The following is a 144179-nucleotide window of genomic DNA, read 5'->3' as shown; positions in this document are numbered from 1 at the left end:
CAGAGAACGGAGAAATTCTATATTGTTCAGATATTAAGAAAACTCCTGATCAGAAGGTATTATTTGAAATAGAAAGACAGGAAAAAATACATATGGAGGGAAGACATTTCAGTAAAAACAAAATGCCTGAAGAAAACCCAGGGGAAAGAAGGCATGCTGTGGATGTGAGACATTATGACTTGTCCGTCTGATAGAGAGCAGAACCCATACAGGATGGTAGCGAATTCCAGTACTGGAGAGGAGGCTAGACCACTCAAGCTAAGATAGTTAGGCTTAACTCGAGGGCAGCAGAGAGTCATTAAATGTGTCCCTGGGAGTGATATAATTGGAATTTTCTTTATTAAAGGTACCTAATGATCAGAAGGATGAATTGCAAGAAAAGAACCTGAGCTAGGGAGTTTCAACTTCACCAAAAAAGTCATGTTTTCTCAATATTCAAGTGGATTCCTTTCATAAAGTTGAAATTTGCAAATAGTTAAAGGCACTTGTTCCCAAACTTCAGCATAATCAAAACCATCTGGAAGTCTTGTTCGAACACATATTGCCACAATTACAGTTAGAGACTTCATCACCCCCTCAGTGACTGATAGAATCACTAGACAGAAAATCAGCGAAGATATAGGAGAACAGAAGAACATTATGAACCAAAAGGATCTAAATGATATTTCTATCAACAGCAGCAGGAACACATTCTTTTCAGAAGGCTGTGGAACATAGGCCAAGGTGGACCATATGCTGGGTCATAACACAAACCTCAACAAATTCGTAAAAATTGAAATGATATATGTTCTATGACAATCATGAAATCAAATTGGAAACTAACAATAGAAAGACAATAGCTAAATCTCCAAACACTTGAGAATAAGACAACACAGTCCAAATAATCTATAGTGTAAGAGAAAAATCTCAAAAGAATTTTTAAAAATTCATAGAACTAAATTGAAAGTGAAAATATGACATAATAAATTTGTGGAATGCAAATAAAGCAGTGCTGAGAAGGAAACATGTTTATATTAGAAAATAGAAAAGTCTCGAATCAACAATCTAAGTTCCTACCTTAAAAAAACAGAAAAAGTTCTCCACTCCCACTGCTCCACTTGACTAGCCTAAAACAAAACAAAACACAGAAAAGGGTCAAAATAAACCCAAACCATGCAGAAGGAAGGAAACAATAAAGAAAAGACAAGAAACCAATGAAATTGAAAACAGGAAAACAATAGAGCAAATCAATAAACAAACAGCTGTTTCTTTTTTTTTTAAAAAAAAAGCAATAAAGTTGATTAACTTCTAGCAAGACTAACAAGGACAAAGAGAAGACACAAATCACCTATCTCGGGAATAAAATAAGAGATTTCAGTACAGTTCCTGCAGAGGGTTTCAATACAGATAAAAAGGGGATACTACAAACAACTTTACATTCATAATTTGACAACTTGGAAGAAATAGACCAAATCCTGGAAAATAACAAACTACCAAATCTCAACCAAGATGAAATAAAAATCTGAATTGTCCTATAACCATTAAAGAAATTGCACATGTAATTTAAGAGTTTCCAGAAAAGAAATTCCTGGGCCTGGATAGTTTCATTGGAGAATTCTACCTTACATTTTAAAAATTAGCATTAATTTTATATCATCTTTTTCAGAGAATAGAACACCTCATTTTATGAGACAAACATTACCTTAATACCAAAAGCAGACAAATAGCACAAAAAAAAGCAACCTATGGATAAAAATCTCTCATGAACTTAGACATAAAATCAACAAAATTTTAGCAAATTGAATCCAGCAATATATTTTTTAAATTATGTATCACAACGAGGTGAGATTTAGTCCAAGTATATAAGGCTAGTTCATTATTCAAAAATCAAAGAATGCAATCCAACAAATTGACCAGCTGAAGAAGAAAAACCACATGATCTTATCAATTTATGTTAAAAAAAAAAAGCATTCGACAAAATTCAATACCCATTTGTGACAAAAATTTAGCAAACTAAAAATAGAGAAGTTTGTCTATATCCTTTTTGATATAGACAAATATCAGTTCAGATAAAATGTCTTTCAACTCCAGCACAAGCCTACTCAACCTGGTCCTAGAAAAAGAAAGAACAAAATAAAATAAAATTCTCTTGTAAAGGGAGATATCTCCATCTTGTCTGTATCTTACAATGAATCAACCCTTCTGAAACAGCAGGCAAAAAGCAGCCATTGTGAAAATCTCCTGCTTGACCAGTGCTTGGTGATGCAGAGCTTCATATTTTTCTATCTACCACCCAAAAGAAGGGCCCCCATACAATCTCATGGAGATAGAGGCTGTCTGTAGTGCAATGAATAAAATGTTACTTTCTTTTTCAGTTCCTTGCTCAGTCACATTTCATGCCCTCTTCTCTGAATGTTTATCACCACCAAGAGTCATATTTCTGTTTGAGTATCTGGCAAGTGACCCCCTGCTGAACAGGGAGAAGAGAAGCCCCATAAATCAGAGAGTCCTGCAGTCCACATGCAGCCTTCCTGGCCAGTAGTGGGACCCTTGAATATTCTTCAAAGCTAAGTACTTCAGAGCAGCACTCTTAAAAATAAAGATCCAATTACTCAGAGGTGGATGGCATTAGAAATACCCCAAATCCCCAAATGAGCAGGATCTGAAGGGGCTGAGAATCACTCCCTTGGCTTCCTGAGAGCCCTGATCAGCTGCTGACCCAGTGAGTTCAAAGAAAACTTGCCTGTCTGCAATGCTAGCCTTCTCCAATATGAGAAAAGGCACCCTCCAGACCACTAGAAGTTGGAAATAAAGGGCAAAATCATGGGCCTATAATTACCAGTAAGAGATCGAGACAATTCAGGCCAGTGCAGTGGCTCACGTCTGTAATCCCAGCACTTTGAGAGGCTGGGGGGGTGGGGGTGGATCACTTGAGGTCAGGAGTTCGAGATCAGCCTGGCTAACATGGTGAAACCCCGTCTCTACTAAAAATACAAAAAAATTAGCCAGGCGTGATGGTGGGCACCTGTAATCCCAGCTACTCAGGAGGCAGGAAAATTGCTTGAACCCAGGAGGCAGAGATTGCAGTGAGCCAATATCATGCCACTGCCCTCCAGCCTAGGCGACAGAGCCAGGCTCTGTCTCAAAAAAAAAAAAAAAAAAAAAAAAAATACAACTCAACATACAGAAACTTGGCAACCTGCCTCACTTTATTCTTAAAAAGAATACTTTGAAACATGAATACATTTTTCTGAATATTCCAAAGTCCTTACTATTCCCAGTGTGTTCCTTAGATAAGCAGCATTGGCCTCATGTGGGAGCTTTTGCAAAATGCAACTTTCTAGACCCACCCAGAACCAGAACCACCCTTCCAGATCCACCCAGAACCACCCAATCAGAATCTGCATGTTTACAAAATCCCAGTGATTCCTAAGCACATAAAATTGGAGCAGCCTTGCTATAAGGACAAAAGTAGCATATACCTGTTAATTATAGTCAGGAAGCTGCTGAGAAAAGAGTGAATGTAGAGATGGTATCTCATGACGACTGGGTAACCACCACAAACACTGCAAGACCAGGATGGATAATTAAATAGTGTGGAGTCCAGGCCTGAACAATTAGGAAAACAGCCATAATCTGTTGACTCTTCCCCATCAGGAAAATCTGTTTCCTGATTCCCCACTAGGAAAATCTGTTTCCCCATTAGGAAAATCTGTTGACTCTTCCACATTAGGAAAACAGCCATCATCTGTTGACTCTTCCCCATCAAATGTCCACGAAGGCCAGAAAGCTCTGAGACTCTGCTCTAAATTCAGATATCATATATTCCCAGAGAAGTGCTAATTCAACCCCATTTGCCATTTCCTAATTGAATTTCTCATTTCCCAAATAACTGGTAGTTTGATAGTTTGCAGAGGTTTATTGTTGTTGGAATAACTGAACAAATTACTTGTTCAGGAATTCTGGAAAGACTGAAAATGTATTAGCAAATTATGATTGTTGCTTGTTCTTCCTTGGTTTTTAAACTTCTTGTTTTTAGTGATGAAACCGTAGGCATTCACAAAGGAAAAAGGGAAGGAGGAGGGAAAGAAGATGGGAAGTAGTAACGGGATATCGAGACTTTATTGGGGTCAGTACATTCTATAACGTTGAGCTTGGCAATGTTTAGAAAGTTTCTTGGTGTCTTACATTATATAAGCCTTTATGGAAAACACAGCCTTTTAAAAATCATAGTAACCAGAGACATATTTTGAATAACTAAAGTTTAAGTGTTACAGACAGTTTTGGCACTCAGTTTTAAACATTTTATCTAATTGTACAAATATTTTAAAAATACATGCTGAATGATAATTCCCACATGGGACTGGGGTAACCCTGCAACATCCTCTTCTTTGGAAATGACATATTTTGATAAGAAGATAAATCAGTTCTTCTTTCTCATGGATAACTATCATGTAAAATATCGGAGGAGGTTTTCTTACTTGTTAAGGAGAATTTGGAAACCTGCTATTTGCTTAAAACTCTGCAAGAAGCCATATTCACATGTGCATCCTGCCTTTCAGGTGCTTACTCTCTAGGGGAGGAGGCAGACATACAAACATGAGACATATTTTACAGGAAAAATTGATCGAACTTTAAATCAGAGTATCAGGGGGCAGGTAAAGGAGATCCATGAATCTGGCTTAGAGATTAGAAGTGTCCCTGACAGAAACTAGAATGATAGGTGAGAAAAGGAGAAGTGAGTTGTGAGTGGGAAGATGATTGACTTGGCTCTGGCCCAGTGAGTGGAAGATGGCAGTGAGGCATGGAATAGCACAAGTCAGCGTAAAATTAAGTGTGAAATGAACAATTAGTACCAGAGGAACTGAAAGGAGGAAAGTAAACAGACTAGTCAGTGAAGGAATGAATAGTGACTGAAAGCTTCACGAAGGAGTTATGACTTGTATTGAACCTTAAAGAAAGATGAATTTGTTCAAGGTGAAGTAGAGTCGGGTAATAGAGGGCTTTGAAAGTCTAGTAGGCATGGTAGATTTGAATGGGGAGGAAGTAGACACTGAGGTTTCTAGGAGGGGGGTGATGAAAACAGTGTGTAGGAAATTTTGAAGCAGAGATAGTTTCTGTTCAAGGCTTCCAGAGTTAAAATCTCTGTTGGAAGTAATTAGAAAAAAACATGAAAAGGATAGAACAAATAAAAGACACATTTTTTTTTTCTTTGAGACAGGGTCTCACTCTGTTGCCCAGGCTAGATTGCAGTGGCACGACCTCAGCTTGCTGCAACCTCGGCCTCCTGGGTTCCAGCGATTCTCCCACCTCAGCCTCCTGAGTAGCTGGGACTACAGGCATGCGCTATCACATGTGGCTAATTTTTGTGGTTTTCGTAGAGACGGGATTTCACCATTTTGGCTAGGCTGCTCTCAAACTCCTGACATTGAGTGATCTGCCCACCTCAGCCTCCCAAAGTGCTGGGATTACAGGCATGTGCCACCGCGCCCAACCAAGACATACTTTAAAGGGAAAATATGTAAAAGTTAGAATTGGAATATCAGGACACTGGAAAAGGAGATAAATGAATCTGACAGGGAGAATGGTAGTGCTATTGAAAACAACCAGAAATAGAGGTAGGGAAAAAAGGAAGAACTGTGAATAGAAAAATGGTGAAGTTGGTTTTAGACATTGACACGGTTTGGATCTGTATCCCCGCCAAATCTCATGTCGAACTGTAATCCCCAGTGTTGGAGGTGGGGTCTGGTGGGAGGTGATTGGATCATGGGAGTGGATCCTACATGAGTGGTTTAGCACCATCCTCTTGGTGCTGTTCTCATAATAGTCAGTGAATTCTCACGAGATCTTGTTGTTTAAAAGTCTGTGGCACCTCCTCACTCTCACCTGCTCCTGCTCCTGCCATGTCAAATGACCACTCCCCTTTCACCTTCTGCCATTATTGTAAGTTTTCTGAGGCTTCTCCAGAAGTCAAGCAGATGCCGCTATGCTTCTTATATAGCCCACAGAACCATGAAACAATTTAGCCTCTTTTCTTCAAATTACCCAGTCTTAGGTATTTCTTCATAGCAATGCAAGAATGGACTGATACAGACATAATGAGTGGGAGGTGACACTGTGATAGCCAAAATGTGGCTATGTAGGAGGCAGCAGGACTGGGATTAGGGTGGGGAGGGTAAGAAGCCCAGGATGCCAAACTCAAGAAGGTGGTGACTCTCAAGGTCTCAGGGAGCACAGCCCTGAGAGTGAGGGCCTCCTTAAACTTTGCACCTGGGACCACAATTCTTTCCGCCTAGTCCCTGCACTACGGGGCAGATGGAAATACGGAACTTGAGGTTAGATGATAAATAAGATTGAGGATACAGTCTTTAAAGAAGCAGCATAAGAAAGATTATTGTATTTATGAGGTCTTCAAAGTAGACACCAAAGAGAAGGAAGTACAAAGGGCTGAGCTTTAAGGAAGTCTCCTTTGAAAACCTGAAAAGAAACAAGAATGAGCAAGCCTAACGTAAAAAGGACAACCGAAGAGTTAGGAAAAAGGACGTTTCTATTTAAACATGGTAGATGTAACAGATGCTGTCACTGATGCATTTATTCTCTCCAAATCACCCCTTCAGTGGTAATTAAATAATTTTTTTAAAAGTATTCACTAACACCTGGGCAACAGAGTGAGACTCCATCTCAAAAAAAAAAAAAAGTATTCACTCACAAGGATTAAGAGAATAAGTGAGGAGATAACAGTAATATCTTGGAATTCTGTACTTGGAAGCAAGTAGAGAAGTTATAACTCTCTAGGCAGAGTCAGAAAACAGAAACTGAAGCCAGCAGTGGGGGAAAGTCTGGGAACAAATATAGTTGCAGTACAGAACCCTAAAAGGCTTAGGAAATGGAGCAGTTGATACCTCTGGAGGTGGGGTTGTGGGGGAACTGAAAACAAATGGATTGGTTAAAATTTTATACACAGTGTATTCTATGGCAGTTATATACAACAGATCTCCTCCAGCCACCATGGTTAGGCAATATACTATCACCAACTAAGCTGGTAGAATTCTAGAGATTTATTCTCTGGAAAGTTGAATTCGAGTGACTTTGGTCACAAGAACACAAGTCACAGCTGAGCATAGGATTTCCTTACGGGAAACAGAAGGACTAAGTGAAAGTCTACGCACAGAACAGTACCTTCCCCAATTGAATGCAAGAATGCTGGGGGCCTGGCTAATGGCTCCCAGGCAGTATTTCTCTCTGAGAACAACTGACCAAGCTAAAGAAAAGACCAATACATACAAATAGCTTGGACATTCCCCTAATAGAAGAATACTGTCGGGTCACCTAAGAGTGAAGCCTAGTGGGAATTTGGGCACACACGTGCACCTGCACACAGCTTCCAGATCACATAACAGAGGCTCATTCCCACAAACGGACAGACAGCCAAGGATCATTAGACATGTGAGAAATGCTTCTAACATATAAAAATGGAAGAAAGGAAGGAAGGAAGAAGGAAGGAGGGAAGGGGAAGGAGGGAGGGAGGGAAAGAAGGAAGGAAGGAAGGAAAGGGAAGGAGGGAGGGAGGGAAAGAAAAAAGGAAGGAAGGAAGAAAGGGAGGGAGGGAGGAAGGCAGAACGGGAAGGGAGGGAGGGAGGGGGAAGGAAGAAAGGGAAGGGAGGGAGGGAGGGGGAAGGAAGAAAGGGAAGGGAGGGAGGGAGGGGGAAGGAAGAAACGGAAGGGAGGGAAGGGAAGGCAGGAAGGAAGAAGGAGGAAGGAGGGGAGGGAGGGAGGGAAGATCAGACTTGGAGAGAACAGAAACAATGTATGATCAGAAAAGAAAATTAAAAATAAGATTTTCAAAATTATGTTATTTTAAAATATTCAAAGAAGAGTAAAGAGTTCTTGGAAATTATGATCACAGAAAAAAATTCACTGTTTGGAATATAAAGTTGAGAAAAAAATCCCAGAAACCAAATAAAAATGATAAATATATGAACATGAGAGAAATAAGATGAAGAATTTAAGTAATCTGTTTAGGAAGTCCAGCTTCTGAATGATAGTACCTTTACAAAGGAAGACTAGGGCAGGAGGTGGAGAGGAAATCATCAAAGAAATAACACCAGAAAAGAACACTCAGAAGAAAACGACATGCGTTCATGTATTAAGAGGGCTCAAGTACCCAGCACAGCAAATGAAAAAAGTCTAATATCAAAGCTCATGATCATGAAATTTCAAAACTCTGGAAACAAAGAGGAAATCCAGGAAGCTTTGTAACAGGCACATACAAAGGAAGGCATAGGAAATCTTAACGACAAAATCAGAAACTGGAAGAAGACAATGGAGCAATGCTTTCAAAATATTGAGGGAAAATTACTTACATAGTAGAATTATATTCTCAGCCAAACTATTGATCAAATATTAGAATAGCATAACATCATTTTTGTAAATGCAAAGACAAAAAAAGGTATCTTCTCTGCATTTTGTTTATTTAGAAAGCTAATAGAATAGAGGCTTACTATCCAAAAGGATGGAAAAACAAGAACCTGAACTGTATGGGATCCAGGAAACAAAGATTCCAATGCAGAGAAAGGCAAATGGAATCTACAAGATGATAGTAAAAGAAGCTTCTAGGACAATAAACAGCACACAGCTTAGTCGAGACTAGAGCAAAGCGAAAAGAGATTCTGGAGGGATGTACCTAAGAAAAAAGTTACCTGGTTTGTTTAACTGAAATCAGAGAAAAATGTACCACTCTGTCCAAGACTTGGGGATAAGCTACAACAAAAACAGAAAACTAAGCAAATGAAAAAGAGAAGGAGAGTTACCAATTCTAGAGAGAACAATATAGTATGCAATAAAGGAAATAGTATCATATTATATGGCTCAGCTGTGAAAAATATTTACATAGTCATAAACTTTGAATATTGGTCTAAGCAAAATGAAGATGGAGGAAGGAAGGATGTGGAAGAAAACTGACCCTCATCATCACAAGTAGGAAACTAATAGATAATACCTAAAGCTGAAAAGAAGGATTTTTAATAGTGGTGTAAGGATGTTTCTCAAAATAATGATCACAAATACTAGAAGAACAAGCTGGAAGAGCTAAAAGTGGTTTCCATTGAAAAGGAATCAGAGGAGGGGAAGTCTGAGTCAGAGGCTATTGTTATTAATTTTAACCCTTTAAAATGATTTGCCTTGTAAATTGTACAAGGCAATTTATAAAAATTTTTTAGATAAAGAGACAAAAAATTAATAGAATCAATATATCAAAATAAATCCATATTTTAGAATCAGCTACAGTTATGATAGCTAATGCATATTCCAAATTTAATGATAAAACTTATTAAACATTCAAGTTCTTTTGCTCTGACAAATTTATTAAACAATATTTCAGGTTTTACAATTTCAAACTAATATACTTTTTTGAAGAAAATATCAAATTATTATGATGTGCCTACAATCTGAAGTATTTTCTATTCTTCTTTATAACATGTATCATTCTTTACCAAGTTCATTCTTGCATCTGAAAACAACACTGGGCAGATGACATATAAGTACAAGACCCCCAATGCTCAGAGGTTAAAAAAATTCATTTCTCATGTTTTCCAGATGTCTGTCTGGTAGAATCCTTCACTGATTTTTTTTCACTTCACTATTTGAATAGTTTTTCCCACGTGTAGATGCATCTCCAAACAGTGGCTCACAGCACATTTTGACTTAAACACATAAACATTTCAGTGGGACAGAAAACTGCACTTTATTCAGACAACAGATTAGGGATGAAACAGTGGTTTTCACGTTGTTTTTGACATTTTAAAAGGGCTGAAGTATTTTTATCCCTTTGCTGCCTGTTGTTCCGCTAGATACCTAATAACTTTGAAGAGAAGATCCCAACATATTATATATACTGAAATGCTGTCCGATGCAAAGTGATATTTTCCTTTCTATTTTTCATTTCTGGATGCTGGCTGTAGTAACCAATACAATCATTTTCTTTTATTGGTTTTCTTATAAAATGTATCCTTGTTAGATTCATTGATGACTATATATTACTGAGGCATTTGATAAAATTTCATTGTGATATTACCACTGCATAGGAAATGCTTTTTGCTGGATGAAAATAACTAGTTTTCAAGGTGAAGATGAAACCAGGCATGATTCAGAATTGCAGAGAATGGCATCCTTATTTGAAAACCAATCATCAAGAACTCCCAACCCCCAAATCAACGTTACTCTCTGCTGAGAAGACATGCTCTAGATTGACTTCAGTTTTCCAATAAAAAAAAAAAATGAGTTTTCCCACTTTCAACACTTCACAATTTAAAACTTTAGCTCTTTAAAAGAATTCTGATTCTCTCATGACTGGCCTGAGCAGTACATCTCCTAAATCCTTCTAGACAGTCTTTGGTGGCCTAGATCTGATTAACATGAATTAATTTGGACCAGAAGATTTGTTAAAACAATTCAAGTCAATTAGTGACTCTGCATTTGCAGGATTGTATGGGTATATAGTCCCTAGTTATTTTTCCATTTTTATTTGAGGGTATTATGATAAAGTATAATATCACTGGATGCTCCTTTTTACTGAGAAATATTGAGGTGGTCTCTGTCATTTTACCTGAAACTCCTAAAGCATCACACTGATTTAAAAAGCAACAAAGGACATATTTTTAAAGTTTTTTTCAAGGGTTTTGGATTATTCCTGGAATATCTAACTAAAAAGGATGTAAGATGTTAAAACTGTCCCTTAAAGATTTGATACAACCCATTCCTAGAAGAAAATTTACTTTTCAGTTAAATTTTATCTTTGCCTGGGCTGCTCCTAACGACGTGGCTCATGGAGATACAGTTTAAAAAATAAAGTTAAATCTTCCTCTTGGTGGAAAATTGTTTTTTAAAAAGCAGTTTCCTACTTAAAGTCAGAATGATTGTTAATTTTAAATAATAAAAGTATTCCAAACCCCACAAATATTAAATGACAGCAAATTTATGAATAAAGCTAATTTTTAAAATTAGGACAAGAAGCAAAGAGTTCTTGCTACATGAACTTCCTTCAGTCTAATCTGAATTAGAGAGTGTTTTAAATCAATGTAGTTTCATTTCTGTAAACCATACATAACTCATACAGCTAGCAAGGCACTGCTTGTAACAGATAATGTAGGGATCTGGTTAACAAATAGAGAAATGATTCATAATTAGCATGCCAATTATACATGACTGGTTGCTTTCCTGGACTTAAAATGGCATATACACTAAACTTTCTTTCTTTGTGGATTATTAATTTGCTTGGCAAATCCTTCCCAGTCTAGAAGTAAGAGCCCACTTCTTCTCTTGCTGACCAGAGCTCTTCTAAGAAGATTTCACTATAGTTTATAGGCAACACAGTGGCTAGCTTTTCAAGTGACCTGTGTTCCTCATTGCCCCACTGCCTTTGGCTTACACTGGAGCAAGTCATTTGCACATATGCAAACCTTAATTTTCCTATTTGAAAAGTGGGGCTGAAGGTCTGTGCAAGTTCAAGTGAATCAATTGCTAAAATCCAATTTGATCCTAAAAAAGATGACTAGGCAGATAGCACTGTCCTTCATGAATCACTGTGAGGGAGTCTGACCACAATCGCATCTCTCTTGGCCACTGCAGTAAATGTGTGCAAACAGATGACATGATAGTATATCTAGAAAACCCCATTGTCTCAGCCCAAAATCTCCTTAAGCTGATAAGCAACTTCAGCAAAGTCTCAGGATACAAAATCAACGTGCAAAAATCACAAGCATTCTTATACATCAATAACAGACAAACAGAGAGCCAAATCATGAGTGAACTCCCATTCACAATTGCTTCAAAGAGAATAAAATACCTAGGAATCCAACTTACAAGGGATGTGAAAGACCTCTTCAAGGAGAACTACAAACCACTGCTCAAGGAAATAAAAGAGGATACAAACAAATGGAAGAACATTCCATGCTCATGGGTAGGAAGAATCAATATCATGAAAATGGCCATCCTTCCCAAGGTAATTTACAGATTCAATGCCATCCCCATCAAGCTACCAATGACTTTCTTCTCAGAATTGGAAAAAACTACTTTAAAGTTCATATGGAACCAAAAAAGAGCCCGCATCGCCAAGTCAATCCTAAGCCAAAAGAACAAAGCTGGAGGCATCACACTACCTGACTTCAAACTATACTACAAGGCTACAGTAACCAAAACAGCATGGTACTGGTACCAAAACAGAGATATAGATCAATGGAACAGAACAGAGCCGTCAGAAATAATGCCACATATCTACAAGTATCTGATCTTTGACAAACCTGACAAAAACAAGAAATGGGGAAAGGATTCCCTATTTAATAAATGGTGCTGGGAAAACTGGCTAGCCATATGTAGAAAGCTGAAACTGGATCCCTTCCTTACACCTTATACAAAAATCAATTCAAGATGGATTAAAGACTTAAATGTTAGACCTAAAACCATAAAAACCCTAGAAGAAAACCTAGGCATTACCATTCAGGACATAGGCATGGGCAAGGACTTCATGTCTAAAACACCAAAAGCAATGGCAACAAAAGCCAAAATTGACAAATGGGATCTAATTAAACTCAAGAGCTTCTGCACAGCAAAAGAAACCACCATCAGAGTGAACAGGCAACCTACAAAATGGGAGAAAATTTTCGCAACCTACTCATCTGACAAAGGGCTAATATCCAGAATCTACAATGAACTCCAACAAATTTACAAGAAAAAAACAAACAACCCCATCAAAAAGTGGGCGAAGGACATGAACAGACACTTCTCAAAAGAAGACATTTATGCAGCCAAAAAACACATGAAAAAATGCTCACCATCACTGGCCATCAGAGAAATGCAAATCAAAACCACAATGAGATACCATCTCACACCAGTTAGAATGGCAATCATTAAAAAGTCAGGAAACAACAGGTGCTGGAGAGGATGTGGAGAAATAGGAACACTTTTACACTGTTGGTGGGACTGTAAACTAGTTCAACCCTTGTGGAAGTCAGTGTGGCGATTCCTCAGGGATCTAGAACTAGAAATTCCATTCGACCCAGCCATCCCATTACTGGGTATATACCCAAAGGACTATAAATCATGCTGCTATAAAGACACATGCACACGTATGTTTATTGCGGCATTATTCACAATAGCAAAGACTTGGAACCAACCCAAATGTCCAACAATGATAGACTGGATTAAGAAAATGTGGCACATATACACCATGGAATACTATGCAGCCATAAAAAATGATGAGTTCACGTCCTTTGTAGGGACATGGATGAAATTGGAGATCATCATTCTCAGTAAACTATCGCAAGAACAAAAAACCAAACACCGCATATTCTCACTCATAGGTGGGAATTGAACAATGAGAACACATGGACACAGGAAGGGGAACATCACACTCTGGGGACTGTTGTGGGGTGGGGGGAGGGGGGAGGGATAGCATTGGGAGATATACCTAATGCTAGATGACGAGTTGGTGGGTGCAGCGCACCAGCATGGCACATGTATACATATGTAACTTACCTGCACATTGCGCACATGTACCATAAAACCTAAAGTATAATAATAATAATAATAATAATAATAATAAAAGAAAAAAAAAAAAAAAAAAACACCAAAAAAAAAAAAAAAAAAAAAAAAAATGTGTGCAAACAAAACTACTGTTTTAGCCATTCTAAAAAAATATGCACATAGGGACTTATAAATAGCATATTTTTACTCATTAAGTCATTTTTAAAATAGGCTGTGAATGACAACTTAAAAGTGCTTAAGAAAATATTATTCACCCTGCAAAAGAGTTACTACGGCCTAGAATGCAAACTGGTCATTTGGGACTATTTTAAAAATACAAGCCAGAGGAGGCCCTCCTCCCTCTAAGATAAGCCCAATCTCCTCAGACTTGGCCCATCCACTCCAAAGCTGGGCTGGGCCATCATTCTTTGGGGCTTTTGCAGCATGGACATCAGCAAGATTTTTTATTTGAACGAGGCAGAAAATCAAACTTAAAACAAATTTAAAGCGTGTGCTTTTTGTTCCAGATTTTATTTTAAAACATTTATTCAGGCATCTCTATGATTTCAAGCCTCTAAGCCCAAAGGCATTAAACTGTATTGAAGCTTAATGGCCTGAAAAGTTTCCTTTTGAATTAAAGCACATCCAGTTACAAAAGTGGGATGGGGAGAAGGAAGGGAGAACCTGCAACTAATCTGAAAATTCCTTCTTTGATCCTGAACTTTGAGAACATAAAAATAGCCAGCATAATACTTTCAAATCACATCGGGGAGAAACACATTTCTGGAAGCTGTGTTTCTATCCCAGTGTCTAGTTAAAGGAATTTTCCATCAGTGAAGGATGACCTATAATACAGACGGGTCTCGATGGGTGTTGAGAAGGAAAGAAGATAATTTACATAAGCTTCTCCAGACTCATTATTCTCACCAAGTGCTTCACTTGCTGTAAAGGCAAATTCTAGGACCTTCCATTTCATGGATGAAAATGGTACCTTCTTTCCAGACCAGTGGACTCCAAAATAGGAATGATATACTTGGGTACAGATAGAAAATTTAAATTTTTTATTTATGGGTACTATTTAGATCATTGTTAATTTTCTGTTTGGTTTATGTAATGTACATGTAACATAAAGTAATAGTGTATATACATCCCCTAAATAAATGAATGTACTTATGTTGGGGTATTTAATCATGGAAATCCAGAGACAACTTCTCTGGGCACTATACCTGCGTCACAGCCTAGACTGCCTGGCGAGATGAGAGGGCACTGAAACTGGAAGTTGTTCTAACTCTTAGTCCATAAAGGAATCCCTTGGTTGCTGCAGGCACAGACACCCCTCCCCCAGCCTAGAGAATCTGATCAACAGTAGTTCTACCCAGCTGGACTTTCTGTGATTGTGTCCTGCTCTTTTTTCTTTTGTTTTTCATTTTTTAAGTGCAACTATGCATTAGTAACGATGGGACTATAACAAAAGTACAGATAGCTTGGTCCTGTTTGAATCTTTATTGTCATCTCTCACTATAAAATATGCATATTTGTGTTACGGCAAATCACAGCAACTTGAACCTAATCATGTCCCATTCGACGCTCTATTTACTATAATAGCATAGGTAATCCCATGCATAGAGATACAGAAGTGCTCACTGTCAAGGTGTATATTTTTAACATCAACTTCAATCTGCTATTTTTTAAGACTGATTTTTGTCTCTGTGCAAACAGGATATCAAGTCAACTTTCACTTGTTAATTAAGTATCAGTGTTTCCTCTTTTGAGTGTATGTTACCTGAATGGTTGTTCAGTGAAAGGAGGCTGTAGTGGTCTTTGAGAAATATAGATTCTGTGTCTAAGCTTCAGGATGTTTAAAGGAAGAAAAAGTAACACAAACTGCCATTTAAGAATTTGAGTGGCTCATGCCTGTCATCCCAGCACTTTGAGAGACTAGGGCACGAGGATCACTTGAGCCCGGGAAGTTAAGGCTGCAGTGAGACAAGATAGTGTCACTGCACTCCAGCCTGGGTGACACAGCAAGACTCTATTTCAAAACATAAAACTAAAAAATAAAAAAGATATAGTATATGTATTGAAATGGAAAGATATTAATGGCCTAGCAATAGTGGAAAAGGGCAGTTTTCAAACACTGTATGTTGTAATTCTATATATGTAAATGTATGTTTACATATGCATTAAAATGTGACAGATTTTCTTTAATAGTGGTTTTCTGTAGGAGGTAGAATTCTGAGGAAACTTTGATTCCTCCATTTTGTTAAATATTTTATCAAACATATCAGAAAACCAAAGATAATTTCTGCTTAAAAAATAAAATGTTACAGATATTACAAATAATGTGACCTTTTTCTTAATTATAATCTTATAGCACAGAAGTACCAGACATCTGAGGAACTTCTGTAATATAAAGGACAGAAATCTAAACCAAGAAACTTGGTGGAGGGAGGAAAGGATCTTAGAGGGAAGAGAAACAATGCAAAAGGCAGAAGAAAACATCCCTCAAACAACAATTACTATTCTCAGCAGGATAAAAGAAGATATTGCATAAAATAAGAAGAAGCTCTAAAAAGGGAACAAGCAAATTTATCTGATCTTCATTGATCAAAATTTATTTGATCTTCATTGCTGGCACTTGTAAAGAGCAGATTTAATAAGGAACATGAAGAGTTCCAAGAAGAAAAATTTGATAGCCAAAAAAAAAAAAAAAGAATTGCAATAAAAGGATCTAAGAAAATCTCTTAAGGAAATAGACAATGAAAGAAAAATAAAGAGTCAAAAGAAACCCCCCAAAAATGAAAATTAGAGTATCAATCCAGGGTATGGAATAGCTGATAAATAGAACTGACAAAAAAAAAAAAAGGAAAGGAGAAAATGGTTGGGAGAAAATTATCAAATAAATAATATAAGAAAGATTCCCAGAACAGAAATATGTATTTCTGCAGAATGAAAGTCCCTGTGAGAGGCTAGCATAATTAATGAAAAATGTCCACATCGGGAAATTTTAGAACGCTGCGGAGAAAGAGAAATTGTAATAACTTTTAAATGGGAGAGTGGAAGACATGGTACATATGAAGGATCAGGAATAAGAATGGCATTAGACTTCTCAGAAGCTACATTGGGACCTAGAAGACAATTAAGATCATTTTCAATTTTGAATCCTGTAACCAAACTATCCTTTCAATGTGAGGGAAGAATAAAGATATTTTAAGAGACGCAGAATACTAAAATAATTACCTCCCCTGCCCTTTTTTCTCAGGAGTGCTTTTTTTTTTTTCTCACAAAATAAGATAGTGAAACAAGAAAGGAAGATAGATGCTTCAAGAAAATAAGAGGTAAATATAGGAAAGGGGCAAGGAAAGAAACTAGGACTGTGAGCCTCCAGGGCAGCTGGGTCTGAGTGGAGCAGGAAGACCCAGGATCCAGAGAGGCTTCCAGGGAGAAAAAAGCCAGGGGGACAGGCAGAGAGGGAGACTGATAGAACATCAGATGGGTTGCCATGAGGGAAATGGTACTGGGAGACAATTAGGAATTATGCAAAGACATATTAATGGGCACAAAGCAAACAAATCCAATGAAACTCAAGGGAATGAGTCATTCCAAGGAAAGTGAAAGTGCCATGGGTAGAGGAAAGGTAATCGTGGGATACTGCCTGGCTCAGACAACCATATCGATAGTCACAATTTTATTAACTCTGAAATGCTGATTTAACCAAAAATAATGGGGGAAAGTCTGGAGAGTGGCATAGGAGAGCTACGTCCTCTTAGCCACAGTGGCTATGCAATAGGTTGTCAGTAAAACTGATGGCTCAAGAGTCGCATACGTTTAATTGGGAATATGGAAGTCATACCAGAAGAAACAACTGGAAGAGTTCGGAGTAGTTGAAGGATAAGGTGCAAAGCTTCCTTACATAGTGAATGAGAGAATCTCTCTTCACAGATGATTTTTCTATTAATAGCTTTTGCTTACAGATGAATATCAGTTCTGATAATCTAGTACAAAATGCTTGAATTCTATACTTTAAAAAGTCGATTCGTATGTCCTTGTTAAACATTTAATATCAAAAGGCAAAGAAATTCCTCCCACCCTACCTCTTTCAACACAGGCCTGCAAAGTCCTCTATGCAAAGATGAATGAGATCAGACTAGATACTCCATTGGCCTGAACAACTCAGACTGTCTGTAGAGACGGTCTCCAATTTGCACAGGATTTGTTTCAGAAATTCCTGGGCCAGTTTTTTGGAACATGGGAATGTTTTTTCTTCTCGTCTCCCATCCCAGGAAAAAGATTTTAGGGTTCTAGATGATTACCTCTTCAGGGGGTGGAGCCAGGGTGAAAGAATGAGAGGAACTGTAAGTTAGATGTAGGTTATTTTTTAAATCTGAGCTTTTCTGCTGAATGGTGGGTTCATCATTATATATTACTTCATAAAATTATATTAATAAACAAGTAAACAAAAAAACAAAACTATGAGAGTGTGTCATAAACCAAAAATTATCAATCCATTTCTATGTACCTGAAGCCCAATGGAGAAAAAAACAGCTCCATTTGTATCAACATCTGTTGATACAACAGATGTTACATGTGCCATATATTCAGTAATTGCATGCAATAAATATTTCTTAAGCCTCTCCTAAGAGTAAGGCACTGAGCAAGTTCTATAGTTATAGTTATTAAGAGAAACAGGGTCCAAGACCTGTGGCTATTGAAGAATCATCTTGGTCTTTCAGAATTCAGGAATTATATTTAAGTATATGGACCATTTCAAAATGTTTTAAAAACATATACACAGTAGTTTCCTCATGCATCCCATAACTAGTCACCAAACAAAAGTGACAGACGACAATAAGATGGATTAGGAAAAGCACATTTATTTGTTCTTCATTGTTGGCACTTGCAAAGAGCAGATTTAATTAGGAACATGAAGAGTTCCAAGAAGGTCTGAGCAGGCTCTGGAGGGGATGCTGGGACACTGCAGAGCCCAGCAGGAGCTGGTGGTGCTGGCCCTTCTCTCTCCCTGACACACACGTCTTTAAAGACTGCTTTAAGCTTATTAGTCAAGAGAGGGAAATGTTTGGGTCACAAATATAGTGAGTACCTGTTGCTAATACTGAGAAGCTTCACTAAGGTTTCTAAATTACCTTCAAAACCAATTTTCTCTTTATTTATTGAGTCTTCCTGTCTTTCACACATTGTTTTCCAGTTTCTCTCTAGTTCCCTTGAGTTGCTTTCTCTCATTCTAAAAACATCTCTGTCTTGAATACAAAATATGTTTTATCCCAGAGAGATTCCAGTTTAACACCATACCCCATACCTCACAGACCATGCACAGGCACTCAGCCCCCACACACCTCACAGCTCCCATAGCTAGCAGGGCCCTATGCTGGGTAGACCTAGACCCAAAGTTCACAGTGAGACTTCAGGGCCAAGGCTTTACAAGGGCTCATGGAGGGAAAATGTACTAACCCTGCAGTTACACCTTTGCCAGGAGCTGGGAACTGCAGGCAGCTGATGCTTAGTTCCTGGCAAGGCAGTTGAAGGGGAGTGATTTCTCATTATTTGAGTAACACTTACAAGGCACTTACTCTATCTGGCCTGTTCTAAGTGCTTTACAAATATTAATATTTGTAATTATTAATTTTTGTATAATTATTATTAATTTTTGTAAATATTATTAATATTTGTATTATTATTACAAATAATAATTAATTTACAAACCCTCACTGCAAACCTGTGAGGTAGATACCATATTCCCATTGAAAGATGAAAAAGTGGAGGCCATAGAGGTCAAGTAACTTATCTAACATCACACAGCTAAAAGCAACAGAGCAACAGAGTTGGGATTTGACCTAAGCAGTCTTGTCCCAGGGTCTGTGGCCTTAATTATGACTCAGACAACCTCCTTAAAGTCTGAGATAAGAAGCCTCCTCTCCAGCCTTCTAACCCCCAAAATAATTAGTAAGCTGTCGTTCCTATCAGAAGATATGGAGAGTGTGGGTGGGAAAAGTGCTGGGGATAAACCCAGATGTTACCTTTCCAGTGAAGCAGAGGGGCTGAAGCTGGAACAGAGGAGTCAGCGAAGGCAGGTCCCCAGGAAGAGTGACTTCAGACAGTCAAAATCAGGTACTTCCTGACCAGGACACAGATGGGAACAGATAATGCTGGTGTCCACAGAAGTAACGCCAGGTCCAGAGGCCACTCAAAAATAGGAAATAAGCCAGAAATGTAGGTTGCAGGCTGCCTGTACTGGTAAGAGCACACTCTGGTTATCTGTGGATATAGCACTTTGGAAAATGAAGCCAAATCGCTCTTGTCAGGGAAGCATATAAATAGCATTTACAGACCTTGGCTGCCTTTCCTTTCTCCTCAGTTACTTTTCACCAAAGACACGCTATGAGAAAAGAGTAGCATGCCACTGAGTGAAGTCAGGAAACGAGATGGACTTTTCTCATCCCTACAAAACCATTCCATTTAACTTGGTTGTGGGTTGGTAGACTTGAGACGTTTGGTGGCAACCTCAGCACCAAGGGCCCCTTGAGGGCGTCTGATGGCACAGTCTGCAAGACTGAAAGCAGCAGGGCCTCTCAGAGGCACCACCAGTGGGAGCATAAATAAATAAATGAGGAGAAAACAGAGGAGTTTAGCCAAGATAAAAGAAGTCCACAGGAGGAAGGTCAGCCACTCTAAGAATAACAGTCCTGCAAAACAAAACCAGGCCAAATATAACATCTCCTACCTCAACCAAAATCATCCTCCTTTTGAAGTCAGTGTTATGTTCCAGTCTTTTTTTTTCTTCTTTATTCCCTATAGGCTCCTCTAAGGTAGGCCATACTCTGTGAGAGGATATATGTGAGCAAGGTTTCATTTGACATCTGTTTTGGAACTATTAAATTTGAGATGGTTATTTTTACAACACATGATAGTTTAAGAAATAATTAGGTGTCCGTTCTAATGATTATGTCTAAAAAATTCAAACTGACCAAAAAGTAGGAAAAATCACATAGATTTAAAGTTCATTAAAAGGATCTTTAAAACAAAAATCCAGCAATATAATGTACCCATACCTCAGTTTCCTCATTTGCATACCATGCTGTTGTTTGCATAATATTACTCCCTGGACCCCTCCCAGCCCTCAGTCTGTGAGGCTGGCATAATCAGTTGGGTTTCCAGTAGTCGTGATGGATTTGCTCTAATCCACCCTCACCCTTTCACCCGTTTCCGCTTGTGATGAATGGACACCATTACAAAATGGTGACAGGGTGAGGAGTGCAGTCTGGGGGAGCTCACCTCCACAAGGGGATCCAACGCTGGACTATGGCCTCTTCTGTGTGATGCTTTAACCTACTGAACTAATAAGCCACAGTAAAATAAGGATGCTTGTCACCGATTTGCCAAATAGAAGTGCTGTGGGAATATTTTTTTTAGAAAAAAGAAGAAGAGAAAGATTTTAGAAGCTTTGCTTCCACAGTAAGACAGCTATTTAAATACCTACTAGTATTATTATAAGTCAGGAACAGAAGCAGTAGCAATAAAACTGTTTCTCTAAGTCAACAACTGGCTAGAGACTACGTGTGTCTACAAAATGGGTTTCATAAGACTATGCTTATTTTAGAAACATCAATACTAAAACAGCAGTAACAGAAAGTGTTTTTCTCCTTAGTTTAAGCACTGCTTGGATATGCATTATATTCAGCCAAGCAATAACTGAACAAATTCCTCTCTTAAATTTCCCCAAGTTCAAGTATATGGCTTTGAGCATGCCACAGCTTTATAAAACAGCCTAGCCGTAAGTATGCAATAATCGCTCATTTCCTGGCCATTAATTCAGACATCATGCAATCACCCAAAGGCATCCATTTTCCTTTGCTGCTATTTTTGGGACTGCTGTCCTATTGTCATCCCTGCCTCAGACCTCTGACTTAGGAGTCTTTTAATTAGAGCCAGTGAGAACGACAGACAGAGTGAGCCCGCTGAGGGTGATCCATCACACAGCTCTCTTTGCTCCCTGGCCTCTTAGATGACTGTTTATAAGCAGGACATCTTGGATATCAAGATAGCTGCTTAAGGAAACAGAAGAATAAATGGTGACCATCTTGTAAGCTACTTTCCTGAGATTATAAACTCTAGGGCTGTATTTACTAACACGGTATGTAGGTTAAATACCCAAATAAACTTTTCCAGTGATAATTCTTTGGAAGAAGTTTTATATCTGAGCTTGCCCTCAAATGAACTGATGCCATAATCTAAGAGTTGCCCAAGGTATTAACTGATATACTTACAATTTAACAGTTGGGACTATTTTTAATAGACCAGCATTTTAGCTAAATTGTTTCCACATTAGTCAACAGCAGTCCCAGTTCTGGAAAAGAAAAAAAATCAACTCAACCTTGGTAGGCTTCTTTCATTGTCATTACTGAAAGCACTGCAGAGTATTTACTATTTGCTATTATTTTTCTGGTCAAACTAAAGGACTGATTTACGCCTGCTGAGATCTAAACCTATTATCTCAGGGAGAAGATGTATAAGACCCAAAGTTCTATTAAACTGTAACTCAAATCTAAAACTGCATGGTGAGCTGGCACATGTGCAGGTGCAAGGGTTATAGACACCAGCCCCTGCCCTGAGATGCACAGGAGATGGACGAAGTGGTGCTGGTGAGACTGATGGGCACAGCACTGTGCAGGCAGAGGCAGTAGGCACAGTGTGGACAATGCTAAGGCAGAGCAGTTGGTTGAGATTTGACCCTCAGCTCCTTCACCACCAACAGTGTGGTCTTGGGCAGTTCACTGAAACCATCTGTCTGCTCTCTGTTTCATTATTATTTCAACTTGTTTATTTCCAATCCTCCACAACAAACTTGAAATCTTTTTTTGCATATTTATATCTTATTTATACACTTAGTACCTCAGAAGCATTTTCTTATAGTAAGATTATTTTTCATGACTGTATAAGGCTACAATTTATGGATATATATTAGCTTATTAAGCAAATCTTAATTGTTGGACACCTGTATTGCTTCCACTTTTCACCATAATAAATTGTGATGAATATTTTCCTTATCTTATAAAAGATCTTAATAGCACTGAAATAGTCCATGAAAAACTTTAAAATCTCAATAGCAAAATTGTCTAGAACTCAATAGTTTAGGAGGTAATTATTCTGTAACTTTTTACTTTTCCTTAAGTACAATTTCATTTTTTGTAATAATACAGATTTTACAAATACTATATGATAGAAATTAAATTCCATATTGAATGACAAATATTCATTGATCTCATAGTCTGTTGCCAGATACTGGACTAAGTCCTGAAGATACAGCAGTGAACAAGACAGACAAGCCTCAGCCTTTCTGGAGTTTACCTTCAAGCAGGGGAGACAGACAAAACAATCACAAATACATGGAATATACCTCAGAAGGTGATGACTGCTTTAGAGCAAAATAAAGCCTGAGAGGGAGCTAAATACTGCCAGACAGGATGGGGGAGGTGGATTTTTATATAGCGTATCCAAAGGAAAACTCACTGAGAAGGTGATATTTCAGCAGAGATTGAAGGAAAACAGGTGGGAAAGTTATTCAGGCTGAGTGAACAGGAAAGCACAGAGGCTCATTTGGCTAGAGCCAAGTGGACGAGAGGAATTTGGTGGGAGGTGTGTTCAGAGAAGTAGCAAGGGTCAGACCACATAGGACCTAATAGGACTTTAGAAGGACTTTGAGTTGAGTTGGCTGACATGTACTCTTAGTAGATATTTTCATGCACATTGTGAAAGTATCCATTTCTTTTAAAAATATGGTTCTCGGCTGGGTGCAGTGACTCACGCCTGTAATCCCAGCACTTTGGCAGACTGAGGCGGGTGGATCACTTGAGGCCAGGAGTTAGAAACCAACCTGGCCAACATGGTGAAACCCTGTCTCTACTAAAAAATACAAAAATTAGCCGGGCATGGTGGTACACACCTGTAATCCCAGCTACTCAGGAGGCTGAGGCATGAGAATCGCTTGAACCTGGGAGGCAGAGGTTGCAGTGAGCTGAAATCATGCCACTGCACTCCAGCCTGGGCGACAGAGCAAGACTCTGTTTCAATAAATAAATTTAATTGATTAATTTAATTAAAATAAAATAAAATATGGTTCCCAAAATAATGTTATTTGGTATGAGTCCCAGTCCATATGTTTTTATAGACTCTTCTCCCATTCCAGTCCAACAAAATATGTCCTATTTGTAACCATTCATATCCAAATGGCTTTTAATGAGCTTAAGAGCTCTATTCTTAAAAGCCTGTTGTTTTATCAAAGAAAGAGAAGTATAAGAGCTAAAAAGAAAAAGAAAATAGAAATAAACATCTTTCTGGGTAAAAAAAAAAAAAAAAAAAAAAAAATGGGTTTCCATAGAGATCAGAATTGGGGCCATCTGATGTTTTATAAGTATTCTACAAGAGAACAGAGAGAGAGCTCCCAGAAAACAGATGATGCCAAGACACTCACTATGTGAAACGCTCAAAGGGACAGAACAGGGCAAAGGTCTCTCACAACTGTGATTTGATAGAAGTTGGAAGATGAGTGTCAACATTTAGGAGATGCCATACAAAATGTTCCTGTGAAACTGCAGCATCTGGGCTTTCAGTTGTGCTAGACTTCAAGGGCTTTTTCTGCAGACACTACCCCTGCCATGTTCCTGCAGACAAAGAAGCACATGAATGTTGGATGACATCAGAAAATGTAACAAATAAACATTCATTCTTTCAACAAATGTGTACTGAGCACAGACTATGTGCCATGCACTGTGCTTGCTGTTGGAAATACAAAGCTTATAGTTTAACAGGGTGACAAATAAACTGATGGAATGTGGCAAATGCTCTTCTAGACATAACCACATGATGCTACATGGAAAAAGAACACATACCCAGATGACTGGGCTCAAGTAAGCTAAAAGAAGTGCTGGGAGGGCCAAGTGCAATGGCTCACACCTATAGTCCCAGCACTTTTGGAGGCCGAGGTGAGCAGATCACTTGAGGTCAGGAGTTCAAGACCAGCCTGGCCAACATGATGAAACCCCATCTCTACTAAAAATACAAAAATTAGCTGGATGTGGTGATGCGTGCCTGTAATTGCAGCTAGTCAGGAGGCTGAAGTAGGAGAGTTGCTTGAACCCAGGAGGCCAAGGTTGCAGTGAGCCAAGATCGCACCACCGTACCCCAGCCTAGAAGACAGAGCAAGACTCCGTCTCAAAAACAAAAACAAACAAACAAAAGTGGTGGGAGTTTGGTAGATGTAGATAGGTTGAAAGGATTTGGTGTTCCACAAAGGAAGAAAAAAGACCGATGGGCAGGCCATGGAGTGCTAAAGAGGCTGTTCTATGTGGTTGGAATGCAGAGATGAAGAGATGCAGTCTGGAAATGGTGAAGGGATAAAGGTGAAGACTTGTTCTTACCCTCCTGAACACAATGGTAATTAATACATCAACATCTGAAAAACTGCATGCAATTCTGGTCCTCGCACTCAATATCCAGATATGGCTGGAAACATGTGGGTGCAGCAGTTTTCACGGAAGAAAGACTTAAAAGATTTGAACTCCCACCTCATAAGGGCTAAAAGGGAAATGTACCAAAATCTATGAAATTAAGAAAAGTAATAAATAAGGTAACATGATGTACTTATTCATTAAATCCCAGACATCAAATTCTGGGCAAAATCCAGCCAACCAGGTCATTTTATACATTAATCCCATCTAAAGTAAACATCTCCTAAATTTGATGATCATAAAGATCCCCTGAGGTGCTTGTTAAAAATACAGATTCTCAGACCTCATCCCACCACTCGCCACCCTGCTTCACTCTCCTACCAACCTCCTGAATCAGAATCTCCAAGAGACAGGCCTGGGAATTTGTATGTTAACAAATGACTCAGAAGGTTCTTATGCTTTGGAAAAAATTTGGGAAACACTGTTCTAAAAGGATAGGCTGAAACTCTTATAGTCAATAGTATTCTTACAAAAAGGTGCACCTGGCCAGCAGTGTGTCTTGCACATACCTATTATCAGTTCCCCAGATAGCTTGGATACCTTTGAAGGGTGATATGGATGAAAAGTACAGAAGACGTTCAATAAATTGGGATGTCTCATGATGTCCAGGGCTATTTGCAAGTTACATTACTCATCTCAGACCACTGGCCTCACCAGCCTATGGAGACCAAAAGGGTTTAAGTAACATTTTATATAGGTAGATAGACAGATAGATAGATAGATAGATAGATAGATAGATAGATAGATAGATAGACAGACAGATAGATGAGATATATATATATATACAGAGAGAGAGAGAGAGTCTTGCTCCGTCGCCCAGGCTGGAGTGCAGTGGTGCAATCATGGCTCCCTGTAACCTCCACCTCCCAGGCTCAAGCGATTTCCCCACCTCAGCCTCCCGAGTAGCCGGGACCACAGGCAGGCACCACCACGCCTGGCTAATGTTTGTATTTTTTGTAGAGATGGGGCTTTGCCATGCTGCCCAGGCTGGTCTCAAACTCCTGGGCTCAAGTGATCCTCCCACCTTGCCCTCCCAAAGTGCTGGGATTACAGGTGTGAGCCACCATATCCGGCCAACATTACTATTTGATTGTGGCCAGCTTAGTATTCCAAGGGCCTATGCCCACCTGCAGCCTCCTTCAAATTGTCGCCTGCTGTCTCCTCAACTTCTGCCACTAGAAACAAGTTTGTTCAAGGTCTTTCACTCAAGAATCATGCCAGAAGCTGGCAACTAGCAGCCATTCAAGAGAGTCACCACATGGTGGCTGCAGCTCCTGCTGTCCCCCTGTGTCCTCTTCCTCTCTCCCTCCAAATTCCCTTCTCTGAACCCTCTTCCTTCCTTCAGCCCTTATGACCATAAATAGCTGGAGGAAGGGATGGAAACTTGCACTACGTTCCCATTTCTGTCTTTAACTTACCCAGGACTTTGCTGATACAAGACAACCCCCTAAAAAGGCATGGTCTTCGCCTGCTTGTCACAGAAATGGATTCTCACATTCCTGACTCATTTTAGATAGCATCCCAAGCACATCAAACAGAGAGTTTTTAAAAATATATCTAGAATATAAATTGTTTTGCCAAATTTTAACTTGATGGCATTTGAAATACTTAATGTCAGAATCAATAAAATTATGGGACTTCAGCATCCTAGGAACCACTACAAGTTCTGGGAAGGAGAATGCCTTTCCTGGATTTGCAAAAGTCACTGGCATGTGGAAGACACATGCAGCTTAATGAATATAGTACACAGATGCTTCTAAAATGCACTTGCATTTCAATAGTTTGTAATAAGTGAAAGCATTCTAAGTAAGAGCTCAATTAACTAGATTCATAAACACAACTGTTTCACAACCTCAATCAAAACTCCAGAGGCTTAGGACAAGGGTCAGATTTTTATTAGTCTGAGTCAAATTTGATCCCTTGCTTTTTGGTCATTTTGCTGCTTGCTAAAACCTTCAACAAAAGGCAGAGGAAAGATCACAAATCAATCAATAACAGATGTTGATTTCCTATGTAGTCCCCTGTCTGAAACATCTGGATGTGGAAGGACCTCTTTCTGGATGATATAGAAGACTAAAAGAAGTTTCTTCTGGACAAAAATTTTTCATGTGCTAAACAAGGGCAACAATTGTAGAAATCATGTTCGCAATTTGGTAAAGGTGACCAGCAGTTTGGTCAAGACCAAAATCAGCCTATTATAGCCAAGTGACCTCTTAGAACAATTATATGAATTTCACAGACCAGTAAGAAGCCACCACTAAGCAGAGGCACTCCTGTGCACAACCTGCCACTTTAAAAACACATATTGCCTTCATGTGATAAATGTGTAGGCCTTTGATAGTGGTAATTCTCTTACTCAGATGCTGGCCCAAGAATGGGATATGTTCACTCTATCACTTCTGTTTCCCCGTGTAATTAAGGACTGATCACTTGCAGATGTGGACCCTTATTTGGAAAAGGGCTCATGCTCTAGAGGACATGTCAGACTTCTTTACAGATATCAACCTCTTTGCATTATTTAACATTTTGTATTTCAAGCCTCTTTTCAAAATAAATTATAAGCTAACATACTTGTTCATCGGGCATGTTTGTGGACCCTAGACACACATCAGTATTAGTTTCTTACTTCCTCTTCAATTCACTGGATAATAGATCTTAGTGCTGAAATGCTTCTTTCAATTAAACTTGCAGTAGATCTAAAGATTCGGATTGTAAGCTCATTACAATGGGAGCAACATAGGAGAACAATACCGTTGTTGGTGGCCCTGGATACCCAGACTTAAGGGGGAGAATTCCTCACAACAAGTTTCAGATTGAACCTTTGTGTGAGTGTATTTAATTCTTATGGAAGAGACAGAATCAGACATCAAAATTCAATAAAAGGAAACTCTGGGCATGAAAAATCAGTAGTTGTAAAATATTTAACAGAAGCCAAATATTGAACTTGGACTTGCAACTTTGTTCCTATTGTGACCTGTTGGAGGTGAAATGGAAACACCCAGTCTCATGCTGAGCCAGACAACAGAAAGTGGCCCTGTAATCCAGCTCAGAGTGACTGACTCCCTATGGACTGGGGGTGACAGAAAGGAAAGCAGCCTGGGGGTGTTTTCATTCCCAGAGTAGTTTCTCCTATTTCATTATTCCAAAGGTTCTAATGCTGAACACATAGGATGTACGAAGGCCTCCAGTCAGAGTTTACGCACTGATGTCCTAAAACACTTGTCCTAAAGCAAACACACAGGTTGGTACAGATTAGACATACTTCTGTACTAAACATCATAGGTATGTACAAATATTGTGAGAATGTTCTCTTTCCAAGAAGTCTAACAACTAGGGTTGCTAGATTTAGGAAATAAAAATATAGAACATCTTCAGTTAGACAGGAGAAATAAGGGTTTTTTTTTTTTTTAGGTCTATTTCACAGCATGATGACTACAGTTATTAATTGTTTGTTGTATATCTCAAAATTAATAAGAGAGTAAATGTCAAATGTTCTCACCACAAAAAATGATAAGTAAGGTGATGGGTATGTTAATTAGCTTGATTTAATTATTCTACCTTTTATGCATATATCATAATATCACTTTTACCCCATAAATATATATGGTTATAACTTGTCAATTTACAATACAATTTTTAATTTATAATTTACAATTTAATTACAAAATTTTAACTTATAATTTACAATATAATTTTTTTAGTTACAATTAAAAAATACAGAACATCAGTTAAATTTGAATTTCAGATAAAGACTGAATTTTTTTAGTATAAGTATGCCTCATGCAATACTTGGGATATACTTATACTAAAAATATATTCATCTTCTATCTAAAATTCAAATTTAACTGGGCATCTTATATTTTATCTGGTAACTCTACCAGCTCAAATCATAAAAGGAGACCACAATTGAATCTACAGATAAGAAACTAAATTTGAAATAATTCATCTGTTCAATGTCACTGAGACCATTAGTGCTTAGGCAGAGAGCAGTAGATCTGATACAGTGGGAAAAGCGCAATGATAATCTTGCTCTTGCCTAAAGTAGAAAGACATTGCATGTGAGTTGATGCTTTTATTTTTGTTAAATTCCCTTGAGTCAATATAATGCAAAACCATGATACTTCACATTTTATAGTCACTTGTGTGAAACAGGAAGAAAGTCACCTCTATGGGAGTCTAGATGCATTTCTAACAAGACTACAATGACAAGGGGCTAAGTACACACCTCACTTATATTTAACATAGGGAAAGAAGAGATTGTCAATAAGGCGCTTATACTTAGAGATGGAAAATTTTGAATGGGTTTATTTGCTGTGTGGTGTTTGGTGTTAAGCGTTTCTGTTTACATGTACGTTTGAGGGTTTTACTCCTTACAATAGAGTAAATCTCAGAAAGGTGCAGAATATTGCACTGATCTGAACAAATTATTTTTTAAAGCCATCAATTAAAACAATAAAATTATAAATAATTGGGGGAATGCAGAATATGTATATATCTTTTTATATATCAGTACCTGAGAAGAGCACAGAACACCTCTGATTAAGCATTTGTTTAAATTAAGAAATTAATTTATAGTAAAAATGCCAAGAGGAATTAATCAAAAATTATCATGTATAATTCATTTCCAAATCATGGAATATCTTTGCAGCTAAGGAAATTATTTGGCTACCTACTGTATTTCTTGGACATTCTGAGGGGTTTTAGTGTACCTTGAATCCTATTATTTCTCATCAGGAAATCAGAAACTGATTTCAAAATAAAATTGAGATTTAACTTCTAGTCTCCCACTAATTATCTAGAAATCACACAACCACAAGAACTTCACTGGAATTGGTTTTTATGTCCCTACAGCCTGGCAGTGCCTGACTCACACAATAGGTACTCAGAAAGCTGTGTTAAATTAGCCGGGCATGGTGGCAGGTGCCTGTAGTTCCAGCTACTTGGGAGGCTGAGGCAGGAGAATCACTTGAACCTGGGAGGTGGAGGTTGCAGTGAGCCGAGATTGTGCCACTGCACTCAGCCTGGGCAACACAACGAGACCCATCTCAAAAAAAAAAAAAAAAAAAAAAAAAAAAGCCAAGATCATTTCTGTGATTCCTGGATGTGTCAATTGGCATTAAAGACCAAAGAAAAATAGACAATAATGAGAGAAGAGACTACTACTGTTTTTGTTACACTTAACCAGCTTAGCATCTCTGAGATAAACATTAGTATGTTCTTTTTACAAATGAGGAAACTGACTTCCCCAAGTCATATGACTAGGAAGTAGTGGTGCTGAGATTTGAGCCCAGATCTGATTAATTTCAAAGGCTGAGCTTTTGCTAAGGTATTGTGATCCACCTCCATCCCCTGCCCCACCCACTACACCAAAGGCAGATGGCTTACAGCAGGCCATCACTGCTAGGGGCTACTCAGTCCAGTGCACATATCTGACTAAGACTGGATCAGGTGGGTCTTTTCCTATATGAAAGGGCATCAGACAATCCTATCCTTTTGTGTGATGAGAAATGCCAAAGTTAGGAAAAATCAACTCTAAAAATTGCAATGGGGCACATAAAATCAGGTTAACACAAAAATAATAAGATATATTATTATTTCTTTCATTGTTATTTTGGATTTCTGTTCTCCGTGTTTTTTCTAAGTAGTTTCCTAAAACATCAATGTCTCTGTCTGGTTCCAACTTCCCAAATGGCTTTATCCCAATTACTCCTCCCTGCCACACCTGCTTCAGAAAACTTAATCTTCAAAATGCTCCTGAAATGGAACTTTCTCTATAGACTTTTATCCTCTGAATAATAAGTACCTCCCACTCATCTTCCACTCCTTTCTGGAGTTAAGCAAGTTGATTATAAAGTTCATTTTGAGAGAACAAATAAACCAAAATACCCAGGAAATCAAAGAGCAACAGTGAAGAGTCTAGTCCTGCCAGGTATAACACATACCACAGTGCCTCAACTACCACAAAGTGCTTAATACACAGAACAATCAAACAAAATGTAAGACCCTGAAGCAGACCCAATTGCATATGGAAATCTAGTATATGATAAAGGCAGCATGTCAAGTCAGTGAAGAAAAAGATGGACTTTTTAGCAAGTAGCATTGGAATAACTAGAGAGTTCTATGTAAAAAAATAAATGTGGATGAAGTGGATGTATTCCTCATGCTACACATCAGAACAATTTCCAGGTAAATAGATTTTACATGTAAAAATCGAAGCTACCCAAGTACTAGAGGAAAACATGGATGAATTCCTCCATAATGTGGATGGGTTTGATGGTAAAATTTTATTTTATATAAATGTATATATATTTGAACAAACATTTTCATGTTTGTTCACATGGCAAGCAATACCATCCAAAAATAAAGATACAAATGACAAAGTGGAAAAAAGTAGAGAGAGAGAGAGAAATGTTCAAATATATAATTTTTAAATGAGCTAGTTAAAAAAACACCCAAAAGCAAATTACCCTTAACCACATGAAAAAGTATCAAATCTCACTCATAATAAGAGAAATAAAAATTAAAAGTACAATAAGGGAAGGACTTCTTGCTCCTGACCATAAGAGACGAACTGGTACCAGATGTATCTTCCCACTGTAAACAACTAGAAAACTGAATAAAATATATGAAACCACTGTTTTCAGACATTGGCCAACAAGCAGCACATGAATGTGATCATAGATAGAAGGGAGATAATAAGATAAGCCCTGCAATCACACAGTGTTTTGCCTGAGGGCACCTAGTGGACCATATTATAGGAAGGGGGAAACCAAGCAAAGCAGAGTGGTCTCACCAGGTTAAGACAAAAACTGAAGGTCAGAAAGGATAAGGTGGCAAAAATTTGTGGCGTATAGTGCTATGAAGGAGAGAACTCTGCAGAGAAAGTTTCAAAATTTGCACATGGGTTTCCTTGAGTCTTTGGCTATATGCTAAGTACACATGAGGAGGGTAAAATATCCAAGCAAAAAACTAATAGAAAACTGTAAGCTAGATACATGCTAGAATTTCAAAAGGGCTAAGAGATTCAAAATCTGACCAACAGAATTTAAAACCTTGTTGAAATTTCAGGTTGTTCAGTAAAAACCCCAAAGGATCACGCTTTAAGAGTAAGTCTAAACTAGCCATAGAGTAAAGACTATCTCTAGAACTACCCTAAGAAAGCTTAAAAACAAGCCTCAAAAGGATCAAGCTGATCTTGAAGTAACTTAGTTCACTGCAAAATCAAATTTTAATACTCCTTAAAGGTAGACAACAAAATCCAGACACTTAGCAATGTAATATTCAAAACATTCAACATTTTATCAAAATTTAAAGGAGGTAGAAAGAATCAGGAAAATCTGGCCCGTAACTAAAAGAAAAATCAACCACTAGAAACAGATCATTAAATAACAGAAATGGTGGAATTAGCAAAAAGACTTTAAAGCACCTCTTATAAATATCACAAAAATTTAAAGGAAACCATTAAAATAATGAGGAAGAAAATAAAAAATATTTTTTTAAAAAAAGAGCCAGGTAAATATCTAAAGCTTAAAAATACAATACCTGAAGTGAAAAATTAATTCATAAGATGGGATAAGTAGGAAATTAAACACTAAAAACATCAATGAACTTAAAGACGTGGCAATAGAAGATATCCAAATGGAAGTATGGAAAGAAAAAAAATGATTAAATAAAAGTTTAACACAGGGTCTTGTTGACATCTGGGACGACAACAAGCAGTCCGACATACACGTATTTGTATTTCCAGGAATAAAAAGAGAGGAAAAACAGAAAATAGTATTTGAAGAAAAACAATGGCTACACATTTTCCAAACTTGAAAAAAACAACTCCAGAGATTCCAGTTTAACAAACCCAGCAAGAATAAGAACACATACACATGTGCACACATGCACACACACACACACACACAACACAATCCACAAGGCACATTATGATCAAATTGCTGAAAGCTAGGCAAAACAGCCAGAGGAAAAAAAGACATTACAAAAATAGAAACAACAACAACAACAAAAGAATGAGCACAGATTTAACATCCAAAACCATTTAACACGATGGTAAAACAGTATCCTTAAAATGTTTAAGGAAAGAATTGCCAAGTTAAAATTCTACACCTAAGAAAACAGTATTTAAAATGGAAGCATGTTGATACTTTTAGAGACAAATAAAATCTAATATAATTTGTCATCAACACACCTGCCCTGCAAGAAGGGTTTAAAGGAAGTTCCTCAAAGAATGAAAAGCTTGAAATAATAAATATGTGGATATATATGAAAGATTTTTTGCTCATTTATTAATTTCATTAAAAGATAACTGACTCTTCAAAGCAAAAATAATAACAGTGTATTGTGAGGTTTATAATATATGTATCAATAAAATTAATGACAATAAGAGCCAAAAGATTGGAGGGGGAAAAGGAAAATATACCATTGTAAGGTCCTTAGATTATTCAGGAAGTGGTATATTATTATTTAAAGTTAGATTGTGACAAGATAAAGATGCTTATTGCAAAGCCTATATCAACCACTAAAAATATAACAATAATAAAAGACACATAACTAAAAAACCAATAGTAATATTCAATTGAAATACAAAAAAAATTCACTTAATCCCAAATGAGGCAGGGATAAAGAAAAAAGGAGCAAAGAACAGATATGATTAATAGAAAACAAAAAGGAATATGGTAGACTTAAACCCAAACACATCAATGATCACATTAAATGTAAATGGAATAAAGACTCCAATTAAAAGTCAGAGATTTTCACATTGAATTATTTAAAAAGTAATATCCAACTATATGCTATTTTTAAAAATATGCATTAAGTTAAAAAGTAAAAGGATGGGGAACAATATACCATGCAAACAGTAATTATAAGAAAACTGTAGTGGCTACATTAATATCAGACATCAGAACAAGGAGTATAACCAAGAGTAAAGAGAAACTTTTTTTGTTTCTTTTTTTTTGAGACAGAGTCTTACTCTGTCGCCCAGGCTGGAGTGCAGTGGCGTGACTTCGGCTCACTGCAACCTCTGCCCCCCGGGTTCAAGCAATTCTCCTGCCTCAGCCTCCCGAGTAGCTGGGATTACAGGTGCCTGTCACTGCGCCTGGCTAGTTTTTTGTATTTTTAGTAGAGATAGCATTTCACCATCTTGGTCAGGCTGGTCTTGAACTCCTGACCTCATGATCCATCCACCTCAGCCTCCCAAAGTGCTGGGATTACAGGTGTGAGCCACCGTGCCTGGCCTAAGAGAAACATTTTATAATGACAAAATGAAAAAGGTGAATGTATCAAGAAAATTTAACAATTTTAAATGTGCATTCACTTACTAATAAAGCTTCAAAATACAGAAAGCAAGAATTAGCAGATGTGAAAGGTGAATACACAATCTATAATTATGGTTGGAGATTTTAACACCCATCTCCTAGTAATCGATAGAATGATTAGATAGAAAATCATTAAGAATATTAAAGACTTGAACAACACTGTAACCAACTTGACCTGACACTTATAGAACACTAAAGACAGGAACAGTAGAATGCACATTTTTTTCAAGGGCACACACAACATTCACCAAGATAGACCTTATGCTAGACCATGAAACAAGTCCTGATAAATGTAAAAGTAATAAAATTATACAGAGCATGTTCTCTGACCATAATGGACTTAAATTAGAACCAGTAACAAAAACATATCTAGAAAACCCTCAAATATTTTAAAATAATACACTTCTAAATAACACATTGATATAAGAAATTACAAAGGAAATTACAAGATATTTTGAACTGAAGGCTACAGAAAAGATGACATAAAGATAAAGCAGTGTCACAAAAGAAATTCATAGCTTAGTATTTTTATATTAGCAAAAAGATGCCTAAAACTATCTGTGCTTGCACCTTAAGAACGTAAAAAAATAAGAATAAATTAAACCTGAAGTGAGTAAAGGGAAGGAAATAATAAAGATGACTATGGAGACTATCTTGGAATAATCTACAAAAAGGCTACTAGTACTTATAAATGAACTTAGCAAAGTTGTAGTACACAAACACAACATATAAAACTTAATTAAATGTCTGTATACTAATAATGAATAATTGGAAAATAAAATTTTAAAACAATACCAATTACAATAGTATCAAAAACATGGACTACTTAGGGATTAAATTTAACAAATTATGTGAAAGAACTATATACTGAAAACTACAGAACATTGCTAAGAAAAATTAAAGAAGACCTAAAGAAATATATGATAATCAAATAGAGGAAACAATACTGTTGAGGTACTGATTCTCCCTAAATTTTCCCTATTGATTCTTTCTAAGTTGTACTAAAAAAAAAAAAAAAAAAAAATTCCCAGCAAGCTTTTTGGTAAAAATTGGCAAGTAAAATTTATATAGAAATATAAAGAACCTACAATAGCCAAAAATACTTTGTTAAAGAAGGATAATACAGGAGGAATTTGCCTGATTTCAAGACTAACTATAAAACTACTGCAATCCACATAGATTATTCTTCCTGGCATAAGAAGAAATATATAGATTAATGGAACAGAACAAAGTATCTAGAAACAAACTGATTAATATGTGATCAATTAGTTTTCCACAAAGGTGCCAAAGTAATTCAATGTGGGAAAAAATGTCTTTTCAACAAATGGCACTTCAATAACTGAAAATAAATATTTTAAAAATATATATGACCACACTGTACACAAAAATAAATGTAAAAGTTAAGACTCTAAAACTTAAAAATAGTAGAATATCTTTGTGACCCTGGGGTAGGGGAAGATTTTTTTAAATGGAACACAGCACAAACCTAGAAATAAAAAAATAATAAATTGAATTTCTTCAAAATGTACAGAGTTTTCTATTTCAGAGACATTCTTCATAAAATGAACAGGCAAGCCACAATCTGGGAGAATACATTCATAATATGGACAAAAAACTTTTGTCCAAAATATTAAAAAATAAACTCTTGGAATCAAATTAAAACTGGGCAAAAGATTTAAGTAGATACTTCACAAAAGAAGACATGATTAGTCAATAAGCCTATAATAGATGCCCAATATCACTGTCAACAAGAAAATGCAAAATAAAATCACAATGAGATATATCACTACTCATGTGCGCAAATGGCTAAATTTTAATGACTGCCAATACTAAATAATAGCAAGGTTGTGCAGCAACTGAAAAGCTCAAATATTTTTGTAGGAATGCCATATAGTGCAACCATTTTAAACATAGACTTAGAATATGACTGAGCAATTCTTCTCCTCGGTTTTTACGCAAATGAAAACCTATGTCCACACAAAAACTTATACATGAATGTTCATAACAGCTTTGCTCAAAATAGCCAAAAACTTGAAAGAACACAAATGTCTATCAACAGGCAAATGGATAAACAAACTGTAGTATATCCATACAATTTATAAAATGGATGACATTAATAAAAGAAATGAACTGATACATGTGACAACATGGATAATTCCCTAAAACAACATTGACTGAAGGAAGTCAGACACAAAAGAGTGCATCCAATATGATTCCATTTCTATGTAATTCTATAATAGGGAAATTAATCTATAGTAATAGAAAGCAAATTAGTGGCTATTTCAAGCTGGGAATGGGGTAGGCATTGAGGATTGATGGCAAAGGGTCATAAAGAACTTTGGGGGATGGCAGAAATTCTCTGCATGTTGATTTTGATGATAGTTACATAGTTGTATACATTCCTTTAAAACCTAAATACTATATACTTAAAATGTATACTTCCTGTATGTAAATAATATCTCAATAAAGTTGATTTTCAAAACTAGACTGAGATGCTATTTCTTACCTATCATATTAGTAAAAACCAAAGACTTAGAAAACATTGTTGAGGCTGTGAGGGGAAGGGACTCTCATGTTACTAGTAACAATGCAAAATTGAGTTACCTATAGGGAATTTGACAATAGCTAGCAACATGACATATACATTTACCCTTTAATTTGAATACCTCACTTCTAAGGATCTATTCCAAAGGTATATTAACAAAAATATGGGAAAAAATATACATGCAACTTTTCATTGGTGCATTGTTCTGCAATAGAAGGAAGAATGGGAAAATAAACCCATAAGGAATATGGTATATTCTGGACAGGGATACAAGCTAGACTTCTCTGAATATGCTTTGTTTCGTTTATATACATGAATATATTTATATGCTTAGAAACAATGATCAACTGCAGTAGCAATGAGCATCTCTATTATGGCCTCTAAGTACCACTTCCCACTAAAAAGATCCAGAGCTCTTAAGAGATATAGCTGGTTCCAAGTCTGAAGAAGGAAATGTGTGAGACGGGTCATAATAAAAGCTACCAAATATTATCCCAGTCAAAAGGACTCAGAAGCCAAACTGAAGAAACTCCCACTGGCTGAAGATAGGACAAATGGGCATATTTATAAAGATAAATACATGGATTACATTGACAATTTTTTGGTCATCATAACATTTTTAACATAAACATGTAGTATATGTACATATATATGTAAAACATGTCACGTATATATTATATATACAACTCTATTTTATACAATGTAAGTAAAATAAAGGGAAAATGAAGATGCTAGATTTGGATGTGATTAATTCACTTACATGTTAAAATTTTCAATGCTTTTCTATTAATGCTCTTCAAACCAACATCTGAATGTCAGATTTAATCTTTATTACATAACTGAAAAATTTTGAGAGGTATCCATCACCTCAAGCATTTATCACTTCTTTGCGTTACAAACATTTCCAGTATATTAATACCATTTTAGTTATTTTAAAATGTACAATAAATTATCATTGACTGTAATCACCCTCTTGTGCCATCAAATACTATAACTACATTTTCATGCCCATTAACCATCCTCACTCTCCCCCGGGCATCCCCCATCCCCTGCCACTACCCTTCCCAGCCTCTGGTAACCATCCCTCTACTCTCTATCTCTATGAGTTCAATTATTTTAATTTTTAGCTCCCACAAATGTGTGAGAACATGTGAAGTTTGCCTTTCTGTACCTAGCTTATTTCACTTAATGTCCTCCAGTTCCATCCATGTTGTTGCAAATGACAGAATGACAGAATCTCATTCTTTTTATGGCTGAATAGTACTCCATTGTATATATGTGCCACATTGTCTTCATCCATTCATCTGTTCATGGACAATTAGGTTGCTTCCAAATCTTGGCTACTGTGAATAGTGCTGCAATAAACATGAGAGATATCGCTTCAATATACTGATTTCTTTTCTCAATTTTTAAAAAATTCATGCATTCATAATGATACTAAGAAAAAAGACACTCATTAGTCATCTTTGAAGATGTTAGGTAACCATTAATTTGAAAGCTGGTGAATAAAGGGAAAGAAGACATGATCAGCAAATCCAGACTACAGAAAAGGAAATAGGAAACACAGCTATCTTTTTCAACAACTAAATTCCAAGAGGGGGCAGAAAAAGAAAAAGAAAAAGGAAAAGAAAAGAGAAAGAAAGAAAGAGAGAGAGAGAGAAAGAAAGAGAAAGAAAGAGAGAGAGAGAGAAAGAAAGAAAGAAAGGAAAGAAAGAAAGAAAGAAAGAAAGAAAGAAAGAAAGAAAGAAAGAAAGAAAGAAAGAAAGAAAGAAAGAAAAAGAAAGAAAGAAAGAAAGAAAAAAAGAAAGAAGAAAGAAAAAGAAAGAAAGAAAGCTGTAGTGGCTCATGCCTGTAATCCCAGCACTTTAGGAGACTGTGGTGGAAGGATCACTTTGAGCCCAGGAATTCGAGACTAGCCTGGGCAACAAAGTGAGACCCTGTCTCTACTAAAAATCAAAAAATTAGCCAGGCATGGTGGTGTGTGCCCATAGTCCCAGCTACTCAGAAGGCTGAGCAAGAGGATCCCTTGAGTCCAGGAGTTCAAGGTTGCAGTGAAATATGATCATGCCACTGCCCTGTAGCCTGGGTGACAGAGTGAGATTCCGTCTAAAAAAAAAAAAAGATTGTCTGTGAGGTCATTATTGTTGAAGCTGGGCAATGGATACAGGGGAGTTCATTATACTATTCTTTCTAGATTTTTGTATATTTAAAAATTTTCATAATAAAAAGGTTTTTAAAGTGCTGTATGTAAATAGTTGAAAGAAAACTAAAGAAGTCTAGATGTAGACATGTGAGCTAAAAGTAGATGCATGTATAAGAGAGATCAGAGTTGGTGAAAGCCACAACTCAATGAAAATAACTACATTCAAAAACTCCATCTATGCAAAAAACAAAAGCCCTACTGAGGTTAGCAATAAGATAATATTTGATAAGTCCTCTTTGGTAAGAAATAAATGAATAAATAAATAATAGGAATATAAGAAGACCAGGAGGTCCCTGGAGCAGGAAGAAGAAAGCAGCTCATGGGCCATGAGGAAACATGCACCCAGCTAGAGCAGAGGGCAGAAACAGGAGACCTCAGTTTGGAGGGAACATTAAGTAAAATATGAGAAGAATGTTGATGGTCTGAAACTAGGGAAACAGCAACAGAATGAAGATGAGGAGATGAATTCTAGAGATGACTCATGAGAACAATTGACAGTATATGATGAGATGCGGATGAAGAGGAAAAGAGAGCCAAAGATGATTCAATTTAATTCACCAGAAATTTACTGAGCATCTGTGTGCCTACAGAGTCTCAAAGACTCAACAGTTTCATTGCAGAGATAATTAAAACAATTAACTATAATATATGCAAGTTTTTTATAACAGAAATTAGCATGAAAGTTGTAGGGGAATATAGACAAAGGAGCAACTGATTAGATGGTGGTTTTAACAGAGTTGGGGAAAGTACTTGAAGAGCAGTAGTTTAGAAAAGACTGGTAGAATTTGAGGTACCTCTGAGACATCCAGTTAAATAGATTCCATAGGAGGTTAGACATAGAGGTATGAGCTCATATCGGCATGTAGGCAACAACTCCCAAAATAAAATGACTAGTTAAGTTTGTTGGAAGACAGTAAAAAAATTATTGCCATCTTTACATTTTAGTCCTATAAATACAATATTTGATTTTATCAGCATCTTCATCAAATTTAACTTTTTATTTATTTAACTTTTTCTTCGGTGCTAAGTAAAGAATATATGTATTTAATGCTACTATAAGGATTTTCTGAAATCATCTGCACCTAATGTCAAATCTCTGATGTACCATTTAAGTGCATAATTTAAGAGAGATGAAAACAATCTATTTGTAAATGCTTGCCTCACTGCACTTATCATTATAGATATAAAATTGCATTGTGATAATGGCCACCTTCAGTGAGAAAAGATGTTATTTCAAAGATGGAAATGTAATAAATCTTTGTTTTAAGGACTACATAATGACAGAAGGCAGATGCAGCTCTGTTGATAGAACTGAATGGAAGTAACTTTTCCAAATGAAAACAGATCATATTTCTCTTTTGAAATTTTTGTACTCAATTTCTAAATGCCCTGTTTTAGAATTTATAGTTTTCTTAGAAACTCTGGGAAATAGAGAAACTGTCTCTAAAGTCCATTTATCAATTCGTCCAAATATATGCGATACAGCAATGACTCAGAAGCATTTACAGCATTTGCTATGTATGGTTAAACTGTAAAACACAGCTTTCAACATCAATTGGCATCAAGAGCTCGATAAGTAAAATATACCATATGGCATTAAGTTCATACACTAGAAACAGGGACAACACCGTCTGCTATTTAATCGCCATTTACAGTCATTATCTGGGGGAATTGAGAAAGAAATCCAATAATACCATATATAAATTTTTAAAGTGTCTATATCATTGAACATTGCACATTAACTTCTTAAATTTATTAGAAAATATACTTAAGAAAAATCCTTATCATAGATCATTTTCATCTTATACACATTCTATATGGCTTTATAATGAGAAAGCAAATTAAGATTCTCAGAAATGACCTCACTAACTCGAAAAGTGAACTAAAGTTGAGTGATGGTATAGATGGGGAGTTTGGTTTAACTACTATCTCAGAAAGATATGAAATGGAAGACTGCCTCAAGATCTTCCACCCCATGGAATGTACTTTTTTATTTTTATCTAAGCAATGTGCATGATAGAGTATATGACTAAACACAATCCAATTTGATTTGTGTTGCAGCAGTTCTCCAGTGAACAAATCTGTAAAATTACAACATGTGAAAGCTTAACACAGTGATATAAAATGGCGGTGGCACGGTTCATATCTTAAACTGACAGACAGATGGTGATTATTGCAAGGACAATGCCCTGCATATGTCAAACGATTTGCAAATAATTTATGTCACCTTCTCCTCCATTATTGTTTTTGCAGAGGACATAAACTGTGTCACCAATATTAAACTGTCTGCAAAAAGAGCCAAGCTCAGCTTTCTCCTCTCTGAGAACGCAGAGCCATCTGCACCCAGACAGACATGCATATGGCCATCATTTGTCCAACATCTTACACGGTGTGAAGGTTTTTTACTTGAAATGCCAACCTGTGTGGCAGATGATGTATGTGTTTCCTCAGTCCCGTGATTACCAGGCCCGCGCCACTGTGCTGCGCTCTCACCTCATCAGTTCCACAAGCCGCACTCTAAGGTGTGTGAAGCATTTGCAGCAATATGGCTTCTGACACGCAGGGAGGTTGAGGCGTTCCGGTGTGAATATCTGACTCCAGATTTTGTTCCAATCAGGGTCAAAGTCTGACCCACAGAAATTAGTGTGGGTAGAGATTTAGGACTCAAAAACAGCAATTTGAAAACTGGAATGAATATATTTTGATAAAGGGTAAAGCAAAGGGCACCCTTGCTGTCCCTGGTTGACTGCTGTGCCAAATGCCTTAGAAATGACCGGCGTTTTGTTCCTTTGGAAGAGAACGTAGTGTAAGGCATATTTGTCGTCACCAGTTGTAAACAGAAAAGGTTACACCTGCAACTAGGTGTAATTAGTTTTAGGGATTTGCCATTAATACAGACCAGGGAACTGTCATCCCTGCAAAATGACATTACAAGGCAGTTCTTCTCTAGATCTGAAGTTTTAGGAACACTTAAATTGGATTTTTCTTTTATATATATATGTATGCACACATGCGTGCACACACATGCATACACACTCGTAGGAGAGAAGAGGGAGATCCTAAAACATCATTTCTAAACTACTGAGATAGCATTTGTTTGTTTGTTTGTTTTTAAGAGCTCTCCAAAATCTAGACATTTGGTTCAAGCAGAGTACATTATAATGCACTCTTATTATTAAAGGAGAGGGAGCAATAGAGGAGGATAACTACGTTTAAAGATTGTCCCAAAGGGATCTTTTTAGACATCAAATAGCTTTTATAAAGCCCCACATTTTGATGAGTTAAGTGTAAATTCATCAGAAACATACGGGTTTGTTTTCCTATAAAATTCACATGGACATAAAAATATCTCCCCAACCTCCCTTTTTAAACTATGAGTGGGTTGGAGGCCTCAAAGAAGACATGTGATGTTGAGTTCTTGTCCTCTACCATTTGCCATCTTCAGACAGAAACAAAACCTCCTCCAAACATGGACTATGAAAATCTGACAAAAGTTACCTATTTTGAATAAAAAGCAATGTGTGAATTTTGAATAATTCCTCAAAATTACTTTATAAAACAAAAGTGTATGAACTTACCAAAATGAAAATATGTTCCATTTAGGCCCAGTTAATGCTTATGGGAATAAGCAAAACTGAACCTATCAAGCCCATCTTGGTAGTGACTCAGCATGATTTCCAGAAATTGAATACCCTCAATTGAAAATAACAGGCAGTTAACAGAATTTCCGTAAATATTCGCCACTTCTGATTACCTGTAATTCTATTAATGAAAAGAGGAAATAAAATGGAAATATACATATGTTAATAATAAAATTACAGAAAAACAAACATGATGGATTTTGTGAATTTATAGTTGGAGAGTTTCTAAGATGTGGCCAGCAGCCCCATAGGAGCTTATCCTGACAAGTTTAATTTACATGTTTTTAAATGAGCATTGTCAAGGTTGGCAGAGCTAAATTACACTCAGTTTATCCCTCCCCAATTTCCAGGCTTTTTGTTCTCTTATACCCTAAAAATACAAAAACATGGTTATTAAAGATCTCTCTTATATCACAGAAGATTTATTTGGGAGATTTGTTAAATTAGATTGTGAAAATTCATGCCTTTTAAAACTGTCTATGGCACAGGTCCCCAACCTTTTTGGCATGAGGGACTGGTTTCATGGAAGACAATTTTTCCATAGGAGGGATGCAGGGGTGGTTAGAGAGGGATGGTTTGGGATGATTCAAGTGCATTACATTTATTGTGCACTTTATTTCTATTATTATTACATTAAAGATATTATGAAATAATTATACAACTTACCATAATGTAGAATCAGTGGGAGCCCTGATTTGTTTTCCTACAACTAGATGGTCCCTTCTGGGAGTGATGGGAGACAGTGACAGATCATCAGGCATTAGATTTTCATAAGAAGCACACAACCTAGATTCCTCACATGTGCAGTTCACAATAGAGTTCATGCTCCTATGACAATCTAATGCCACTGCTGATCTGACAGGAGATGGAGATCAGATGGTAATACGAGCAATGGGGAGTGGCTGTAAATACAAATGAAGCTTCAATCACTTGTCTTCTGCTAACCTCCTGCTGTGTGGCCTGGTTCCTAATAGGCCACGGACCAGTACTGGGTCTGTTGGGGACCCCTGGTCTAATGGACACTTCCATTTGGATGTCCAACTCAATATGTCCAAAACCGGCCTCCACATTGTCAACCCCTCATCAATTTCCTTTTCCTTCCAACTATACCTTTCAGCTGTTGAGGCTCAAGATCTTGGACCCTACCTTTTCATTCACCACACCCCATCTGCTCTCACTCGTTAGCTTTTCCTTGCAAATTTTTCTCAGATCTGCCCCTCTATTTCCTCTTTGTGACCTTCCTAATCCAGATACTCATTACATAAACTTAAATTAATGAAATGACCTTCCATTTTTTACTCCTAGCTACAGGAGGCATACTACACATCACTTCCTGATCAATTGCTCAACAGCCAATTTAATCGTATCATATTCTTCTCTCCAGTGAAAATAACACATCGGGTTTGTGGAATGCTTCATAATCTGCAAAGCACTTTCACATTAATTAACTTGTTTGCTCTTCACAGCAAGCCTGTGAGGTGAGCAGAACAGGTAATAACATTTCCATTTTGTAAATGAGGAAGCTCAGATTTGGAGAGGAGCTGACTTGCCTGAGACCATGTACACAGCCACAAACTGCAGTCAGGAGTCCAAGCCCAGAGCAGTTTTTGTTGCAACATTCCATCTATGATAACTGCATGTTGCCTAAATGTCCAAATTACTGATGAGCCCTCAAAACCCTTTGTAATATAGTTCAAATTTGTATTTAAAACTTTATCTTTCATGGCCATTCTACAGAAACCTTCTGATCCAATCACATTGATTTACCTGCTGTCCATTAACTTGCTAGGCAATTTTAACTCATAGAGTGACCTCTAAAAGCCTTTCCCTGTTCAGTCTACCTATCTACCTTTTAAATGCAATTGTTTACCTTCTCCATGAAGATTTCTACAACCATTTCATTAAATGTCAGTAATTTTTCACATGTTTAAACTCAGCATCATTTTTTATATGGCCTATGTTCCTTCTTAAATTGTTTTATTGCACTCTCATTGAAATATTTACACATTTTTGGCTATCTACCCATTATATATTGTGACTTCTTGAGAGTAGCGGCTTTATCTATCTTTGCATGCCTTTCAGAATCTAACAAATGCAGTATAAAAGATATTCAGTAAATATTTGTTTGCAATGAATTCATTTTGATTGAGTTTTGTTAGTGGATGGCTTTTATATTTGAAATTTTCATTCTGGCCTTATAATAGAAGACCATATACAAATATCCTGACTACCCTCAATTGGGTGATCTTAATATAATTTGATATGTATTATTTAACAAATTTTTAACTCACTTTAAATGCTATATATTATTTGTCAAAGGACGAGTTTAAAGTAACTTTTTCTCTTGGACTATTTTAGAACTCAGGTTTTCATTTGGCACATTATTTTCTGATTAGGTGTATACAGAGATGATGCTCACTAACTCCTATAAGAAAACCACTTGAAACAGAAATGTCTTATTAATCAATAGTAATTATTAAAGATATTATGAAGCTTTGACAGCATACTAAATGAAAAGAATATAGACCTATGCTTTGTTTTTTCCTTTATACATATACATACATAAATATAAATCACCTTAAGATAATTTCTAGCACAGCATAAATATATTTAGCATTTTTAATTCAGGATAATTCCCTTTTCCTATTTTTTGAAAATACAATGACAAATTTTTTCCCAAGCCTTTGTATACTTATTGAAATGCATGTTCTGAAAAGTTAATCACACTAATCCTGGCTTGTTTGCATTTATTCAGTCCTTAGCACATTTTCAAATTTCTAGTAATATCAATATACCTAGAATAACTCTTTAGATAGCATTCCCTTGTCTACCTTCTTGAACATATAAAGTATATTATATAATAGCTGTTTTAACATCCTTGTCTACTAATCTGTGTCATCTGTGTCATTTCTGGGTCTATTTCTACTGATTGATTTTTCTCTTCCTGCTTTTTGCACACCTGGTAATGTTATCATGGGTCCCAGACATTGTGAATTTTACATTAATGGGTGCTGGAGATTTTTGTGTTCCTTAACTGTTTTAAGGCCTTGTTCTGGAATGCAGTCTTGGAATTAATTCTATTGATTGATTGATTGAGACAGAGTCTCACTCTGTTGCCCAGGCTGGAGTGCAGTGGTGCCAGCCATCTTAGCTCACTGCAACTTCTCCCTCCTGGGTTCAAGCAATTCTCCCGTCTCATCCTCCAGAGTAGGTGGGACTACATGCATGCACCACCATGCCTGGCTAATTTTTGTATTTTTAGTAGAGACAAGGTTTCACCATGTTGATTTTGATGCTTGCTTTTAAGCTTTGTTAGGTAGGTCTAGACAACCATTAGTCTAGGTCTAATTGGGCCCCAGTACTGAGGGAATACCCTTCTGAGAACTTCAATGCCACATGTATTAGATGGTCTTCTCACTCTAGGGAGAATACAAACTATTTTCAGCCCTCTCTGAACTCTAAGGCTTGCTCGGCTTGCTCTTTTCCAATAGTTCTTTCCCAGCCTTAGTAAAGTTTCTTCATAAGCATGTGATGATCAATACTCAGTTGAAGACTAGAACCTTATACAGATTTCCAGAGTTCTCTCTATATATGCAGTTTTCTTCTCTTCAGTAGTCTACTTTGTGAATTCTAGCTACTGTGGCGTTCTTGCCCTGGAACTCTTGTATTCTCAACTCAGGGAGACTGCTGGGTTCTGCTTGGGTTCTCCTCTTTCCTGTGAGGCAGCCTAGAAATGCCTTCTAAGCAGAAGCTGGGTAATTGAAGGGCTTATTTTGTTTCTTTTCATGCAGGCATCACTGTCCTAAACTGACTATTGTTTCATGTCTTAAACCATTGTTTTATATATTTGGTCTGATTTCTACAATTGTTTAAGGCAAGAGGATACATCCAGTCCTTGTTCCTCTCCATCATGACTATAAGTAGAAGTTCTTGGATAGCATTGTGAAAGGCAAAAATTGCTCTAAGGGTCAGAGTGAAAATGAGCTTTTCTTATTCAGAGTTGCCAAAGAACAACAAAAAAAAAAGAAATGAAAATTTACCCTCTCTAAAACAAGCCCTTTGGCAATAGTATCCAATTCAAAGTAGAAAAAGAAAAATACATTGACTTTTTAGAGTAAAAATTTTAATTTATATACATATGAGAAGGTAATTCAACAAATTAAAGGTAACCTACCTGTCCTATTTCAAAATTACTTTAAATTCTTAGAAGTCACTAAAAACATTGTTTCAATAATCAGAAATATTTTCTGATGTAAAACATAAGTTATTTCTTCATTTCTATTTGGTAACAAAACAAAAAATCATATGACTGCAACACAAATCTGTGCACAGTCAAAAAGAGAAAGAAAGAAAGAAAGGAATGAAATAAACAGAAAAATTGGCCTGAGCAAGCTGGGACTTTTCTTCCTACATGCCCCACTTTGTATTGGTAAGACCAGATAATGAATAGCACTTTTTCTTTGTAACAATTCATTAATCAGAGAAATGATCCTTGCTAGTGTTTAGATGTTTTACTTAATTTGGTACCTCTGGCCTGCTGCCCCACTCGTGCAAAAATTATTATTTCTCACCCAGCAGGTGATAAATAACAACTTCAGTTGTGATTAATACCATGAATCCTTCAACCTGACGAATGCAAAAAATCTTGAGACCTACAGGACAAGTGGGTGATAATTGTTGTGAGAACTGTTGAAGCTCTGCTCAGCTTGTGAGGGAAGAAATCCACAGGAAATGAAGCATTTGCTAGAATTCCAACGGATCCTAAGAGGCTTCATTAAGCCCATCTCAGCAACATTCGCCATCTGAACACCAGTGCTAGCTTTTCTCCCTCCCAATACTAAGTTTTAAGTATCTTCAGAGAAAAGAAATCATGAACTCATTTTTGCATGCATTTAAATATTTATTGAATGGACGAATAAATGAATAATAAATGAGAAAACAGAATTTTCGCCCATGTACTAGACATTATAATGTGGGTCATTTGAGAGCTACATGTGGTTATCTCTTGTCATTTCTCTAATAAAGCAATTGTGCACAAGTGTAGTTTTGCTAAAATCCATAGCAAAATTAACATTCTCTGTTGGCAAAAAGAAAACTGTTAGCAATGGCCAGTAACTAAAGCCACATGGTGCCATCAACATGATCATTATTATTTAGCTCTAGATACCAACATAGTATACCAGTGGTCCTCAATTAGGCAGATGGTAAAGGGACTGCGTATTATTTGAAAAAGCTTCCCAAGATATTCCTTGCCTCCTCATTGAGAAACTGCTTTAAATGGTGGTATATATTTTAAGTCAAAAGACAATGGATGCATAATGATGGTCAACCAGTTGAATATTGCCTACAGACATTTTGGTTTGACAGGCAAGTTGTTTTAATTCTTTTACTTTAATGCCTTAAGGTACAGGGATGCAGTATTCACTTTGGCACAGCCCCTGCTATGCCTTTTGTCTAATACCTAGTTGGTCTCATTCTATTCATTACATATCTGGCTTCTGAACTGAGTTTGTGATCCCTGGCTGAATGGAGAGGTACTAAACAATAACAACCAAAAAAACCAAAAAAGTAAAAAAATAACTTGGCTTGCAATGTTTATCTTATATAAATTTCAGGGAACAGAAGAAAGTGTCACCCAATTCATTTCTTTAAATCAACTTTATTATGGTATAATTACATAAAATAAAATGCAGTTTGGTGAGTTTTGACAAATGTGTACATCTTATAAACATCAAAACCAATATATAGAATTCCTCCATTACCCCCCCAAGTGCCTTATACATTCAATACAAAAAGAAAACCAACAATAACAAAAATCTGACCTCAGATAACCCTTGATCTGCTGTCATTATAGATTAACTTTGTGTATTGTAAAATTTATATATGCATAGAGAATGTACTTTCATGTCTGCCCTCTTACCTGCAGCATATGTAATGGTTTAGGGATTCACCCAGATTGTTGCAAGTAACAGTTGTTCGTTACTTTTTTTATTGAGTAGTGTCCTATTGTTTAAAGCTACCATAATTTATCTATTCACCTGTAAATGGACTTTTGGACTATTTTCTAATTGTGGGATACTATGAATTAAGCTACTGTGAAAACCCAGGCATTAATCTTTGCATGGACATGGCTTCATTCCTCTGGGGTACTTAGCTGTAGGATTACTGAATCATATAGTAAATATATTTTTAAGAAACAGCCAGTTTCCTAAAGTGCTTGCACCAATTTACACTCCCACTAGCAGTGAATGAGAATTTCAATTGTTTCATGTCCTTCTCAACACATATTATCAAACTTTTCGATTTTAGTCATTTCAATAGGTGTGTGATGACATTTCATTGTGATTTAATTTACATTTCCCTGATGACTAATATCATTAAGCTTTTTTTCATGCATTTATTGGTCATTCATGCATTTTTTTTGTAAAATGCCTAAGTCTTTTGATCATCTTTTAACCTTATATTTTTAGTTGGCTTTTTATTAATTTCTGAGTTCTTTGTTGTTCTGGATACAAGACCTTTATCAGCTTTATTACTGCAAAACTTTTCCCCTATGGTAAGCCTTTTTTAATTTATTGTCTTTGGAAGAGCAAAAGTTTTAAATTTTGATTAAGTCCAATTTTCAAAGTTTTTCGTAAATATTTTTGTATCCTACACAGAAAACCTTTTCCTACTCCAAGGTCATAAAAAGTTTCTTCCCAATATTTTCTTTTTTTTTTTTTTTTTTTTTTTTTTTTTTGAGATGGAGTTTTGCTCTTGTTGCCCAGGCTGGAGGGCAATGGCACAATCTCGACTCACCACAACCTCCACCTCCCAGGTTCAAACAATTCTCCTGCCTCAGCCTCCCGAGTAGCTGGGATTACAGGCATGCACCACCGCGCCCGACTAATTTTGTATTTTTAGTAGAGATGGGGTTTCTCCATGTTGGTCAGGCTGGTCTCAAACTCCCGACCTCAGGTGATCTGCCCACCTCAGCCTCCCAAAGTACTGGGATTACAGGCATGAGCCAGTGTGCCTGGCCCCAATGTTTTCTTTTAGAAGCTTTAGAGTTTTAACTTTTGCATTTAGGTCTATAATACATTTTAATTTTTGTGTATAGCTAAGAGTTAAAGTTGATTTTTTCCACAATGATGTTGTTCCATAACCATCTGCCTAAAAGCCTGTTTATCTCCCACCATCCTCTACCTTGGAATTATCTAGAATTTTATTAATTTTCTCTATTGTGTCCCTCTTTTCTATGCCATTTGGGGTTTTACTTATTTTCTCTCTTGCTTATCAATTTCCCATTTTATTGATTTCCACTTTTTTATTATTTCCTTCACAGTACTTAAAGTTTAATTGCTCTTTTTCCAGATTATAAAAGTAGAAGCTGAGATCATTGACTATAGACTGTTCTTTTCTAATATAAGCATTTAACACTGTAATTTTCTCTGTAGGTTTTGCTTTAGTTGAATCCCACAAATTTGGATATACAGTTGACCCTTGAACAACATGGGTTTGAACATCACAGGCCCAGTTACGTATGGATTTTCTTCTGCCTCTGCCACCCCTGAGACACCAAAACCAAACCCTCATTTCCTTCCTCCTCAGCCTACTCAACATGAAGACAAGGATGAAGATCATTATGATGATCCACTTCCTCATAATGAATAGTAAATATATTTTTTCTTCCTTACGACTTTCTTAATACCATTTTCTTTTCCCTAACTTACTTTACTGTAAGAATACAGTATGTAATACACATAACATGCAGGATACATGTTAATCTACTGTTTACATTATTGGTAAGGCTTCTAGTCAACAGCAGTCTATTAGTAGTTAAGTTTTAGGGGAGTACAAAGTTATATGTAGATTTTTGACTATACACTGAACAATCCCATGCTGTTCAAGGGTCAACTGTATTGTATTTTCATTACTTCTAAATTCAAAATATTTTCTAATTTATTTTGTGATTTTTGTCTTTGACCCTGGACTATTTTGAAGTGTGTTGTTTAACTTCACAATATTTGGGGATTTTTCCATGACCTAAGTTCACTCAATAACTATTGGTCAAGCATTTACCATATGCTCAACAAGTAGGCTCCTGCAGATACCGGGCAGTGAACTAGTCAGCAGCTCTTTATCCAGAGTACTTACCTGGCACAGTCCCTGGAAAATAAATGGTGTTTACTGAATGAATGAAAATAAGCACTTTGGAGAATGTAAACATGAAACCTGATTAGAACTTAACTGTCAAGAGTATTATTCTAGCAATGAAATAAGACTATGATACTGAGAAATAAAGACTACCATGAGTATTGAAGAACTTGCTAAAATAATGCTTCCTATGCTGTCCAGTGAAAATTCAGCACTTCTAAATTCTCCAAGGGAACAAATAATGGAAACCTACTCAGTTAGAAAAAACTATTAACATCATGTCAAATGACTGCCAATGAATGATTCAGTAGACTTACATTATATGAATATGCGTTAGTGTTTACACAATGATGGCCTTTTATTCTGGAATATATCATAGGTTGTTAACTAATTTTCCAGTCTACTGAAAACATCAAGTATTTATCATGATAAACATCTAGACGGAGTAATTTTTTCCATTTAAAAGCCTATACATTAAAAAAAAATGCATTAATTGCCTAAATTGCATTAACTTTCACTTTGAGATTACATGTGTGGTCAATAAAGAGATTCTCTCACATGTTTTTTCTAGATGACATTTCCATCTTGTCTTTCAGATTCTCTGTTTGTTGTACAAGATCCCAATAGCATCCTTGAGTACATTACTTACTTGTTCAACAGAAACAAGTAATTAGGACAAGGAATTCAAACTAAATGTGTATAACAAAAAGTTAAAAAAAAAAACCTCAACGTCTTATTTTTAATTATCTCTAATTTTATAGGAGTGAAACATTGCACTGATGAAAGTATATTACATTAAACTTGGTAAGTCAACATTTTTGAATTAAAGAAAAAAATCACTATAAAATTAGTTTTCTGGTTTAACTTATATTGAGGGTTTTTTTTTTTACACATTATTTTTAAAACTACTTTTGTTAAGTTTAGTTTTAAACTTTAGGTAATGAGAAAACAACAAGGAGCTAATCCTCCAGAAACAACTGTGAATGGTATTTTCTTTGAATGTATGATTAAACCAAAATAAAATAATGTGTTCAACATTAACAAACTACACATGTTATTTGGGAGCAGAGAGATATAAGTATGCTCTCCCCTCTGGAACCCACACATTTCTACTCTATAATCATTGAAATTTCACATATTAAATATTTGGGCATGAAAACCAGAAAAGTACTGAATAATGTACTCAGGATATTACACCAAACTTAGGACATTGCTCTAAATATTCAGTATAAATTAATCCATCGCCTAAGTTAATATCTTAGTAATTTGACATATTTGATAAAGTTTTCAAATTACTTAGTACATTCGAAGGTTTTGTTGGTTTCTTTGTTTTTTTGTTGTTGTTGTTTTTTTAAGGTATTGTCTTTGACTATTCTTCACTAACGGGGAGTGAAGGTAGGAGTCAGGGGGAAAAAACACTATTTTTCAAAATGAAATCAATAATACTTTTTCCTCCAATACACCCTCATCAGTATGTATGTGAGAATAAAGTGAAAATTATATGTCTTTAGTGTTTAAATGGAATGTAAACAAATCAAATAAACTATGTTTTAGAGCATTACACATTAACATTTACATAATTATTTAAAAATATATGTTCAAGAATGTTCATCATTCCTTATACACACTGTACACCACCTAAATATTTTATTAATAATGGCTGGTTAATGAGTTAGAGTGTATCATCATATAATGAAACACTATATAATTGAACATGTGTCTACATCTCCTTATACCCATGTCAGAAAAGACAAACATTTTTGAAAGAATATGTCCATAGTAACAATGGAAAACAAACAAATAAAAGTGCTAACAGAGGGGCAGAAATTGTGACAAACTCTCGATTTTAAAAAAGCACACAGATCTACATACAAATAAGCTTAGAGGAAACCAAGTAGCAGCAGAAACTTATCATAAAAATGGCAATAGAGGCCGGGCGTGGTGGCTTATGCCCGTAATCCCAGCCCAGCACTTTGGGAGGCCGAGGCGGGTGGATTACGAGGTCAGGAGATCGAGATCATCCTGGCTAACATGGTGAAACCCTGTCTCCACTAAAAATACGAAAAATTAGCCGGGCGTGGTGGCGGGTGCCTGTAGCCCCAGCTACTCGAGAGGCTGAGGCAGGAGAATGGCGTGAACCTGGGAGGCGGAGTTTGCAGTGAGCCGAGATCATGCCACTGCACTCCAGCCTGGGCAACAGAGCAAGACTCCGTCTCAAAAAAAAAAAAAATGGCAATAGAGTCCAACTCCAGAAGTCAGTGGCATCTTATACAAAGTACATGAGGGGATCCCAGGCATTCAGGTGAAAATTAATTCAGAGCAACCAGGCTGATGGGACACTTCCTCAATCCCCAGCTTTTGCTTAGGAGCAAGGGGCCAATGGCAGTATTTGCTGTCAGGATGCTGTCGGGAGTGCCCAAGTAACAACTAACCTCTAGAAGGACAAGGAACATCACACCCAGAAGACAGACTGCCACCAAACTCTATTTAGATGCTCATCATAGACAATGAGAAGAAGCAGAGTAAGTAATGTAACTAGTATCCCCAGAGAAATGTACACTAATTCTCAAATGCAAAGAAACATAAGCAGACAACTAAGAACTGTCCAACATGTAAAGAAAATCAAGCCCATGAGAGAAAGACCCCAAACTCAACAAATTATCATCAAAAATAGAGTCAATTATACAACCAAAAATAAATTTAAATAATATCTTCAGAGATTCCTGGGTGTCCTGTACACATGAAACAGAAAATAAATAGAAATCTTGGAAACTTAAAATGTTATTGGAATTTCAGTTTCAGCTAAGACGGAGTCGTAGGGACTGGGTATTTTTAGGTATTTCAGGTGACTAGATATTAGTATTCTATTAGTATTTGATTCTAGCCCACCTGAAATACTTAAAAATCCAGACAAAATACATGGAACAATGGTTTCAAGAAATGGAGGCTGGAAAGTCCCATGATATGCTACCTGCAAACTAGATAACCAGGAAAGTCAGTATTGCAACTCAGCCTGAGTCTGAAGGCCTAGAGGGTTGAGATTGTCTCACAGTTCGTCGACACTGAAGATTTATTGTTGGTAGTGGTGTTCTCCTCCCTTTCTTCTAGTCTTTCTTTCCTTTTTGTGTATTAGTTTGGGTAGTTTTGGATAGGGACTAGTTAAGTGACCCAGTCCAAAGGCCTGAGAACCTGGAACTCTGATGTCTAAGGGCAGGAGAAAACGGATGCATCAGCTCCAGAAGGGAGACTTAATTTACTTTGTCCCTACTTTTTGTTCTATCCAGGCCCTAGGTAGGTTGGATGATGCCCACCTACATGGGTGAGGGTGGATCTTCTTTGTTACTGAATCCAATACAAATATCTTCTGGTCATGCTGTCACAGACACACCCAGAAATAATGTCTTATCGGCTATGTAGTATCCCTTAACCCACTCAAATTGACACAAAAAGTTAACTAACATCACACCAGGACAGGGCATAGGGGAAGGGAACCCAAGTAGGGCCTGGTAGACTCCCTCTAAGTTGAAGAAGTAGAGGGGAAAGTCCAACAAGACAAAGTCAGCTAGAGTTTGCAGGGCAGAGTAGTGAGGATGAACTCCATAGATCGTCAGTTGGTGCCCCCTGGGAATCAGGACTATCACTGCATGAATATGAGAAAACTATCTGAGGCCAGGAAAAGGACACCTAAAAGGATTAAAGGGAGCAATACTGAGAGATCACACAAGGCCAAGAATGGTACTTGTTTGCACTAGTGAGATTGAGAAATTTCTTAATTCACAAGGTGTTAAATAGAATACAGAAGGTCCCCATTTTAGTATGGTTCAATTTAAGATTTTTCAACTTTAGGATGGTATAAAAGTGATACTCATTCGCTATATTCCTCAATTTAGGACAGGGTTACATGCCAATAACTACATCAAGGAGCATCTGTGTTTAAAAGGGTCTTGTCTCAAAAGAGAAAATAATTAGCTCTAGACTAAATATTGTTCGGCTCCTAACATATTTTAAAAGACCCAAAAGGATTAAAGTGTTTTCTAGAAACTTAACTGCATTTCAACACAAAGTTAAACAATATTTGTAGGAATAGAAAAATATACAGCCCCCACAAGAAGAAAAAAAAATCACAATATCTGGCATAAAATAAAAAATTATCAGGCATGCAAATAAGCAGGGAAAACTTGTAATAAGGAGAAAAATCAATCAATAGAAACCAATCCAGAACCAACACAAATGTTAGAATAAGCACACAAGGACAATAAAACTGTTGTTACAACTATATCCAAATGTTTAAAACGTGAGAGGAAAGAACATTTTAGAGACACAAAAGTTCTCGAAAAATTTCTAGATACAAAACTATAATGTCTGAGATGAAGAATATACAAAATGAGGTTAATAACAGATGAGACACTGCAGAAGAAAAGAAAGGTGAACTTAGTGACATAGCAATAGAAATTATCCAAACTAAAACACAAAACGGAAAAAGGACTAGAAGGAGGAGGAGGAAAACAGTAACAACAAAAATACATTATCAATGAACTGTGAGGCAATTCCAAATGGTTTAATACATGTCTAATGTGAGTCTCTGAAGGAGGGGAGAGGAGATCAGAAAAAAATATTTAAAGAAATACTGGCTGAAATTTTTCCAAAATTAGTGAACAGTGTAAATCCAGAAGTCCAAGATCAACAAACCCTAATCACATGAGAAAAAATTCACTAAACTACATCACAATCATATTGCTCAAATCCAGGGATACAGAAAAAATTGTAAAAGCATCTAGAGAGGAAAAAATGTTACATACAGAGAAACCAAGATAAGGATGATGTTTTCTCATCAGAAGTAATGGAAGAGAAAAGGCAGTAGAGCAGATGGCTTAAACTGCTGAAAGGGGGAAAAAAAAAACTGTCAACCTAGAATTTGATACTTAAATATCTTTCAAAAGTGAAAGTGAAATACTTTTTCAAATATACAAAAGTATTCATCACCGGTAAACCCATACTACAAAAAAAATGATTAAGAAAGTCCTTCCGACCGAAGAAAAATTTTACCAGATGTAAATATGTATCTATACAAAGAAATAAAGGATATCTTTACAAAATAATTGACCATTTAAACAAAAATAGCAATGTATTGTAGAGGATATAACATAAGTAGGAGTAAAATAATAGCACAAAAACTGAAAGGAGAGAAATAAAAATATACTTCTGTAAACTTCTTATTATGTGAAATGGTATAGTATCACTTGACGGTAGGCCATTATAAGTTATAGATATATACTAGAAACCCTAAAACAGGGGTGTGCAATCTTTTGGCTTTCCTGTGCCACATTGGAAGAAGAAATGTTGTGGGCCACACATAAAATACACTAACTATAGCTAATGAGCTAAACAACAAAAAAAAAATCATAATGTTTTAAGAAAGTTTACAAATTTATGTTGGGCCACATTCAAAGCCATCCTGGGCCATATGCGGCCCACAGACAATGGGTTAGACAAGCTTGTCCTAAAACAATCACTAAATAACAAAATGAAGAGTTATAGGTAGTGAACCAACAGAAATGTTAAGATAAAAAATAAACATTTAAAACAAAAGCAGGCAGAAAAACAGAAAAGGAAACAGAAACAGATGGGGCAAACAGAAAACAGAGCAAGAAAGTATATTCAAATTTCATTATATCAATAATCACATTAGGTGTAAATGGTCTAAACACTCCAATTAAAAGGCAGACATTGTCAGATTGTATATAAAGACTCAACTACTTGCTGCTTCTAAGAAACTCACTGTGAAATATAAAGATGCAAATAGGTTACATGTAAAAGAATGGACAAAGATATATCATACTACTACTAATTCAAAGAAAGCTAGAGGATTTATGCTATTAAAGTACATTTCAGAACAAAGACTTTTATGGAAAAAAATGTCTTTTCATAATGATAAAGAGGTCAGCTAATCAAGAGGAAAGAACAATCCTAAATATCTATGCTCCTAATATGAGAGCTTCAAAATACATGAAGCAAAAACTGATAGAACAGCAAGGAGAAACAGACAAACCCACCAGTATAGTCAGACATTTTAATATCCCTGTGTCAATACTTGACAGAACATGTAGGCAGAAAAATCAGCTACATTATCAACCAACTTGATATCATCCAACACTTTCACTAATTGATATTGATAGAATATTCCATGCAACAACAGCAAAATAAACTTTCTTTTCTATTGCACATGGAACATTTAATAAGATTGACCATATTCTGGGCCACAAAAAAAGTCTCAAGTGTAAAACTATTCATGTTATACTAAGACTATTCTTTGACAATGAAATTAAATTACAAATCAGTAACAATCAGTTTACTTTCCCTTCAGCAAAAGAAACAATCAAGAGAATGAAGAGACAACCTGTAGATTGGAAAAAAAATATTTGCAAACTGTTCATCCACCAAGAGACTAATATCCAGAATATACGAGGAAATCAAAGCAACTCAACAGCAAAAAAAAAAAAAGACAGAAAAATCTCCAAATATTTGGAAACTAAATAATACACTCCTGAATAACATGGGGTTCAAAGAAGAAATCAAAAGTGAAATTAGAAAGTATTTTGAACTTAATGAAATATACCTGAAACACAATATACCAAACTGAAACACAATATACGAAAATTTGTGGGATATTTGCTAAAGCTGTACTTACAGAAAATTACTTACAGCATTAAATGTCTATATTACAAAAGTAGAAAGGGTGAATGTTTCCCCCATAAGATTAGTAACAAGGCAAGGATGTACCCTCTCACCAGTTCTGTTGATGTTGTACTAGAGGTTCTAGGGGAAAAACAAATAAATAAAATCAGTCAAATTGAAAAGAAACAAGTAAAATTTTTTGTTTGCAGACATTATCATGTAGGTAGAAAATTTGATTGAATCTACAAAAAAGCTATAGTTATACTATAACTGGTCTAGTAATACTAGAATAAGTAAGTTTACCAAGAGGGCAGGATACGAGAGCAACATATAAGTTATATTTCTATATACTAGAAACAAACAAATGGAAATTGAAATTTGTAACACCACCTATCTATAATAGCATCAAAAATGTAAAATATTTAGGGATAACTCATCACTATATAGCCTATATATGAGTTCTCACCCAGGTTTGTGCATTCTGGAGAAGATGCAGAAAAGGTGGTATGACGTTCAATACTTAATTTTTTAAATTTATCTATCTTATTGTGTTGTCTATGTCTTGAAAAGTTGTTGCAGTTATTTTTGATTGGTTCATTTTTTAAATTTTTTTATTTCAATAGATTTTTGGGGAACAGGTGGTGTTTGGTTACATGAGTAAGTTCCTTAGTGGTCATTCTGAGATTTTGGTGCACCCATCACCTGAGCAATGTACACTGTACCCAATGTGCAGTCTTTTATCCCTCTCCACCCCCCACCCTTTCCCCCAAGTCCCCAAAGTCAAGAACCCAAAAGTAAATACAACAAAAACAAAGATAAATAGATGGGACTTAATTAAACCAAAAAGCTTCTGCACAGATGTTGCAGGAAGTCAAGGACCCCAAATGGAGGGACCGGCTGAAGCCATGGCAGAAGAACATAGATTGTGAAGCTTTCATGGATATTTATTAGTTCCTGAAATTAATACTTTTATAATTTCTTACGTCTGTCTTTACTACAATCTCTGAACATAAATTGTGAAGATTTCATGGACACTTATCACTTCCTAATCAATACCTTTGTGATTTCCTATGCCTGTCTTTACTTTAATCTCTTAATCCCATCATCTTCGTAAATTGAGGAGGATGTACGTCGCCTCAGGACCCTGTGATGATTGTGTTAACTGCACAAACAGTTTGTAGAGCATGTGTGTTTGAACAATATGAAATCTGGGCACCTTGAAAAAAGAACAGGATAACAGCAATGTTCAGGGAACAAGAGAGAACCTTAAACCCTGACTGCCGGTGAGCCGGGAGGGACAGAGCCATATTTCTCTTCTTTCAAAAGCAAATGGGAGAAATATCGCTGAATTCTTTTTCTCAGCAAGGAACATCCCTGAGAAAGAGAACGCATCCCTGAGGGTAGGCCTCTGAAATGGCCACTTCAGGGGTGGCTGTCTTTTACGGTCGCAGCTGTAGGGATGAAATAAGCCCCAGTCTCCCGTAGCGCTCCCAGGCTTATTAGGATGAGGAAATTCCAGCCTAATAAATTTTGGTCAGACCAGTTGTCTGCTCTCAAACCCTGTCTCCTGATAAGATGTTATCAATGACAATGCGTACCTGAAACTTCATTAGCAATTTTAATTTTGCCCCAGTCCTGTGGTCCTGTGATCTCGCCCTGCCTCCATTTGCCTTGTGATATGCTATTACCTTGTGAAGCACGTGATCTCTGTGACCCACACTCTATTCATACACTCCCTCCCCTTTTGAAAATCACTAATAAAAACTTGCTGGTTTTATGGCTTGGGGGGCATCATGGAACCTGCCGACATGTGATGTGTCCCCCGGACACCCAGCTTTAAAATTTCTCTCTTTTGTACTCTTTCCCTTTATTTCTCAGACCAGCCGACACTTAGGGAAAATAAAAAAGAACCCACTATCGGGGTCAGGTTCCCCCGATAACAGCAAAATAAATAATCAGCAGAGTTAACAGACAACTTACAGAGTGGAAGAAAATCTTCACAATCTGTACATCCAACAAAGGTCTAATATCCAGAATCTACAAAGAACAAAGAACTCAAATCTGCAAGAAAAAAGTATCCCATCAAAAAGTGGGCTAAGAACATGAATACACAATTCTCAAAAGAAGATACACAAATGGCCAACAAGCACATGTAAAAATCACTAATTATCAGGGAAATGCAAATCAAAACCACAATGCAATACCACTTCACTCCTGCAAGAATGGCCATAATCAAAAAATAATAGATGTTGGGGGGATGCAGTGAAAAGGGAACACTTTTACACTGTGGGCAGGAATATAAACTAGTACAACCGCTATGGAAAACAGTGTGGAGATTCCTTAAAGAACTAAAAGCAGATCTATTGCTTGATCCAGCAATCCCACTACTAGGTATCTAACGAAAGGAAAAGAAATCATTATATGAGAAAGATACTTGCACACACAGGTTTATAGCAGCACAATTTGCAATTGCAAAAAGATGGAACCAGCCAAATTTCCATCAATCAATGAGTAGATAAATAAAATATGATATACATAAATACATATATACACACACACATGCACACACACACATAACCACACACATACACACATGGAATACTACTCAGCCATAAAAAGGAAAAAAATAATAGCATTTGCAGTGACCTGGATGGAATTGGAGACTATCATTCTAAGTGAAGTAACTCAGGAATGGAAAACCAAACATCACATATTCTCACTCATATGTGGGAGCTAAGCTATGAGGATGCAAAGGCAGTGCTTAATTTTTTATTGCTAGTGTGACAGGTTAGGTATTTGAGATAACTGGGGAAGACACTTTTTAAACATGGCTTACACTCAGTTGGCTGAAGATCACATTGTCTTATTAGTGCCTTTACACTCCTAATAAACAAGTTCCATCTATTGCTTACGAGTTATGTTTTACATAAGCATAATTAAAATTTTAGAGGTTTACATCTTAAGTACATAGCAAATGCTTATCTTTTACAAATGAAGTATTCTTATCTTTAGATAGCCTATACTCGTAAACATATTTATCAATTTTAATTAATAGCAACATGTTTATACAAAATATGGTTTAGGAAGCACACACACACACAGAACGTAAACTGGTAGCATGACGAGTCTTCTACAAAGTTTTTCAAATAACACAATTATCTTCTAGGAAATTGTGGATTATTCAAATAGATTCAAGAAGTAGAAAGCTTGGACAGACAATACCCAAAGGATGAAAAAACCAACTAATTGCACCTAGAAAATAGCAAATCAGGCTTTCTAAAATACTCTAAGAGTGGAAAAATAAGTTGGTTTTTTTTTTTTTTTTTTTTTTTTTGAGAAGGAGTCTTGCTCTTTTACCCAGTCCAGAGTGCAATGGCGCTATCTCAGCTCACTGCAAGCTCCGCCTCCTGGGTTCACGCCATTCTCCTGCCTCAGCCTCTCGAGTAGCTGGGACTACAGGCGCCTGCCACCACGCCCGGCTAATTTTTTGTATTTTCAGTAGAGACGGCGTTTCACCGTGTTAGCCAGGATTCTCTCAATCTCCTGACCTCATGATCCACCCGCCTCGGCCTCCCAAAGTGCTGGGATTACAGGCATGAGCCACCGCACCCAGCCGAAAAATAAGTTTTATGGACAAGTTCTATTGAACTTCAAAGAACAGGACTCTATATTCTGTAAGAACTGTTCCAGAGCATAGAAAAAGATGGACAGTTTCCTAACATTGTAAAAGGCTCACAAAACTTGAGAGACAAAACTAGAGCAGACACACACACAAACTCTAAACTAAGCAGTTCATGAACAATATGCAAAAATCCAAAAATAACCAATTAAGAAGCTTCAGCAAAGGAAACAATCAACAGAGTAGAAGAGACAACCTACAGAATGGAAGAAAATATTTGCAAACTATTCATCCAACAAGAGACTAACATTCAGAATATACAAGGAACTCAAAGCACCCAACAGCACAAAGCAAAAAAACAAATAATCCAATTAAAGAACAGGTAAAGAACCTGAACAGATATTTCTCAAAAGACATGCAAATGGCCAAGTATATGAAAAAATGCTCAACGTCACTAATCACCAGGGAAATGTCCATCAAAACTACAATGTGGTACCATCTCACCCCAGTTAGAATGGCTGTTACCAAAAAAAAAATAATAATAACAAACACTGGTGAAGACACTGAGAAAAGGGAACTCTTATACATTGTTAGTGGAAATGTAAATTAGTACAGCCATTAGGAAACACAGTATGGAGGTTTCTCAAGAAACTAAAAACAGAACTACCATATGATCCAGCAATCCGACTATGAGTATTTATCCAAAGGAAAGGAAATCAGTATATCTATGAAATATCTACACCCCCATCTTTAATGCAACACTATTCACAATAGCCAAGATTCAGAATTGACCTAAATGTTCATCAACAGATAAATGGATAAAGAAAATGTGGTATATATACGTAGTGAAATACTATTCAGCCACAAAAAGAATGAAACTCACAGCAACATGGATACAACTGGAGAACATTATGTTAAGTGAAATAAGTCAACCATTTCTATGTAGATAAATACTGCATGTTCTCACTCACACGTAGGAGCTAAAAAAAAAAAAAAAACAAAACCTGAGCTCACAGAAGTGAGGAGTAGAATTATGGTTATTAGAGGCTGGGAAGGATGGGGGAAAGGAAAATCAGGAGAGGTTGGTTAATGGATACAAAATTACAGCTAGATAGGAGAAATAAGTTCTATTGTTCTAAAGCACTGCTGGGTGATTATAGATAACAATATTATATGCTTTTAAATAGCTAGAAGAGAGGACTTTGAATGTTTCCAGCAGAAATAAATGTAAAATGTTTGAGGTGATAGATATGCTAATTACTCTGATTTGATCATTACACATTGCATACATGAAGTATCACTCTGTACCCCATAAATATGTAAAATTATGTGTCAACTAAAAATAAAAACTCCCAATATTAAATTAAATAACTGATATAATTAAAATAGTAAATAAAATAGGAGAAATCTTTTAATCATCCATAAATACTCTAAAAGTATTTTTAAGTGTTTGATAGAATTTCATTTCCATTCTTGACTTAAGCACACCGACACATAATATTCCAAAACAAAAACTTTACAATTAGAAGGAAATTTCCTTAATCTGATGAAAGGACATTTACTCAAAACCTACTTATACACCGTACTGAATGCTGAAATACCAGCAGCATTTCCATTATTACTGGGAACAGGATGTCTGCTATCACTGTCTTTCAATAGTGCACCAAGATCTTGCCCCTGCAGTAAAAGAAAAAAAAGAAGGAAAGAAAAAGGAAGAGAAGGAGAAGGGGAAGGAAGAGACATTACATTGAAAGGAAAAAGACTTATTCCTCATTAGAAAACCCAAAAATAACAAAAGCAAAATAATGAAAGAGATCAGTTAGGTGGCTTGATTAAAGATCAGCATGTAAAAACCAAAGCTTTCTGATTCACCACCAATGATTAACTTAAAAATGAAATGAAAAAAAAAAAAAGATTTAACTGCTAATAGTCCCTCAAAACCGTAAAACAAGTAGGCAAAAATTTAAAAAAATGTTTAAGATCTATATGCAGTAAAATATCTAAAGCTTCAGTGAAGTACACAAAAAACTTAAAGAAATTTACCATGTTTTAAGAGAAAACTTTTTTTTAAATGTTGATTCCTATCTAATCATAAGAAAAGGATCTTTCTTGAGAGGCCAAGGCAGGCAGATCACAAGGTTAGGAGTTCGAGACCAGCCTGGCCAATATCGTGAAACCCCATCTCTACTAAAAATACAAAAATTAGCTGGGTGTGGTGGTGCATGCCTGTAGTCCCAGCTACTCAGGAGGCTGAGGCAGGAGAATCGCTTGAACCCGGGAAGTGGAGGTTGCAGTGAGCCAAGATCATGCCAATACTCTCCAGCCTGGGCAATGGAGTGAGATGCAGTCTCAAAAAAAAAAAAAAAAAGAAAAGAAAAGAAAAAAGAAAGAAAGAAAAGGATCTTTCACTTTTATTTAGCATTAACTTAGAAGTCCTACTAACCACAAAAAGACAAGAAAAGAAAACAAAATTTTAAAGATTAAAAAGAAACCTGCCATTATCTAGGGTTTATAGCTTTCATCCATGGAAAACTACAAAGGACCCTTAGAAAGATCATTAGAATAAGAGAGCTCAAAAGGATTTTACTAGATGGATTCCATACATGAGAACATTTTTTACAGCAAAAATCTTAAATTTCAATTAAATATCATTTATAATAAATAGAAATGGAGAGAACAGACACACAGGAACATAATCAACAAAAGATGGTCAAGAGCTCCATGGAGATAATCATGAAACTTTAATGAAGGACATTAGAAAAAACCTAAACATGGTAGCATGACACATTTATGGATATAAAGACTTAATTTTGTAAAAATAATGATTCTCTCTAAAACAACCCTGAAATTCAATGTAAATCCAATCAAAATCCTAGTTTTTGTTTTTGGTAGATTCTATTATTTGTCATCATAAATTATCATCAAAAATCCCTGTACAGAACAGGATCTGGGCAAATGGAAGCTGGTGTTTGGTAGGACAATTCTTCATACTAACCAAAACCTGAAGGACTTTTTTTCTCCTAACTTTTATATACGGGGGGGTATCATGCAGTTGAAAATTATACCTTTCTCAATACGTCTGATATCAGTTTCCCATTGACTTCCTCTACAAATCTCAACAAAAAGTAAACTGAATATGCTAAGCAATCTCATAAAGTGTTCTTTGCTGATATTACTTCTGATGTATGGTTTTATTTTATTTTTTGAGACAGAGTCTCACTCTGTCACCCAGGCTGGAGTGCAATGGCGCAATCTCGGCTCACTGCAACCTCCACCCTCAGAGTTCAAGCAATTCTCCTGCCTCAGCTTCCTGAGTAGCTGGGATTACAGGTGCCTGCCACCAGGCCCGGCTAATTTTTTAGTATTTTTAGTAGAGACGGGGTTTCACCATCTTGGCCAGGCTGGTCTTGAACTCCTGACTTCATGATTCACCCACTTCTCCCAAAGTGCTGGGATTACAGGCGTGAGCCACCACGCCTGGCCCTGATGTATGATTTTTAAGGTCTCGTTTGATAAAGTAGGCAAAACTTAAAATGAGAACACTAAAACACACAGAAATATTTTGCTCAACAGTACACAATGGGTTATGTTTCCAGTCACCTGCTCTATGGTACTAAGGTCCACCACAACCATGTTAGATCCCAAGACCAAGAGGTCTAAAACTGAACTCTGACTCATACATAAGAATTGGGAAGGATGTCCTGAACAAGACACAAAAAGTTCAAATCATAAAAAAAAAGATTGATCCTCACATTGACTATATTAAAGTTAAGAATTTGTGTACATCCAAAGACACCATAAAAGGATTGAAAAGACAAACCACAAACTAAGAACAGATATTTATAACACTTATAACCAACTAGGTGTTAATATCTATAATACCAATAGGATTCCCATAAATCACTAACAATAGAAAAACAACCCAACAGAAAAATAGACAAAGCAATTATGAATAGCTTTTTCACACACACACGCACACACAAAGAAAATAGCCAATTAACATTCAAATATACTTAGCTCAATGATAATCTGGAAAATACTAATTAAAACCACATTTGAAAAAATTTAAGTCTAATAATCCCAAATGTTGGCAAAGATATAGACAAGTGTAAGTGTGTAAATTGGCACAAGCATTTAGAAAAACAGTTTGGAATTATCTAATAAAGTTAAATACACACATGCCTGACAACCCAGCAATTACATTCTTAAGTAAACACTCCTGTATATCTGTACCAGAAGATATGTACAGGATTGTTCATAAACAGCTATTTTTATATTGTAATGGAAAACTGGACACAATCCAAAAGTGTACCAATGAGAAAACAGAGAAATAAAGTGTTATATTTGCCTATGAAAAAATACTATACAACAGTGAAAGTTAACCAGTGCTAGGCTCAAAGTAGGCGAAATGAAAAAATATAATGTTGTGTGAAAAAAGCAAAACAAAATAGAGTACACACAGCATGATTCCATTTAAATGAAGATCAAAAACAGAAAAAAGTTAAATCATGAGAATGATTAACACAAAATCAGGATAATGGCAACCTCTAGAGGTGGGGTAAAGAGCTGGGATTAGATGAAATTGCTGTCACATAGAGATCTTCTAAGATACTAGTAATGTTCTATTTTTTCACCTAGGTGTGAATATGATCTATGTAATAACGAAATATTAAGAAAAAGAAACATGTTTGTGTAACACATTTTTAAAAACAGACTTACATGAACATATATGCAACACATATTCTTAAGTAAATAAAGCTTATTCTAACAATGGGGGTATAGACGGCCCTAATTTGGTAACTGTTTAAGTGAGGTAGTGTTTGATAGGTATATGAGACTCCTTTTTATGACTTACTCTACTTTTATATATGTTTGAAATTTGTCATAATAAAACCTGTTTTGAAAATTCAATACTTTTAATTCTAAATGAGTATTTTTTATCAAGAATAAAAAGGAACCTAGATTTCTAGCTTCTGCTTACAATGTAGAAAGATTTAAAAAGCACTGCTCCCACCCTAACAACAAACACCAGACAATATGCAAATTCACCACGGTTCTTGAACTTATCATACAGCTGAGGCTGCAGGACCAACGAATCCAAAATCTAACTAAGGACAGAAAAGTCACAAGCACTTGCTTACCTGAAACAGATACTACTGGACAACGGTAAGAAAAAGTAAGCCAAATTTTTTAACTAATTGCTAAAGGTTTATTATAAGCGAACAAGAGTCTCTAAAACCCCTGGGGGGTCACAGACACAAGGGGAATTCATATTCATTCATAGGTTCTTCTCCAAGAACCTCACAGAAAGTTAAAAAAAAAAAATTGCAGACACAGTAGGAATCCTAAGAAAGTGACCCTTGTTCTTTGGAGAGAACAGCTGCAGCTGTAGGAAAGGCTTAAAACCCCCAGTTGGATCCTTCTCCCCTATCTCTATCCCTATTTTGTCACATGTTGATGGAACAAAAGGTGCCAAGGAAAATAAATTGCAAAGCCATATGAAAAAAATAAAAGAGGAGACTCCTACCTCACACCATACATTAAAATTAACTCAAAATGAATCACAGACTTAAATGTAAGAGCTAAAACAATAAAACTTCTAAAAGAAAAAATAGAAGAAAAACTTCGCAACTTTGGATTAGGCAAAGATTTCTTACATATGACAACAAACACTCCATAAAAGAAAAAGTTAATAAATTGGACTTTATTAAAATTTAAAACTTCCGCTCTTCCAAAGACCACAGTGAAAAATGAAAAGACAAGCCACAGACTGGAGTACAGTGTGTATTATTTGAACATAAGCTGTGATTAAAGATGTACATTGTAAGCCTTGGCTATTATTTAAAAATTGAGTTATAAATAATAAACCAATAGTGGAGACAAAATGGCCTCATTAAAAGTCAATCAAAAGAATAAACGGTTACAAGAAACAAAGAACAAACAGAACAAATAGGAAACACTTGGCAAGATGATGTTTTAATCCACCTATGTCAATAATTACATTAAATGAAAATGTCCTAAATGCAGCAATTAATACAGCAGTTCCCAACCTTTTTGGCACCAGGGACCAGTTTTGTGGAAGACAATTTTTCCACTGAACAAGGTGGGGTAGGGGTATGGTTTCAGGATGAAACTGTTCCACCCCAGGTCATCATCAGGCATTAGTTAGATTCTTATAAGGATTGGGCAACCTAGGCCAGAGTTCATAGGTGTGGCCAGCGTTCCCGCTCCTATGAGAATCTAATGCCCGCTGCTGATCTGAAAGGAGGTGGGTCTTAGGCGGGAATGCTCACTTGCTGGGTGCTCACCTGCTGTGCAGTCTGGTTCCTAACAGGCCACGGACTGGGACTGGGACTGGTACCGGTCCATCGTCCGGGAGTTGGGAACCCCTGAATTAAAAGAGAGATTGTCAGATAATCCAAGACTCAATTCTGAACTGTTTATACAAACACAGTGTAGGCTGCCACCATGGCTAATGTCTGTGATCCCAACACTTTGGGAAGCCAAGGCAGGAGGATTGCTTGAGGCCAGGAGTTCAAGACCAGCTGGGCAACATAGCGAGACTCCTGACTCCATCCAAATAAAAAAACAAAGAAAGAAATATATTTTAAATAAAAGGTTACAAGTAGGCTAAAAGTAAAATGATAAAATATATAAACCTTGTGGCTGGGAGCGGTGGCTCATGCCTGTAATCCCAGCTCTTTGGGAGACTGAGGCAGGAGGATCACTTGAGGTCAGGAGTTCGAGACCAGCCTGGCCAACATGGTGAAACACCATCTCTACTAAAAATAGAAAATTAGCCAGGCACGGTGGTGCGTCCCTGTTGTCCCAGCTACTTGGGAGGCTGAGGGATGAGAAGGGCTTGAACCCAGGAGGTGGAGGTTGCAGTGAGCCGAGACTGCACCATTGCATGCCAGACTGAGTGACAGAGCAAGGCTCTGTCTCAAAAACAAAAAAACAAATAAAAAACATATAAACTTTGCAAACATTAATCTAAAGAAACCCTGAGTAGTAACTGAAATAATTAAATTAATATCAGACAAATAACTGTAGAACAAGAAATATCAGGGATAAAGACAGCACATGTTGCTAAGGGGATCAATTCTTCAAGAAAAGATAATAATCCTAAATGTACGCACATCTAAAAAGAGATCTTCAAAATGCATGAAACAAGTTGATAGAAATGGTAGGAGAAAAAGAAGCCACAATTCAACATCCTTCTCTCAGCAACGTAGACTACTCCTCTCTCAGCAATGAAGAACAAGGAAGCAGAAAATCAGTAAGATATAGAACAATTAAACCAGCCAACCAAGAAGAAAATCAACCAACCTGATCAACTTAATATTTATAGAATATTCCTCCCAACAACAGCAGAATAAAACATTCTTCTTTTTGTTTGTTTGTTTGAGACGAGGTCTCACTCCCTCACCCAGGCTGGAGTACAGTGGCATGATCTCAGCTCACAGCAACCTCCACTTCCTGGGTTCAAGTGATTCTCCTCCCTCAGCCTCCCAAGTAGCTGGGATAATAGGCGTGCGCCACCACGCCGGGCTAATTTTTGTATTTTTAGTAGAGACATGGTTTCACCATGTTGGCCAGGCTGGTCTCTAACTCCTGACCTCAAGTGATCCGCCAACCTCGGTCTCCCAAAATGCTGGGATTACAGGCGTGAGCCACAGTGCCCAGCCCCTAAAACATTCTTTACAATTGCACGTGGAACATTCACCAAGATAACCACATTCTGAACCGCAATGCAAACTTGAACATATTTAAAAGACTTCAAATTATATAAAGTCTGTTCTAGAAACATAACAGTTAAACTAGAAACCAATAACAGAACAAAATCTGGGAAATCTTCAAATATTTTCAAATTAAAGAATACAGTTATAAATAACCCATCGATCAAAGAGGAAATTGGAAAATATTTTGTATTGAATGAAAATAAAAGCACAACATATCAAAATTCCTCCCAAGCAGTGTTTAGAAGGAAAGTTTATAGTATTAAATGCCCATATTGGAAAAGAGTCTCAAGTCAGTCTAAGCTTCCACATTAAGAAACTATTAAACCCAAAGCAAGTATAAGGAAGGAAATGACAACGATAGAACAGAGAAGAAACTGAGAACAAAACTACAGAGAGAAAAAAGAAAGTCAATGAAACTGGAAACTAGGAGGAAAGTTTTAATTGATAAGCCTCTAACCAGACTGACACAATTTACAAATATGAAAAGGGAAAGATGGGATATTACTATAGATGCCACAGATATTAAAAGGATAATAAAAGAATACAAACAACTCTATGCCCATAAATCCAATAACTTAGAGAAAATGGACAAATTCTTTGAAAGGCACAAGCCAAAGCTCACCCAACAAGAAACAGATGACCTGAATAGTCCTAAGTATATTAAAGAAATCAAAATTTTCATTTAAAATCTTCCACAAAAAAACCTCCAAGCCCAGGTGGTAAAATAGGTAAATTCTACAGAACATTTACAGAGAAAATAATAATACAAATCTAAACTCTTCCCAAATGTAGAATAGGAAAGAACCCTTTCCAACTCTTTTAATGAGGACAATATTAACCTGATACTAAAACCAGGCAAAGGCATTACAGGAAAACTAGAGACCAACATTTCTCATTACTATGGACATAAAGATCCTAAACAAAACACCCAGAAATAAAATCCAACAATATAAAAAGAGATAATATATCACAATAAAATGTGATTTATCCCAGGATACTAGAGCTGATCTAATATTTGAAAATCAATTAATATAATTAGCCACTTCAACAGAATAAAATTTTTAAAAACCTGTGATCAACTCGATGGATGCAGAAAAAGCCTTTGATAAAATATACCATCTATTCATGACCTTAAAAAAAAAAAAAAAAAACACTTGACAAACCAGTATTAGAAGGCAACTGCCTCAACTCAGTAAAGGGCATCAATAAAAACCTACTCTGACACTTAATGGTGAAAGACTGAATACTTGCCCCTTAAGATACCACAAACAAGGTAAGAATATCCATTTTTTCATTCCCATTCAACAATGCACTGTGCTAGTTAGTGCAGTAAGGCAAAACAAAAGCAAAACAATAAAAGGCATACAGATTGAAAAAGCTGAAATAAAACTATATTCACAGAAAACAGGATTGTCCAAGTAGAAAATCTCAGAGAAACTATTACAGTCTTACCACAAATTCAATCGCCATAATTCAGCAAAAATGAAAAAAATAAAGATAGAAATCTTATTTCAATTCTTAGAAATTTAAAAACAAATTAGGAAAACATTTATATCAGTCTAGATATAATCAAACCTTTAAATATTTCCTTTTAAGGCTCAATAAAATTTATAAATGATTTAATATATGTAAACATAAATAGATTAGACATACTAAAAAATAGTTGACCAAGAAGACACTGGTTTTAATAAACAAAAATGTCAGTATGTTAAAAAAAATTATAGTATCTTAAATTTTACTGTGGAATGTAACATCTTAAAATACCTCAATATAACACCTATATGATTAAATGACAACCATATACAACAGTAAAATACCATTCACTATTTGTTCATCAAAAAAGCATCAAGACCTATTATACTAATCTTTCATATTGACATATTTTATAATTTCTAATTTTTCTGGATTTAGGGGAGGGGTCCCCAACCCCTGGGCCATGGACCCATACTGTTAGGAACCAGGCTGCTCAGCAAGAGGTGAGCAGCTGGCAAGCAAGCATATAGCCTGAGCCTTGGCTCCTGTCAGATCAGCAGTGGCATTAGATTCTCGTAGGAGCACAAACCCTGTTGTGAACTGTGCATGTGAGGGATCTAGGTTGTGTGCTTTTTATGAGAATCTAATGCCTGATGATCTGAAGTAGAATAGTTTCATCCTGAAACCATTCCCCATTCCCCACGATCCCATGGAAAAGTTGTCTTCTACAAAACCAGTCCCTGGTGCCAAAAAGGTTGGGGACCACTGATTTTGAGTACCTAATGAACTAATACTACAGCTACTCATCCAATATTCAAATCAATTAAAAAGTAGTACGTTGGATTTCTAAAAAGTGTCATAGAAGATAAAATTATTTTAAACACAATAATGTAGATCATTCCAGTCATCAAATATGATACTGTAGACATTGTTGATTTAAAGTTTCTCATATGTAAAACCATCATTCTGAAAAACTACTTACAATTTAAATTTTTATTTAAATAAGGATGCATGTGCTTATTTTAAAATCACAATATATGTAAGTATTTTGGCAGCAAAACATTTGTCAACAAACTGGTTTTACAGTGATAATTTTTAACTACTATGACTTGGCTTTCCAAACTCAAATTTAAAAGATAAAGGAAAAAAAAAAAACACTGAATCATGAAATGAGATGTCAGTTTCCATTTTCTATTGTATTGTTCTGAGGGTGATTCACCTCAACACTAGAAAGAAACAAGCCCTCTCAGAGTGAGCCATGTAAGTCTTAAAAAAGAGTAAGCATCTCAACTTGGAATAAAACAACCAGTTTCCCAGTGTTCCTCATATTAAGAATACAGTCAGTTATAATCATTAAGATTAGAATATCACAACCAGGCCAGGTGTGGTGGCTCATGCTTCTAGTCCCAGCACTTTGAGAGGCGGAGGTGGGCAGATCGCTTGAGCTCAGGAGTTTGAGACCACCCTGAGCAACATGGTGAGACCTCATCTCTACAAAAAATACCCAAATTAGTCAGGCATGGTGGCATGCACCTGTAGTCCCAGCTACCTGGGATGCTGAGATGAGAGGATCCATTCAGCCCAAAAGGTTAAGGCTGCAGTGAGCTGAGATTGCACCACTGCACTTCAGCCTGGGCAACAGGGTGAGATCCTGCCTCAAAAATAAAATATCACAACCCATGTTGACACTGCAACTTTATATCTTAATATAGAAAAATCTCAAAGAAAAAATCAGAATTGTGTACACTGAGGTACAAATGGTACTTGTACAATTAAATAAATGTGATGGTAGCACTAAAAGAAAAAATGCATCATTATATACCAGTACACAAAAATGTATAGAAAACCTGTCATAAAAATTGTACAAAAACACAGGTAGCTGGGGATTTTAATAATACACATTACAATATTAGCTCAGGAAAGCTACTAAGAGCACTATAGCCCAAAGACAGTACTCAAAGTTTATATGGGATTTAGACGAAGGCAAACCTAATATATCCTTTACATGATATAAATTTCTATCTTTAAAAAAAAAAAAAAAAAGCATGATGATGATAAGCCAAACTCGGCCAGGCACCATGGTTCATGCCTGTAATCCCAACACAGGCAGGAGCCTTGGGAGGCCAAGGTGGGTGGAACATTTGAGCCCAGGAGTTCCACAACAGCCTGGGCAACATGGTGCAATCCCGTTTCTACAAAAACATACACAAATTAGGCATGGTGGCACACCTGGACTCTCAGCTACATGGAAGCTGAGGCATGAGGATCAACTGAGCCCAGAGGAAGGTCAAGGCTGCAATTAGTCATGAGCATGCCACTGCACACCAGCTTGGATGACCGTGAGACCTTGTCCCCAAAAAAAAAAAAAAAAAAAAACTTAAAAAAAAAAGCCAAACTGATGTCATGACTCATGGGTGTGAATTCCAACTCTACCATTTACCAACTTTATGACCTTGGACAAGGTATTTTTTGTGTCTCCATTTCCTCATCTGTAAACTGGGAATAATAACCTTCATGGTGTTTTGTCTTTGTTGTCAAGTTTTTATTTTATAATCATAAACTTAACCATTCAATCTAGCTAGATGTAGAAGGGAATAAGGAAAATATGGAACCCAAAGTACTACAGTGAGAGCACAAAGATAATGGGATATTGCAAACAAGCAGAGTGGAAGATTGCTCTCCTGAGCTACAGAAGGAATAGTCTGGTAGTTAACACAAAATTCAAATTTATTAGAGTTGTCCACAGTTGGCAATGGTGATCTTCTTGCTGATCTTGCCATTCTTGGACCCAAAGTATTCCATGGCTTCCATGACAGTCATACCCTCTCTCTCACCTTTTCCCAAGACCACATGCCTACTATCTAAGCCTTCAGTCTTGGCACTACAGATAAAAAATTGGAAACCATTTGTGTTGGGTCCAGCATTTGCCATGGGCAAGATGCTAGGACCTGTATGCTTCAGGATGAAGTTCTCATCATCGGGTTTTTCCCCATAGATGGTCATGCCACCAGTGCCATTATGGCATGAAGTCACCACCCTGGCATATAAACTCTGGAATAATTCCGTGAAAGCAAGAACTCTTAAACCAAACCCTTTCTCTCCAGTGCTCAGGACACAAAAGTTTTCTGCTGTCTTTGGAACTTTGCCCGCAAACAGCCCAAAGGAGACGCGAAACTCCTACTTGGCAGCTATGTGGGAGAACATGGAGCTGACAATGGCTGATGGCAGGCGCCTCCAGATGGTAGCAGTGTCTGCAAAGCCATACTATTTTTATAAGGATTAAATGAGTTAAAATTCCCTGGTACATAAAAAGAAAATATAAAAGTACTATTATTCTAGACATTTTTGAGAAATCCTTTTTTACATTTGTCTCTTTAGAGCATCCCTGGTTTTATACGATATAAACTATGAGAAAATTTGAAAAGGACATAACATATAATCCTTAGTGTTTACATAAAAATTCCTGTTAATACCTTTGTGAAAACTATCTTCCCTTCCCCACAAAGGAATAAAAGAGCATTATTAAAACGTTCTTGTCTCAAAAAAATAAGGTTCCTCAACCTTTTCCTTTATCAAATGTAAATCACAGCTGCTCTGATGAAATGTTTTTTAATTAAGTTCTTAAATGTCAAATCTGCACCAAAATTTAATTACCTTAAAACCATCCATATTTTCTAAGTGCACACTTGTTAAGAGTGTTTATTCCCATTATCTGCTTCACCATGTATCTAGCAAGGGAATCTTGGGAGTATGTAACACAAATTACTTGCCTTAGAAAAGACACTGTTTATTCCACGTGTAAAATTCAGTGAATGACTTTCAGAAAAATCAAAAGAAAGTAAATGTAACATCCATACAGTTGTTTAAGCTTTATTTTTAAATGCATGCATGTTTCAAGGAAACAAAAATTTCAAGATACAGAATACAACATATCAGATGAAATAATTCAAAATTATTTTAATGTATACACAAATAACAATATAAAGCACATATATAAGATACATTATATAATTTGTTTTGAGGTTTCAAAAAGCAGTAATTTGGTTTTAAAATTCTGACATCAATATCTAATACAACATTCAAGTAAAACATATTTCGAAAGTTAAGACTTCTGAGACTAACACATAAACTCTATGACAGCCTGCCTTTACCACGATCTTCAAAATAGTGCTGTTCAATTCTCCTACAGAAAGCAAGGAGGTTGCTATAGTTTTTCACTTTCTCAGAAAGTTCATCATTTGTCAATTGTGTGGTAAGAATGGTGTACAGATGGCCAAATACCAGTGCATCAAGTTCAGTAGGCCTAAAAGTAGAAATGAGAGTAATGTGAGTAAGTAGCATTTAACTTTTACAATAAAAAACACAGTTGGCCCTCTTCACCCACAGGTCCCATACTCACAGGTTCAACCAACCTCAGATCCAAAATATTTTAAAAGATTAGAAATAACAATATAGGCCAAGCATGGTGGCTCATGCCTGTAATCCCAGCACTTTGGGAGGCTGAGGTGGGCGGACTGTTTGAACTCAGGAACTCACAACCAGCCTGAACAATGTGGCAAAACCTCATCTCTACAAAAAATACAAAAATTAGCCAGGCATGGTGGTGCTTGGCTATAGTCCTAGCTACTCGGGAGGCTGAGGTGGTAGGATGGCTTAAGCCCGGGAGGCGGAGGTTGCAGTGAGCTGAGATCACACTACTGCTATCATTTAGATTGTGTGTATTGGGTACTATAAGTAATCTAGAGATGATTTAAAATATATGGATGTACATAGATTACATGCAAACACTGCACCATTTTTTCTTTCTTTCTCAATACATTAAATTTACATAAGCAATTATGCGATTTTATATAAGAGACTTGAACTCTGCGGCTTTTAGTATCTGTGGGGGTCCCGGAACAAATGTCCTGTGGATACTTGAAAGACCCCCGTGGATATGTTTTTTAAAATCATTTTATTCATCAACTTAAAAGAAAAAAGCCACATAAGAAACAAATCCTACCACAACTTGATATAACTTTACTTGGAGTTTCTGCTATATGAAAAAAAAATATGATTTGCTAGTTGTGTGACTTGCTTTCTTTAGTAACAACATTTAAGTGTGTTAAAATAATATAGATGTAATGATCATATTCATTTAATTCATTACTTTTGTCACTAAATATAGCAGATCTCCAATGTGCCAGAAACCATACCAAATGCTAGGCATAAAAACAAGAAAAATACTCTAAGACATGTACATGAAACATAAATTATAAAGTTGTTTTAATAAATACAATTTATTAAGTATTTTAATAGATGCATAAACAAAATGCTGTCAAAGCACAAAGATTTTGCTGTGGTGATAGGACCAGAAAAATGATACCCAATCACAAATCAACAACAAGACACAACTTTAATTTTGCCACATTTAAAGTAACTTAGATTTCTGAAGGAGACAAAATCATAAGGATGGCTTCAACATAAAAATTTCTAGGGTTTTTTTTTCTCTTTAATTATATATTGCTAACAACAAAATGAAATCTACCCCACTACTAATGATCTATAAATGGGGCATCACCAATTTACATTACATTAAAATAATTACTAATGCAATATTACTAAAACAAGAAAATGCCATCATAATTACGAGCTAATTATTACTCTGAGTCCCATAGTGATAAAGTTTTTGAGAAAATATGTGCTAGCCTACATAAACGTGAAAATATGTTGCAGTAATCTGGTTTGGCAGAATAAATTTGGGGGTTGGTAAAAATCCAAATTTGAATTCCAATACTATCACTTACTAGCTATGTAGCCTTGAACCCTATTGATAAGTAGTCTCCTAGAGATGCACGGCTTTAAATACCATCTTGATGCCACTGACTCCTAAATGTTTATCTCTGGTCCTAATGTCTCCCCTGAGCTCTGGATTCATACATTCGAATGCCTACATAACGTCTCCACTTCAATGTGGAGTATCTGTGGAGCAGGATGTGGAGCATCTTGACTAAGATGTGTGGGATACTTTATTTTCTTGATAGCAGTAATTTACAGTATCCCAAACCTGCTTGTCCCCCAAACTTCCCAAAATAAAAGGCACCACTATCCAACCAGCTGTTCAGGCCAAAAATCTAGGGGCTACTCTTGAGTCCTTTCTTTCACCCTTCTATATCCATTAGCAAGTCTGGTGAGACACTACCTCCAAAATATGCCCTGAATGCCACCACTTACTTATTCTTCATTATGATCTCATAGTGTAACCTACCATCATCTGTCACCTAGACCACTGAGATAGCCTCCTAAAGTGTCTTACTGCTTCTACTCATTCTCCATACCATAGTCAGAATGACTAATGTCAGCAGATCATACCAACTCCAAGCACAAAATATTCGAATGGATTTCTGTTCTACTTATACTAAAATGCCAAACTCCTTACACTAAGCACACAGAGCCTTGATAATCTGGCCTCTGCCTGCCTCTTTAGCCTCATATCCTACCATTCACAGCATACAACCCAAACTGGCTTTGTTTCTTGCATTTGAACGTAACAAACTCAAGCCAATTAGGGAGCCCTGACTACAACTATTCCTGCTGCCTAAAATACTCTTCCTCTGACTTCACACTGGCTCCTTATTTTTTAGAATAAGGTTTAAATGGCACATCTTAAAGTCTCCTCAGACCACCCAAAGTAAAGTGGACATGTAGTCACTCCTTATCATGTGGTCCTTTTTTAATTCTACATTTGATAATTAATACCATATAATTTTTTTTTTTTTTTTGCTTATTGTGCATCTCCTCTACCAGAAAGTCCTGTAGAGAAAGGACCTCACCTACTTGGTTCCTGCTGTATCCCCAATACCTAGAACAATTCCTTGCACAAAGCAGGAATTGTGCAATAAATTTGTGTTGAATGAACCAATAAAAAGGTGACACACTTCTCATATCATATTATAACTGTGTTCACTTAACTGTTTCCCTCACTACACTCCAAGCTCTTTAAAGGCAATGCTGCATATATCTTTATATTCCCAGTTCTTAGCACAGTATCTAAGGAACGGAAATAGCACTTGCTGAATAAATACATGAATTAAAAAAGAAAGCATCCTAAGATGTGTGGAATATTTAATTTTCTCAATAGCAGTAACTTACATTCTTTGAAAGCCTTCCACTCTTTTGACATTCATGAAGTGTTAATCAGTCAAATGTGCCATCTATGGCCATGTTTAAATGGGTAGCCAACAGTATGGTTTTTAAAAAAAAAAAATCTCAGGGGTCCTTAGACTCAACAGCACCATAATCTTATCATCACAGGAATGAATTAATAATGAATAGATCCCTGCAAAAAACCAAGGACGTAGAGTGGATAAATGTGGAGCTGAGCTGAGGCACTTGGTGAGAATAATACAAACACCAACTCTTCCACATCCCTAAACATATTTCTTAAGAGGTACATCTTATCTTACCAATTTAGAACTTATTTTCCTAATCTTGTTTAGTGCCAGCTACCCTATACTTCTTGTACTAGAGCCTAAAAAAGGTGCATATATTCTCTGATGCAACTTCAAGTAGTATAGATGGGCACCCTTTATTAATAAATGAAGGCTCTGAAAGAGTTCAACTATCAATGTATGCTCAAATGAGAGTGCTCCAGAAGTACCCCTGAAGTGGTTTGCTGCAAATATATATCCACATAACTCCAGAGGTATTGAATTATATATGGGCATGAGCATATAAAAACTGATCTGATTTTACATAAAGACAGCAACTTTGTGGCAAGTTACTTTAGAACATCAACAGAAGTAGAACTCAACAGATTAAACCAAAGCACATACAGTTGTGTGTTGCTTAACAGGAATACATTCTGAGAAATGCACTGTTTGGCAATTTTCTCGCTGTGTGAACCTCATAGAGTCTACTTACACAAACCTAGATGGTGCTATACACCTAGAGTATATGGTACACCCTATTGCTCCTAGACTACAAACCTATACAGCACACTGCCATACTGAATACTGTAGGCAACTGTAACACAATGATAATGTGTATTTATGGTACACAAATACTTGTGTATTTAAACATATCTAAACATAGAAAAGGTATAGTAAAAACATATTACAATCTCAAGGGACCATGATCATATATTTGGTCCATTACAGACTGAAAGGTTGCCATACAGGGTATGACTGTATATATCCACACACACTTAACCTTTAAAGCATATTTTTTGTAATTTTTCCAAATTTGAGCAACTCCTTATACTGACTCTGACATATATAAATTACTGATTCCAACAAGTCTTTCTTTTTAAAAAGTACAAATAATATTTTAGTTGATAGGTGACAGTTATACAACCATATGCCTTTGTTAAAATTCATAGAACTACACACATAAAAGTGCCAATTTTACCAGATGTAAATTACACATCAATAAACCTGACTTAACAAAAAGACAAGCAACAAATATATTTTATCCAGTATTTCTACTGAACTGTTTAATCAAGTCAAGATCTTCATATACCTCCAATTTTAATTATCTTGCTATATCATGTGAAGAGAAAACATAACTTTCTACCCTTCTGCTTACCAAATAGTTTGTGATTATAATTCAAATATAGACAGCAATTCCCCTCCTATGAGCTCTAAGATGTTTCATATATTATTGCATTTATCTTTATAGACTTTATTAGAAAAATATTTCAGGGTGACAAATATATTTTTAAAGTCCTAAGAAATTTGATGCCTTCTTACATTATTATTCTTTCCACATTCCTGTTGGTTATCTACTATTTTTTCATTTGAATATCAAAATAAAAACAGTAAAATTCAACGTTTTCCTAACATTTTCCATTTAAGATTTTTCTGGCACTCAGTAAAATTCAACATTTTCCTAACATTTTCCATTTAAGATTTTTCTGGCACTCATCTTTTTTGCTTTGCTTATTCATTATTTCACATTTATTTCTCTCTGATACCTTCATAGTATCATCTAGTTTCAAAAGCATTTTGTCTGAGTGTTTCCTAATTGTTCTTTCCCATTATTAACTTTTCATCTCTTTATAGTACTACAAATAATCTACGTATCTTTTCTTTACATCCCAATCACTTATCTTTAGGGCTGTCACTCAAGTTTTGTAAATCAAGCCCCTTGCTTTTTGGCCTCTTTTCCCAATTATTATTCTTTCTGTGAGATCTCCCTTAACTACCCTTTTCCTTTTCTCTCATCAAGTAAAGGTATTTGGTTTCTTTCATGAGTCCTCCCAACATCCCCAGTAGTTGAGCTAGAAGGAAAGTTAATTCTAATTTTAGGGGATTAATTCTAATTGTAGGGGGTTAATTCTAATTTTAGGACTGGCGTATACATAGAGAAATTAGAGTAACTTAGAGCTATGTCAGAGCCAAGAATAGAATTCAGACCCTCTGACCTGCAGTATAATACTATGTATCCTGACTTAGGCCACAGCTCTATTCAACATAGTATCTCACAAAGTAATGACTCCTGCTACAGATAAAGGAATGAGAAAAAATGTTGGCACAAGAAAGTGAAATACCAGTTACTTTTTTCTAAATGTACTTTATTTGCATTTTAATATTAATTAAATGATCAAATAAAATTAAAAATTAAATCTCTTCTATCTTTAATCTTATTTTTAGGGAAAATGTTTATCTAAGTATCATGTAAAGGAAAATTATGTCAAAACTCTACATCATAATATCAATTAAATAGTTCTTCAAAAGCAAGGCTTTGGTGTTTGAACTGTTCTAAGTTAGAAGTTTTCATCACAAGTTTAAATGTAATTGTGCCCTTATGAAGAAAAATGATATCTTGATATTTCCACTGAGTCACATGCCAAACTCTGGTTACTAACACAATGACAATGAGTTTAATTGAGAAGAAAAGTAAGTTAGATCTATTCTCCTGGCCTCCTCTAAAGACAGTGTGCGTAACAAAACTAAAATAGAATAACGCATTTCAATAAAACACACCCCTTCTGAGCTTTTCAATTCCTAAGAATTCCTCTGTTAGAAAGAAAAGAAATCACGTAATACTGACATTTGGATACATTTCTCTTGTGTTAGGGACTGAAAAATAGAATCTGCATAGCAAACATCACTAGAAATAGGAACAGAGTTGCAGAAGCTTTACCCACCAGAATTTCACGGTTTGAATTCTGAAGATTTTTCTGCACAGACCCCAGATTTTATTTTAGTATCAATTATATATAGTATATATTACTTGGTTATAGATTAATATAACTTAAATATTTCCAAACTATCATCATAGTCATTTTTACTACAAATATTATCTTTACCCAAATATGTTTTGATATGGTTATAGAAGAGGAATGCTTATGATGCTATAACACATAATAGCAAATAAAGCCTTTTAGAAATTATTAATCTAAAAATCAAATAATTTTTATTAAAATGCCAAGAAAAGGTTAGACTTTCTAGGGAAAGTTTTGAGATTAAAATGCTTTAAGCCCATCTTACACTGGGTCACAGGACAGCCGATTCTGATATATTAAAATTATAATTTTTTAACAAAGGATAATTCATTCTGTGCCTTCATTAGATTCTTTTCAAAACTGCAAAAGTAAATCTGTCAATGAAACATTATTCAACTTACATATATACACATATATTTAACCTATATCCTTCATATTAATTTCTGTGTTTTATAAATATTTTCATTAACATTTAAAAGATAAGTTCATAATAGTGCTTGTCCATCAAACAATATTTTTTAATATTTAGTTTTATTGACTCTTCTAGTCCTCCAGGTATCATTCTATATAGAAAACCATAGTTACATTAATAGTAACTTACTTTCCTTCATGTCTGATAGTCCTTTACAAGTTTAGAATTTCGTTAAGATTTTGTAGTTCCATATATAGCACCTTGAACTACCTCATTAAAACCTTATCATACAATGATTGATTTACATGACTGCCTTTAAGAGAAATTCTTAATGATAAGGACCATATTTTAGAAATCTTAGTCTCCTAGAGCCTAGCATTGTGCCTGAGAGTAAAGAAGTGCCACAAAAATATTTGAGTACAAAAATTATAAAAATAGCTAAATCTTTTCTTGAAAAAGAATTCTTTTATGAAAAAAAGAAATTTGCAACCTAACAGTACAGAAAATTAACTTTAAAAAAGTAAAATTTCTTACTGCTTATTGAAGAAATACGGTTGTGTTCCCAGTCTTTGAGAGAGAGCTTGACAGCACTGGTCTACATCCTCTAAGACCTAACACAGGCAATGAACCCCAAGGAAAAGTATTTCAATTAGCAAAACAATAAAAAGTATCTAAAACGTAACTTGTATCACAGTTTATAACAAAAATATAAATTTAGGTTAACCTTTTATATTTTAATAAGACTATAGACCACATATATATGTAATACTTTCTATATAAGAAATAGGAAGAAATTCTCAGTGAATGTCCTTCAAAACACAAGTACATTTAAGTTACTTATAAGGATTTTGTCAAGAACAAAAGTGTCTTCCTGAATCCATATATTCAAATGGCTTCGCATATACCAAAAAATCGACTTAATAAAGGTAACACCATTGACCCACCATGAGTAAAAAGCATTTGAGTTGTTTTCTCACTAGTGGAGATAGATTTTTATTTATTCTATCCCTATTCGTTTACTGAAACCCCCTTGTGGCCAATGGCACACATCAGTGAGATGGCTGGCTAGTATTAAGGGTAGCCTTGGAAAACATGGGCATTAATTAACTTAATGATGCTTGTGGACAAGATAAGTATTTTTAAGTTTTGCTACTTTAGTAGCAAAAATATAGACAGATAGATAGATAGATAGATAGATAGATAGATAGATAGATAGAGATAGAGATATGTTAAGTACTGTATTTAACAGGGCTTTTTTTTTAAGCCCTGATGCTGCAGATCTGTATTTAGTTACATAAAAGGTGCCCACAATGTACTGTTCAATTTAAAAAAAAGAAAAGAAAAACTCTCAGGTTATACAGTAGCAGGCATAATGATCCCATTTGAGAAAAGGTTACTAAGAAACATCTAGAAGAAGGCTCTCCAAATAGTTAAGGGTGGTAATTTCTAGGTGATGAGATTTCAGGCAAGTTTTATTGCTTTTTTACACATATCTGAATTGTATTGTTTGCTTTACATCAAGCATGTATGATTTTTTAGAAATAAAATTACTTCATGTTAGTGAAAATAACAGCAAATGGTTTTCTTGCAAATCTTATATATTTTTTTAAAGGAGTATCAATATAAAGAATGATTCTTTCAATGCATAAAAGTTGAGGGTTTTGTCAACTTCAACCTGAACTGACCTGGTCCAGAGTCTTCTTTCCCCATCCAATAGCTTTCATCTTACGTTTGACTTCCCACTGTTTCTGATAGGCCAAAATATGATTCAGAGGCCAAGGGTAAGGAGATCCATACCTAGCATGAGTGATCTAAAACAAAAAGATTTTGTAAAAAAGGTGATCCTTCCTAAAAGCAACGCCCGTTTTTACAAATAGAATTCTAAAAGAAATATATTTTCCGAGAACATAAATAGAGCAATCTGAAAAAAATACACAGCTTGCAATCTAAAAAATTAAAATTTTAAGACATTCCCTTTAAAAATATATAAACTTTTATGTACTTTGCAACCCGTTATATCAAACAATGACACATAGCTTCCCTAAAACGTATGTGCAAGCAAAATTAAAGTAAGTGAAAAACTATATCACTAATGGTATAAACCACAATGTTTCATTTATGAGCAGGGACTTGCGATTCTGAGCAAAAGTGTTTTCTCATTAAATTTTAATTAAGATAAATGTTACAGAACCACTCACCTCCCCTACTGTAGCTTCATCACACCACTGAAGATACAGCTAGGAACAAAAGAACAGTCACTAAACTTTAGAATACCAAAGAGGAAAAGGATAAAGAAAGTTATTTTTTGCCAAGGCAATTTTTTATAAGCTAATTTCATAAGTCACACATGTAGCGGTTTGTTTTCCTTAGCTGCTATCCACAATTATTAAATGTAATGATGGTATGTTATAAAAATATTTTTATTCACACAATACATGTCTAAATACCATTAAAGTGTTTTACAGATATTATTTAAGTAAATTTCAAAAGGCCAAAGTAAAATAATGAGTAGGCAAGAATCACTCCTTTTTATAAACAGAAAAACTAGAACTGAAAATGTCAGATAACTTGTTCAAAGGTAATAATCAAATAATTTAGGTAGCCATCTCAACTCTAGAATTACTTGACTATTTTCCCATTTCTCAATAACTTTAACCCATAAGAAAGATTATATTTTATGAGAATGAGAGAAAAAGCTTATTTTCAAGCCATATCATCTAGTATTTTACCTCTGCAGTCAACAGCATATTGTTGACTAATTCCATGTAAGCTTTCATTTCTGCTTTTTGGACTTCATCCAGCCCATCACTAAGAGAATGGCCCTAAAGGGAATTTAAAAAAATTTAAAAGAGCATCATATTAAATATACAAAAACTTTCAGTTATCTTACTAACAAATAATATAACATGCAACTATACAATGAATTAAACTTCCAAAATGCCCCCTAAAAATTACTTTATATAAAAGCATAAATAATACTCTGCTATCACTACAAAATATTAGTATGTACTTATTTGTCATTATACAAATGTATCTTTCAACAGAGAAAATTACACTATCAATTACACTTCTTTTACTTCGCAAAAGAAGAAAACAGAATGGTCAGCAAACCTTGTTTAAGAGATTAACCTTATTAGAAATAAAGGAAATGTCAAAAGACTGACATGTGCTGTTTATAAAGTGGTCAAAGATGAAAAAAATACTGTTAGTAAAGATATGGGGGGAAAAACCCACTTATTTTAAAATTCTAATACACTATAGTAACTAGGAGATACATAAAATGATATAACCTTTAGTTCAATCTGGCAATCTATTACAAGATTTTAAAAGTACATAACCTATGACATCCTAATACCACCACTCTTAGGAATTTATCCTAAGGTACCAATACCAACCTTAGGAATTTATACAAAGATGTATATACAAGAAAACTTATCTTAGTACTCTATAAAAACAAAAAATTGGCCATGACCTAAATGCCCATCAATAAACCTGAGTAAATAAAATTCTAATTTATCCAATACAGGGGGAGGGTGTTGAAGGAAAAAAAAAAAAAAAAAAAAAATATATATATATATATATATATATCTATCTCCAATACAGCAGAGCACTATACAACAATGTGAAAGGATTATATATATATATATATATATCCAATACAGCAGAACACTATACAACAATGTGAAAGGATGATATATATCTACAGCTATTAATATGGAAGAATTTCCAAACATATTTATGATTTTAAAAGGTATGTTGCAAAATAATACATACTAGTATGATCTAGGTTTTTCTATATATGCAAAAAGAAAAGTCTGGAATGATTTTTCAGAAACACTAATGGGAGTTGTTCCTTAATAACTATTAAAATCTAAACTGAATAAATTAAAAGCAGAATCATTCAAATGGATAAATACATTCAACTTCAAACAAATCCTGTATCTCCCTTTTCAAAGGTCAGCCAGACACTTCAAAACCTAATAGTTTTTCATTTATGACCACAGTTCTAGTAAGCATAAGTTAGAAAATCATCTACCATTTTGTAAAGATCAAACCATCTCTTTTGACTAGATATTAAAATTACATACCTTTAATAAATTTGACATCAATAAAGAAAAAAAACCTACCTCTTTTGCCATTATATCATGAAAAAATACTAACTTACACTTCAGAAATATTTTCCAGTAGTTTGCATTGGCATTTTATAAAACTAGGCTGAAATCAATGTAAATGTTAAGACACATTAAAGAATGATGAATGACTTGGTAACTGTGATCAAATACATTTAATATCTTTTTATTACCTTGGCTTTAACAAATTGGACTATTGGACCAAGTTCTGATACTACTTGATTTCCCACATGAATAAAAGGTACTTTACCTGTTGAAAGAAAAAAAAAAGTATTTATAACAATACTTTCAGTATGTTAAAGTTTATGATAATTTAAAAAAATTAACACAAAACTCAGGTATTTATAAATAGGGATTTCATAAAACTGTAACTTTTGAAAATTTTTGTCAGATGTGTATATTAAATTCTGTAAGTTTTTAAACTGATTACTAACCAACTTTAGAAAAAAAGAACAGGTAAATTCATTTCTAGAGTTCTCACTTAGACATAATAACAGATCACATAACATTCTCTTTTCAGAGCCAACACAAACATATCACCATATAGCAGCAAACACTAATTATCCAAATTACATGAACCAAGCCAGGACATTGGTACATGACCACTGATATATTTCAAAGAAATTTAAGCTTTCTTTTCAGAGTACAGTGAATCAATCTATACTGTGAACTACATTTAAAAAACCTTTTTACATCTTTTAAGTCTTTGATACCCATTGAGATCAACATTTTAAGCGGTAATTGTATATCAATAAATCTCTTTGACTCAAAATAGCAAGAATTAAAAGAATTAACCATCTTTGAAGGCATGCTAGTTAGTGAGTCGTAATACCAGAGTATGTTCCCAACATGTGGGAAAAAATAATAGTATGTTTATAAAAACTAGCTTCTATAGATAAATGTCACATTAAAAAAGAAATATTTCACTTTAACAAATACTAATACTTGATGGAATTATTAGAGATGAGAGAACAAAATAATCTCCAAATAGCAAGAAGGGTCTACTCCAAATGCTAAAGAATGAAACCTGCTGTCAGACCTAGTTCAAATAGAGTTCACACTAACAGCAGGCTTCTTCCTGTTCCTTTTCAATAGATTGACTCCTCTCTGGCTCAGTCAGCCTGGGGGTAATGGATGAAGTACAGGGGCCTAACAAAAGCTTCAACTGCATCCATAGGACAACATGCATTACAAAGAGAAGGCAGGCCTTTTGGAACACAACAACTCAATAGATGTATTGAGAAGATATTTCCCCGTTGCCAATTCTGCATTCCTTCCTTCTACTGCTTTATAAATCTTGCAAAAAAATTTTTTTTATCTGGTTAAGCATTAGGCCATATTGTTTTCTTAACTCGGGATAAAATCTTTGTAATTACTATACTACCAGAATTATTACAGGTCCCCTGAGGTCAAATGATCTGAGAATGAAAACTATTTAGTACCTAGACAAAGAGTATTTTGGGGTATAATATTTTTAGAGCAAAGCATATTCCTTGTTTTTAATGACCAGTTTCAGGTTCTTGGAAACAGGAGTTTGTATTTTGTTTCTTTTCTTAAAAATACATTGAGCGTTGTCAATTCTGAAGCAAAAAGAAGTGTGGATAGTCAACTGAGTATTAATCTTATATATCTCTAAATATAAAGAGATATATAAAAACAAAGACAACAAATCAGAAGTGAATAATGTTTTCTGTCACTAGCCTGCTTAATGAAAATGGAGCCAATGTTATCTCCTTATTATTGCAGGTATCAGGCAAAAACACAGTAAGACAGTTATTTTCTGGTGCCAATCAAAGGTCATATAAGAAAACTGAGGGCTTTGTTTACCGTCTTAGACAGAATAATCACTTTTAAAATTTTTATTCTAAAGAAAGCAAGAATATGTTGCCAAACAAGTTGGCAGATTTAAAGAACGCAAGAAATAGGACCTTGGATGTCATCTAATCTGACTACCTTATATTACAGATGAAGTCACTGAGGTGCAGAGAAGTGAAATTTCTCAAAGAAATAGTTAATATGTGACAAAGTCACAGAAGGATTAGTTAAAGATTTCCTAACTCTTTAGGAAATAAGAGTTTAAGTCAACTGGTCTTCTGACTATTCCATACTCTCTGCTTTAAAAATCTACCACAAGATCAAAGCAGCAAATACAATAAAAAACATTTCCCTATCACCTCAAATCATTAAATGAAAGAGAATACCAATCTGAGATATGATAAAATTTAAATATCTTAGTAGAAAGTGCCATTTTCATCTACCTATAGGAGACTCCTATGAAAGAATGTATATTTTTGTATGTCTCTAGAATATTTATGTTTGTCTTCTGCGCAGTCTAATAAAAAGAAAATAGGTATCTACCTAAATGACACTAAGTATAGTAATTTTAGGAAACAGGTGGATAAACTATATTGATATCTCACTTGCCAAAGATCTGAACTTTAGCATTAGATTACTAACCTTTTTACATAAATATACAAACACTTTTTGTATGACTACATAGAGGAAAAGGATGGACAGAACACAACATAACTTATTTCACCAGAATTCTGTAGTTCCTAAAATCTACGTATAAAACCAACACAACAATGAGTCAACGAATGCCCTCCAAGAATCTAAAATATGTTTACATTTACAAGCCTAGAAATTATTTTATGGAAATATTTTCTAAATGTATATTCATAAACCTCTAAAACCAGGTATTTATATAAAACAACATTCAGTATGTACAGAAGGGGTGTCTTCATACCTTTTAACAATTTCTACTACCCTTAAAAACTTAAGGTGGAAAAAAAAAAGTTTAACACAAGTCACTCCTAAATTATCATATCAAAATGAAAAATGTCTCCCTAAAAAGCAATGTTACACACTTATACCAATCATTTATATTTAATAATTTATTCAAAAAGGAGTAATTCTACTTATTATTGCTCCAACAAAACCATAATTACAATAATCATCCATAATTATGTATAACATTTATCAGCTTTGTAGCACATTTTTATATTAAAAATTCTTTGAATTATTTATTTAAAACAGTAATTTAGTCTACTGACATAAAGATAATACTGATTTTAAAAAACAGGAAGGCTAAAGCATCTCAAATCCTGTTAAAATTAAGCATTAGAAAAAATAATTAGAAACCAAAAACATTCAGTGATGACTTTAAGATCTAATGACAAATTAATTTTTCTACAATCTCTCTTCTTTCACCTGTATTATGGGAGAATATAATTTAGAAAGACGTGTTGAATAGTAAATGGATTCATTATTACTAAAATTTGTTTTCTCAACAGGAAAGTCTTATGTACATTAAGACTAGGGAAATCTGAGATCATGTATTTCCTTAACATTTACTATTTAAAACAATTCCCTTACTATTAAAACCATTTCCACATGTCAGTAACCATCTCTGATCACAGTTGAAATGAATAGATATGCCAACCCCAAGACTGTCAAATTTGCAATTGTTACTTTCTAAAACCATGGAAAGATTCTTCAAAGGGTAAACAAAAAAATCAGGCATTTTAACATGTAGATACAAACTGGACTATCACTATAATTTTATCACTCCATAATATTAACAGAGAAGAAAAAAAAAACACACTTACCAGATGGAGACATATATTCTGCATTTGCCCTACAAACTACTTTGATAGGCAAGTTACACATTTGCAAAAAGGCCTGTAAATCAAGATACATACAATAAGCCCAATAAAAGCATATGCATATTTGAACAGAAATTTGTATGCATTTCTTTTCTAAACTGAATAGTTTCATACTACAAAACTCTAATAGAAAACAATGAACCAATTTAAAGTGAAGGATTTGTTTTCCAAACAAAAATAAAATGTCATTTCACTACTTAAAAATCAGTATGATTTAGACATCAGTAAATACATGAAACTTAATGTATGTATACCTAAGGAATAAAATGTAAATTATCCACATTTATGTTACTGTATTAGTTTATGTAAACCAGCAATACTACATATTTTGCTTTAATTTTCTTAAGTAGATGACTAAAGTCCAAATTTTATAAGCTATTAATTGCTTCATTCCACTACTTTCTATAGGATCATCATCTTCCTCATTTTAGAGGAAAACTCAAAATACTATCTCTGCTACCTCAAAGTTCTCTCCAGTAATACTCTATATTCCAACATGTAGCTTCTGTGCTCACTAAGTCACTTTTTAAAGACTTAAATTGTTTATCTTTGTTCATAGTTACAAAAATGTTATAAGCAATTTAAATGTCTAATAATAAGTTTATGGGGTAAATCATTATAGTAAATCCAAACTATGGAATGCTATACACAATAAATTTTAAAACTCATGCTTTAGAAAAAATTTTTCATCAAGAAAAAATGTACACATTATAATATTAAGTAAAAAAAGTAAAAAAAAAGCAAAACTCTATTAGTAGATCACACTACTTCATTTTTAAATGTTTTTAAGACACCAGTGAACTCTGCCAAACCCACTGTTTTTTACAATACTCCAAGTCCACTCCCTTTGTTCTCTCTTCTATGACTTCTTGGCTTCTTTTTCTCTACTCACAAAATTTACTATTGTTATTTCTATAAAATCATTCAGTTATTCAATTGGGGAGGTCACAAGTTACAATGGTTCTGATTACCACATACAAATTGGAAGACAAACCTTTTGTCTATTTTGAAATTGAAAGTACTATAAATAGCTGTCAAAAGTAAGATAAATTAATAAATTAACAAGGATATTATTTATCATTTTACTCAACAGAGATTTCTCATAGGTTTATTATAATTCCTTCCTCAACTCTACATTAGAAATAAGTGTTAAGACTCTTAAGTGTTAAGGGTACAAAACAGTGATTAATATCTTGTACAAAGAACTCCATTTACCCAAAAGTATGTCAATTCTCTTCTGTTTTCTCAAAACTCCAGTCCTTTAGAGATGCCTGCCTCCAAAAATAAATCCCATGTGAGTCTGATTCCCCCACTAATTGCATCCTCTGATTCTTACATTGCTCTGTAACTTATGTATGCATGTCTGATCTCCCCAAGTAAATGGAATCTCTTACAAAACCAAGCGGGAGATTTTTTATTTTTATTTTTTGCAATTCTGTTCTCCTCCCCGCAATCTCCCTCATTTTCCCACAATTAACCTTTCATAGTGCACTACTTATAATAAGCAATATTGTTTACTGATTGAGCCATTCAAAGCTCCCAAGAGCTTATCATGGCAGAGGCTGTTATCCCTGCCACGTATGTTCTCCCCTTTCCCTACAGTGGTAGAAACTGTATCTGCACACAAGGCTGCCTAAAATAAAAACTTATTTTCCGGGCTCCCTTACAACTGGGTATGGCCAACTGGACTAAAAGTTCTGGACAACTGCTGGGAAGTTTCTTTAAAAGGAGAAAGTATCTCCTCTTTTTCCTCCCTGTTGACTAGAATGTAAAAAGGATGGCTATAGCTATAGCAGCCAAACAGAACCATGAAGTAGCAGCTGAGTGCTGGAAATGGTGGAGCAACGAGAGTAAAGGGGCCTAGGTTCTTGATAATCATGTAGTCACCAAACCTGGATTACCCGTGTTTGTAGGAGAAGTGAACTATATTTTTAAGCTACCACTATATTGGGTTTCTGTCACTCACTGCCAAATCCAATCTTAATTAATTCACCTACAGTTATGATTTCTAAGTCTAAACACCATCCTGCCCCACCAGAAGTTGATTCTTCTGTGTCTATTTAAGTGGAAACTAACGGTCCTTTAAAACCTATAACCAGTGATTCCAATTCATAGCAATAATAGTGAGCTTCCTGACTGACCCACAAAGATAGGGTAGGGTGGTGATTCTCAAACTTCAGCATGCATCAAAATCATGTCAAAGCATGGCTTGCAAGGAAAGAATTAGAGAAAATGAATATAAACAGTTCTTTCAAAAAGCCTGGATCAGAAAAAAAGGAAGAAGGGAGGAGAAGGGTTGCCTCCCTTCTATTACATATGAAGAAGAGTGGAGCTTACTAAAACACAAAGAGAAAAAAAATAATGGAGATAGGCTGAAACTACATAAAACAAGTGAAATAACTGATATACAAGATCCATGTGGCCAGAAGCGGTGGCTCACACCTGTAATCTCAGCACTTTTGGGGAGGCCAAGGCAAAAGGATCACTTGAGGCCAGGAGTTCAAGACCAGATTAGAAAACATAAGGAGAACCCATTCCTATAAAAAAGTTTAAAAAATTAGCTGGGCATGGTGGTGCACACCTTTAGTCTCAGCTACTCAAGAGGCTGAGGTAGGAGGATTGCTTGAACCTGGGAGGTCAAGGCTGCACTAAGCCATGATCACACCACTGCACTCCAGCCTGGGCAATACGAGACCCTGTCTCAAAAAAAAAGAACAGGTAAAAAGGGAGGAAGTAAGACCTTAGCTGGAGAGATCTGTTTTTGTCAGAACAGGACACTTTTCCCACTGTAATGCAAGAGGTGGTGGGGAATCAGTGATGATGACTGCAAGTTGATAAGAAAGAACAAGAATGTGAGTGCTCATATTTTACAAAATAGAAGGAGAAATCTTTTGCTGAGAATGAAAAACTAAGAAGGGATTGAGGCCTTCAGTAGAACAAAAAAAGAGTTTGAAATAATTGTTTAATATATCTTCTCAAAGGCATGAATAATATTCAACTGTTAATAATAATATTGTATAAAATAGTAAATATAGTATATTTTGCTAAACTACATGCGTAGTGGTAACTATGCTAATTAATATTCCAAAATGCTGTATTTCACTTAAAATAAAAGCAGAATTGTAATGTTCTGCAATCAAACCTATGCTTCTTTTTTTTGAGACAGAATTTCACTCTGTCGCCCAGGCTGGAATGCAGTGGCGCAATCTCAGCTCAACGCAACCTTCAACTCCCAAAACCCATGCTTCTTAGTCCCATGCTTTTTATTTTTTTATAAAAACTGACAATTTTACCAATTAAATGACACTCAACTTACTACAAACCTCAATTGATAGCATAATTCTAGTTAGCCAATTAATCTGTAGTTCACAAAAAAGTTTGATGTCACAAAGCATTTTCATCCAAACTTTAAAAATGCAAAAACAGGCCACTCCCAGTGCTTCCAGAGGCCGAGTAGGGAGGATTGCTTGAGTCTAAGAGTTCAAGACCAGCCTGGGAAACATAGTGTGAGAGTTTCTCTCTACAAAAATTTTTTAAAATTAGCAGCACAGGCTGGGTGCGGTGGCTCATGCCTATAATCGCAGCACTTTGGGAGGCCAAGGCAGGCGGATCACGAGGTCAGGAGTTTGAGACCAGCCTGGCCAACATGGTGAAACCCTGACTCTACTAACAATACAAAAAGTAGCCGGGCGTGGTGGTGCGTGCCTGTAGTCCCAGCTACTCAGAAGGCTGAGGCAGGAGAATCACTTGAACGCAGGAGACAGAGGTTGCAGTGAGCTGAGGTTGCACCACTGCACTCCGGCCTAGGTGACAGAGCAAGACTCCATCTCAAAAAAAAAACCAAAACAAAACAAAACAAAAAAAAAATTAGCAGCATGTGGTGGCAGGCACCTATAGTCCCAGCTACTCGGGGAAGCTATGGTAGGAGGATAGCTTGAGCCCAATAATTAAAGGTAAGCTATGATCATGCAAAAAAAAAAAAAAAAAAAGCAAAGCCAAAACATTACTATGACTATTTTCAATAATATAAGCACTCTAAAACAACAGCAAGGTTTGACTCAAACAGTATTTCCCCTTTCTCTTGAAAGATGGAAGAAAACACTGGAGAGGCTCACTTTCACCTTCCACTTTGACTTTCAATATCTTGTCAGCACACAAAAATACTCCAAATAACTGGCATGGCACACTCATCTAAAACATATTTTCTTTTCAATTCGGAAATAGCAATCTGCATATTTTTATTCTTATGGAAGTCAAAGAAAAATGTATTTCAAATTATAATAATGAATAATGAACTTGGAACAACTCAGCTAACTCTTATTCCTCGGTTGAATACTTTATTCCAAACTAATTTAAATGAATAACAACATAAAATAATTTGAATAAAACACTTAGCACATCCTATCAGAATAACGTTTTATAACTATGCTGTCCAATATGGTAGCCACTAGTCACATGTGGCTCCTTAATTAATGTTTGAATAAAATTTTAAATTCAGTTCCCTAGTCACACTAGCCACATTTCAAGTGCTCAACAGGCACGTGTGGCTATTGGCTATTGTATTTATTGAACAGCACAGATTCAGAACACTTCCATCATCACAGTGTGATGTGATGATGTCTACTGGATGTCTATCAGATAGCACGGATATATAACAACAGTAATCAGTACATAAAGGAGACCTTAGCAAGAGAGGCTGCCATCATCTGAAAGTGATTATACCAAACATTATTTTTAAAAACCTGCATAATAGCACAGTGTCCAAAAACCCTGCAAGTGATACAATCAACTTTCAATGATGGCGACACATTAAATACCATATTTCCAATTTCTGAGAGAATATAAAGATTACTCATTTGCTGAGCAACTCCAATTGCTAAAATGAGGAGGCAAATGTATTCTTATGTGAAAACTAAGAACTAAAGAATAAATTAAAACTGCACTCATTCTTTATAAATAAATTTAGTGAGTACCTGGTAGGAAATTTTTTAAATGCACACATATGTATATGTACACATAACATAATTGCCCGTACCTGATTTCTAAGACCCTGAAATTTAATCAGCTTGATGTAGTTTCAACATATTGAATACATTAATTGAATTTGTAAGATCAAAAAAATTCACTTGAAAGGGTAGGGTCTCAGGGGTAGGGTTTTTTACTCTAAAAAAAAATTCAAAGAAAAAAAACTATTACCAAATCATCAATAACTGGTTAAACATGAAGGACTAAATTTACACATTTATCTCTGCAACCTTTAAAAAAATCTATTAAAATAACAATGAAGAAATAGAAAAGGTATACACCCAGAAAAACATAAAGAATAGCAGAGGAGACAAAAGCAGACCAGAGATGTCAACCCATTTTTCTAAGATGGAAAGCAGACTTAGCAGGGCAGAGGGCAGAGGAAGCTGAAACCTAAGAGTTTGCACAGTAGAAGATCAATACATTTGCATCACAGAAACTAGGAAGATTCCAAAATTGGAAGCACCAAGTAACACAGAAGGCAGAGGTGAGATACAGGACAGCAAATAAAGGACTGGATGAAAGTCTACATAAGCATCAGACAATTAGCCCTCCCCCAGTCTAGCAGGAGACAAAGGTTTATTCCTTGGAGAAACTGAACTACAGGGACCCAAACAGCAGAGGGCACTGGGTGAGGTGCCACTTTGAAAGAGGCAAAGTTAAGGGTAAGTATACATACTGATCGAGATTCACACAGGATCCCTCTCCCTCTCAGCTCCCAAACATAGGATATCACTCCAGGATATCTCTCTGGAGAAAAAAAATCTACATATTGATGGTTTTATTGGGGGTGGAGTGGGCTAGGAATAGTGACAAACAAAAATGACCTCTCAATATGTAATCAATCTACAGTGACATCCACATGTCAAAAAGTCCCTCATCTCTTTAGCCTCACTCTTAACTATAAATTGTCAGCAGAGATCAATAGATACTTGAGGAAAGCCTCAAACAAAATACAGAGGCAAAACAAACCACAGAAAAAGGAACTGGCAAACAAAACTGCAGAGAGCAAGACAACTTCACTGAAAAATTATAATGGTGAATATTTACTGAGCACTTACTATATGCCAAGCACTTGCACAAGAACTTTACCCTATAAGGTATGTACAAGTATCACTATCTTAAGATGAGAAAAAAGAACAGAGATCAGGGTGTAGAGAGAGGGAGGGAGACAAAAAGAAAGGAGGGAAAAAAGGAAGGAAAGAAGTTATGTGCCTGGTATATAACAGGCAGATAATGATTACCAGATGAATAAATAAATGAATACATGAAAATGTAAACAATAACGTCTAGTTTTAGTCATGTGAATTTTTGAAAACAAAGCAACAGAAACTTCTGAAAACAAAAGTTTTTTTTTTTTTTAAAAAGACACTTAGTCAAAATCCAAAACACAATTTACAGTCAACCACTGGTTGTAATATACAATCAATGTGACCTTTTGAGGGCACTTTGGTAAGGTCTATCAAAATTCTATATGCACATATCCTTTGAACTAGAAATGTTATTGCTATAAATACATAATATGAACATATATGTATAAAATTATACAAGATATGTGTAAGGATATTCACACTTAAGCCCTATTTATAACAGCAAAATAATCAATAGTTTGATACCTATCAATAAAAGACTGGTGAAAACAAATTATGATGCATCCATCAACGGAATATTTATAGCCTTCAAAAAAGAATAAGGTTGGCTGGGCAAGGTGGCTCACACCAGTAATCCCAGCACTTTGGGAGGCCGAAGCAGATGGATCGCTTGAGCCCAGGAGTTCAAGACCAGCCTGGGCAACATGGCAAAATCCCGTCTCAACTAAAAATACAAAAAAATGGACAAGCATGATGGTGTGTGCCTGTAGTCCCAGCTACTTGGGAGGCTGAGGTGGGAGAATCACCTAAGCCCAGGAGGTTGAGGCTGTAGTAAGCCATGATCACACCACTGCACTCTAGCCTGGGTGATGGGCATAAGACCCTGTCAAAACAAAAACCAAACAAACAAATAAATAAACAAATAAAATAAAGAGTAAGGTTGCTCCTCAACTGGATTTCTTACACTAAATTCCAAAAGACATTTCTCCTCTGGAATCTCTAATAAGGGCTACTGAATTACATAAGATGACATACGCCAAATGCAAAACTGCTTTTCGTGAGGCTGTTTCTTCTAATGACCTAGAGCAAAACATTAAAACATAGTTCAAAAAGGCCTACAAAGGCTATTTGGTCCACTATGAAACTTCCTGGTGAGCTAACTTGCCAGAAAGACATAACTTTGAGTACCTACAAAAATAAATTCAACATGTATATACTGAGCACCCACTATGTATCAAGGACTGTCCTAGCTACTGGGACAAGCAGGCAACATAAAGTCTCAGTCCTTATGGAGTTTACACCACAATGGAGACAGATAACAAGCAAATAAACCAGAAAATATGCATGGTAATTCCTGCTACTTAGAAATACAAAGCAGTGTAAAGGTATGGCTATTAAATATAGGGTAGTCAGATAAGGCCTCACTAATAAGGTAACATCTGACCATAAACCTAAGAAAGTTAGGGAGCAAGCCATGCAGATATCTAAGGGGAGAACAGTCCAAGTTTAAATACCTGAAGCAGGCTTGTGCTTCAACTATGTTTCAGCAACAGTTAACAAGACCAGTATGACTATGTGGGAGTAAGGAAGTGAGTATTAAGAGATGGGATCAGAGAGGCAACCAAAAATATCATGTAGGACCTTATAGGTAATTGTGAGGTCTTGGCTTCTACTGAGTGAGACAAGAAATCATTAGACGGTGTTGAGCTGGGGATTGCTGTAATTTGACCGAACACTTCAAAGGACACAAACAACTACACAGAGATTAGACTGTTGAGAGCAGAACCACTGAAGCAGGAGAACTAATTAGGAGGCTTTTGTAATGATCCAGGCAAGATATGATGGTGGCCTGGACCAGGGTGGGAGTGATGAAAGTGATACGTCAGATTCTAGCTATATTTTTAAGGGAGGGTCAAGAAGTTTTGCTGATAACTCAATGTGGATATAGGAAAAAGAATTCCAAAAATGACTAAAAATTTCTGGCATAAACAACTAGAAAGATGGAACTGGTATTTACCAAGCTAGGAAAAACTGTGGGGTAAGCAGGTTTTGGTGGAAGGAAGGGGACCTACATGTCTTTAGATTGTTGTCTCTAATTATCACTTTTTGGACAGACTTCTGACGAGAAATGAATAGCAGACAACTCTACTCTTTTTACAAAGGCCTAGAATTGCTAAGAGTACGGCCATGTGCTTTGAAAACCAGATAAGCAAGTTCTATTAAAAATTTGAGAAGCCTAATCCTCAAGGCCACCCAACCTCTTTTATGCACACAACTGACAGAAAAGCCTACAAATGTACATCATACTATCTGTTAGCACTTCCTGCAGGTATGATACTTATCAAGGTGCTAAGAAATGAGAAGAACTACAGATGTCAGGCAGAATAAAAATATAATCAAGGACCATCTTCATCTTTGGTCTTTTCTGCTTCCTGCACCTATAGCCTACCAAGTTTAAAAACTGAAAAGTCAATTTAACATCTTGGTTAAATGAGAAGTTTTAAGAAGCTAAGAAGCTGTCCCATAAGAGCAGTATAATCTTCTGAAAATTTACTGAGAAGCTACACATGAAGGAACCACTGTTAGCTTGAATCCTTTAAAATCTCAGCAATTATGGCCCAATCTTCAGGACTTCAAAAGTAAACAAGCAGGTCTTATAATTAAGAAAAGCAGGTAAACAGAATAACAATGTGCAAATCAACAAAACAAAACATCTTAAATATTATACATATCTAATTTCAAGTCTTCAATCCCAAATATACTAATAATACTCCAGAAAGAAATGTTGGAGGAAATCAGTGAAACTAAATGTATCAGTGAAACTAAATTTTTTTTTTTTTTTTTTTTGAGACAGAGTCTTGCTCTGTCACCCAGGCTGGAGTGCAGCAGTGCGATCTCGGCTCACCGTAATCTCTGCCTCCCAGGCTCAAGCAATTCTCATGCCTCAGCTTCCCAAGTAGGTGGGACTACAGGCGTGTACTATTACACCCAGCTAATTTTTTGTATTTTTAGTAGAGACGGGGTTTTGCCATGTTGGCCAGGCTGGTCACGAACTCCTGGCCTCAAGTGATCTGCCCGTCTTGCATTCCAAAGTGCTGGGATTAGAGGCATAAGCCACCACTGCACCTAGCCCTAAATATGATGGTTTCTGACAGGAGTAAGGGAACAGACTCTACAACACTTTTTAAAATATCAAATATCCTTTGTTTTAACTGCATTAAGTTAAAAAAAAAAAAAAAGCAATACACAGTTCAGAAAATGGTAAAAAGGGCTCAATGCAGTTGAATGGAAATAGCCTTGGTGGCTACTGTGCACAAGAATGATGCTAACTCATTGAGATTGCTGTCTTTACCATCCTTTATTCTTACTTTCTGTTGCTGAGTCATAAACCCTACCACTCATGACTGGGCAACCACCAGCACATTTTACTGATTAAATGCCCTAGCAGAACCTAATGGATCCTAACAGAGTACAGATTTTGAAAGCAAGTTACCTAAGTGAAAAAAAGATTAGAGTGAACATACATTTAAAAGAAGGAAATCCTCTGCATCAGTCTTAAGAATCAGTATAGAACAATAAGGCCAGGCGCAGTGGCTCACGCCTGTAATCCCAGCACCTTGAGAGGTCAAGGCGGGTGGATTATTTGTGGTCAGGAGTTCAAGACCGGCTGGCCAAAATGGTGAAACCCTGTCTCTACTAAAAACACAAAAATTAGCTGGGTGGTGGTGGTGCACACCTGTAATCTCAGCTACTTGGGAGGCTGAGGCAGGAGAGTCACTTGAGCCTGGGAGATGGACGTTGCAGTGAACCAAGATCGCACCACTGCACTCCAGTCTGGGTGACAGAGTGAGACCCTATCTCCAGAAAAAAAAAAAAAAAAAGAATCAGTATAGAACAATAAGAAGTTAATGAGCAGAAGATCAGAGAGAGCTCTCTGGGTAGAATCCTGGGAACTGTGTTAGCTTGAAAAAGTACCTTTATCTCAGAAGCTTTCTCATTTCTAAATTAGACAATCAGGCAGATTAACTGAAGTTCTATATGTAAAACACTTTATACACTATCTGACACAGAGTAATTCAAAAAATATTAGGTATTATTATTAATAGTAGTAACAACATTCATAATAATAAATACTCATTTGTTCATCTGCAAAGGAAGAAAGACCACTTCACCTTGGTGACTTCAAAAGAAAGCTGGCTTCATTTATTTTATTACCTTTTAATGTCTCCTTATGAGAAAAATTAAAATAATTATTATGTACTATAATTTAATTGTATTTACTTCTATAAAATCAAAATACCAAGATTGTGTACTGAAATAAAAATTTCTAGAAAGATGTTAAAAGAATAAAGGAAAATAACCAAAAATGCTTTTTTCTTTTTTTTACTTTTTTTTTTGAGATGGCATTTCACTGTTGTTGCCCAGGCTGGAGTACAATGGTGCAATCTTGGCTCACTGCAACCTCCGCCTCCCAGATTCAAGCGATTCTCTCACCTCAGCCTCACTAGTAGCTGGGATTACAGGCATGTGCCACCACCCCTGGCTAATTTTTTGTATTTAGTAGAGATGGGGTTTCACCATATTGGACAGGCTGGTCTCAAACTCCTGACCTCAGGTGATCCACCCACCTCAGCCTTCCAAAGTGCTGAGATTACACGCGTGAGACACTACGCCCGGCCCAATAGCACTTTTCAAAATAATAGTGAATATATGCTTTATGTTTTCAATATATATAATTACATAATATAACCTTTTCTAACCAAGCAAAAACAAGATATCTAAATATTGATATAGATGTTTGTGAATAATTTTTAGAGTCATACACACTGATAAAACTGATAAATGAACTGACAGAAGGACTCCATCCCCCAAGAATATATGGTTCATTAGTATACATAGACAATGTCTATCTTGTTTACTACTTTAGTCCTCGGCATACAATAAAGTCCCAATAAACATTTGCTTAATGAACAAGCCATAGATATTCCTAAAAATAAATGTAAACATTCCTAAGTTCACAGAAAGCTAGTAAGCTATAGCAAAAATTAGCATTTTGTAATTTTACGGGTTCAGAGCTCACTGCTTTAAAAAGTTAGATGTAACTCTTGTTAAGTTCAGAGATATTTTAAAAAATCAATAGTTACAAATATCAGTAAGTTGATACTGCTTTAGAAAACAGTAACAGGAATTCAACTTAAAAACTATTAATAATGATCTGGCCCACAACCGCAAGAGGGCCGAACAGGAATGGCTCCAGTCCGCAGCTCCCAGCACGATCGACGCAGAAGACGCGTGATTTCTGCATTTCCAACTGAGGTACCTGGTTCATCTCACTGGGACTGGATGGAAAGTGGGTGCAGCCCATGGAGGGCTAGGAAAAGCAGGGTGGGGCACTGCCTCACCCAGGAAGTTCAAGGGGTCAGGGGATATCCCTTTTCTAGCCAAAGGAAGTCGTGAGAGACTGCCTGGAAAAATGGGACACTTCCAACCAAATACTGTGCTCTTCCCACGGTCTCAGCAACCAGCAGACAAGGTGATTCTCTCCCGTGCCTGGCTCAGTGGCTCCCATGCCCACAGAGCCTTGCTCACTGCTAGCACAGCAGTCTGAGACGGATCTGTGAGACAGCCCCCTGGCTGGGAGAGGGGCGTCCTCCATTGCTGAGGCTTGAGTAGGTAAACAAAGCCACCTGGAAGCTCGAACTGGGCGGAGCCCGCCGCAGATCAACAAGGCCTACTGCCTCTATGTTCCACCTCTGTGGGCAGGGCATAGCTGAACAAAAGACAGCAGACAACTTCTGCAGACTTGTCCCTGTCTGACAGCTCTGAAGAGAACAGTGGTTCTCCCAGCACAGCGTTTGAGCTCTGAGAACAGACAGACTGCCTCTTCAAGTGGGTCCCTGACCCCCGTGTAGCCTAACTCGGAGACACCTCCCAGTAAGGGCCGAAAGACACCTCATATAGTTCAGTGCTCCTCTGGGATGAAGCTTCCAGAGGAAAGAACAGGCAGCAATATTTGCCATTCTGCAGCCTCTGCTGGTGATACCCAAGCAAACAGGTCTGGAGTGGACCTCCAGCAAACTCCAACAGACCTGCAGCTGAGGGACCTGACTGTTAGAAGGAAAACTAACAAACAGAAAGGAATAGCATCAACATCAACAAAAAGGTCTTCTACACCAAAACCCCATCTGTAGGTCACCAACACCAAAGACCAAAGGTAGACAAAACCACAAAGATGGGGAGAAACCAGAGCAGAAAAGCTGAAAATTCTAAATCAGAGCGCCTCTCCTCCTCCAAAGGATAGCAGCTCCTCGCTAGCAATGGAACAAAGCTGGACGGAGAATGACTTTCACGAGTTGACAGAAGTAGGCTTCAGAAGGTCGGTAATAACAAACTACTCCGAGATAAAGCAGGATGTTCGAACCCATCATAAGGAAGCTAAAAACCTTGAAAAAATGTTAGAGGAATGGCTAACTAGAATAAACAGTGTAAAAAAGACATTAAATGACCTCACAGAGCTGAAAACCATGGCACAAGAACTTCATGACGCATGCACAAGCTTCAATAGCCGATTTGATCAAGTGGAAGAAAGGGTATCAGTGATCGAAGATCAAATTAATGAAATAAGGCGAGAAGATAAGGTTAGAGAAAAAAGAGTCAAAAGGAACAAACAAGGCCTCCAAGAAATATGGGACTATGTGAAAAGACCAAATCTACATTGGATTGGTGTACCTGAAAGTGATGGGGAGAATGGAACCAAACTGGAAAACACTCTTCAGGATATTATCCACTAGAGCTTTCCCAACCTAGCAAGGTAGGCCAACACTCAAATTCAGGAAATATAGAGAACACCACAAAGATACTCCTCAACAAGAGCAACCCCAACACACATAATTGTCAGATTCACCAAGGTTGAAATGAAGGAAAAGATGTTAAGGGCAGCCAGAGAGAAAAGTGGAGTTACCCACAAAGGGAGGCCCATCAGACTAACAGCAGATCTCTCAGCAGAAACCCTACAAGCCAGAAGAGACTGGGGGCCAATATTCAACATTGTTAAAGAAAAGAATTTTCAAAACAGAATTTCATATCCAGCCAAACCAAGCTTCAAAGTGAAGGAAAAATAAAATCCTTTACAGACAAGCAAATGCTGAGAGAGTTTGTCACCACCAGGCCTGCCTTACAAGAGCTCCTGAAGGAAGCACTAAACATGGAAAGAAAACAACCGGTACCAGCCACTGCAAAAACAGGCCAAACTGTAAAGACCATCGATGTTGTGAAGAAACTGCATCAATTAACAGGCAAAATAACCAGCTAATATCATAATGACAGGATCAAATTCACATATAACAATATTAACCTTAAATGTAAATGGGCTAAATGCCCCCAATTAAAAGACACAGACTGGCAAATTGGATAAAGAGTCAAGACCCATCAGTGTGCTGTATTCCGGAGACACACCTCATGTGCAAAGATGCACATAGGCTCAAAATAAAGGGATGGGGGAAGATCTACCAAGCAAATGGAAGGCAAAAAAAAAAAAAAAAAAAACAGGGGTTGCAATCCTAGTCTCTGATAAAACAGACTTTAAACCAACAAAGATAAAAGAGACAAAGAAGGCCATTACATAATGGTAAAGGGATCAATTAAACAAGAAGAGCTAAATATCCTAAATATATATGCACCCAATACAGGAGCACCCAGATTCATAAAGCAAGTCCTTAGAGACCTACAAAGAGACTTAGACTCCCACACAATAATAATGGGAGACTTTAACACCCCACTGTCAATATCAGACAGATCAACAAGACAGCAGGTTGACAAAGATATCCAGGACCTGAACTCAGCTCTGCAACAAGCAGACCTAATAGACACCTACAGAACTCTCCACCCCAATTCAACAGAATGTACATTCTTCTCAGCACCACATTGCATTTATTCTAAAATTGACCACATAATTGGAAGTAAAGCACTCCTGAGCAAATGTAAAAGAACTGAAATCACAACAAACTGTCTCTCAGACCACAGTGCAATCAAATTAGAACTCAGGATTAAGAAACTCACTCAAAACTGCTCAACTACATGGAAACTGAACAACCTGCTCCTGAATGACTACTGGGTAAATAACGAAATGAAGGCAGAAATAAAGATGTTCGTTGAAACCAATAAGAACAAAGACACAACGTACCAGAATCTCTGGAACACATTTAAAGCAGTGTGTAGAGGGAAATTTACAGCACTAAATGCCCACAAGAGAAAGCAGGAAAGACCTAAAATCGACACCCTAACATCACAATTAGAAGAACTAGAGAAGCAAGAGCAAACAAATTCAAAAGCTAACAGAAGGCAAGAAATAACTAAGATCAGAGCAGAACTGAAAGAGATAGAGACACAAAAAACCCTTCAAAATATCAATGACTCTAGGAACTAGTTTTTTGAACAGATCAACAAAATTGATAGACCGCTAGCAAGACTAATAAAGAAGAAAAGAGAGAAGAATCAAATACACACAATAAAAAATGACAAAGGGGATATCACCAACGATCCCAAAGAAATACAAACTACCATCACAGAATACTATAAACACCTGAATGCAAATAAACTAGAAAATCTAGAAGAAATGGATAAATTCCTGGACACATACACCCTCCCAAGACTAAACCAGGAAGAAGCTGGATCTCTGAATAGACCAATAACAGGATCTGAAATTGAGGCAATAATTAATAGCCTACCAACCAAAAAATGTCCAGGACCAGACGGATTCACAGCCGAATTCTACCAGAGGTAAAAAGAGGAGCTGGGACCGTTGCTTCTGAAACTATTCCAAACAGGGAATCCTCCCAAACTCATTTCATGAGGCCAACATCATCCTGATACCAGAGCCTGGCAGAGACACAACAAAAAAGAGAATTTTAGACCAACATTACTGATGAACATCAATGCAAAAATCCTCCATAAAATACTGGCAAACCGAATCCAGCAGCAGCACATCAAAAACCTTATCCACCATGATCAAGTCGGCTTCATCCTTGGGATGCAAGGCTGGTTCAACATACGCAAATCAATAAAGGTAATCCATCACGTAAACAGAACCAATGACAAAAACCACATGATTATCTCAATAGATGCAGAAAAGGCCTTTGACAAAATTCAACAGCCCTTCATGCTAAAAAGTCTCAATCAACTAAGTATTGATGGAACATATCTCAAAATAATAAGAGCTATTTGTGACAAACCCACAGCCAATATCAAACTGAATAGGCAAAAATGGGAAGCACTCCCTTTGAAAACCCGCACAAGACAAGCATGCCCTCTCTCACCACTCCTATTCAACATAGTGTTAGAAGTTCTGGCCAGGGCAATCAGGCAAGAGAAAGAAATGAAGAGTATTCAATTAGGAAATGAGGAAGTCAAATTGTCCCTGTTCGCAGATGACATGACTGCATGTTTAGAAAACCCCATCGTCTCAGCCCAAAATCTCAAGCTGATAAGCAACTTCAGCAAAGTGTCAGGATACAAAATCAATGTGCAAAAATCACAAGCATTCTTATACACCATTAAAAGACAAACAGAGCCAAATCATGAGTGAACTCCCATTCACAATTGCTACAAAGAGAATAAAATACCTGGGAATCCAACTTACAAGGGATGTGAAGGACCTCTTCAAGGAGAACTACAAACTACTGCTCAAGGAAATAAAAGAGGACACAAACAAATGGAAGAATATTCCATGCTCATGGATAAGAAAAATCAATATCGTGAAAATGGCCATACTGCCTAAAGTAATTAATAGATTCAATGCCATCCCCAACAAGCTACCAATGACTTTCTTCACGGAACTGAAAAAACTAAAGTTCGTATGGAACCAAAAAAGAGTCTGCATTGCCAAGACAATCCTAAGGAAAAAGAACAAAGCTGGAGGCATCACACTACCTGACTTCAAACTATACTACAAGACTACAGTAACCAAAACAGCATGGTACTGGTACCAAAACAGAGATATAGACCAATGGAACAGAATAGAGGCCTCAGAAATAACACCACACATCTACAACCATCTGATCTTTGACAAACCTGACAAAAACAAGAAATGGGGAAAGGATTCCCTATTTAATAAACGGTGTTGGGAAAACTGGCTAGCCATATGTAGAAAGCTGAAACTGGATCCCTTCCTTACACCTCATACAAAAATTAATTCAAGATGGATTAAAGACTTACATGTTAGACCTAAAACCATAAAAAATCTAGAAGAAAACCTAGGCAATACCATTCAGGACATAGGCATGGGCAAGGACTTCATGTCTAAAACACCAAAAAACAATGGCAACAAAAGCCAAAATAGGCAAATGGGATCTAATTAAACTAAACAGCTTCTGCACAGCAAAAGAAACTACCATCAGAGTGAACAGGCAACCTACAGAATAGGAGAAAATTTTTGCAATCTACCCATCTGACAAAGGGCTAATATCCAGAATCTACAAAGAACTCAAACAAATTTACAAGAAAAAAACAAACCCATCAAAAAGTGGGCAAAGGATATGAACAGACACTTCTCAAAAGAAGACATTTATGCAGCCAACAGACACATGAAAAAATGCTCATCATCACTCGTCATCAAAGAAATGCAAATCAAAACCAAAATGAGATATCATCTCACACCAGTTAGAATGGCAATCATTAAAAAGTCAGGAAAATACAGATGCTGGAGAGGATGTGGAGAAATAGGAATGCTTTTACACTGTTGGTGGGAGTGTAAATTAGTTCAACCATTGTGGAAGACAGTGTGGTGATTCCTCAAGGATCTAGAACTAGAATCACCATTTGAGCCAGCCATCCCATTACTGGGTATATACCCAAAGGATTATGAATCATGCTACTATAAAGACACATGCACACCTGTTTATTGCAGCACTATTCACAATAGCAAAGACTTGGAACCAACCCAAATGTCCATCAATGATAGACTGGATTCAGAAAATGTGGCACATATACACCATGGCATACTATGCAGCCATAAAAAAGGATGAGTTCATGTCCTTTGCAGGGACATAGATGAAGCTGGAAACCATCATTCTCAGCAAACTATCACAAGGACAGAAAACCAAACACCACATGTTCTCACTCATAGATGGGAATTGAACAATGAGATCACTTGGACACAGGGCAGGGAACATCACACACCAGGGCCTGTCAGGGGGTGGGGGTGCTGGGGAAGGGATAGCATTAGGAGAAATACCTAATGTAAATGATGAGTTGATGGGTGCAGCAAACCAACATGGCACATGTATACCTATGTATCAAACCTGCACATTGTGCACATGTACCCTAGAACTTAAAGTATAAAAAATAATAATGACCTATGTAGAAATCAGAAACCACAATTCAATAAACATAAAAAGCTTTAAAGAGAGTGAATTTATTACCAAAAAATATGAAATGCTATTTGAGAGAACATTTGAAGACATATCACTTCATAGACTGACCTTCCTTAATGAAACTCTCACCTAGAAACTACTCCTGGAATATTTGAGTCAATTTTAGATACATCAACATCTGACAGCTATAGAAAAAAATCAGGTTATTTCTGAAAGCAACAAAAAAGACAACTAGAATAGAGAAAGATATAAGCTTTCCCTGTGAGAATTACATATAAATAACGTGCTGATAGAACCGATAAATGAACTGATAAAAGCCCCTCCTCCCAAGAATATAAGCTTCATTAGTACATACAGACCATGTCTATCTTGTTTACAACTTTCATAAAGTTGTAGGGTCAAAATTAAGCAAGAGTTATAAAACAGTCAAAAGTACAGAAAGAACAATTCTTGTAACCCAATAACCTAACACAACACCAGTTACATAGTTAGCACTCAATGAACAGTTGGGGAGAAAGGAAAAAATATATACATTCTTTTTCTGAGCTCCTATAATGAATGCTTTAAAATTTTGTTACTTACAAAAAAATTCCCAACTGATAAAAATAATAACAAAAAAAATTAAAATTCTTAGGATGAACTAGCAGATGGCAGGAACATATATTCATTTCTTTTTAATTAACTAATAGTAACTCAGTATTGAAACACTTGCCAATGACCAGCACCAACTGTCTTCTTTCCTCTTCTTTATTCCAAAGACAAAATGAACACTTGTCTTTCAAGTTAGATACACAGCATACTCTCTTTAGTTACACCTAAGCAGTAAAATCAGCATTGCTTGCCAATAAAAATATAAAAGTAATTCAAAATTTTAAAGAATTGCCTTTAATAAGTTTTTAAAGATTAGATGCTTTACACTGATTAATACCATGGGATTCGAGGGGTTATAAACACAGCTTCTAAATTTATGTAAGTCACATGAACAAAGTTATTCAAATTCTAGATAGGTAGCAATCCATTTTCAGTCCAACCAGGTAAAGCTATCCTTAGACAGCAGACCTCAGGTTTTTCTTCTTTAGGACAAAGCTTCTATTCATTTCCTAATTAAATTTGAAATATTTTATGTAAGAATTCACTAACGACTATTCTCAAGCATGCAATGCCATTTTCAGGACACAAAATAAAAATGATTGTGAATTTTAATTCATATCCTTTTTCAACCAGACACCAAGGAAAATTTGTGACAACTGAAGAATTATTTTCTACCTTACTGAAGAGGCATGATTTAAAATTAAAAACCATGAACAAATCTATCTATAAAATAACTCATTTTTATATCAAACAGCTGCAGACCCTGTAATTGAAATAATGTATCTAAGGTTATAAATGAAAAGTGTTAGGTATCATTCTTGAAGTGACAGATTAAGTTCCTAATCCAGTTACCATAATAGCCATATTTGTAGTTTAACATAAATTAAGACCTTAATTATATTTGTGACTATTTTAAACAAAATAACAAATTCCTTTGTACCTGTGAATGTAATTTATAGCAAAGCCAGGTTCATTTTCCAAACCAATCTATTTCACACTGCAGAAGTACTCTGGTATAATGGTATAATGTAATTCTTATTGTAGAATGTTGAAAGAATAGATTCACTAAAAGCACAGAAGGGGTTTGAAGATAAATGAAGATGCTATTCATTCAAGGGTAATTTCATCTTAGAACTATATGAAAGATGTTTCACTCACACAGGGTAGTGTATGGCCTCAAATTTAAGTGTATTTTCAGCTCAAATATAAAGCTGCTAGATTGATTATGTTGATATTGTATATCTAATAATGAAAAATTCTAGCCTTTTTCTGTTTAAAAAAAGGCTGTTGTTTTTCCATCTTACTACTGTATCTTCATGGTTCTGTTTAATAGCAACAAATTATAAAATCCTGCTTGCTATTTACTTTTTAAACAAAAAAGTATACAGTTGATATTCTAAGTTGCAATCTCTCAGAACTGCAGCAGTGTGAATTTTTAAGTTAAATACGTATTTATATCAGTAAACCATTACCCTTTATAACCATTTTACGTTATTTCACTAATTACTAAAAACAACAACTCCTATAGCCACCTAATTCTATTTTGAATATACTTCATTTCCACAAATTCTACACTAATTTTAATGTTGTATATACACCATGCCACTTAAGTGTTGAGAAACTAATATTGAGATTTGTTTTTTAATCTGCTAAATTCTATTTGCAATTTAAGTTCACAATTATCTTGATAAAGATCACATTTTATATACTGAAATAATCCAAGGTCTTATGAGCATAAATCAGCAAAATGCTTTAACATTTCTGGTACACAAACTATAATAATGTAAGACAATCAGTCTGAAGAATTTAAACTCAGTGATATCAAAGAAACATCTGCAGCCTCCATTTTGCTTGTTTGGAATACTGAAAAGGATTTTACAAGTCTCTATATCTCATAAATGTTCACTAAATTCTATTTATCCCTTAGCTTTCCTTTCCTTCACCTAATCCTGAAAGTGAATTCAGAAGCCTCATCTGACAGAGGACGATCAAATTGAGAGGAATGTACAAATTTTAAAAACCTAAAACTTTATACTTTATGAGGCTTTAATAAAGTTTTGTCAATTTTTTAAATCTTTTTCATAAAATATTATATTTATTAAAATATGTCCACTCATGTCATCCTACTTCTATTTACATCAGGTTTAAACTGATCCTTTAAAATGGCATAAAACCCTGAACAACTCATTTAAAACAAAATGTTCCAACCAAACTGAAAATTCAAAATCATTTCCTCTACAATTCTGCAGGTAGCTGTCTACTATAGCCATTTAAATGACATGACAAATTTACAGCAGCTGTATTTTCACACTCAAAGTTTTGTCTCTAAGGCAGTAATCAACCTGCAGCCTCAAAAGAAAAACAGATATTCCTCTCTCCTGCTCTTTCCCAAACACTACAATTGGATATTATCATTAGCCAATAATTAATACATCCTAGAAAGCATCATTTGCTAAAAGGAAAATGCAAGGGTCAGCTAAGTATTTATCATCAAATCTGAAATGTGAGTGTTCATGGCCCAGCATTAATGGGGCCTATAAAAATGCTGACTTTTGGTCAGGTGCAGTGGCTCACACCTGTAATCCCAGCACTTTGGGAGGCTGAGGCAGGTGGATCATTTGAGGTCAGGAGTTCAAGACCAGCCTGGCCAACACGGTGAAACCCCGTCTCTACTAAAAATACAAAAAAATCGGCTGGGCTTGGTGGCACACATCTGTAATCCCAGCTGCTCAGAAGGCTGAGGTGGGAGAATCACTTGAACCTGGGAAATGGAGGGTGCAGTGAGCTGGAGATCATGCCAGCAGTGAGCTGAGATCACGCCACTGCACTCCAGCCTGGGCGACAGAGCTAGACTCCATCTCAAAAAAACAAAACAAAACAAAATGCTGACTTTTAAATTATATACTATATTCAACAGAAATAAAACAGTTTTTTTCTGTTGTCTTCCCTTTCATTTTTAGAGAAAAGTATTTATTAACAAAGAGTAAGAAAAAGTAAAAATATTAAATGGAACAAGGACATTCTCCTTCACTTGACCTTAAATGCTATTCTTACTTGAAGTAAAAAGGACAAAGTAAGATTACTTGTTCGTGCAATATTCTAATAATGATCATCAGTTTGAGACACTCTAAAAAAACAAATTCAAATTTTTATAATATCTAGATTAAGCCATACAAAAAAAAAAAAACCACCAGATTTTTAAAATTGGCTTCACATACATAAAGCGAAATTCTTTCTACAACTTACTAGAAAGTCTCTGTTGTGCAATGGATACCACACTGGACTTCTAAAACTTATTAGAAAGTAACATTTTATTATATGAAGACACTCACAAAATATGTACATAAATCTCTGAAGTCAAAATAGGCACTAATTCTGTATTCGACATCTTACATTCCTATTCCTTTCACTTTTTTCAAAAGAATTTCCCATTTATTACCTAACTTGAGCTTCATAATATTATAGAGGTAAGACTATCCCATTTCAAAGATACAAAAGCTAAGACATGTTCTTTTACTCCTTAATGTAAACTATTAATCATAAGATATAATTTACTAAGAAATGTCAGAAATAATTTGTGATTAAATGATCACTTATTGTTAGGTGAAACTTCAATATCTGTTATCACTGGACTAGACCAATATGCAGCAAAGTATTATGAGTGTGGACTGTTGATCCAGACTTCCTGGGTCTGCATTCCAGCTGTGCCAAGTACTATTTATGTAACTTTGAGCTGTTTAACCTCTCTGCCTTACCTTCCTAATCTGTAAGAAAATAGGAATAATAATAGTACCTACCTCATAGGGTAGCTGTGTGAAAGGATTATTTATGATACCTACCTTATACAGCACTTACCTCATACAGTTGTTATAAGGATTAAATGGGTTAATATGAATTAAGAGCTCAGCACAGTGACAAGCACAGGTGGCACTCAACCAATGTTGTTGTTGTTTTCTGTTTATCTCCACAATTTGTGGGTTCTATGAAATGTGGGCGAAGCATCTTTGAGCTTCAGTTTCCACATCTTTAAAATGAGGATAATTTTAGTACTGTGCACTAGGGTCATGGGAAGGATTGAACGCAATGCTCCACATAAAAGCTTTCAATAGTGTCTTATACAATGAAAGTATTTATACTTTTTATTTATACAATAAAAGCTTTTTATTTATACAATAAAAGCTTTCAATAGAGTGTCTTATACAATAAAAGTATTTATACTTTTTATTTATACAATAAAAGTATTCAATAAATATATATATGATAAAATATATACAATAAAAGTATTCAAATAATATTTCCCAGGTTCAATTGGATGAAACTGGAAATCATCATCCTCAGTAAACTATCACAAGAACAAAAAACCAAACACCGCATATTCTCACTCATAGGTGGGAACTGAACAATGAGAACACATGGACACAGGAAGGGGAACATCACACTCTGGGGACTGTTGTGGGGTGGGGGGAGGGATAGCTTTAGGAGATATACCTACTGCTAAATGATGAGTTAATGGGTGCAGCACACCAGCATGGCACATGTATACATATGTAACTAACCTGCACATTGTGCACATGTACCCTAAAACTTAAAGTATAATAATAATAAAATAAATAAATAAATAAATAAAAATAAAATAAAATATATTATTCAGTATCAATAAAATTTTGTTTGCATTAAAGCATTCAATATTAATTTTTAGATAAAGAATGATACAAAAATTAATGTTCACACAAACACAAACATGTCCAAAAAAGATTCTTACACATAACATTTATTTTCAATTACTCTAGTGTTTTCAGGTCCTATCAAGGCTGCAAGCTTCCATTCCTCTTGGTGACACTGAATACGTGTATTTCTTTCAAAGAATTAGGAGAGAAAGAAGTAATAAACAGCATTCATTGCATATTTACAATATGCCAGGTACTCTTCTAAGTGCTTTACATATGTTAACATATTCAATCCTCATATTCAATATGTTAACATATTCAATCCTATCCTACCCAACAGGATAGCTTCTACTATATTTCTATTTTACGTTTGAGCAAACTTGAAACAAAGAGCTCTATTTAGGGTTTGCTGTTTTTTGAAACAGACACCAATTGGAATCTTCTATAAAAGACAGCATATACTCAATCAATAGACATAAACTTCTTAAATAAAACAATTTTGGCCAAAACCTTTGAGAGCATATATGTATTTGCTCACATTGTATTCTAAACCTGCAGTGTCTAACACAAAAGCCACTAGCTATGCGAGACTACTGGGCATTTGAAATCTGGCTAGCATAAATTGAGAGGTACTGTAAGTGTAAAATACACATCATATTTTGAACTTAATATAAAAAGTCCCATTAATAAATTACATATTGGTTACGTATTAAAATAATATTTGGATATACTGGGTAAAATAATGCATATTGTTAAAATACATTTTGCCTATTTCTTTTTACTTTGTTTAAATGAGGCTTCTAGAAAATTTCAAATCACATATGTGGCCAACATTGTGTATTTATTAGATGGCTGGTTTGGATTTGGGGGTAAGAGAGAATAGTAACAGAGAATTATTATCAAAGTTACTTTTTCCAATCAGCATAAGCTTAAGTCCTTCAAAGCACAAGTACAGAATGGAAGATCTCTCTCTCTCTCTCTGTCTCTCTAGTGTGTGCATGTGTGTATAATACTGCATATATACACATTCGGCTCAAGGGACCAGAGAAACATGCTATACTAATACTTCACTATACTCAACATACAAGAGTGAAGGAAAGCAAATCTAAGGGGAAATAGCTACAGGAAAAAAAAAATTATTTTTAAACTGAAATCATAAAAGTTCTTAGAGTTCAAAAAGACCTAATCACTCAGTTTCAGGGGTATAATAAACACCAAGCGTATGTGTTAAGTAAAATTTAAATTTCCTAATGGCCTAACTGGCAGACTATTAAATATCTGATGTTTGATATCTGGTATCTTCTAGAAAATAATCCAGTTTGTGGATACCTGTCACATTGTTTTGATCAATTTTATACATCAAATGTAGGCCTTTAACTGATTCTTCTAAACGAATGCTGGCCCACTATATAGAAGAAAATTACTCCATAAAGTTTATATCAGATATCTGGAAAAGTCACATTTATAGTCATGGCTACTATCAGCTGTCAAGCCAAAGAATATTGAAGAAAACCAAGAAATTTTAATATATGCTGCTTAATTTATCATCGAAGTGACATATGTAGGATAAAAACATTGAAATGGTTAAGGAAAATTCTACATTGTAAAAGGTCCTTTTTTCTGGTTTTATTTTTAATTGCAACTATGATTTGAGAAACCATGAGAAAGCAAATTAATAGAAATCATAAAAATAGAATTAACAAATAAAATACACACTAAGATTTATTTTTTCCTCCCTTCTCCGGATTATTTAAAACGTTAGTTTTTTTAAATGGTAATATACTGGTATTTTGGTTTGTACTGAAAACTGGCTAACCCATCTATTCCAGGATTTGTCAACCTTGACAAATCTATTTACATTTGGGGCTGGATAATTCTTTGTTGTGCAGGGACTACTCTGTATGTTTTAGGATTTTTAGCAGCATCTCTGGCATCTACCCAATGGACGAGAATAGCACTCAACCCTTCAATTGTTTTGACAAGCAAAAACACTTAAATATTGTCAAATGTCACAGGGTGGCAGTAGGGGCAGTACTAAACAGCTGCCCAGTTGGAAACCACTGTCTATTTCTACCCAAAATACCTTTCTATTTGATGAAAATTACTTCAGCACTTCCTATACTAGTATTATGTAGTTTTAGGGGCTCTTCCTAAGGGATCCAGATAGCTTCAGCAGGGAAATCAGTAAACCTACTGAAATCACATGCAGAATAGTCTGGGTATATTTTCTGTTAAAATGTTCTACAGCTTTTGCCAGATCCTGAAAGGGTTATCCCCAAAATAGCAATTTTAAAAGGGTTAAGAATCAGTGCTTCAACTAAAATATTCGCAGTGCCTTCAAACTGTCTTTCCAAAGATATAAAGATTGAAAATATTATTTTATACACAGCAAATCATTTACTTTTACATTGGTTATCAAGGCATGATTACTTTCACCATACTTACAAACCATTCATACAACAGACATTTAGTGGATAAAGTCTACATGCTCAGTCCTATGTTAAACTACACAAGCTAAGTAAATAGCAGCTAAATATGCAAAATGTTTGGATAACTATAATTCTATAACCTACATCATAAACATTGTTTTTCAAGCAAACCATCCCCAAGTATCCTATTCTTCCTATAATGCAGCTTAAAGTTTACAGGGGCACTAATTTTTTTTGGATTATACAAATGTTATATACAACTTGAAGAGCTGTTACATTTCATAAATGGTTTAGGGGATAATAAACACTCATGTAATCAATAAATATATGAGGAGTGGCTAGAGAACCAGAACACTGCTACAAGATTACCAAGCAGATTAAAAACTAGAGGCCAATGAGTGCAATGAGCAAAACAATGCTTAAAAATATGTGATAAATAAATCTTAACAAATTAATTAGAAAATAATTGAGTCCACAAATGAACATATCTCCCCAAATAATCAACACCATCATATCTAGCCAAAAGCAAAACAACTGCTAAGACACAGAATGTGCCTAGCACATAAAAGTGATCTCTAAAAAAATAATAATTTTTATGTTTATTTTATATACTGACAAGTGACTGAATAATATTACATAATAAGATTATTCTTCACAAAGAAGCAATGTTATGTAGATAATGGTAAATCACACAGAAAAAAATCTAAACATATAGTATCAGACTTTTTGGAAGGGGAAAAATATAATTGCAACTCAAAATGATGCAAACCACCTAGGGGGTGAAAAAGATATTACATTATTTACATATTTACCTGCACTGCAAGAGAAGCTGCATTGTCAGAAAGTAAAATTTGCTCCCCTGTGGAAATACAATGAAGCATAACTGTTAACCAAGTAGAATATAATATTTTTATTTTTAAAAAGTATTTCTATTTTTTCAAAGGTATCGCCTACCACTAATTTCTAAAGTTTTATATCAACGTTATTATATAATTATAATTTTGATTAAATTATCACAAATAATGATAAACTAGGACAGTTTCCTCTAAAACTATTTGATCACTTATCTCATTTTATCAGCAATGTAATTAAAATTGTTTACTTAAAATCGAATTCATTTTTCAAGTTTTCAAGAAATGTTCCTCTTCATTAAAATTCAGTAAAATCTGCTGAAACCTTTCTAGTTAAAAGTAAAAGCATTCACAATAATATAAAACCAGCTTGCAGTTAATATTGCACAGTGTGTCTAGGTCTGTCACACAAAAGAAAGATGACAAGTTCGCTGCAATAAAAATTCCATGCTTAGAAGACTAGGGCTGCTGCCTATTAGTCTTCATTACTTTGCAGTCTTCTGACAACTGTAGCAGGCTGCTAAGCCCCAAATGGGGTCCATAATGTGATCTGATGATATATGAAGAGCTGCTAAAGGGAGCCTGAACCATCCTAGCCTATACATTTTAACAGTTCCTTTTTACTGAGAGCCCACTTTACCACAGGACTTCAAAAATCTGCTGTCTCAGCTATTGGTGCAGTAAATCTGCCAACTGCTCCTGCAACCACATCATTTTACACCGCCTACAGCAGCCAATATAATGAGTCAATAATAAACTAAGGATCTTATATGCCATGAATAGTTGGTTTACACTGGCAGATACAAGTTTAGGTAAAACCTCCTAGACAAATTATACAAGGGAATCCCTTCTTTACATTTTACATTCTGCTAAATTGTATTACTGAGGATTTTTCTGTAATAAATATACTTTGATACAAAGCCATTTTTAATTGTGAACAAGAACTTACCTTTCAATTGCTGATATAATGTAGCATTTTCAGGCCAAGGTTCTGCAGCTATGGAAACAAGGCAGTGATAATTAGGCACACAGAGCAAAAACGTATCAATAACAAACCAAATTAATAAGCATGTACATTTGCCTACAGCATTTAAAGTCAATTGCTAAGGTTGACTTATACATGGCAACTAATCACACTATCTTAGATTCTATGGTAACCTGTATAAGTAGGTTAGATAACTTGTTTTAAAAGCACGTTTGGTTTATTGTTTGGTGATTTTTTTTTAATGGGGAAGAGGGGAAGATACCTTGCCCAATCCAAAATGAGAATTAAAAAAACAAAATAGCTCATATGCTACAATTCCTTTAGCTTCTTTCAAACACAGACATATCCTAAATATTACTCATATGTATAAAAAGATACTGATGTTTAATTCACTACAAAAAATATAGTGAAATAATATTTTTAATATTTTACGGTAAACTTTTAACAAAGTAAAATTTCAAGCAGACATTATAAGAAAGAATCAAATATATCTGTATCAAGCTGTCCATCTTTCCCCACAATCTGGCAGTATTTAAAAATACAGAGAAATCCTGTTGTATTCCAGAAGATTTCATTGCCTTGACCCTACCAACACCACCCCACAAACACAATTAGAGCGAAGTTGCATGATGAAGCATTACGTACCTACAATGTGAAATAATGCCAGTAAAGATAATTTTAGGCCTGAAATGAAACTTGACTTGACCCTTAATTTCTCATCCAGAGAAGACTGCAGCTACAAAGAGAATATTACCAACCTCCCAGTGTTTGGGAAAAGTACTAGATTGGAATTTTGTCTAATCAACTGCACTAAAGAAGCAATGGCTCCACTGACAGAATATATAGGATATCAGGATATCACTTGTTGGATTCTTCTTTGTAAAAGCCGTAAAACATCAGAATCACCCATTTTAATAACGTAACTACATTTGCTCTCAGCAACTAAATATATGAGATTTGATAACAATTGGTATATTTCTAATTGTGTTTATACTACTTTAGTCTCTGTGACATAGCAACAAATAACTTTAATATATAATTCTGGCTGATTTTTTAGAAGAAATTTATACATGTGAAGCATTTTTTTCTTAAGACTGATCATTTAAAATGTTCTAAAGCAATCCCTAGAATGGGAAAAAGGAACTCCTTAATTTGCTTTTACTTATGCTTTGGAATAAAAAGAAAAACACAGTATTATTACAATAAATAACAAATGTGACTTTTAGGTTTAGTTTGGTTTGGGCTACACAAAATTAAACGTGTATTTAGAGATAATGCCATGAAAACATCAAGTAAATAATGAACTACACATAGTTTTGTATGCTGTCACACACAATATTACACATATATGTAAGGGCTACTGAATTTCAATGCACATACCAACACAGCAATGAAACAAAATATTTTGCTGTCAACTTTTAACAAAGCAAAATTTCAATAAGAACCCAATTAACTTGTATAACAGTTTTTTAAATAAAAGGAAACAAAAACAAGCTGACATCAGCAAATTACTCAAAAAATAACCTTTTAGGATAAATTGTACGGTCAGCACACCTATATTGCTTACACCTATACTAAAAATACAATGAGATTCGTTTGTTATAAAATTCTAAATCATCGAAGATTCAATCATATGCATTACATTAATCTTACTAGCAATAAAGCATAGGAATAAAATTCACAAAATTTCAAAGAATAAATATTGAAATCAAGTTCCTTGGAGGCACAGATGTGTCATATGCATCTGTGTACCCTACACTGTACTACACTTTGCATACAGTTGACGTATGTACTTCATCTGTACACAATTACAATACAGTTAATTGTCTGTAGAAAGAAAGAAGATATTTGATTAAACCTACCATTTAATTCCCTAAACATGCTGGCTAATTAAAGTTTTACTCAATATTATCATCTATGTTAAGGTAACAGGATATTCTAATTTAAAATTGTGGTAATTTTAACTCTTGGTTAGCTATTTTGTGCACATACTAGGCATGCATTACAAATTTTTAAAACAATGAAGTATTAGGTTGGTGCAAAAGTATTGCAGTTTTTGCCCAAAAACTGTATTAAATCTGTATTACTGTGTTAAAATTGGTGATTCTGATGTTTTATGGCTTTTACAAAGAAGAATCCAACAAATGATATGTCAAAAACTGCAATTATTTTTGCACCAACCTTTACATACACTAGCATTAAACATATGCTGAATATGATTTAAGTGTTCTCTGATAAATCAGAAGCTACTTCACTACTCTGTAATGTAAGAGTTCTTATATGAACAGCAATTTATGTGGTCAGTAATTTCAGTTACAAGTTAATTCATCAGCTGGGTGCCGCGGCTCACACCTGTAATCCCAACACTTTGGGAGGCTGAGGCGGGTGGATCAAAAGCTCAGGAGTTCAAGACCAGCCTGGCCAAGATGGCCATCTCCACTAAAAATACAAAAATTAGCTGGGCATGGTGGCTGGCGCCTGTAATCCCAGCTACCCAGGAGGCTGAGGCAGAGAATTGCTTGAACCCAGGAGGCAGAGGTTGCAGTGAGCCAAGATCACGCCACTGCACTCCAGCCTGGGTGACAGAGGGAGACTGTCTCAGGAAAAAAAAAAAAAAAAAGTTAATTCATCATCACCCCCATGGATTCTCCAGATCTCATCCAAAAGACAAATATGAAAGTAATAGAAAGTTTGCAACATATTACTTCACTGCAAATAAGACTAACGAAGCTTCCTACAAATACCAAAAGCTCTGTTATTAAGAATCTAAAGCTGGAAATAGGTGAAAAGGGTGAATATTTTACTCAATCTAAGACATCAACTCTGTTTCAACTCAGAAATCATTATTGAAAATAAATTCTCAGAAAGTAACTCTACCAAAACATCCAGTGTTTTCATCACAAATAGAACCTATGATTTAAAAAGAGAAGGCAAATAGACTGATATAAACCCATATAGCCAGCAGCTAGGAATTGCAGTTTATCATGCAGTAGACAAGAAATGGTGGAGTATACAAAGAATGACCAGCTGCCTATCTTACCCATGAGCAGCTCAGAGAATATAAATATCACTGACTTAAGTGCATCACCTACATGATTCTGTTAGGCTGTTGGCATTGTTGTAAAGAGATACCTGAGACTGGGTAATTTATACAGAAAAGAAGTTTATTTTGGCTTATGGTTCTGCAGACTGTACAAGAAGCACAGTGCCAGCATCTGCTTCTGGTGAGAGCTGCAGGAAGCTTACAATCATGGCAGAAGGCAAAGGGGGAGCAGGTGTCACACATAGCAAGAGCAGGAGCAAGAGAAGGGGGGGAGATGCCACTCTCTTTTAAACAACCAGATCTCGTGTGAACACAGAGAGAGAACTCACGATCAAGGACAGGACTGAGCCATTCATGAGGGATCCACCTCCATGACCCAAACACCTCCACCAGGACCCACCTCCAACAATGGGGATTAAATTTCAACAGGAGATTTGCAGGGAACAAACATCCAAACTGTATCAGTGACAGAGCTCATATAATTACATAATAACTGGTATATTTCTAATTGTGTTTACACTACTTTAGTCTCTGTGACATAGCAACAAATAACTTTAATATGTAATTCTGGCTGATTTTTTGAAAGAAATTTATACATGTGAAGCATTTTTTTCTTAAGACTGATCATTTAAAATGTTCTAAAGCAATCCCTGGAATGGGAAAAAGGAACTCCTTAATTTGCTTTTACTTATGCTTTAGAATAAAAAGAAAAACAGTATTACAATAAATAACAAATGTGACTTTTAGATTTAGTTTGGTTTGGGCTACACAAAATTAAACTCATATTTAGAGATAATGCCATGAAAACATCAAGTAAATAATGAACTACACATAGTTTTGTACGCTGTTACACACAATATTACACATATATGTAAGGGCTACTGAATTTCAATGCACATACCAACACAGCAATGAAACAAAATTTATTTTGCTGTCAACTTTTAACAAAGTAAAATTTCAATAAGAACCCAATTAACTTGTATAACGGTTTTTTAAATAAAAGGAAACAAAAACAAGTTGACATCAGCAAATTACTCAAAAAATAACCTTTTAGGATAAATTGTATGTAAATTACATGTAAAGCATGACATGAGAGAAAAAAAAATCTCTAGTTTGTTATTCCCTAGGAGTGCCAAAAGTGAAAATCCTAAACTGGGCAATGGATCTACAAATCAATCACGCAGGTATCATTCTAGGAAATGAGCTCTTTAACTGTCTTCATATGTAAATCTATGAATCATGAAAATTATTATCCACACCTAACAGAAAGAAAGCTTATTTGTTGGTTTGGGAATACCTATTATGTAAAAGATAAAATCCAAAAAGACAACTTCTTCCCTACACTTCTCTTTCCCAAGGTCAAAGTCAGTAATCATCCCTTGCTCCTGAGCACGTGTAAAAGAGGAGATTAAGGATTTAAAATCATGGCGCTGACAATATACATTTTAAAAATCTGTGGCATTTTAAAAGAAAAATCATTTTAAAACAACAATAAAACATTTTTATATTTTACTAGTTTTTCTTCAGTTGACCTGAAATGTTTTAGACCACAAACTACTTCAATAGTAAATAAAATGACATGACTCGCCTACTCCACCTATTTTCGGTTTCTATCACCCTGGTGTGAAGTGCCATTTTAAACACACCTAAAGGAAGGGACAGCCTTAGAATAAACATAGAAGGTGAGACTGAAAGTTTCTAAAAAAGGGGTTGGTAAGAAATGGAAGCCGAGGAAGAAAGTTGTCCAATGCTGTCAAAGTGCAAGTTACTGGTATTCTCACCACATCAAAAGTAAATTTCACGCTTAAGACACATCAATAGTTACGTGTGGTTCTTGGAATAAAGACCAAAATCCTCAACATGGCCTACAGGGCTCTACTTAGACTTTCAAGTTACCCTATCAGCCTACCTCATCACAGACACATCCCCAACCTTGACTCTGCACTCCAGCCACGCTGGCCTTCATCCAGTTTCTGAACGCACCATCTCCCCACTGCAGTTTCTTCTGCCTGGAACAATTTTATCCTCCTATGGTATTGTCACATCTCAGCTCAAAAATCACTTCCTCAGGTACAGCCAGGTTCATGAGCGTGTAACCTGTGCACCTGCATAAGGCCTGCACTTGGAAGGGCCCCCTGCTTGGTTTAATGTTCTGCTGTCTCAGTCTTGAAAGTGGATAATATTTGAACACTTTCATGTTGCACTGGGCCTTAAAAATTATGTAGCCAGTCCTATCCTCAGGGAAGTTTTCGCTGACCTCCTTGAATAGTTCAAACACTCCTTTTACAAGCTCTTATAGCATGCACTCCCCGTCTGTATTTTTACATTTAAGTATTTGATTGTTTATCTTCTCCATGAGAAAATATGCACCATCAATCCAGCATTCACGTCTGGTTTTTGCTTACCACTTTATCCCTAGAACCTAGCACATAGCAGGTAATCAGTAAATGTTGCTGAATAAACATTTGTTTTCATTATTAGCACTATCATCATTGTTGTTATTACTCTGTACTATTCAGGCTAAGAATGTAGCAGGGAAGATAAGAAAAATTCATGGCAAAACACAAAAAATAAAATAAACTTTACTCAAACAACTTCAACACTACAACCAACAACACAACTCAAAAAAATACTAAATAGCTGCCTAAAATTCCTGGAATTTGAATTTTATCTCTTTTAACTCTACTTTCTTTTTTAGTGTACGTTTTATAATGTGCATGATATATCGGCTCAGCAATTAACAACTTTATGATTTCTAAATTCAGGCCTGCATGCTCAAATTTTTATTGATAAGGACATGAGATTTTCATAAATGACGATTCTTGGGTTAGAGTCATAGGAAATGGAAAGGGGAACAGTGAGACTGTTTGTCAGATAAGCTTAACTGAGGAGTGATACAGCAGTAACATCTGATGTAAACTATATATTTAATATAAAACATTGTATAGAAAGAGATTTCCAGTTTTAGGGTTAGTGCAAAGGTAAGAAATATATAGTTAATTTATATGTTTTTCTTCCTGTATTTCAAAGGATTGTCTTGCACACATATTACACGTAAAGCATGACATGAGGAAAAAAAAAAATTAGTTATTCCCTAGGAGTGCCCAAAGTTGAAATCCTAAACTGGGCAATGAATCTACAAATCAACCATGTAGGTACCATTCTAGGAAATGAGCTCTATAACTGTCTTCATATGTAAATCTATGAATCATGAAAATTATTATCCACACCTTATAAAAAGCTGATCTCTTGGTTTGGGAAAAGACAAAATCCAAAAGGACAACTTCTTCTCTACTCTTCTCTTTCCCAAGGTCAGACAAAGTCAGTAATCACCCCTTGCTCCTACATACATCTCATCCCACATTGGAGAACAACGTTCTAATTAAATAACTACTTATTTGAAGTTTTTGCAGGAAACCCAGTCATTCATGTACTCTGGAGCAAGGAAGAATCTTGCTCTCTTCTGGTAAAATCATCCTTTTTGACCAAGGAGAAAGCTTGCAGGGGGAACACACGTGAATTAGTGAGGAGAATGGGGATCCCTGCCTACTACCTCCCTAACATGACCCTTGTATCAACCAGAGTACTTCAAATCTCCCCCACAAACTTCATACTTTCTCATCTTTGTGACTTTGCTCAAATTGTTCCCCTTAAGTTCAGAATACTCCTTTACTGCCATATACCCAAATCCTATACCTTTCTCAACCAAGTTTAAATGCCACATCCATCAAAAAGGCTTTTAGGACTAAGCAAATCTAATTTCTCCTTCATCTATACTGTCCATAGCAGTCTGCATTTTTCTTATATATCATTTTCTACTCTATCATATTGTTATGTCAATATCTTATTTCTCTTTCTAGTAGGTAAATTCCTAGAATGTGAAGAATTCTTGTGGTCCCAAGGTTATTAAAAACTTGGCTTCTCAATTGCTCCAAACTGAAGATGACATCTACAATAATACATGCCAAAATACGAAATTTAAATTAACCAAGATTAAATTTTATATAGGCATCATTTAAGCTAATATCTTCATTATAAGAGTTCTAAATTAAACTACCCACCTTTTAGAAATTAATTATTTCATGATAAAGAAATTCCTGTACCACTTTCATACCAAAGCAATAACTTACTCTAAGGTACTCCTAGTGACCTACATTAACTCACTCTTTAAAATTAGAATTACTATTCTAATAGTATTCTCTAACAAAAGATGCATTAAATTTTTATCATTTTTATAAAGAAGAAATATATCCCTATATTGCAGATAAAAAGAATACCTAGAAATAAAGCAAATATCAGAGCACCTCATAACTAAGTGCATATCCAATTAGTTATTAAAAGTCCAGGTAGTTCTTTACCTACTTCCCAATTTTGCTCAGGCCCTGATTATTCTATATTTAGTGTTTTCTTTACCAAGAGCAAAAGAGATGCTGCTTAAGGTTTCAGGCTTTAGTGGGAGAGTTTTTTTATGCAAATGAATATTTCTTAAAGAAACTCATAAGTATTTACGTTGGAGAACAAAGTAAAATCAAAAAGAAGTGACACATATTCTTGAACTTTTGAAAGCCATAAAATAAATAATGCATAAATGTTAGAAATGCACACATGATAAAGCAACACCCGTGACCCAAAAAAATAAGTATTTGCTTCTCATTAATTTTAATTATCTTTAAGTTACCTATTTTTAAGCTTTATCAACCAACACAACAAAAACAATATTCTTTACTATTAATCCATTATCATTTTTAATGAAATGACTGCTAACCAATAAATTCACATATGTATACCCGTAAGTCTCTTAAAGACTTTATATATTACTTGTAGTATTCTCTTAAATATTAGGTTAGGATGGTATATCTATTTATTCCATTCAAATCAAGGTATTTCAAAGTATGAAAGTGCTATGACCTAAAAAAAATTAGTCTAATTCTGAAGTCCATCTCTCAATGATCTAATGTAAGAGGATTAAGAGAAGGGCCATGAAAAGAGATGCCCTCTGTTGTTTGTTTCTTTAAGTTCTGCATTCTTGATGTACAACGTGACTCCTCTGCCATATGAATGTAGGTGAAGACATAATTTCTAGAATAATAGGCACTAATATTACATGCTGCTTCAGTTCTGTCATATTTCCAATCCATCAAATTGATTAATGCTATAATAACTCTACACAAACCTATCATTTGTGCACTAATGAAGTCAAACTCAGTTTATCCTTAGGCAACTAGATTCCAAAAGCTCATAGATGTCATCTCTTCAGCACAGCAAGACTATTTTGACAGTGTTATATAAAAGGAGCAAGAAACATGTGTAGCCTATCTCCAAATTTGGATGGCTTCCTGCCAAAGTTGTAAATGCAAATACTGCTAATATAACAAAATGTTCAAAGAGCATTCGGCAGCTCTTAAACATGGACAAGTTACTGCAAGACACACAGAGAAAGGAAGGAAATTTGTTAATTTGACATAAATATTATACTAATGATATCAGTGATATCAACATAGACACCATGCTCAAAATCCATCAAGTTTTAGGCAATATATGAAGGTTTCACTTAAAATAGATTTTTAAGATGTTTAGACTTAAAATATGATGATATGGGACTTTATCAAAACTGAAATTTTAAGGGCTATATATTAAATTCAAAGCAATTCAACCTGCAAACTATAGTGCAAGTCAAACATAACACTATATAATGATGGTCATGAAATTATTAAATAGTAATGCCCCTTAGCTAGTGTTTCATAGGGAATGTTTAATGATACGATACAGGATGTGTAAGCAGAAGTGACTCTTCCCACAAAAGGTGTTTAAAACCATTTTCCCATTATCTCAATAGTCAGAGATCAGTGTTTATGTAAGAAAATGGCTTGTGTTGGAGAACAGGGAAGTGCAGCGTCATACTGTCATTTCCATAAACGTTGAAAAAAAAAAAAGCAGGCAGTATTGTGTAGCACAGTGGTAAGGCTACTTAAAAAACACATTTGCAAGCAGGTGTAGATACAAAGATATAGACTACCTTCAATTAAAATAGAAATCCTGAAGCAGAAAGCAAACATTCTAGGACAAAATAGAGAAGTATTAGACACAAATACAAAAGTAGTCCTAGATTCTAGAAGATTTTTCTAGAAGAAGATTCAGACCAGAACTATTCCTTTGGCTACACATCATCATAAGTTTTTAGGAAAAAGAAACTTGTTGACTGACATAAGAGTCTATTGTATATCCATTATTGCTTTTTACATACAGGTTGAGTATCCCTTATCCAAAATTCCTGACACCAGAAGTGTTTCAATTTTGGATTTTTCTCATAGTTTGGAATATTTGCATTATATACTTATCAGTTAAGCAACCCTAACCCGAAAATCAAACATCCAAAACACTTCAATGAGCATTTCCTTTGAGCATCATGTTGGCACTCAAAAAATTTTGGATTTTGGAGCATTTTCAGATTTTGGACTTTCAAATTGGGGATACTCAGTGTATAGAAATATGTATAGTAAATTATACATACATCTTATTTCAGAAAGTAAATTTAGCCACAGCTACAAATCAGTTTTATCATTCATTCAATAAATATATTGAATGCATATAAAATGTCAGGCACCATTCTAAGAGCTAAAGGCACAATTATAAAGAAAACCAAGTAACTGCCCATAAGGCACTTCTATTTTAGAGGTATCATGTGGCCTCTCTCCTTATGTGTACCTTTACAATGTCTGAAGTTAAAAACACTAAAAAATACTGAAGTCTACCTCATTATGACAATAGTATCTGGTATACATATAACAAGGCTTAATTCTGTTTGGGCTACACATTACAAAAAAACATACACAACAGTGTATGTTTTAATAGACTGTTATATTATAACACTGTATGTTATAATCTTCAAAACACTAAATGAATTCCAATTTACTGACCTACGGCAAATAACTCAAATAATATTCCACAAATAACTATCTCCAGCAACCCATTCATTTGGAACAAGGTAGTAAGCAAAAGATTAAAATGACCCAGAGTGGGTCGGGCACGGTGGCTCACGCCTTTAATCCCAGCACTTTGGGAGGCTGAGGTGGGTGGATCACCTGAGGTCAGGAGTTCGAGATCAGCCTGGCCAACATGGTGAAACCTCATCTCTACTAAAAATACAAAATTAGCCAGGCATGGTGGCACATACCTGTAATCCCAGCTACTTGGGAGGCTGAGGCAGGAGAATCGCTTGAACCTGGGAGACGGAGGTTGCAGTGAGCTGAGATCATGCCACTGCACTCCAGCCTGGGCAACCAGAGCGAAACTCCATCTCGGAAAAAAAAAAAAAAAAAAAAAAAAAAAGACACAGAGTGAGTAATAATGAATGAATGAGGACAGTAGAATACCCAAGGCAGATGGGTTTTAATACCCTGCCATTCTAGAAGCACAAGATGGAAAGCAACAAAGATTGAAAACACAGAAAAATGAAGGCAGAACTTCCCTCTCACAACCAAAGTTGGAGCCCAAATAAAACTAGAGAATAACTAGACTCTATCTCCCGGTCAAATACAAACTAGACTTCTATTTAGGCAGATGATGATGATGATAATGACAGCAATTAAGATTCCGCAAAACTCATACAGCATATATCCAAAATATGTTAAGAAACTCTTACAACCCTAGAATAAAAAGACAACATAACCCAATTTTAAAAATTGAGCAAGGAATGTGAATAGCCATTTTTCCAAAGGAGATATACAAATGGCCAAAAAGCACATGAAAAGATACTCACCATCATTAGTCATTAGGGAAATGCAAATCAAAACCGCCATGAGACGCCACTTCACACCCAATAAGAAGGTCATAATCAACAAGACAGACAATAACAAATGTTTAGCAAATATGGAGAATTCAAAAATTCTCACATGTTGCTGATGGGACCATGAAAAGTTTGGCAATTTCTCAAAATGTTAAACACAGAATTTTACCATATGACCCAACAATTACACTCCTATGTATTCACCCGGGGAAATAAAAATAAATATCCACATAAAGACTTATATACAAATGTTCATAGCAGCATTATTCACAATAGTCAAAAAGGAAAGCAACTGAAATTTTCATTAACTGGTGAATGGACAGACAAAATGCAGTATATCCACACGATGGAATACTATTTGGCAATAAGAAAGAACCAAGTTAAGTACTGATACATGCTACAACATGAATACATGGATGACCCTCAAAAAGCATTATGCCCAATAAAAAAAAAAGCCAGACACAAAAGAAAACATATGATTCCATTTATATGACATGTCCAGACCAGGCAAATCTACAGAAACAGAGTAGACCAGTGGTTGACTCAGGCTGGTGGTGGGAATGAGGAGTGGCTATAAATGGGCAAGGAGTTTCTTTTGGAGGTGATGGAAACCTACTGTTAGACTGTGGTAACTGCAGAGATGAGTGGAAAACTAATAAAAAAAAAAAAAAAAAAAAAGATGTGGCAACAGTCACACAATTATGTAAATATACTAAAAATCATTGAATTATAAATCTAAAAGGGTATGTAAATTATATCTCAAGAAAGCTGAACAGAAAATCTTAAAAGACTTTTTGTACTTACTGTACATCTAAGTGCTTGACATATATTAAACATCCCACAACTTTATGAGGTAGACACTATTATTACTATTTTCCCAATTTTACAATAAGAAAACTGAGGCTCAAGCATAAGTAATTTGTCCAAAGTCACAATGCTAGTAAGTGACAGCAGCCAGGATTTGAACCCAAGTAGTGTGGCTCTACAGTCAGTGAACACACAACTAAATTAGCTAACCTCCTGCAGAGCTCACAAATAAACATTTTTGGGTAATAATTATTAGAATTAAAGCAATTATAATTATCTTACAACAGTAGTTCTCAACTCTTCCTGTACACTTGAGGAACTTGATAAAGTTACGTATTTCCTAAACTCAGAAGTTCTGATACTGTAGAGATGAGAACCAAAAATCTGCACCTTTAACAAGCACTCCTGGTAAATCTGATGTAGATGGTCTGTGAATACCACAACAAAGACCATCCTAGAGACACAGATGGCACTTGAGATAAGATTATGTTCTTTTTATCTCTTTCATTCATTTAGCTCAGAGAAAATGGTAGTAAGGATGTGTGTAGATTTTTTTCAAGAAGATTTTTGACCATCTTTTTATCCTTAAGCATTGTGGCTATGGCTTAAAGCCATGTTTTAAAACATGCCTTAGTAACATGTTGCTATTTTATAACGTTCAAGAATAAGCCTTTAAGATTAATGAACTCAGGCCACATTTATTTTGCAATCAAAGTGGTAACATGATAGTTTTTCCATTAGAAGTATTCGATAAGGAAAGTAAAAATAAGTTAGTAATTATGAATATCAGTTGTGATATCTATTTGTGACTAGAGATCAATTTCAAAATGGTATTCAAGGACCAATTTTGTAAACCTGACAAACTTCTAGAGGTTAACAAAGGTCAAGAAAACAAATTCATAGCACCAACAAGCCAATAACTCAGGGTAAAGTAAATAAATACAAGTCAAATTTAAAACTTTCCATTCTTTCTTAATAAGTATGTATGCGTCATGTTCTCAAATGGTTATGTTTAGACTTTGATCCATTATAAAAATAATCCATCATAGCTGGACATGGTGGTGTGCACCTGTAGTCCCAGCCACCTGGGAGGCTGAAGCAGAAGGATCCCTTGAGCCCAGAAGTTTGAGGCACGCCTGGGCAACATAACAAGACCCCATCACAAAAAGAAAAGAAAAAAAATCCATTATTTTTCATTAATTTCCAATAAAAAGCAGGCCAACTACATATGATTATGATAAATTAACAGAGAAGAGTCTTGTAGTTGTTACTCAAACTTTTTTCATTTTCAAAATGGTAATCTGAAATTTAAAAAAAAAGAAGCACTAATACTATGAGCTTTTCTCAGAACTAAAAATGAATATGAGATCAACAGCAGAACTATAGAAAAACAGCTGGTTAAAAGTCTAATCCATCTGGCCAAAAAACAGATACAAAAACAGCCCCACACAACTGTCAGACCTCAACAACATTAATCTTCACAGTGCAATAGTTTAATGGTTCTCTAAATCTAACTCTAGAGACAGAAAACAAATATCTTTCAAACTAAGTAGTTCTTCCCATCTAAACCAAATACAATCACTGTAACGACAGCACCTATTTTTTTAAGTATCTACTATGTGATTATGGCTCCAGGTACTGTACATATACTTTGCTATCTCGTATCAAGCTAGCTAACCAAAAAACTCTATTCCTCTTCCTTCACTCCTCCCAGCTAGTTATAGAACAAATTATCCCCCACAGAGAATCTGACTTATTATTATACCACCTGAAATGCTGACAAAACTGCAAGATTCTCCAAGAAGAAGGAAACAGGAAATGAGGTAACAGTCAAGAATTTCCTTATGAATATGAGAACACAGTAGAAAATGCTCAGAGGATTCCCCCTAAAAAATATTAAAGGCATTTAAATGAACAAATAGGTGATAAACATCCAAAATGTACCCACAACTATAATACAAAGACAAAGATGAATATAAAACTGTCATTGCCCTCTAGGATCTAATTTTGTTGAGCAGGTGAAGAACAAAGAGGGAGGTGGGATTAGGGGTGACTAAGGTACACATAACCATTTAAAATACATTAAGCAAATACAGGTGGTGTAGGGAAAAAACACATTTCAGAGTCACACATACCTGGCTTCCCCTCCCAATTCTACAACTTATTGTGTGAGTTATCTTGGCCAAACTGGTTAACCTATTCTTGTCTCAATTACCTCACTGTAAAAGAGGGAAATATTAATTATCTTGTTGGGTTATTGGAAGAATAAAACTAGATTGGCCAGACGTGATGGCTCACACCTGTAATCCCAGCACTTTGGGAGGCCAAGGTGGGCAGATCACAAGGTCAGCAGTTCGAGACCAGCCTGACCAACATGGTGAAACCCCGCCTCTACTAAAAATACAAAAATTAGCCAGGTGTGGTGGTGCACGCCTGTAATCCCAGCTACTCAGGAGGCTGAGGCAGGAGAATCGCTTGAACCCAGGAGATGGAGGTTGCAGTGAGCTGAGATCGTGGGACTGCACTCTAGCCTGGGCAACAGAGCAAGACCCCATCTCAAAAAAAAAAAAAAAGTAGGTAAACTATAAGTACCCTATAAAGTCTCTATCTCACAGTATATTTTCAATAAATAATTCTTAATATACACATTAGAACAAAAGTGTGTATAAAGCCCTATAGAAATATTCATGAAGAAATAATGAAATCTGCCTGAGGAAAACAGGAAAGAATTCACAAAAGGAGATGAAATCTGAATTGGATCCAAAAAAATAATCCAAAGTATGCCAGATAGAAGGTAGGGGGCATGGAGACGAGTTTAGATATTTACCAAAAACCTAACACCCCTAATGCAGTTTGAAGAAACGGAGGCAAAATGTTCAGCAAAGGCTTACTAAACTAGATACCTCTGTGCAGATTTCTACTATAGATATAGCTCTTCATATTAAAATGATCTATTTCTGCAAAAGAATATAAGCTCATGAAAGGCAAGAATTGTTACTTATTTTTGTACCCCCACCACCTGGCAGAGCACCTAGCACAAATTAGGTACTCAACAAACATATTCTGCAGAAAATATAAGCAGGTCTTTTGCTATCTAAAGCCTGAAAGGTATCTGACAGCAAAAAAAAAAAAAAAAAAAAAAACAGCTATAACTCTAAAAATAATTCATTGAACCAATTTAAGGAAGGATAACATCTCAACAATGGGTACCAAATTCAACAGTGTAAACTCAAGAATTCACTTTCTCTCCAAATCATTCAGTGGTTCCTAACCAAAGACACAAAGACAAATGATCTACAGAGTATTTGAAAACTATACTTGTTTTATCTCCATCCTCAATCTTTCCATATGATAGGCCTTTGGTGAGAATAAAGGAGTATTTGTATATGCATGCATGTTCAAGCAGGCATCACTAGCTTTAGAGAGTTCCATAGATAACTAATTACAATGTACAAAACCACCCACACTACTCTACTCACCCCCAACTCCCTATCTATCCCCATCCTTCTTTAGAACCTTTATTCAATCATGAGTGTGCCTTGTCGGTTCCCAGATCTAAGGAAAACAGGCAGTACCACCTTGGTTACTGTGGCAAAGTGTATGTCTTAAATACGTCCACAACAGTAATTCCTGCTCTACAATTCCCCTTCCCTTGAATCTGGGCCAGCTTGTAGCTCCACTGTGACCCACAGAATATTGTGGAAGTGATGCTGCAGGACAATTGAGAGTAGGTTATAAAAGGTGATGCAACTTCTTTCTTGCTAGCTCAGGCATTTGTATGTGGTGCACTGAGTCACTACATAAAAAGTCTGACTACCCTCAGGCCACCAAGCTGTGAGGAAGCCAAGCCACATGAAGAAGCCACATGTAAGTATTCCAGAGAACAACCCCAGCCAAAGTCCTCGCCAGAATCAACTGTCAGATATAAAAGTGAAGATGCTTCCAGAGGTTTCCAACCCTCAACCACTGGATCATTCCCAGCCTTTGAGTCTTTTCAGCTTAAGACCCAGACATCATGAGTGAGAGACAAACCATCTTTCTTGTGCTGTGTATAGCACCCTATACATAAGTAACCCTATCTTAGAAAAAGACCCCACCTTACATTTAAAAAGGCATCATGCCAACAGGGACCACATGTTCATCTAATCAACAGAGACTACACGTACCAACCAGATAAAGACATAACCAGACACACTTTTTACTATCAGTCCTCACCAGAAGATGTGAGGGCTATAAAAAGAGCAGAACTCCACCAACTCAAGATGGCCATCTTAATAGACACGGTCTGGCAGTCACTCATGATCAGCACCCAGCATTTGCTGCCAAATGCTCTGCCCAAATCAAGAACTCTTCCTTGCAAGACACTGACAACTGTCTGGATCAGCCCAGGACACTATCCTTGTCCACGACGCTCTCCTTAGACTGGTTCATTACCTCTTTTCCTGTCCCCTTTTCTCTTGATGTTAAATGTTACTGTGTGACGTGGAAATTTTAATCTATAACATTTATATATTAAGTATACTACTACATGCGGTTTGCAACATTGACTGACTTGTGGATTGGCTTAGTCTATGTGCCACAGCTCTGACTACTGAGTGAACAGGTAGCACTAAGGAGAATTGCCTCCTTAAGGAATTCGATGTTGCTTATTGCTTTTATGACTGAATAAGCACCAATAAAAGTCTGACCTTGTAGAAAGACACAAATGTGTGTGAATATGGTTATGTCTCACCTTGTGCCACTCACAACATGTGCCCTGTCTGGATTACTGACCCACAGGATCCATAAACATAAGAAAGTGGCTGTTTTACACCTCTAAATTTAGGGTGGTTTGTTACACTGCAACAGTAACTTGACAGTTAACACTTTTGATAGTTACTATTAATCACACAAAATGTTGACTCGTCTGAAGCCTCAGAATTCCGTTTATCTAAATTGGTTACCAAACTGACTCCTGACCATATTATGTTTATAAATTCCACTTTACTGCTTCAGACATAGATTTTGACACTTGCACTTTCCCTCCAGTCAGTTTCACCTTACTAATCCAATATCTTGAATCTTTGCCTTCCTGAAATTTCACTCTATCTCCAATTTGCTGACCATATCACCCTGACTCCTTGGCCTCTAGTCCGCAGGATTTGGTACCCAGTGACTAGAATGGCTTACATCCATCTTTAAAAACTGACCTGAATAGCAGTTGCTACATTATTCACGGATTGAGGAAACAAAAGAGAATCCAAGAGAGAAACAACTCTAGCTAAAGTCAAATCTAACTATATCTTTTCATAAAAGTCAGACCAATAGTCATTAACCTATGATACAAAGATAATCTAAAAGAGTAAATAATGAAAGCATAGTTTATATTTGTCTTTAATCTGCACTCTGTAATTTCTCACACATTAGCACCATTTCTAAATATTTATTTTAATATTAAAATTATTTTATATTCTCCAAACAGCCACCAAATGCTAGTATGAGAAAATCAGTGCAAGTAGATGGCAAAAAGGAGAAAACTGTTTAGGGAGAAAATACATCAAAAATAATTCACAATCTCAATGTAAGAACAAATGTCAATTATCACTTAAATAGTTAACATTATGTAACTACTTCTCCTGGACTAGCCAACTTAGAATCTTAACTCGATGAACAGTAATAACAGTAATAGTAAAAATAACACTCTAACGAAAAACTAGATAGCAACTTTTATTTTTATGTTATTTCTTATAAAGACAATCTTTTTTTAAATTTATAAAAGAAAGAAACATTACTTATAATTCATAATGCCAAAACATTTTTCTATAACATAAAAGCTAACAATCAAAAGAAATGGAGGTCAAAAGAAGGCTAGATTATTGAAGAGTCAGCTGCCAATATTACTTTACAGAAATAAACACTGGAATAATAGTGGCCTCTTCATGTTATACAAATGACACAATTTATTCATATTAAGTTCTGATTAGTGCTCTAAATTGACCAGGTAATAAAATATGACATGTGGGGGTAAATACCATTGTAATACTCAAAGATACTATATCCACTGGAATAAATATACACATCAAAAGTCTATTTTTTTCCATCTAAAGACAAATCAAGTTATGAAGAAATTCTTTGGCTTACACAAGTTCTTAGAGATAAAATATATGATCAGCAAAAAACATAGCTAAGTGTATAAAAACAGTGAAATGCATTTTATGGTTTCTATTCTGCCAACACAGTTACAGTTAATGAGAATTGTCATGACAAAATGATTGCTTTTATGAAAAGAACCTTTTTTATTACTAACCAATCAAGTTTCATTTTTATTACTGATGTAAAAAAGTTCAAAACCATTATTCATTTATAGAGCATACAAAAATAAGAAATGTTCAAGAATAGAGGACAGATCATTTACAAAGCAATAAAAAATTAAAGCAGGCATTCCTCTTACTGGCAAGGCAAATACTTCTACATATAAATGTCTATAGCTGGACTTTCTGAATATTATAACTTCTGTCTTTGAACAAAAAAATGAGAAGCCTGAATTTTCAATATCTCATCTCCATTTGATATCTTCAGTCCATCTGATAACTGCTTATCAAGAAACTTCAAAAATGTTTGAAAAATATTAAAAAGTTTGGTGGCGTTTTCTTTCAATTTTCACCAAAATATGGCAAGCTTGGGCTAACGTTAATAACTCAAAAGTCTTCAAAGAAATAAGACTGACAAATTTTATGGGGCACCCATCACCAAAATCTTTTAAGTTAAAAACGAAAAATCATGTAATTTCAGAGTATAAAATGTTAATAAACCACATTAAGTAAATTAAAACTCATATTGCAGCCTATGAACTATTTCATTAGCAGAAAACAAGCCTTTGAAGGGATCTTATTATCAAAGTTTTCAAAAATTTACATAATATTGCTGTTAAGAATTTAGTTTTGGCCAGATGCGGTGGCTCACACCTGTAATCCCAGCACTTTGGGAGGCCGATGCAGACAGACCACATAAGGTCAGCAGTTCAAGACCAGCCTGGCCAACATGGTGAAACCCCGTCTTTACTGAAAATACAAAAATTAGCCAGGTGTGGTGGTCGGCACCTATAATCCCAGCTACTTGGGAGGCTGAGGCAGGAGAATCACTTGAACCTGGGAGGCAGACATTGCAGTGAGCCGAGATCACCCCGCTGCACTCCAGCCTGGGCAACAGAGCAAGACTCCATCTCCAAAAAAAAAAAAAAAAAAAACTAGCTTCAACCTATTCAGCAATACAGTATAATAAAATACAGGATCCACTGCTGTCAATAAACCGTATCTTGCCTCTAGTCTGAAGTATAACCTATTTTGTCACTGTTTTGCTTTACCATCTGCACCATTCAATCTCAGCTTCGTATCTTCAAGGTCATAAACACAACTGTGTAAGATTATTCATATGACTAATATGTTTTTCTTTTAATTCTCTGAAACGTGACGGTCAGTTCAATAACTTTTTAATAATTCCTCAGTGCCTTCCTCAATACTGGAAAATCCTCAGAATATTGAGTAAAAATAACAAAATATCTTTATTTTCAAGAGCAAAAGATTTAAGGCTGGGCACGGTGGCTCACGCCTGTAATCTCAGCACTTTGGGAGGCTGAGGTGGGCGGATCACCTGAGGTCCGAGACCAGCCTGAACAATGTGGAGAAACCTGGTCTCTACTAAAAATACAAAATTAGCCAGGTGTGGTGGCACATGCCTGTAATCCCAGCTACTCAGGAGTCTGAGGCAGGAGAATCACTTGAACCCAGGAGGCGGAGGTTGCGGTGAGCCAAGATTGCACCATTGCACTCCAGCCTGGGCAAGAAGAGTGCAACTCCATCTCAAAAAAGAGAAAAATGAATTTAATGCATTGTATTTCTTCAATTATCTGTTGCAACTGTCATCATTAAATATTCTGATACACGGATATACAAGCCTTTACCATCATTTTCTTCATTGTGAGCAATAGCATCACTTCTATATTACAAAAGCCTTTAAACCTGTATTTTCTACTTCCTTTAGCCTCTGGAACTCTTCTGAATGCTTTTAAAGTCCAGATTCCCCAGTACTCATGTGAGGAGGGATGGAATGAAAACACTTTATTACCAATATAAAAACAAATTTTTAAAAACATACCTGTTTTGATCACACTTACTTTCAAGATGCGTACATATAGGTTCCATGGAACCCTGCAAAACTACTTTCCTAGCTCATACTATAAATTAATGCTACTGTTTAAATGAAGTTATTAATAAATTTAAATAATTAAGCACCCAAATGCCCACAATGAGATAAATGGAATATTCCGACCATTCTTTTTTCATCCTTTATATAGTTTACTGAGCTTCTAAATAAAGAACAGAACAGATATTGTTCTTATTTCAAAAGATTAATAAATTATAGTATGATGAAACTAACTGACATGCTTAAAATATGGCAAGGCACCGGTGGAGTAATAAATCAGAAAAGATGGTATATGAGTAAAGAAAAATAAGAATACTTTGGGCATTTTCTGCTGTCCAAAATGGTAATGGGATACTAGATGTTATGAGTTAATATCCTCAAGGGTCCCCTTACTATAAGGTGAAAGGCTCTTGGGCAATAAAAGTAACAATAGAAAGTAACATGTACTGAACATTTATTATCTACCACCCTATACTAGATACTTAATATACATTGTAAAATACATTATCCCCTTTTACAAATGAGGAAACTGAGGACTAGAAAGGCCTGTCCAAGATCACACAACAAGAAGCAGGGTTGAGCTTAGAACTCAGCTCTCACTCCAATGACCTTGTTCCTAACCTTTATACTGAGTTTCAGTATTCTTATCCACAAAATACCTAACAAGACCAAATTGTTATTATCAGCAATTACGTATATAAATCATTTAACACAGTAGCTCAAAAGCTTACTCTTATTATCAGTAACCAGCTATGGCAATTCTAATTAACAGACCGTCAATATGACCTATACCAAGATTCAATTTTATAATGAAAATAAACATGGCTGGAGCATATCAAATATATATATCTTGAAGTAAATATCCTGGAATAACAAATTATTCTAGGATACATTACTAAGTAATTTTAATAACTGCAATAACTGTATGTAGATGCTTCATATTATTGAATGAAATTATCTGTTATTTACAAATAACTTTTTAAAGCTTTACCAAAATTGTATCTTTAAAGTAACATATTATTTTCACCATTTTACAAATGAGATATCTCAGGCTTAAAAAGGCAGTTAATTTGCCCAAGTTCACACAGCTAGGAAGTAGCTGAATAAGAACCCAGGTAGACTTTTCACTTCAAAATCCACAGAAAGTGTAAAAGCAAGGTGAAGGAAGCAATCAACACTGCAGCCAATTTCTGCCATTTAGTGCTCAACACCTCTCTCCCTTCTTTTGTGTATCTGCTGGCACTGTGGAGCCCTAATACCTGGAGCCACTCCTGGCACAGAGATGGGCAAGTGAGTTAGGCCTGTCCACCCAAGTACTCTACCCTTTTGGCTGTTCCAAATGTGATCATGTAGCCCAAATGGGATCACACAATCCTCCCCTATGATATATTCATAACCAACTGACTGTAAGAACAAAATTAAAAAAACAAAATGTGAGTAATGTATTGAAAAATCTTGCCATTAAAAAAAGTGAAAACTTAAATATACAGGTTATAAAATATTTTTAAACTATTTTTAATAATATCCAGGTCTATTTTTATCCTTTTAAAATTCTAGGCCAGGCACAGTGGCTCACACCTGTAATCCCAGCACTCTGGGAGGCTAAGGCAGGCAGATCACTTGAGGCCAGCAGTTCAACACAAGCCTGGCCAACATGGTGAAATCCCATCTCTACTAAAAATATAAAAATTAGCTGGGCATGGGGGCAGACACCTGTAATCCCAGTTACTCAGGAGGCTGAGGCAGGAGAATAACTTGAACCCGGGAGGTGGAGGTTGCAGTGAGCCAAGGTTGTGCCATTGCCCTCCAGCCTGGGTGACGAGAGTAAAACGCCATCTCAAAAAAAAAAAAAAAAATTCTAAATCCAGCACATCATCATCTAGAGAAACAACTATTCATTCAAAAGCATAACTTACCATTTCTTTCCGTATTAAGCTAAAAGAACAATTCAAAATTATCTTCCACTTTAAAAAATATGTTCCAAAAACTACTGAACAGATGCATAAATATGTTTATGTAAGCACTGCTTACAACAGACAAAATCACACACACATGTGATGGCTTTGGGACACATCAGCTTACCTACACTGAATACACTTGCCAAAATTCCCTTTCTACTATGTCTCTAGTTAAAGTGGGCTACAAGGGATATTCTCCGCCAGGTATTGGGAAGAGAAGAGAGGCAACAGCCATTTTGTAGCAGACACACACTTCCTCGTAGCTTTTCTAACCCTAATCTAGGTGCTGCCATAAAGGGATTCTGCTGATATAATTAAAGTCCCTACTTAGTTAGCTTTACATTAATCAAAAGGGAGAGTATCCTAAGTGGCCTGACTTTATCAGTTGAAAGCCTTTTTAAAAAGGGTCTAAGTCCTCCCTGGGATCAGACACTCCAGGCAGTACCTGGTCTTGCCACTGCTCTCTTAGTCCTGAATCTCCCCCCTTCCTGACTGCCTGCCTTGCATGCTTTGCACTTACTTTGCCAGCCCCCACATTAAAAGCCAATTCTTTGCCATGTGTTTGTGTATGCACATACATGCATGTGTGTGTGTGGCTAGAGAGAGAAATAGATATCCTGGTACTTCTGCTTCTCTGGTTGAAATGACTGATAACTCTCTAAATACCCATCCGAGTAATACTACATAAGTAAATTTTGGCTTCTTCATTACAACGAAATACTACATAACCATTTTAAAATGATGATGTGTAATTCCATTCACAGACATGAAAAGAGACCCCAATATATGACAAAACAGATTACAAAAAATTATGCATATTATGTCGATTTTTTTAATTCAGGGAAAGAGAATGAAATAGCTTTGTTCATCAAAGTTTTAATGATGGATGGAATTTTAAAGTCTTAATCTGTGTGGTATGATTTCAGGTAATTTTTACTTTATCTCTGGATTGTTTTCATTTTCCATAATGGAAACATATCATTATCATTATCAGGAAAAAAAACTCGACAACAAACCTTTCTCATCTGACAGGAAAAAAATGTCAGGTAGACTTACATTAAATGGTTAAAATGGTGCCCAGAGTCTTAAAGGATGAACAGGAGTTATTCAAGCAAAGTGGACATCTCAGGCAAGGGGCAAAGAAAGAAGCAACAAAACATGAGGCTGTCCTACTGACAATGAGAAACCAACAAAATGTTAAAACAAGAGGAGGTTTTTTTTTTTTAAGGAAAATTAAAATAAAACAAAACAAACAGAAAACCCACTGAGGCTTGCAGTGTATGGACTCTACTGGAAGGAAGCCAGACTGGAAGCAGAGAAATCAATTCAGAACTACTATGGTTATCTAAGCAAAAAATGACAAAGCTTTGAACTAAGGTAACAGCAGTAGAAATGGACAGAATAAGTCCTATTTAGGAATAATAACTGAGGAAAGTTGGCAAGGGAAATGTAGTAAGGAGATAGAAGCAGTTCACTTAAACTGGGGAGTTCAGAGAAGACTTCTAAAAAGATATCCTTATGAATAAGGATCTCAAAGAAGTCACTTCAAGAATACCACAGAGAGATGCCAGGTATCTTTAAATGTTTCCAAAAGAAATAATCAGTGTTAGCTCATGTCCACAGGAAGGAAAGGTAATAAGCAAAGTGTTAGATACACTAAAAATCAGAGCTCTCAACTATAAAAACAGATTCATAATTACTTAAGTTATAACAGATCTATATAGATACGTATCTCCAACCTGTACTACCAGAAACAAAATACTGTGAATAGTTGCTGGATTTGAGTCACATTTATAAGTCATTTACAAGTCAAACACAGGGTTTCTGATAATTTATTACTTTAACCACTGCTATAGTCTGAATATCCCCTCCATAACTCATGCTAAAATGGAATTGCCATTCTGACAGTATTAACAGCTGGGATTGTTAAGAGGTGATTAGGTCATGAGGGCTCCACCCTCATGAATGGATTCATCTCTTTATCCCAAGAGTAGGTTGTTATAAAAGCAAGTTCAGCCCTCTCAGTCCCTGGCTCTTGCCCTCCCTGGCCTTTCCACCTTCTGCCACAGGATAATGCAGCACAAAGGCTCCCATCAGATACTGGCACCTTGAAGCTGGAGTTCGTTGCCTCCCGAAATGTGAGACTTAAAATTTTTTTTCTTTATAACTTACCTAGTCTGTGGTATTCTGTTATAGCAACACAAAACGGATTAAGACAGCCTCCTGTTTTCACTTCTTGACAAAACATAATCTTATAAATTTTAACAATTACAATCATTTAAATTACAAAAGTAAACTATGCTCACTATAGTAATTCAAACAATTCAGAAACATAGTTCCTCTACCCTCTACCAACACTCTATCTTTATTATCTCAATCACTAGTTAAAATTAGTTGAATATTCTTAACATATATAAACATATGTACGTTTATATAGATTTCATGAGTTCATACAAAATAGATATTATTTTATAACTTTTTACTTAATATAACCATAGCTTTCAAAACAATGTATCTAACAGATATACTTCCTCATTTTTGGATCCGTAAAAATGTGACCATACCATAATCTTTGTATAAATGTTTTTGACAAATAATAACTGTGTACATTTAGGAGGTACAATGTGGTATTTTGATCTAAAGAATAAATCAAAGAATAGAAAGAATAAATCAAGCTAATTAGTATATCCATCACCACACCAACTTAAATTTTTGTGGTGAGAATATTATAAATCTAAGCTTTTAGCAATTTTGAAATATATAATACATTATTATTAACTGTGGTCACCTTGCAGTGCAATGGATCACTAAAACTTTTTCTTCTAGTCTAACAAACTTTGTTCCCTTTGATCAACATCTCCTCTTCTCCATTCCTCTTCCCCATCTCCCACCTCTGTCCCCTCAGCTTCTGGTAACCACCTTTCTATTCTGTTTCTAGGAGATCAACTTTCTTAGATTTCCCTAAAAATATTAGATTTTAGCTCACTACTTGTCTTTCTGTCTAGCTTATTTCATTTAGCATAATGTCCTCCAGATCCATCCATTTTATCACAAATGATAGGGTTTCCTTCTTTTTTAAGGCTGAATAGTATTCCATTGTATCTTATATACATCTTCTTTATCCATTCATCCACTGATAAACACCTGGGTTGCTTCCATATCTTGGCTATTGTGAATACTGCTGCAATGAACATGGGACTGCACATACCTCTTAGACAATTTCAATTCCTTTGGATACATGCCCAGAAGTAGAATTGCTGGATTGGTATACAATAATTTGACATATATTTAAAACATTTCTAGTTTTTCGCTATTACAAATAATGCTGCAATTAATATCATTGTGTATTTCTTTAAGTACTGGTCTTTACATTTCTATCAGATAAACCCCCATAAGTAGAATTTTCAGGCCAGAGAATGTCATTTTAATAAATATTGCTACATTACGTTCCCAAAAAGTAATACTAACTTACAGACCCAATAGTTTAAGAGCAACAGTTTTCCCCATGCCCTGGCAGTACTAGAAATCATATTCACTTTTGTCTGTCTGATGGCAGGAGCGGGAGGATGCTATACATTATTAGGGACAGAGAACATCTTTTCACCTGTTCACTGTCCATCTATATTTCACCCTTTTGTGAAATGCCTGTTCCAATCCTTTGTCCTTGATTCTGTTGGTTTGTCTTCTTAATTGTACTAACTTGAGATGTCTTTTATCAAAGTTTTAAAATTTTTTCTGCAATCAAATCTGCCAATTTCTTCTCTTATGGATTATGAATTCTTAAGTTTTGCTTAGGCCCCTTCTGCTATCCAAGAATTATTAAAATCATCTATGTTTCCCTCTAATTATTTTATTACAATTTTGTTGTTTTATATTTAGATCTTTAATCAATCTGGAATTTATTCATGTGGTGTAATGACTTAGTAGTTGTTCCAACACCGTTTATTGAATTATCCATCTTTAAATGCTTCCTCCTAGAGTAACAGATCACTACAAATAGCTAAGACGGCAGACAGACAAAATGCCTAGAAATTTTTAAACGTCACTACTTAAAGCAGTATCAAAAGTTTATTAAAAGACATTCATCATTTTCTCATTAAAAGAAATCACACATTAGGACACATGCACACAGTGAACCACTCTCAACATACACTGTGAAGTTTTTTTTTTTTTTAAACACAGTAGCAAACTAAATTAAATCGCCGATCTAACTATATAAGCCTGATTTTGTTTCAACATAAATGGTAAAAGTAGAAATAATCATTGCTTGAAATCTCAAGATTAATCATTGATTTGGGTCGCAAATATTTATTGAGCACCAACTGACTATGGATACAATGGGGAACAAAAGTAGGGGATCCCTACTTTCAGGAAGCTTGCAATCTAGTAGGAGCTTCTCTCCTCTAAAAAATAATGTTTTTAAGTGAAAAAGGAAAAAAAAAGAAATGTATGTTCACACAAACGCAAAGCAGTGAAAAACATTCCGGCAAATTTTATGACACATTCTGTACTTTCCATTTCCAAAATACTATCTTATTACTTCAAATGTACCTATTTATTGTGGTGACTGTCTTCATTACTGTACTCATGTTGAAAACACTGCTAGGGAGTTATGACTAATTCCATTAGCTTCTATCTCAAAGTGCCTATGTTTAGTCTCCTCACTTTCTCAACAATATTTAAGTTCTTTCATTACAATAAATAAAAACCTCAATAAGAGAATTTATAAATCTATATACATCAGTCATGTTCAGTCCACCGACTCAAAGGTATTTCTTTAAAGTACATGCAGATTTAAAAATATTTCAATGAATCCGCGCGGGCGTAGTGGCGGGCGCCTGTAATCTCAAACACTCGGGAGGCTAAGGCAGGAGAATCGCTTGAACCCGGGAAGCGGAGGTTGCAGTGAGCCCAGGTCATGCCACTGCACTCCAGCCTCGGTGACAAAAGAGAAACTCCGTCTCGAAAAATAAATAAATAAATAAATAACTCCTAGAGTCTTAGCAAATGGCACTACTGTGTCGCTGGGAGAGGAAGCAAGAAGTCTGGTGTTCCCTCAACAGTAGGTAACAACTGATTAGTGACAGTCACCTTAAACTTTGAGTACCAGGACCCAGAAACTGCCACCACTCTTAGACTGAAGCGTTCAGATGCTTGCCCCTGTGGTCACGCCCCCCACCTCAATCCCAATCCAAGGCCTCCTCCTCATATTCCAGCACCTCCCAACGGAATGGGGAGGTGGGACAAAGTACCGCCCAAGCGAAGGAGACGGGACTCCTGCTCCTGCGGGGTGACCTTGGCCAAGTGTCTCCTTCTCAGTTTTCCCATACGTGAGATAAGGTTGGTAGTCCGTGCCCGCCTCCACCCTCCGGGCCGGGTTCAGCGTATAATGCCGCAAGGCTGGAGGAAAGCTCCAGCCCTGTACCCCACGCGGCTCCCCGAGACCGCGCCGCCACCTTCTAGGTCTGCGGCCACCCGCGCTACCTGCAATCTGGGAGACGAAGGCTTCCGCCACTAGAGACATGTCGGCTGGGAGGTCCGGCGCCCGGGTGCCTGCCCCCCACGGGCCTCAGCGTCCTCCACCGCAAACCCGGCGGCTCTCGGCAGTTAACAAGCCTAGCCCCGCCAACGTTCAGACTCGCAAAGCCCACTCCAACAGCAGCGGCGGCGGCAGTGAGGCCCCCAAGGTTACCGCCAGGCCCGGCTAGGAACTTCCGGCGCAGCAGACAACGGCACTCGAGCGCTTCCGCCGGCCCCGCCCCCGCGCCGTCCTACCGGGCGCCGGCGCTGCGAGCTGCGTCCAGCCAATTCCAGGCTCTGCGTTGGGGCCCCGCAGGTGGAAGCGAAGTATCCAACTCGTCTCCCACCCAGGGGACGGGCAGGGGGATCTGGGAGATTTTTAACGTCCTTTCTGTAAGCCAGAATTTTGTAATCGAGTAACATTTGTAAACGCCCACTGGATACCAGGCACTTATATACATATATCTACACACACATATATACATATATACACACACATATACACATATATAATATATACACGTATCCATGCACACATGTACATATATACACATATATACATATATTCTATTTGACTTTGTCTTCTCAACAACCCATTAAAGTAATAATATTATCGCCATTTTACGGATAAGAATATAGGCTTAAGGAGTTTAAACTGCCTGCCCAGGCAGTCCTCTGAGGACCAGATTCAAGGCTGCGTGAATTGCCTCTATTCCATTATATTGCTGGGTTGATTAGTCCGTGGATAGATATTAGTGTTTTGTTGTTGTTGTTTATTCAAACATGCTTGGCAGAAAGGGGGCTTGAGCAGCGCCGAAGCCAGAAGGTAATTTGTCTTTCAACTCCATACACCCGAAATGATGCTCAGCTTGGAGAATAAGATACTTTAGTTTCAAACACTTCTCACCTTTCAGGGGTGAACGGGGCAGGAAGAGGAGAAACTAAATTCCCTGAGTAACTTTCTCTTAACCTAATAGCTTCTTAAATTACACAATTAAAGAAAAATCATATGCATTACCGATTGGTGGTATTACAAGTGGGACAGACTTCAGAGCTGGTAACCCAAAGTCCCCTTCACTGATGAGA

General features: G+C 35.8%; 1 protein-coding gene across 3 annotated transcripts; it reads right to left on the bottom strand.

Moving 5' to 3' along the window:
• Nucleotides 1-74230: 74230 nt before the first annotated feature.
• On the bottom strand, nt 74231-143400 carry MTX2 (metaxin 2). 3 transcript variants are annotated; one of them, XM_054478095.2, is made up of 10 exons: nt 143058-143400; nt 115763-115810; nt 114775-114821; nt 88734-88806; nt 85299-85375; nt 83725-83817; nt 83194-83232; nt 82681-82806; nt 81530-81606; nt 74231-74679 (listed from the first exon to the last, which is right to left on the bottom strand). In XM_054478095.2, exons 1-10 carry the CDS (start codon nt 143095-143097, stop codon nt 74508-74510), a joined length of 792 nt encoding a protein of 263 aa, XP_054334070.1. In that variant the 5' UTR covers nt 143098-143400; the 3' UTR covers nt 74231-74507. The 3 variants fall into 3 exon arrangements, with proteins under 3 accessions (XP_054334070.1, XP_063503703.1, XP_054334071.1); XM_063647633.1 differs by lacking the exon at nt 143058-143400 and adding an exon at nt 103637-103783 and having other exon boundaries at nt 115763-115812; XM_054478096.2 differs by lacking the exon at nt 81530-81606 and having other exon boundaries at nt 143058-143316.
• Nucleotides 143401-144179: the final 779 nt, after the last annotated feature.

Source organism: Pongo pygmaeus, chromosome 11 (genome assembly GCF_028885625.2).
Source record: "Pongo pygmaeus isolate AG05252 chromosome 11, NHGRI_mPonPyg2-v2.0_pri, whole genome shotgun sequence".
NCBI lineage: Eukaryota > Metazoa > Chordata > Mammalia > Primates > Hominidae > Pongo > Pongo pygmaeus.
Note: the sequence above shows the minus strand (reverse complement) of the source record. Positions and strands in the feature narration are given on the sequence as shown.

Excerpts from the sequence above, each read along its gene's own strand:
- MTX2 (XM_054478095.2), bottom strand. The coding sequence starts at position 143,097 with ATGTCTCTAGTGGCGGAAGCCTTCGTCTCCCAGATTGCAG. Across the intron at positions 114,822-115,762 it reads ATTATATCAGCAATTGAAAG|GGGAGCAAATTTTACTTTCT; the intron begins GTAAGTTCTTGT and ends GTATTTCCACAG. Across the intron at positions 88,807-114,774 it reads CAGCTTCTCTTGCAGTGCAG|GCCTTTTTGCAAATGTGTAA; the intron begins GTAAATATGTAA and ends CTTGATTTACAG.